Raw genomic sequence first — 144,179 nt, 5'->3', positions numbered from 1 at the left:
CTTCGCCCAAACTACCTGTTTACTGCCATGATTGCATCGGACTTTAATTCAATCGGACACTTTATCGCAGGCTATTCAGACTTTTTCCTAGCTGCACCCCGGTGCTGTATGTTTTTGCACGCCCTTTGTAGCTCTCTTGTGCTACCCGTGTCACAATAGAATGTGTTGGCACAATTACATCCTCCCTACTTTATGGGCTCGGGTAAACCTGAATTGCTCGTCCACCCTACTCTCGCCGACAAAACCACTGATGAGATCGAGTGGAAGAGAGGCGAAGAGTATCAGAGCCGAATCATGACGGCCATTCTACAAAGATAATAGAAGTTGTGGTTTTACGTAGGTCCAGTGCGGTGCAGTTACGTTGAATGTTACGTTGTCAATATGATACGTTGTCACTGAGCGCCAAACGGTGCGGTGAGAGATCTGCTTTTAGGCTCAGAGTACACGTGCACCTTTCTCACGTGAGATTTTTCAAATTCTTTCACCTATGCATTACTTGCGCGTGGCACAATTTACACGCATTTACACAACGATGCAAATCTCGATTTGGAGTGATTTTACAAGCGTGACGGCAAACGAAATTTGCACTCATTTAACAAAGCGAGGAAATGGTTTTGACTTCATGACGCATGAAAATCTGTGCTCAACTCATGCATAAATGCTGTGCCATTCAATTTTTCATTACGGGCTGCATCTCACCGGTATGGCATGGTTACCCGGATGTCATAGAGTCCCGTTATGCGCTACACTGACCCTGGGTCGCGATGAAGAGGGCAATCACGGCTATAATGCTGAATGCTGACGACAGTGAGTGGATTTCCATCCTGATCAGATGCGGCGTGGGCGTTGGGCGGCTGAATCGACCGCCAGTTGGCGAGTGTTGCGGGAACCCCGTCACAGCCGGAGGCCCCGTGCGGGTGGTACACACACGACAACGCTCAGCTGCCGTCCTTCGGCAGCTATCAGAGCCCCACCCCGGCGACACGTGGCACCAGATGCATCGGGCACCTCCAGTCGCGATGGTTTAGTACCGCATGGACGCGCGGCTGGACTCGACGCTGTGTTGCACGCTGAGACTACCCTTGTTTACGTCGCATGCCGCCTAGCGAGCTCCGATATCATCGCCAGTTCAGGGCCGTAGATCCTCATTAGGCTGTGTGTGTGTGTGTGTGTGTGTGTGTGTGTGTGTGTGTGTGTGTGTGTGTGTGTGTGTGTGTGTGTGTGTGTGTGCGTGTGCGTGTGCGTGTGTGTGTGTGTGTGCGTGTACGCATGCGTGTGCATATGTGCGTGTGCGCGTGTCGGCCGAGCTGCGGCGGCTCCGTCGGGCCGGCGCTTCCGCCGTCGTCCGCGGGCTGGCCAGCTCTGCCCGTCTGGCTGCCGGCCGGCAGGCTCTGCCCGCGCGCATAAGACAAATGGCGGCGGCGATCACAGTCGAGCCTGTGCACGCTGCAGTCCGACCGATCTCGGTGTTCACGTCTGTTTGGCCGGGTGACGAGGTGAGATCGGCGGCGGGTAAATCTCAAAACTGGGCCGAGCCGGTAGCGCCGGAGGGAACTTCGCCCGCCCATGCACTTAGAGCTCACGTCCACGCTGCAACGCAACCAATCTTCGTCAGGTCCCTCTGTAGATGAGCGCACTCTGAAGTGCATCCATCACTACCTGCGCTGCGGCGAAAGTGAAATCCCCCTCTGCAGGACTCGGCTGTTTGTGAGAACAAAGGCAGGCTGACGGTCCGCCATGCGTGGTTGGTGCAGAGGTGAGCCTGATCAATGACGGTATGCATCCGTGAGCGTTTAGTTAGTTCGGTGACTGTGCACAGCAAGCAAGGTGTCCTATTCAGTGAGCGGTTTGCTGGATAGACGCATGCGTTTCAATTGGTGCAGACTAATGCACTGCCGCCCAATCAGCACAAGGCGCCTCAGGCCCGCGTTATTCCATTGCGACGAACATTTCCTGTGCAGGTCGCCTCGACGAGCCTTTGTCCCCAGCGAAGCCAACACCCGTCAGTTTACGACACCGGCGAATTTACGACGGGGGATCGGTCACTGGGGCTTGAATAGCACACCTGAATGTCGCCATAGCGCCAATAAAACGTGCGCGCGGGGGACGGTCTGAACTGCGTGGGGTCGGCCTGCTTCTGGCGCTGCACAGAGCAGAGGAGCAGCGCCGACCGCAGTCAGCGTGCTGAGGTGGTCGGGCCGACAGGCAGGCGGTGAGGCAAAGGCAGTTCTCCGCCAGTGTATGCCGCGTGCGATGCGTGGGGTGGCATCCCTCCGTGCGAAAGGTATCATTGTCACGGTTCAGTCTATATTGCGAAGTGAATTGCCTCGCACATTCGATATGGTGAGATCTGATGAGGGAAATGTGTGCAGGGGGCTGGTCTGTCAAGCCTCGCACATTCGATATGGCGAGATCTGATGAGGGAAATGTGTGCAGGGGGCTGGTCTGTCAAGCCTCGCACATTCGATATGGTGAGGTCTGATGAGGGAAATGTGTGCAGGCGGCTGGTCTGTCAAGCCTCGCACATTCGATATGGCGAGATCTGATGAGGGAAATGTATGCAGGGGGCTGCTCTGTCAAGCCTCGCACATTCGAAATGGTGAGATCTGATGAGGGGGCTGGTCTGTCAACAATCCAGCAGCCCTGAAACGGCGTGGCTATGAAGATTTTAAAGACAAGCACGCACAAAACACACTTACATATGTGCCAGTCAGATGCTAAGTGCGCCGTGGCACGAACAAGACGACAATGGGCCATTATGAAGATGATGCCAGAATATGAGCGTATGGTCCCAGCCACCTTCTGAAACTCTTAACCATGGGTCGGATCAGTGCGTTAGAGAGTCCGCCTGCCACGAAACTTAAGCGTACCGAAGTAAACTGATGCAGCCTTTGCGCCCTAATTCTGCAGCTCTCATCACTTGCAAATTGGCCGTGTATAGATCTGGTAGGATCTGCTATAGTGATCTGATCTGGTATAGATCTGGTAAGATCTGTTATAGTGATTTGATCTGGTATAGATCAGGTAAGGCCCGACAATTCAGTCGACGAAATTAAACAGTTTGTGGCAACTTTCAGTTGTGGTGACTGTGTGACGACAGCGTTGCGAACAAACACCAATGTCGTATTGGATACTGGTCTCAATGAACTAGCCTACACCCCTGCCTGCCCTCCACGGCCCGATCTCCCTAGCTCTGGAAGCTCGCATTCCTGCCGGAGGATTGGGATCTGGACCTGGTTTTAGCCCCGTTTCTCGGTATGTTCTGGGTCTTGTCTTTACCCCGGTCCTCAGTATATTTGCAAGTAAAACAATTCATAGAATAGTTGAACGGGGAGGTGAAATAATGTTGATGCTGCAATGTTGTAGAAACCCCACCTCATCTTACAATAGGTATTCCAAGTGACTTATAAACATAAGAGCGTATCATCTAGTTTCTGCGGAGAGCATGGTGATGCAATCAGTGGTTCCAAAGGTATCCGGCCGTCAAAAGCGTGACCGGTCGGACCTGGCCACACCAGGGCGCGGAAGGGACAAAATGTGCGCTTAGTTGACGGAGACTCTCGCTTTGATTTTGCGATGATCTTGCATCAGACATTAGACACCATGGGATTGGGATAGCAGCACGCCGAATCATCAACCCGTCGTTCAGTTCTTGGTGCCGTAGGATAAAAAATACTCGAATTTAGAAGTCTGTGATAGTGTCGTCAGCCCCTGTGACGAGCCCGGAGAATACTGGTTATTTCACCGTGTTCGTCACGATTTAGTGAAAACTGTAAAAAGTGATTCAAAGGGTTCGATAAACCTTCGCATTTATGGGACATGAGAGCATCTTAGCTGCTTCTGTGATGCTGTTGGCCCTGCGGTGTCGGCATAACAGCCAGCAGTTATCTGTGTAGCAGAGTGCCAGCAGCGTGCGGTCCGTACAGTGCTGATTGACTCGGAGGCTCGGCAGAGTGATTATGCCGACTGGTGCGCGGAGGAGGCTCCGGCCGGCGGGCGCGTCACTCTCCGGGGCCTGATGACCAATCAGCCGGCTCTCCGGCACCCTCGGCCGCCCACTAATGAAATGTGTGCCGGGAGTCATGACTGGCCGAACTCGGCCACTCTCGCTCTCGTCGGCGGCGGGCGACCGCCACTGGCGCCCCCGCAGCTGCCGGCGCCGCGAGGCCGGTCAGGACCGCGTCATGCTGGGGCGTGACGACTCCTATCAGTCCGGTTCCGACGTGCTACGATAATGTGCATACGGATGCAGACGTCACGGCGAACAGTCGGGAAGGCGTAAACAAAGCTACAGGGCGAAATGCAAGGCTAACAGGTGCACGAAGTCGGTCGAGAGCTGCTCACTGCTGGGATGCATTTCGCGGAGATTTGCGGGGTTTGTGGCGTTCTGTTGATTCTGCAAGTTTTAAGAAATGCGGCCCATAACTCCGCTTTAAATGACTTTGTGTTGTGTTGTCACTTTTCTCGTCGATTGCAGAGTAGGGCATCAATGCAACTTGAGGTAAGCAGTGGAACAAATAATCTGAGGTTGAGAGCAGGCACGCGCCTTGTACCACTAAAAAGATCCCTGATTTGACCCCAGGATCCTTTTAACACGAAACCCTACGGTATCCTTAATCCGACGTTGGGATCCGGGCGCATTCCTGGCTAAGAGTTATGCGAAATATTTTGGCGCAGTGGAATACGCTTAGCCCCGAATTATCACCGATGCCTGACCTGATCCCCGCAGTGGTACCGCTCACCCGCACCACATGCCAGATGACCATCGCATGACCTGGAGTGAGGTGTAGCGGTGCCAGTCCCATTCCATGACAGATGGACCGCGGATCGGCCGGATATGCCATCACGGGCGAGTAGCGGCGCCGGCCGCGCGACCGTGAAGGCGCCACTCGCCCAGCAAACATCGCGACAGGCGTCTTGCGACCGTCAAGCCTAGCCGCATGACATCAGCGGCAGGGGCGACGGCGCCGCGCGCCCGCCGCCCTCGAGTCAATGAGTAAGGTGTCTGTTGCCCCGCAGACACCGGTGCTCCTCTTATGGTCACCGACTTAATGAGTCAGTCACAGCTTCTCCACCCACGCTCAGCGCCCATCACATGTGTAGTCTGGCTGTCCCGCCGGCGGGCAGCAGGATCCCCAGGTAAAGGGTAGATTAGGCTTGCTCACAGGCGCCTGTAAACGGCTGATCAGGAAGTTGTTTTCGCGCGGCGTTTGGGTTTTCGCGGGCTTTTGCTCTGTTCGCAGTTCCGGACGACTCAAGCAGCTGCAGTAATGAAGGACGTTGCATTTGTTACCGGCCAGCAGGAAATCATCGGACAGTTACAGGGCTGGCTTTGAACGCGACCGTCTCTCCAATTCTTGATTAACGGAGATGAAGTATGATGCAGCGATGTGGAATTTCCAAACCTTTCTGGATGCATGACTCTCACAATCTCACACGAGTCGCCGATGAGCGCCCACCCAAACCTCAACATCGTCTAAACCGCAGACTGACGTAGGCCCCCAGGTTGCGTGCACCGCGGCATTTCCCGTGACATCATACTGAAGCATTCACCGCGGTGTGGCCGCCGTGTGCGTGTTTAGGGTTGTCGCTGGTGCGTGCAGCGCGTTGCTTTGCCGGTCTTTGGTCTTTATAAAGCCGACTGCGTTGAGGCTACCGGAGCACTCTGGAATCGCTCACGGCAACCAGGTTGGAGGGTGGCATCCATCTCCCACCCACTGACGCAAATCAAGTCGTTGAAGGACTTCGTGTGGGCCAAGATAGCTCACGCTCACGATTAACTCAAGGCCTTTACGAGACGTTAAGCATTGTTCTGAATTCACTTGAGACGTAATGTATTTTTCGGCGCCCATGTCTGCGCTCGCCGCACATTATGCGTCCATTGACTTCATCGACTGAGCTTTGTTCTGGCAGTTTTTGAAAAGAATCAAGGACTGTTGAAGCGTGTAGCGTATAGGAATAGCTCATTGCACGCATCGGCTCAGTAGGTTTGTATTTGACATGACGAGTGATGGGGAATTGCCTACATGCATGTGACATATAAATGATCAGAGTATCGACGCAACGTGTTTGTGTGTCTGAACATTGGGAGGATTAATCTTGTCAGTGATTTCGGGGACCAGAGACCCGAGGATTTGGGGATGGTATTTTTCCCAAACCATGTCCGATGCCTGAATATTTGCTTGTTTCTAGGCCAATGCCGTTAGTAAATTGTGAATGTCTAGTGTCGAGACATATTTTTTCGAGACATCTCTTGAGCTACTTGATGGATCGCAATGCAGCATTGCCTGCCTCCATTTTGAGCCCCTGTATGCCCGAATAAGGGAGATATATCGATCGAATAGTCTGGGCCTCCTGTTCCAATGCGAAGGGTACAGTCTCCCATCCTTATTGTGGCTCGACCTCTGATCCTCGACGATATTATGACCACTGAAGCCACTGGTGTCCCATAAGAGCGGTCTAGCGATGTGCGCTGTGTCACCTTTAACATACCTTAGCTGTTTTTTTTCCTGTAAAATTGTTTCTCGGAGCTCTGGTTTTCCTTGGCCCGTAGCCTTTCTCAAAGTCTTCAGGTTTCCGATTTTTTATGTGCTTGGCGAAACGGATCTGATACTCAGGGACTCCCGATATTCTTCGAGCTTTCAGATTTGAAATTATTCTTATGCTTCTGGTGGTTTGCTCCATTCGCCTCATTTCATACTGTGTTGTTCACTGAGTCGTGGAGCCACAACACGCTCCGGAGGCATGACTGGCCCCCTGGAAGGGCGTAGGCTGCTGATTTTCCACATGGTTTATTGCTGCCATGTCTTCAATTCGCAGCGATAGCCAAACGCCCAAATGCTATCATCTCGTTGGACATGAACAACGTACGAGTAGAATTAAGCCATGTACCCAACCAGCATTGCTAGTAATTAGCTTTGTGAGCCGGCCAAAAACTGGCCATCGTGCACCTGGTGGCTAATGTTGACCGGGTTTTTGTTGCAGCAGCCCTTCTGCTTGGTCAACCTGAATGCACTGCGACACATGGAGCTGGTTCAAGCCCGTGGGCGACATTTTGAATAATCTAACGGTGTTAGCCGACGTCTTAATAAAGGCTGGATTTGATGCGAGGCGGGTCTCTGCCAGCCAGGAATTAGTTAACTGTATATGTATTGTCAGTTGTGGGCTAAGCGTGGGCGTCGGCAGGACAAGGCTGAACCATGGCACCTCTGCTACTCCTTCATTGAGCGCTGACTCAACATTGACCGACGAAATAGGTTATTTTGCTGTGCCGTGTGTTGTGCACTTTGCACGCATGATTTGTACCGATATCTTTAGTTGTGCGTCATGCCCACACTCAAGTCATTACGGCTGCCGTTTAAGTTTTTGAAAGAGGGACCGCCGCGCGGACGCAGTCTCTGCTTGATAGAGGCTTTGTACCATGCGGCAGTCCAACGTTTGCCCTGGACGCTCTTCGCAGTCTCTGCTTGATGGATGCTTTGTACCATGCGGTAGTCCAACGTTTGCCCTGGGCGCTCTTCGCAGTCTCTGCTTGATAGAGGCTTTGTACCATGCGGCAGTCCAACGTTTGCCCTGGGCGCTCTTCGCAGTCTCTGCTTGATGGAGGCTTTGTACCATGCGGCAGTCCAACGTTTGCCCTGGGCGCTCTTCGCAGTCTCTGCTTGATGGAGGCTTTGTACCATGCGGCAGTCTAACGTTTGCCCTGGACGCTCTTCGCAGTCTCTGCTTGATGGAGGCTTTGTACCAAGCGGCAGTCTAACGTTTGCCCTGGACGCTCTTCGCAGTCTCTGCTTGATGGAGGCTTTGTACCATGCGGCAGTCTAACGTTTGCCCTGGACGCTCTTCGCAGTCTCTGCTTGATGGAGGCTTTGTACCAGGCGGCAGTGTAACGCTTGCCCTGGACGCTCTTCGCAGTCTCTGCTTGATGGAGACTTTGTACAAGGCGGCAGTCTAATGTTTGCCCTGGACGCCCTTCGCAGTCTCTGCTTGATGGAGGCTTTGTACCAGGCGGCAGTGTAACGTTTGCCCCGGACGCTCTTCGCAGTCTGCTTGATGGAGGCTTTGTACCAGGTGGCAGTGTAACGTTTGCCCCGGACGCTCTTCTACTAATTGCGACAGGTGGTCGGGCTATATGTAAGCCAGATGCTCTTAAGGAGAAATAGCTAATTTTACCGATACCTGAAAATATTGTAGGAGCTGGAATTAGATGTTTATGTTGCAAATACGGGCGTTCCATTTTTGAACCCTTTCATGCGCTCCTCTAACTCGCATTGTTCATCTTCCCTTTCCTTTTTCTCGAGCCAAAGGGCCGGAATGCCTTGTGATACCCGGTCACGCATTCCGCAGTCCAGTTTCAGTTGGCCTGATTGGCCAGAGTGCGGGGGGCGCGGCCGGCAGAGGGCGAGAGCGGGCCGCTCAGGCCGGCCCCCGTCTCGGACCTCAGTCTACTCCGGACGCCGCCAGGTGGCGGGCAGCCGACAGCGGACGGCCGGGCCGTACACGGAGGCAACGGGCGACGCCGGCCGCGTGACTGCGTGCTGCCTCCAGCGACACCGGCGGACGCGGCGGCCGTCAGCGTGTGTGACGCGTCGACTGACGGGGCCTCTGGCACCGGACGGGGGTCGGCGAGCGGTCTGTGAGCGGCCGATGCGGCGCCATGTGAGCGGTGAGGCCCGCCAGTGACGCCCGCGGACAAACAGTGACGAGCGACAGCGGCCCGCGTATGGAGAGTCAGCTGTAGACAAACACACAGCCTCGTTGATTACAGGTGAGCTGACGTATAGCAAGTATCTGCGGACGGCCCAATGACTCGCCCCGAGCGTGGAGCAGGGCTGGGATGCCCGGGAATGCGGAGACGACGTTGGGGAAGCTCATGCGGAATTCTGGTTGTATGATTATAAGCTAAACTACGTCATTTGAACAACTCAAGCCTTGGCCACTGGATTTAGTATTGATGTGATTAAAACATTTGTAGCCATCACTGAAGTATTTTCCTTGGTACGGAGCAGACATGTGCACTTCCCTTCGCCTGTGCTTGCCTGCATGGATTTCGCACGATCAATGTCGAGTGCGAGAAAGGAGGAAATGAACGTTTTGGTGGCTACCAGGCACAGGTGTGGAGCGACGCGCACGACATATGCGCTGCTTTAGCGTCGGGCATGACTCTGCTGCGCTGTGAGAATCACGCGTCGCGGTTTAGTGCTGGTTCCGACTTGCCAGCCCAACTGGCCTGCCGCTGATTAATTGGTCGCAGGGCCGAGGTGTTCGCGCTGTCGGTGGTGAAGTGAGCGACAGTGAGCCGCATGGGACACTGGAACAGATGGACAAGGAGAACCAATTCCAGCCGGTTGTTTGGCAATGTCAACCATTCACACGCCGGTTGCGTGATTACCGCACTGGTCATGCAAACTTAACCATGCATCTTTACATCTATCAATAACAGTCTCACTGTTGCATGGCCCGTGAAGGACGGATATTACGATGCTTTATGAGGCTGACGTGCAATCCAAACGCGTCACAACGACGAAGCGCCCGTGAAGCCGTCCTGCAAGCCCGAGGGTACAATATGCTCGAATTGGGTCCCCCGCGCTGGCCTGCTTCCTTGGGTAGCGCGATCCCGTCACTGACCCAAGCCCTATCAGTTCACCTAACAACTGAGCATTCTCATTTGTATTGAGCCAATGATGTCACTCTTAAGGGACCATATAACGGAGCATTAATTACACAGCTCTTTAGTGGCCTGCCAACACCAGCTGCTGCTCGTGACTGTTGTAGTACGGCCGTGCAACATGCACGAGATGCACTGATCACCACCCACTACCCGCCAGTGGGAGGTGATAAGACTTGGGAGTATGCGGCGACAGTGTGAGGCGATGAGGCTTGGAAGTGGGAGGCTACAGTGGGAGGCGATAAGGCTTGCTTATGTGAGATGCACCGAATGGTTCTGTGAGTGCTCAACTGATTTCGTGCCGTCACATGGCGTGACATAACCTGGACAGTGACTGGGGACGAGCGCGTTCCGGTGATCACAGCAGACATTGACTGCGAGCGAGCTCCAGTGATCAGAGCAGACAGTGGCTGGAAACGAGCGACCCTGGTGATCACATCAGGCAGCGACTGGATACGAGCGAGCTTTGGTGATTACAGCAGACGGTTACTGGAGACGAGCGAGCTCCGGTGATCACAGCAGACAGTGGCTGGAAACGAGCGAGCTCCGGTGATCACATCAGACAGTGACTGGAGACGAGCCAGCTTCGGTAATCACGGCAGACAGAGACTGGAGACGAGCGTCCTCCAGGGATCACAGCAGACAGTGACTGGAGACGAGCCAGCTTCGGTAATCACGGCAGACAGTGACTGGAGATGAGCGTCCTCCAGAGATCACAGCAGACAGTGACTGGAGACGAGCGTCCTCCAGGGATCACAGCAGACGGCATGTGTTTCACCGTGTCCCTACACAAGCGAACGGCAGAGCAGTTATTGTCCTGTCCAACTCCAGCGAACAACAGATGTTAGATAATGAAGGCACACTAAATGGGAGCCAACAATGCCTGAGCCTAGTCCTAATAATGGGGCCCGTGCTTCACTACCCAGGATGCCACAGGGACCACAATGAGCAAGCAGTGGGTTGCGTATACCTGTCTGATGATTTATGCACAGCGGCGCCAAAGAATAATAAAAGGTTCTGAGCCTTCTCCGGTAGTTCAACGCAGCCAGTGCAGAACAGCGGTAAAACTGCCGGTTTTTGCAAAGCATGTTAAGGCTCAGCGTGCTGATAGTGCCAGTGCGCATCTCCGCTGTACTGCGACTGGCGCGGCTTTGAACACCATGTACGCCTTCTCGCACCCTAGAGCACTTCGCTGATTGGATCTCCCCGTAGATGGTAGATAGATCCCTGAGAAGGATTGGACTGGACCAGAAATTTGGCAGCACATAGATTAGGACCGGACCGGATTTTAAGAAATGACGGACCACGCGGATTGAACGTAATCAAACTCAATTCTAGTTCAAAGGATGCCGATTGGATGTGAAACTCAGGAGGACTACTGCAACCACAGGAGGACTACTTTGAATGAACTGCGGTCCTACAAATGTCGTGGATTCAATTATAGGCAATGGATAGGTATTCTAGGTTATTCATGCCAGCAAATAAGTGACTGGATGTTTTCACAAAAAATTGACTTGTTACGAATAATGTCGGCACGCTGGTAGGTGGACATCATGTCATTTACCGCCATGCATGCAGGTGATTGCAAAATTAATTATCATAGCTGATTGCCAGCAATTTGCCAAGAAAAAATGCAGAGCAAAAACATCATATATAGCCACACCTCAGTAACATGATGGATGGCAATTTGGTGGTTTTATATCATTCACATCTTTGATGACTTTCACACGGTGTGAAAAAAGAAAGCATTACAGGTCTGCACCCATTTCAGTACTTTGTTTTTGGTGCTCACTTACCAATGCCAGCGAACCTTGTACAACGCTCTAAGGTTAAAACTGAAATCAGTGACATCTTGTCATATTGCTGGCTAACTTCCGTTATGGTCAAATAAATATCAAAAGCGTGTTAAACACAACAACGCTATCCTTACCTCAGCACCGAAGGTAACTTAGCTTGCGATTGCCAAAGTCCTTGACAAATGCATACGCTAAATCACAGAGGTGGAGGGAGATAACATGTCGTCACATTTTCCGATACACATTCCACTCATATCATCATGCATTACTCTCGCGCCGTTCCCGACCTCCCGACAATGCACTTTACCAAAAGGCAGGCCAAATTGCCACTGTGGTGCCGAACACGTGACATATATACCTGGCACGTTGTATTCAAATACATCGATCCTGGCAGAACGATGATCCGTATCCACCACCTTTTTTCTGTCTTTGACGAATGATCACCAAATCGTGTTATAAACTACATCTAAATTATTACTATTATATATATATATATATATATATATATATATATATATATATGCATATATTATGTTAGAGGTTCAGGGTTTATCAGGTACTCGGAGCTTAATATGTGCTCGGATGGGGGATCAAATTCACCTCCCCTCCCCCAACGTTTTTAGAAAAATCTTGTGAACAGTATGGCGTAACAGGATTAATTAACCTTTGTTAGCTACACAGTTGAAAGGGCGATTTTTTGGAATCAGAACGGGACACGCCTGGTATGGTCACGGAGAAATAGCACGTCAAATGCATGCTACGACTGTCAGGGAAGGCAACTGCTAGGAAATTGTTCAATCTGATGCAACAACCGACTTTGAGACATCACACAGCATTGCGATGGTTTCTGAAACAATCAGAAAACTGAACTTTGGATTTCAACCAAGTTCGTTGACCTTGGGTCAGGTGTGAAGGTCAAATAAAAGGCAAATATACATTGCATTATTAGCGGGAAATTGCCTTCATGGTGTAGTTGTTGATGCTCAGTGCAGATCAGGGATGCCATTGGCCTAATATTTTTTTTGAATTTTTAACCTTGTGCCCAGAGTAAAACTTGCACCCAGCATAATTCTTGCCACTGGTTTTGGATTAAGATATCAAAACGGTGTCGAATATTTTTGCTCATCTCAACATTTCTAAGGTCAAAGAAGGTCATTGACCTGACATCAAGACCAGTGACCCTTTGTTCAGAAATGATATATTGTTTAAAGCTGATTGCGTGAGGAGACCGGAGGGCACTGTGGACACCGATCCTGAGTTTTACCTTGTCTGACCTCTTTGGCGCGAAGTTCACGCCCAAGGGACGTCAATGTTTGATTCAACTGGATCACAAGAGCCGTATCTGCTATGTAAAGGTTATGTCTCTAGCTCTGTTGGTTTTTGAGATCTCAGGGGGTCCAATTTATCCCCTCCCACCCGGGTGTGTTTTAATTTTGCGCCACGGAGGCTGTGTGTGTTATGTGCCACTCACCAAGACTCTTTGTTACATAAATGAAAAAGATAAAATAACATCCCTCGATAAATGCTGGGTAATAAGGCGAGATTACAAAGCAACGACCGTGGACAAGACTTAACGCAGTTTTGATGTTTCCTACATTATTCAGGCATCCTACAAAAATGTTGCGCTTACTCTTGAAGCCAGGGGCTTATCTAGTCTGGAGCTGTTCTTTTTTTTTGGGGGGGGGGGTAACCGTTCGTCGCCAGCTGGCTGGTGCGGGATCCGAGGTCCAGTGCATGGTGCCTCTCGCGAGTACGTAGTAGGGACACCATTCAAGCACCGAAATGCTTTTGAATCTTCTATATACAGTATGCAGGTTTAAAAAGCTCGTAACCTTCATTTTGAGGTATTAATTTGCTATTATGTATTTGCTATTATGTAGGCTTTTATCCTGAGGTACATCTTTTGAGGTAAGTAGACGAAACTTTTATGAAGTTCTGGGAATGTTTTCCGTTGGCCAAAACATACTCTCACAGTTTTTTGGGGGCCATGGTCCCGTGCCCCCCCCCCCTCCCCTCCCAGGATCCGCCTATGCTTGAAGCTAAGCACCTCTTATAAACCTCACGATTAGAGACATTTTGAAGTTTTCAAGCTTAGTTTGCCTCGTGTCGTGTCTGTCAGTAGCTTAAATTTGATGCTTTCACCAACAAATCGTCAAGGGCCTCCGTCTTCCTAGCTAAAAAGCAGTGTTTGTACAGTTTCCATCGGCACGCAACTGCAGCTGCTAGCTATTTTAGTGGGAAGAACACAAAAAATATGCGACAGTCCGGAATGAATTTATGTCAAAATAATATATTTCAGGGGCGGATACGTGCAAAACGTTGGGCACTGGTTTGATCTGCCAATGAGGCACTGTTCTCCCTTGATTGTTATACTCAGATAGTGAGTCCAGTCCATATATCTCGAGGGGTGACGTGCGGGCACCTGGTCACATGTTTATGGCAATTCCAGAGAATCCCTAACCATCCCGCACACAACTGTCACTGCTACAGAACTGATGGTGTGCCGCTCGGTCACGTGCGACTTACAAGCTCGCATCTCGACTCACATGCGACCTAACTCACGTTTGGGTGATATTGAAATGGAAGCACGACTTCTGGGCTACTTTGGTTCGATTACAGCGATCTCGGCAATCCCGGATTGATGGGACGCTCTCGCCATTCGAAATATTGAAATACCCGGTGAATGATGGGCTCGGGATCTTGGCGTGACGGCGCTGCGCTGAGCCGATGCCAAGTTGTGACTGGACGCCCGGCGATTGCTGACTGAGCATTCCCGAACGCGTTCTGGCGCACAACACGCTCACTTTCCATCAGCCGCGGGCGCACCCCCGACACCCGGCGAGCGCCACCCGCCGGGCCGGCCGACCCTCGCACCGCGCACCGCTCCGCGGCGCCGCACGCACGCCGCCCAATTAATCCGCGCCGGTGCTGAGGGGCGATGCGGGCGCCAGGATCACAACGCTGCGCCGGGGCCACCTCCCGCCCCAGGATCGCCACTGCCGCGCCGCGGCGGCCGTCGCCCCGCGCCAGGATCGTGCTCTCCGGGAGTACGCGCTTCCCGGCGTTGCGGTCGCCGCCTGCGTCGCGAGCTTAGCTGGGCGGCTGGCGGCGGCGGCGGCCGGCGTCGCTGCAGGGCCGCCTGTCGTGTTGCGTCGGCGATGTACGGCGGGTACTTGGGAGCGGCGCCACCAGCGGCACCTGTGGCCGGCTCTCAGCGCCGCCGGGGGCAGACGGCCAGTGGACGTGCAGCCGGTCCGGGTCAGCCGGCGCTGGACACCGGTGGGAGGGGGGGGGGGGGGGGAGTACCGCCGGACGGGAGACGAGTTATCACACCACTGTACAGAAGGCGCTGCTGAATAGGTGCAGTGGTGTTCGCTTTAGATTATACGAGTCACACGAGATAGGGGACCAGATAAGACGTTATAATCTATATTTATAGGACCATTGAAGTCAGTAGAGTTTTGTTTTACCAGGACTCAAACTGTTTTACTGTCGCGCTATGTCAGGGCCCTAATCTCGCAGATTTTCGATGATACGGCTCGGCGGGATGGAATTTGTGGGTGCATGGTCTGACCCCATGTGGGCGGTCGGCCGCCCCGCGTAGACAGTCGTCTGATGTATGCGTCTGCAAACGCTAGCGGGGATTGTGGGCGGTTGGCTTCCACCGGCGCTGGTGGGCAGTTGGCTTCCACGGGAGCTGGTGGGCGGCTGGCGATTCCTGATACCGCATCCGATTTAGGAAACGCTTTAGTGTAAGCAACGACGGTGATGTGATTTAGCTCAACGCTTCGCACGTGCTTGCGGCACATAGACTTCCCTCCCTAGCTTTTCCGTCGCGCGTAAATGCGTTGTGAAATGTCGTTCAACATGCGGAAGCCAGGTCGGTGGGACCGTCTCGGCTGTGGCAGATGTGCCGTCTGACCCGCCGCTGACCGACAGCCTGTCCGACATGTTAGACGTGAACTAGGTTATTTAGCCGCAGTTCCCGCTGTTTAGCCGCAGTGCGCGCTGACACGGCGGGTGAGCCGAGACCCGAGAGAGCGAGGGGGCGCGGACAGGGGTCAGGGGTGGTCGCAGGCTGGGTGCTACCGGTGGGAGGAGCGGCTCCATGCTAGTATTGTGAACGGGGACGTCACGCTCGATGTGGCCTTGTTCCGACCCAAGCACGAGCCCCAGTGCCGCGCCGGCTCGCCGTTTTTAGGACCACTGTTGCCGTCGCCATTATCATGATAATGAAAATGTAAATACCGTTTTTCACAAAGGGTCAGTCCACTGGTGAACGGGAGATATTTGGGATGAAGCCGATCCGGTCCAGCAGCCGTGCTGGTGGCCGCCTCCGTACGGAGCACCCGACCGGTGGGTCTGCTCCAGCCCGTCCGACGCTCCGGTGACCGACAACGGAGCTGGTTGTGCGTGTCCGCGGCCTAGCACTGGGGGACGCTGCTGACGGAAGCTTCTCGGGATCTCACGCAGCCGCAATGATTATCTCGGGTACAAGTGATGGTATCTTAAATCCAATTCCGTTTCCTCGCTTACGAATGTTATGGAACGAGAAATTAAATGCATGCTGGCTGCAGGCAGCGGGCTACGAAGAGTGTTTAGACGTCTCGCACGTTTTGCCGAGATAGCCTGCGGGTTATTCGGCGCGGTATGGCGCGGTCGGCGGCCCTCTCGTCCCACGCACGCCGGGCAGCATTTTAATCTGCGCCGCCCCGCCGATTGAAAGACATTTCGGAAATCGGTCACCCTGATATCGCGCCGATTTGAAGGGAAAATGAAACTGAAGTTGGCTAAGTGGCATACAAACTCCCCTGTTTGGGCGGAGTTGTGCCGTCGCCGGACCGAGTCAGCACATAGTCGTTACAGACGGCTGGCGGCGCGACGTTCCTGCGTCGCCGAGTGGCGGGGCACGTACTTCTGGATGAAAGTCGAGAGAGAGAGAGGGAGAGAGAGAGAGAGAGAGAGAGAGAGAGAGAGAGAGAGAGAGAGAGAGAGAGAGAGAGAGAGAGAGAGAGAGAGAGAGAGAGAGAGAGAGAGAGAGAGAGAGAGATAGAGAGAGAGAGAGAGAGAGAGAGAGAGAGGAGAGAGGGCAAACGCCGAACATGCGTGTGGTCCTTGTCGCGACTGTGTGTGCTGTATTAAGGTCCCTCAGGGATGTCAATTTCTTTGAGCTAGATGGGAAGGGGAGAGCCTGGAGCCGATAAGCTAATCTCATCAATGTGTGTTACCAACACATCAGACCCATTTTATTTTAAAGCTAAGCAACAATTTGTAGTTTTGTTGTTATATCATTTCTCAAGTAGTTATTAATTTAGATATTATGACAGCTTCCAAAGTCTTGAAGTAATGTACAAAGACCAGATAATTTGTGCGATATTTATCTTCTTGATTTGTGTTTGCAATATTCTTAAAAAATACATTGCGGTTCCAATCCATTTTAAAGGGATTGTTTCACATTTGAAGATAATGAAGCAAGCATCAGATATGATGACACAAGCTCAATTTTAACGGTGGATATGCTTTTAAGTAGAAAAGACTGCTCTAGGAAACACAATTTTTTTGTTTAGTAAATACCTTCAACAAGACGCCATTATTGGATTACGTCATCGCACCTTGCACAACATTGGTTGAGAGCCAAGTGACGGCCGTTATATCTATCAATTTTCCCCACGCACATCAGCTGCAAATGACTCGACCCTTATAGTTTTCTTGGCCTTGATCACCGCATGGCTTATAGAATGACAGGACTGAAGTGGCGTTATCATGACGTCATGAATGTCAAGTTGACTTTGAAATACTTTCCCCGAAAAAGTACCCCGCCTACAAGGGCGTTTAGCTCAGAAACTAGGGGGCCTTAGGCCTTAAGAAGGGCAAGGCTGTGTACTGCACCGTGGTATCTTTAAGATGGCTTTTTCAGCTCAGCACTCCATAGAAATGTGGAGCGTTCTCTTAAGGAGAAAGAACCCTCGCAAAAGAAAACAAATCGACCGCTCTCCTGTACGATATGTTACCACCCCCAGCATTTCAAGCCATGCATGTATTGCACCATAAACATTTCAGCTAGTTTGGCGCATACACTGCCTTTTCCGGGCTTTTTCGTATGCTCTAAATACACACGATATGTATCTGAGCATAGTGTAGCAGATGTGCTTACCGTGCATTGACTACTACATGCTATGAAGAAGAAGTACAATTGAGCCCCCACGTGTGCATATTTCTTTGAGCCGAGGCATCAGACACGTTCATCCATGATCACTCCTTACGCCTGTTGGTAGCTATGACAGTCAGCTAGACACCTTCCAGCATATTCTGACTGAGTCACCGCTTGTTCCAGAGATGGAGCGACGCTGGATTGGCGTCTGTCTGCTGTGGTGTCTGGCTACCCTGAGCACGCTCCAGCCCGCACACGGTTAGTGTCCTCATAAGCCCGGGCCCGGCGCACGGTGGTGAGTGTCTTGACAAGCCCGGGCCCGGCGCACGGTTAGTGTCTTCACAAGCCCGGGCCCGGCGCACGGTGGTAAGTGTCTTGAGAAGCCCGGACCCGGCGCACGGTGGTGTGTTCTCACGAGCACCAGCCCGGCGCACGGTGGTGAGGGTCTTGACAAGCCCGGGCCCGGCGCACGGTTAGTGTCTTCACAAGCCCGGGCCCGGCGCACGGTGGTGAGTGTCTTGACAAGCACGAGCCCGGCGCAAGGTGGTGTGTCCTCACAAGCACCAGCCCGGCGCACGGTGGTGAGTGTCTTGACAAGCCCGGGCCCGGCGCACGGTGGTGTGTCCTCACAAGGCCGGGCCCGGCGCACGGTGGTGAGTGTCTTCACAAGCCCGGGCCCGGCGCACGGTGGTGAGTGTCTTCACAAGCCCGGGCCCGGCGCACGGTAAGTGTCTTCACAAGCCCGGGCCCGGCGCACGGTGGTGAGTGTCCTGACAAGCTTGGGACCGGTGCACATTGAGTGTCCTCACGAACCCTGGCGCGGCGCACGGTGAGTGTCCTCACCAACCTGGCCCGGCGCACGGTGAGTGTCCCCACTAGCCCGGGCCCAGTGCGCCCACCGGAATCCAATCAGCCCTGGGCTCCCGTGGCTTCTAGAAGGTGACGTCAGAGCAGAAAACGGCGACGTCACCGACCACATCAGGATGATTGGACGCGCTATGGTGGCTGAACACGCCAGAACACGCGAACTCACCAGAGCGTACCCACACATCAGGGTTGCTGTACAAAACGGTGTTGCTGAACACGTCAGAGCGGTTGATTACAGTATAACGGCTCAACACTGCTAGGCGACTTAAGTCATTTCAACGACTTAACACGCCGGAATGACAGAACACACCAGAACCACTGAAACACCAGAATAAATAGACACCACCGCATCACCGACGTATCACGAGCGATGAGAGCGGCGCTGAGCATGCGGGACCGCACCCGCAGTGACGAGGTTGGGCACAGGTCAGGTCGACGAGGACTTGTGGTCCTCTGTGGCGATGTCGGTGGCTTAGCTGGGGTCTCGTTGAGCGCCAGTCTGCCTGCCTGTGCTGTGGAGGTGCGCGGCACGGTGATGTACAGGGCATGCGGCCGCCCGCTCCCAAGCGGTGCGTAAAGTGACCCCGGCCCGTGGCGCTGCCGGCCAGCGGTCACACCGATCGTCCATCCTTGCTGACCGGGAGCGAGCGCTGGCGGGTAACCGGTCACACAGACGGCCCACTCCAGCTGCCTGGGAGCGAGCTCTGGCGGGGCCAGAAGTGCGCGGCGAAGTTGAACGGGCTTAGGAAATGCACGACAGGGTTCGGATGATATGTACTATGTGGCAGGATTAAACGATGTTTGCACCGGAACTCGGAAAGTTATAGCACAAACAATGTACCCAAGTGCACGCGACTGCTCTGTTGGTAGCAAGAGGTGATAACCGATATGTAATACACCAAAAGGACGACTTGCATTTCGCCAGGAGGAGCACACGGCAGCGAATGACATCGAGAAATTGCGACGGATCTTTTCACGTGAATGGAGCGGTCACGGTTACTTAAATAACAGCGCTGCTGAGGGTAGAAGGGTGTGCATCCTGGTAACGCCAGATTTTGAAAGAAAGGATGACGACTGCAGATGGATTATCTTGAAAACGGTAGTGTCCGGGAAGCCACCTATTTTTAGGTAACGTCTGCTGTTCTTACATAGATGCACTAGATAGCGCCTTGCTTGCAAATAATTTGCTTAAGCGAAGTACAGGGTGAAAACATCATTTTGACCGGTGACTTCAAGACGACGATTTGCCCCTATTTAGATTATGACCGGCAATCTCGTGATGAAGCGTGTTAGTATTTAGGACGTAGAAATGAAATATTATGAGAACCAATATAGGAATTCAACCCACTTGATGTCTGGCGCAATTAACATCCACTTAGCAGGCAGTACACATTTTCAGAGGAATGTCGAAATCCAGACTTGACTGTTTCTTCATGTCTTTGCGCATAACGCTAGCAAAACAACCTAACTCAACTACCCTTCTTGCGCCCCACCTTTCTGGTCGCCGAGCAGGCAGACTGAACTGTTTGCCAGAAAATCCAGTGAAGTACCCTAGCTGGTGCAAATTTATTGATAGCCCGTTCACGGATAAAGTTTTGTGGCAGAACCTACGCAGTTCTTGGGAAAAGTCATAGTAAATAAGATGTGCTTCGTACGGTTCGGATTCTGCTTTTCGAAACAGTCAGCTTTCAGCTTTCCTCATGACACGCAACAATATCATTCAGTAGATATCAAAATTAAAGAAGACTTGATATAAACGCTTAAAACAGCATGAGGAGACTGCAGCCATAAGAAATGGATATTTATCATGCATATGAAATTATACAGACTAATGTGTTTGATAGGCGTTGCATTAAATATAGGAGATTAGGATCCAATGTGCTGGGTTGCGAGACGAATTTGACCGCTTATACCGAGAAGTTCGCATCATTTTTTTCTGGAAGCGTGTAGAGGGAACTTCCGTGTTATCTGAGACATGTTAATTGATTGAATATTCAGACAATTCGAACCAATGGTTCGATAGGTTTCGACACATACTCACAAAGTGCAACACCTACTCTCGCTTGTCTCTAAGTTCCACTTGATGTTGCTAGCGAGAGTCGCTTTGTAAGAAGGACCAAAGGAGGAATAATGCACATTGTGAGGAATGTGGCCTGGATTTTACGGCCTAAGAGCTGACAGCAGTGCTGGCTTCAATAAGCCGAACACATTACCAGGTCCGTGTGGCTGAGCCGCTGGGGTTTTCAGAACGTTTTGGGAACTTTTATGGCTTTTTTCAAGGCGTTGAAACGGACATTTTTGCTAATGGGCACCTGCCTAAATTGGGAACAAAAAGACGTCACGGCGCTTATTCCAAAAAAGTGGAAGGATGAAAGACGTGTTGGGCATTAAAGTCCCATCAGTTTTTTACCGTTGCCCTATAAGATAATAAGCCAATACAGTTATTCGACGTCTGAAAAGAGTTATAGGCGATCATATCTACGCAGACTAGACCGGCTTTAAAAAAAAAAACAGATGCATGCGCTAACGCATTAAAATAATCCGAGATTCATGGAACATGCAGGCCGTTGCGGGACCAAAGGATTGTTCGTTCAGTGCGATTTCTTTGAAGCCTCGATTGCATTGTTCGGGGTTCACTAACGATGTAATATATCAGACCGGTTTTGGGCCTCACTTTCAGCGATAAATTGGCATGCGTCATCTTGCACATACGTGTAGGGCCTCAGTAAACGTCAACAGCTATATGTCGCGAGAAGATTAAATTGAAAGATGGATTAGACAGGGTTACCCCGTGATCTGTTTGATTCGGCTGTTCTGCATAGAGTCACTTGCTAATGTGGTTGTAGAAACAACACCATACGTGGCATTAGGGTGTCACAGTCTGATCTAAAACTTACTATCCATGTCAACGATTTAACCAACAGTTTAGCGAGAGCTTATTAAAGTTCCTCAATGTTGCCAAGACATTATATAGGATAAGGTCCGTGTCTTTTATGAAAAGGTCCGTGGATAAGGTCCGATTCCGTGTAGCTGCTGCATCGATCCAGGAAGTCGTGTTCCACGAGCTACATCGGAAACCACTCAAAATTGCCATTTTGACTGCCAGTTTGCCAAAATTGTCAAATTGTCGGTCTCAAAATCATTGCTGTAGTCTGGCCCCACGATCTGTACGTCTCCTTGGTTGGCCAGGGCGCCATCCGACCACGGTCTCGGCGCACACTAGTGAGCCATCGCGTAATTGACGGCAAAGCTAAGCCCCTGTCGTAGAGAAAACCTTTGCAAGTGAATCGCACAGCAAAACTAATGCCCGCTTATCACGCAATCTCGAGGCGCTAAGTCGCCAGTGACCAAACCAATCTCTGCTGATCCGGAATTATTCGCTAGCTATTCAAGTGTCAGAACTCCGATTCGAGTGAGCTACCGTTCCTGTAGGCATTGCCGGCTGCTCTCTGATTTGCTGCTCTGCAGGACTGTGTGGCTCCGAATACGTGCACCAGGGCTTACCAATTTCACACTGCGCAAATACCCTCTATGTCTGCTGCAGTTTCTCTGTGGAACAGTGCCGTGAGCTGATATGAGGCGGGACTGGTTATAGCATACCTACGCGTCAATCAGGACGTGATGGATACTCTGCCTATGTGAATGCAAGAGAGATTATGCAATCTGCCTCTCCGCAAACCCTTTGCTGTCTTAGGCAATGTCAGCGGCTGTCATGATTCATATCTTTTCCTGACCGCACAATGAAGCTCTCTTCCGATTCCTTTGACAATGCATGTTGAGGACCAGCAGCATCCCTGTCTGTCCATGCAGTGCTAACGCACGGCTGTGATTGGCTGTATTGTTTGCTGCACAGGCATCACTGAATCATCCTGTTTCTCAGCGTGTCTCAGCTTCTGGAAGTCACCCAGGGAAGGACCGATACACCACCAGCGTTTCCCTCATAGCACGACTGCTCTGACCTCACAGGGTGCTCGGAGCCGCTGGGCCTGATGACGGGGGAGGTGGAGGACTGGCAGGTGGCGGCCAGCAGCACCCTCAGCTCGGACAAGAACTGCAACACTAAGTACGCCCGGCTGCACGGCCCCAGCGGACGGGCCTGGTGCGCCGGCTACAAGCGCGAGGCCGAGTGGCTACTCATCGACCTCGGCGTCGAGGCCACGGTCAGTGGGGTCAGAGGTCAGGCCACGTGCAGTGGGGTCAGGGGTCAGGCCACGAGCAGTGGGGTCAGGGGTCACTGGTTAGGCGACGGTTAGTGGGTCATGGGTCATACCAGTGGGGTCAGGGGTTAGGTCACGGTCAGTGGGATCAGTGGTCAGGGGTCAGGCCACGGCCAGTGAGGTCCAGGGTCAGCTGGGTCATAGTCAGGTCACGGTCATGGTCATTTGGGTTGGTCAGGCTGCAGTTGTTGATTTGGGTGTAGGGCGCCACAGCTGCCTTGTTACTCGGCGCTTGGTCAGGCTGCGGTCATCTGGGTCAGAGCTTAGGTCACATCAGCGGGCCGAGGGTTTGAGAAAGGTCGGTGGGTCAGGGGTCAGCGTAAGGTCACGTGGTTATGCCGGCGTCAGGCTCAGATCCACTGTGTCGTGGTGAGATCACGTTGACTGAACGGTGGGTTGAACGGGATGTGGTGGAGTAGTGTGTGTAGCATTTGATTTATGGATGCTGTGTGGGCTACAAAATGTCCATGCAATATGTTGTGGAAAGATGAAACCATGCTGTAAAAAGACCTTTGAGATATTTACGTACAAAATGAACCACGAAGCAATCACCTTTGAATTTGGGTAACTTCAGCAGTTTCATGTCAGTATTTTTACTTTAGTTTTCAGCATTTCCATGCGCACCGCTTACGCACAGGAACTGTTCAATAATTGATGGCATTGCCATCTCTTTACAATCACATAGCTGGCAACGAGGCTGGGATGGCACAGCAATTAGTGTTATCAATATTTCATCTTGCCTTTGTCCTCGACTTCGAAATGCGAGGTACGTTTTCAGTGATTCCAGCACCGCCCATACCGTTTGGACTCTCTTTCTTTGGGATTTACTCAGTTATGCGTGCTGCGCAGCTTGAGTGATGCGGTCAAGTATGCCAGAAGCATGAGTATTGTCTCAGCGTATCTGCAAGATTACCACAGTTACTTTGCTGACACTGTGTCCAACCGTTGGCGCTATTTCAGAGCTGTCACACTGCGATGCATCCATTATGAATCACGCGAGGCCATGAAACGCAAATGGCGTGTCATGTAATCAGCTTTCCACGACAAATAGTCCGCATCGACAGAATTACACGTCTCATACATTTTGCGTTTGACTCTAATACTCAACCAGCTAGTTGAGAAACATTTGCCGTCTCCTTCAGATTTCCAGCGTGATGACCCAGGGACGTGGCGATGGAAAAGAGTGGGTCACCAAGTTTGTCCTGTCGTACAGCGATGACGCCTATACATGGAAGTTCACTAACGACATCTATGGAAAGAAAAAGGTAATGATGCAAAGAATGGCCATGCCGGCATTGTCATGACTGGCGCCTACGGTTTGACGCCTAATCGTTGTCTGCATGCAGGATCTTGAAGAGATTGTACTCTTGCAACTGAACACGGGAACAACTGGATATCGGCGGACACCATAAAATGCACCCCCATGTTTCATTATCAGTCAACGTTCACGAAGAAGCCTAAGCAATACGTTACGTTGTCATCAAAAGCGCACCCCACTTTCTCGCAGACGTTCTCGGCCAACACGGACTCACACTCGCTGCGTCACCTGTACCTGGACGAGCCAATCACAGCTCGGTTCGTGCGCGTCCATGTGATGGAGTGGCATGGCCACCCCAGCATGCGCTTGGAGCTCATCGGCTGCCAAGGTAAGCAGTTGGCCAGGATACGTATCCCCCAGGACTTTATAAAAACGCTAATGCAGATCACGCTTCGAACGGAGCAAGAAACTGGCCCATTGTGTGATGAAGCTATCACGCACCGTTGGCGATTCTTTTGTATCGCTGATGAAAGAGGCAGAGCTATGGTCTTTGTAGTTCCTTCTTTGATTGTCTGACCTGACAGCCAGTGCCACAATTGGCACCAGCATGAACGGAAAAAGTCGACTAGATCACCGTGTCTCCAAGTGGCAGCATTTGTGGCTAATTTTAAAGATTCATCAGCTTATCGAGACTCATTTGATTCCACTCGATTTTTAAATTTATTTGGCGGTAGGTTCAGGTTGTGCACCGTACATAACTGACGTTTGAGTAAAAATAATAAACGGCTGTCAGTTGGCCAAGTGCCATCGCACATTTACTCATTTCTGCCCGCATAGTGGGTTCGTGATTGTTTCTCAGCAATGTTCTGTTCCTCTCTGCGGTCAGCCTTCAGCTAACTACCGTTGACTTATTCGTAGCGTCGTTAGCTGCACACCGATCTGTCCTGGCAGCGTGACGTCACCATTGTCGTGTTCTGTCTCAGAGCGTGGTCAGCTGCCCCCCATTCTGTTCTGACAGCGTGTTGTCACCATTGTTGTGCCCTGTCTCAGAGTGTCGTCAGCTGCCGTCCGTTCTGTTTTACCAGCGTGACGTCACCATTGTCGTGTTCTGTTTTGGAGTGTCGTCAGCTGCCCTCCGTTCTGTTCTGACAGCGCGACGTCATCATTGCTGTTGCGTTCCGTCTCAGAGCGTGGTCAGCTGCCCTCCGTTCTGTTCTTACAGCGTGACGTCACTATGGTCGTGTTCTGTCTCAGAGTGTCGTCAGCTGATCAGCGTGCCACCACACGCCAAGGTGACCGCCTCCAGTTCGCCCCGCTGGCGGAGGAGACGATCCTGCCAGCCAGAGGACGGCGTCATCTTCAGTAGCTCAGCCTGGTGCTCCAGGCACAAAAACAGTGAGCATTTGTGTGGCACATACACATCAAATATAAAACAGGGTTTGTATCAACTGGATAAGACCATATATATGCTCTTATTATTGATTTTGATTGATTGATTTGATATTATCTTATTGACCTGGATAAAACATGAATGGAGTGCGAGCACTTTAGGAGAGAACAGGACACTTTTACAAGTTGTCCCGTAAATTAAGCTTCCGCGCATCGTTTCTGACACTTTGATCGTCCCACAGAAAATCAGTGGCTTCAGTTCGACTTTGGCCCGCCACGCAAGGTGACCGGCATCTTGACGCTGGGCCGCGGAGATGGAAGGAGACAGCGGTACGTCGCTCAGTACAGCTTGTCCTACAGCAACAATAGCGTGGTCTGGCACTTCTACAAGGACGACAATCACCTCGACCCAAAGGTCAGCAAAAATACTGTGACATGAATCTAAAGCACCATTGAAATAACGTGTCATTTCTTCGGGCCAGTGGATGCTCCACGGGATGTAATGTGAACAGCTTTCCTGGTTAAGGCTTAGTGACTTCAGCGGGTTCTGTTTCGGTGACCCTGCTGTCCTCTTCTTCGGCAGGTGTTTGCCGGCAACATGGACAAGGTCACTGAGCGTCGCCACTACCTCAACCAGCCGTTTGTGGCCAGCTATATCCGGCTTCATCCTGTTGACTGGCACAAGCAGATTGCCATGAGGGCTGGAGTACTGGGTTGTCCCAATCGAGGCACCTGTGGCCCCGGCTACATGCGAGTCAACCAGGGGTCACCCTGCCGTGAGTGTGGGGCAGAGGGATTCTGAGTCTGAGGTGTGTGAGCCAGACTGAAATGATTTAGAAATCAAGCCCCATAACAGCTGTTTGTTTTCCCGCAAGCCCACTTCAGTCAATATGCGGCGAGAAATCGACAAACTAGGCACGCTTAAAAATATATCAAGGTCCATTCTGGTTTTGTCACACGGTTGTGATTTAGTTAGAGACCTGAGAGTTGGCGCGCATCACACGCGGCACAGTTTCGATAATAAATGAAACTGCGTAGACAGCTGCTACGGATCTGATAGACGCGGTTACGTGTTCTAGTTGAGAACATGGCGTACCAGCGGCCGACGTGGGTGAACGACAAGCGGCAAAGCTGGAAGGACTGGACCTACGGCAACTCGAAGCTGGCCGTGGACGGCGACGAGAGTAACCACCTCAACAAGTGCGCCATCCTCGACAACTATTACGTCGACAACCCCGTCTGGATGGTCGATCTGGGGCGTCGCAGGAAGATAAACGGGGTGGTGATGGCGCTCTGGGACGGCAAAGGCGAAGGTGAGTGGCACGCTATGGGACGGCGAAGGCGAAGGTGAGTGGCACACTCTGGGACGGCGAAGGTGAGTGGCACACTCTGGGATGGCGAAGGCGAAAGTGAGAGACAAAAAGTCCGGTTCGGATCATCTCAGATAGATCATTTGAGAGCGGTGCAGTCATCTTGGTGGATCACGTGAAAAATTGCAATATGCACGTAATTGATAGGTTCATGACCTTATTTCGTTGCAGCTTATTTCGCAGCTTCATCGCCCAGACAACTGCGTTTATGCGATAGCTCTGGAAGTTTAGCTCGCTTCCGATTCACACAGTCAAATATTTGCACTCGTAGCGCCTCAGATATTGCTGATTCCGTTGCAGACCAATCCACCCAGTACCGCGACTATGTACTCAACCTGGACAAGCTTAGCGTTTACGTCAGCAACAAGCAGCACGTCGTAAGCGTGGACGCGGGCACGGGCAGCAAGTGCGACTACGTCAGCCGGGCCAATAAGGCCCTCTTCCGGCCCCGTCTGCACGTGTCGTGCCCCAGGGAGCTGCAGGGCCGCTACGTCTACATCAAGGCGTATGGCGTGCCCAACCGCTGGCGCAAGCTCTTCACGGCCATCCTGTGCGAGGTGATGGTGTACTAGCGTAACCGCGGATTGCGGTTGACAGCGTAGTGGGCAGCAGCCGACACTAGTCTCGATCTGACGCCTCCGGAGGGACGCAGTGGACTCTGCTGGTCCGCCACTGTCGCCACTACGGGAGCTAATCTCAGCGTGGATAGGCTTGCTTCACGTGATTTGACTTAAAAAGTGATGCTTGTGCTTCATCGTCGCCGAGTAGAAGCGGGCAGGCATCCCGGGGCGCCGGGTGCGCGTCCAGTTCATCATCGTTGCGTCCGGTTCGGTTTGGTGGTGTAGTGCAGCAGCTCCACGGCAGGCTGCTAGATGGGGCCTATTGGTCGTCGTTGCATTTGTGGTAGGTGTCATGCGTTATGTGCAATCATGTGTATCAGCTGTCTAATAAAGCCTATTCATCCCGATGTGACGGGTGATGTGCCGCGGGAAAGGGAAGCGACAGTTATGTCTGCATTGGTGACCGAACTCAATTAGGGATGCGTTCGGAGACCACCGTGTCGTCAGAGCACTGTTGCCAGACACCAGATCTCATGGGACCATGTGTCTTCGACCAGAGGAGGCGCGGTTCGGGGGTACAGGTTGCGTGGGAGACCGTGCCACATGGTGCTGATGGATCACAGTGTAGAAAAAGCATTGGCCCAGAAGAGACGGTGAAATGTCTACCCAAGTGAACAGGGTGGACCAAGCTTGAGGAATATGCGGTGGTTTCGCCATGTGTTGAGTGATAACGGGGAAAGGACGTGTTTTCAAAAGCTCCTTAGCATGTAGCATCAGGCGTTTAATGTTTATTCGGCAAAGTTCGGGTTGCTCGTCCCTCCACTTCGTTTCCGATATGGAGTTGATGCAGTTGTAAAACGGGAACTTAAGACTTCTGCATCTCTGTGCGCCGCTGACAGCCGGCCTCCACCGTCATTTTTGTTGGCAGTAGATAACCATTTATCGGTTGTTATCGATATGGATTGATATAAATATCATCCTGAAGCCACAGAACCGCTTATCTGACCTATAATTCACTTGTCCTCAACAACAAGCCCTTATAATAACACCATGGCTGGAAAATGTTCATCGCCAACCAAATGCCAGCAGAACGGATCCAGTCAAGCATGGCAGCCGCCAGGTTGCGAGACTGACAAGCACCTTGTTTACTGTTGAGTCATTATCGGCCGTTCTGGAGCAGAAGAAGCGGATGCTGCCGGCGCCGTGACAATGACGGCCTCGTCTGGCTGTGGGGTTTTCACTTCTCGTCGGTTGGCGGCCGTCAACACATGCCACTGTTTTTGTTGGCTGAGTGGTTCGTCTGTGCCCTGCCGCCGCGGCAGCCGGCAGTGAGTCGGCATCTATGCAGCGCGCCGACCTCTCTCGCCAGCGCCGAACCGAGCTCGGAAGCGCAGATATTGGGCCACTGTGTACAGACGCAGTGGAAGCGCCGTCCCGTTCGTGCGAGCAAGATGGTGCTGATGCTATGAAGGTAACACTTGGATAGCTATATATGTTCTAAAATGCTTTCTGTAACTTTCGAGTGGATGGGGTTTCCGAGATAAGAGGTATCACTAAGCCGGGCGTTTTGCGTGAGCCCTGAAACCCATCATTAGATGGCAGAATTTTAGTTCGACGGCTGAATTTGGTGGCGAAAGTTTAACGTGCTGCAATGCTCGGCACGGAAAGTCCTGCTTTATGACGTCACTTGAGCTCAGCGTGGTCGCAGTCACCGGCCGCAGGCCATCGCTGTCAAGGATAAATAGTGAGTGCCTCAAGCGACTCGAACCCATCACGCCACGGGTGGGTGGATCAGAAGGCAAGTGCACTGACCAACCGTGCTATCCGGACGGAAAATGTTGGGATTTATGGAATGGAGGAAAATAATGTGACTTCTGGGTGAGCAATTTGTTCGTTAATATGCATGCATTGATAACATACCAAGTGTCAATAACGTGATGAAAAACGAAAATAAATGAGTTGCTCACGGACCATGGCTATCAAACATAGTACCAACACTGCCGGCATGTCCTCTGCAATTTAAAATCGTTCGTTATCATGAACGTGTGAGAAAAGGTCTAAAAAATGGCGTTCTGTTCTCTTTGCTTCTCCATGCTCCTGCTGTGAAGGACCACACTGCGCAGCTGCTTTACGGGTAGATGACGTTGTTCACCATAGATGGTGTTGATTGAAGATGCGGCATTATTCCTAACTAAACTAGTATTTTTAGTGCCTGTCAGAGGAGCAATCTATGTACGACGTGCTCAAGCTGCGCCTGCCTGGCTGCTTGTCCCGTTTTGTGCTGTGTTGTGCCCGGGGTCGAACGTCGGGTCGCTCAATGGTGAAATCTGGACACGACGCGCGGGCGCACAAGCCGGTTTTCCACACGTAGCTGGCGGGCTGCAGCGGTCCGGAGTTCGGGCGCGGCACGTGCCGGAAGGGCCCTCTTAGTCCCATTGGTACATCACGGGCGGGCTGAGAATGTTACCGACGACAAACCCGACGAGCAGCCGTTTGAAACCGTAGCAACATCTCGTTGACCAGGGTTCGGAGCGACTAGAAATTGGCACGTCTCAACGGGCAATCAAACTGAAAATCGTGCTGTTTTCATGTGTGCTTTTTGACGTGTTTCGGGTCATACAAACACAAGCAATCGAGATGTATCATACCATTTGAACAGCTTTCAGGTTGTGTACCATTGTTCGGCAGCTGGAGTGGGTGGAGGCGCAGATCTAGCATTAAAGAAAGTGTACCGTCGGCAATTCATACGGCTGGACCAGAAACCGTCATTTCAAAAAATCTTTCGAAGGCGACACGCCACCGTGGAAATTCTTGCATGGTCTGAGAGAAATTTGCATGGCTGCATGCACCGATTCATCACCTGCATCTAACACCAATTTACTTGTCATTCTGTACAAGATACGAATACCGTATGAACTACAGCTCCACCTGAAGGGATGCAATCCATATTTTCGCGCCGCCGAAAATGTCACATGGCTCAGTGGCAGATGACTCTGTTATAGGTGTATACCCGCTCACAAACATCTCTTTTCCGCCTCAAAATCCTAGAATATCTTGCAACACAGACCGAAGCCAGCCCTCGAATGCACTACAACAGTGCGTAATCTGGGGTTTACCGTCATGACAACCGCGGTTTAATTTTGTGACGACATGAAATCCTCTGACCAATCAAAAGGACGAAGATGATGTCCAAATTCGCGGCTTCCCCAAGGCCATGGGCTCCACACTACACTACACTACACTACACGGAGACCGGCGCGTTCTACCTTATAGTTTCTATAGCCTTGGCTCTGTCGATGCCGGCGAGTTTTCAAATAAAACAACCAAACGTCGCACGTGCCGTATCTTGCCGGCGGTCGGTACCCTCAGTTGTTCAGTTTTAGTTCTTGTATTCTTTGCGGCGACAAAGATAAACCACGGAGACGATCGTATGTATTATTTCAACCACTTGCTTTGGGAAATGTCGAAGAAATAACGCATGTGGAGTGCAGAATAATTTGCAACGGGTGCGATAAGGGCACTCAAGGCATTGCAGTAATTTTTCCACTGCTACGGCCAACTGTCACGGCAAAAACGTACTCCCGCTGTCTTCGTGAGATGCGTTTTGGAGTCACTGCAGAGCCCAACACCTGAGGAACATTGCAGCATCATTGCCAAGTGGCAGAGGGGAAATTAGGGAGATTTGGCATTGACAAGCGACAGTAAGAACGGTTCCCTTGAAGCTCTGGGAATACCTAACAACACTCCAGCCATGGTGGAAACTTGCGAGGACAAAACTTGGAAGCTGAGTAATCGCAGATTTTGTCTTAGAAAGCAGGTCGTGGGGTAACTACATCACAATGACCCAGATCATGTCTCTGGATGATTTCACATGATGGTTTGGTGTGTCCATCAGCTTCGACGACGCGTTACTATATGGCGCGTAATCGGTTAGCGCAATGACGGAAATGTTTTTCAGCTTTCAGTTAATGCTTTCATCGTGGGTGTACGTTGCGTTTTGAAACAAATATAGTTCTTCTACTATCTAAAACCATTTCTTAGCACGCATACGCACATAAAAAGGCGCGGAAGGTGCGAGTGGTCACCGACGGACTTCCGTCCAGGGAGCAAGAAAATAATAGGGGTGTAGTGGCTGAGTGGTCGGCGCCTGGGACTGCCACGTGGGGACCCGGACTCGACTCCGGGTTACGCCATGGCCGCTGAGAGCTAATATGGGTCAATGCAGTCGCTGGCGGGGCGTGCCAACGTATGTCACATTTCCTTTACTTATATAAATTATCCAGATAAATAGTACCATCCATCCGTCAGGCGACTAGACAACGCGCTTCTTAGCAACAGTTTAAAGTGGAGAAACAAAAACACACCATGTGAAATGCAGACTAATAAACCCCGACCTCAAATATATTATATATGTTTCTCTTATTCAACATTTTCTAACAATCGATTATGCCATGTAACGCCAACATCAAGAAAATAGACAACGGAATGCTTTTCTGTGAAAACTGGCTTAAAAGGTGTAAAACAAATTTAACACAAGCCTTAAATAGTAATACTTTAAGCAACGCTGCGGTTTCGGCAACATCGTATCTATGCACAGTATCGTAAAAGCAGACCACCGTGTTACACGGGAACCAGTGTCCAGAACGACATGCCATCATAAGTACACACCGCTGAGGTAATCTGTCTGTTCTGAAGTTCAGTCGGCCTACACTTGGGTTGGAGTCGTCTGGTGCTGCCCACGCGGCGCGGCGTTACCTCGCTGACGTCAGGACACGAGCTGAGCCCGGGCTGCCTGCGTCGTCAGCAGCTGGCCCACCCCCAGTTCACGGCTTCCAACGCTCAAAGTGACCCTACAGCACGCTGGTGAGCGCGAGGGTCAGCTAGAGCATGCAAATGTCGATCCATGTTTTGAACCGGTGCCACGGTTTCAGGTTTACTGCAGGTGCCTGTTGGATACTGTTACAAAGGTGCGACTTGAAAACTTGTTGATTATCGCTGGGGTGTCAAAATACCGCGGCATATTTCAATGTGGATGATTCTACGCAAGCGCATTTCTGGTGATCCAACACACCCAGCTTTAATTCATTGATATTGCTCATAAAGAACAGGTAGCACAGAAGCACCACTCACTCAAGGCAGCACCACTCAGCCACTCATCAGCTGCCAGCGCGATGTCTCAGAGGTGGCCAGCGACCGGTGGCGACCGGCGACCGGTGGAGTGGCGATTAAGGGGAGTATTCCACCTTTTAGTACTTTTCGCTTTTTGTTAGATCAGACGTGTGCGATTTGATAAGGAAAGCCAGTTTTCTCGAAACATTTTTGGATAGCTCAAAATTTCAATTTGAAGTCGCCGCTCCTGTGGGAGAAATCTCATTAAACTTACCTCTCACTTCTTAGAAAGTAATACGTGTAGAGCGAGTGTTCCACGTTTACATGGGGCATTTAAATGAAATGGCCATCTTGAAAACCTTTAGGAAGTGCTCACAATGCTGCCTAAGCCGTTCTAGCCATTCTAGTTGCTGAGCTACACGCCCACAAAAATAGGGAAAGGTGTATCTAGGAGAGTATTTCAAGGCCACCTTGGCATTCAGGACGTCATAATAACTTTTTTAAACCCTTCCTTTCTATAAACCATGCGGTGACCGGGGCCAATGAAAACATAAATGTGGAGGAGGTTGGTTGGCTGGCGTTCGTGAGCGCGATTTTCAGATAAAACGGCCGTCAACTGCCTCTCAATCAATGCTGTGCAAGGTACTATGACGTAGTCAAACCATGACACATTAAGGAGCATGTTGACTGAACACAGCATTGCGCTGTCTAAAGCAGTCTTTTTCACTTAAAAAGTATACCAATAGTTATAAGTTAACTTGTTTCATCACATCTGATGCCTTGCTCCAATACACATAAATGTGGAACATCTCTAGATACCTTTCCTTGCGTTTTCTAGCGTGTGTGTTCTGTCATATTTCTAGTTCACGCACATTTTCAAAATGTTTGTGTATCGAATACATTGAAAGCTTACAATATCCTGTTTAGACAAAAAACACGCTAACATAAAGCTATTTCTCGCATATTTAAAAAACCTTACTCTATGGCTTTGACGTATCTCATATGGCGTTGGCGTTTGGTTTTTACCACAGTAGCTCTTTTCGGGGCGCACTTTGTCTTTGGTAACAGGAGCATCACATGGCCAAAGTGACGTACTGGTTCAAACTTCACCTAGTGCGCTCCCCGGGAACAGGCCCCTGCCGTTCGTTGGGTCAATCACAAACATTCTTTTATTCGCACCAGTAGAGGTAAACGTGCCACGGCGGTCGTTATGACGACGGTGTTCGTCACTGAAGGGAAGAGGCGTAGTGATGTTACAAACCGCTGACAGTGTGAGTTGGGCGCGAGAATAATTCAAATTGATATCCTTATTATGTCTTGGCGGTGCTGCGGTGGCAGCACCCCGTGCATTTACTACGCGAATTGGTCCAGAGGCGCACTGAAGAGTGCTTTTGAAATATGCTCCAAAGGTGGGACACTCTAATGACAATCTGATCCCGAGGGCTGTGCGCAAGAGACTCTCAGAAAATTCAAGAGACCACTGAGATATTGGTTAGATACGCAGATGGAAAATAGCTAGGACAAAGTCATATAAATACATAATTAATGTAAAAGTGAAAAGCAAGCAACGACGAGAGACACTGGTTAGCATCGTTGAACAAACACTGAGACTTACACGACTGGGATGCAGCCATAAGTGCGAGGCCCGTTTTCTGCGCACTTTTGGGAAAGGGCTACAGCTCATTCAGCGTACAGCAGATGTACCCATGTTTTCGCAGCCAAACGCAAGTGTTCCGATATTTAGCAGCACCAATGATCGCAGCCGCAAATGTACCCACCGCAGCTACTCACATCGCTGGTGTCCGTGGGCGTAGATGTTCGTAGGTGTCAGTGTTCCTACCGCTATTGTTCGATGATGCAAATGTACGGATTACATTCGTGCGAACCGAAAAAGCTCTTAAGCCCTTATGTCTGTATATAGATGATGTTGTAAAAGTAAGCGTAATATGCGAGCACAGACAGACAGATGTTCGCTCTCAATCTAGTGGCTTAGATCTTGCCGTTAACAAAACCTTGTCGTGCCGAGCTAACCTGTACGCGTTTGCACGGCTCATAACCCCACGTAACCTTGAGTGTAGCCAATAACCATCATACCGCCATGTGTGCAGTGTGTCAACTATACTGGATCAAGTACCTTCACGTTCTGAGTCCGCCATATTTTGTGTTATTTGTGTACACCCCAGGTATGTTGTGTTTTGCTTGCGTTGTTAGTATATTACGTAGAAGTGTTTTCATTTAAGAAATTCGGGGATGCGAACACGTGCGAAACTGCACGTTACCTTTACAAACAGCATTGCTATTAGTGGGCCTCTCACATGGGGCCCGAAGATGCTATCCGCCCGACGTTGGGGGCGAATGGCTGACTGGTTAGCTCCTCCGACCCCTGCGTGGAGCACCCAGGTTCGAATCCCAGTAGAACCGTGGCCCTTGAGCAAGAGCAGCCTCTGCAGTGGCTAGCGCCCCATCAAAATGTCAAACGACCACGTGCGTTGCGCTCCTTAAAAAGGGCATATGCATATACTAACTATATCACTCGCTTTGTTGGGCCCATTCGAGCTCCCGAAGGTTTTTTCCAAAATAGCTTCCGAACGGCGCAGCGCGGCTGCGACAAACGTGCTAAAGCTGTAGGCATTTGAATAGCCGATTTTTCGGCACAAAATTGATATGCCTTTAAAAGGCTGCTAATCTATGGCAGGATAAAATCAGGCCATGCCTCACAGCGAAGGCAATTCGTGGGCATTGTTCAATCCGATGCGACAACGCGGTGTAAGACAAAAAGATACAACAGCGAGACAGCCTCTTAGACAATTGCGCTACTAATATCAGCATTATGACTAATCGCTTTGATCTTCGGTTAGGTATTGCGTTCATATAAAGGCACAGACCGAGCCGCTTCATGACTGGAAAACTTACTTTATGAGGTAGACTTTCACGCCTATTTCGCAATGCCGACTTCAGCGATATCGGCAACGATAGCAGCATACTTCTCATTTTAAATTCCCGAAGGTCAGGGAATATTACTGATCTGAAACGTTCTCAGTCAACATTTTCTTTGACGAACAAACCACTCGGGGTAGTACTTAATGCTCAGAGATCAATATGGTCGGGAAGGTTTTTGGTCATTTTATCCTCTAGAGATCCTTTATTTTTGCATAAAAGTGAATGCGACGCACGTCGTCACGCCCCATTTAGGGAGCGCCAGCGACTGCATCAGCCATATCAACACTCAGGGGAATGGTGCAAACGGGATTTGAACCTGAGCTTCCCACGCGGGAACCCGACGCACTAACCACGCGGCCAGTACAATGCCAAATGAGATACATGGCCTGCTATGAACACCAGCGAACTTCTGTTTATGCAAGATATTTAGTTTAAATACCGTTGCGTGAGGAGATCCGAGAGCACTTTAGACATCGATCCAGAGTTTGAACTTTTTGAATCTTAATTAACCCGATGATCCCGGCCTACCGATCTAGGGACAAGCAAGACTGACACAAGTGAGTTCAAATAGAAGCATGCCTACCATGCATATGGTGCCCTTAGCTCTCACGATTTCAGAGATCCCAGGGCAAAGTACCCGGCCGCGTGACACAATAACAACATTTGCACTTACAACCATCTGCGACCACAAACATCTGCGGTTGGAACATCTGCAATAGAAACACTTACGCCTAACAAACACCAGCATTTACGACCATCGAGAACATTTGCGCGCTGTACATAAGTGTCTACGATCCTCTTGGTTTCGAACATTCGCGAACAAACATTGGTGTACGTATGTTTACGACGCATGCATTTTCCTTCCGTACATTTATCAGCAATTATCGTCCTCCTCAGTAAGTTTGTTGCAGCTATTTCAGACAGGCACAAATGCCAGCTTGTAGCACAGACACACACAGACGGTTACACGCATTTAAAAAAATAATATTAACCAGTTCGCTGGTCACGGATATCCAGCTTGCAGGCCACCTTGTTCAGGAACAGCCCGCGTTATCGCCATTTCAATCAGGGCCGCCAAAAGTGGCGTGGAGGGGCGTCTGGGCGCCACGCACGCGGCCTCTTGTCAATTACGACCTGTAATAGGAGCGTAGGGAGGGGGGGGGGGGGAGGGGTTGAAGTGCACGCGATGTCCATCCCATTAGCTGTATGCGGCAACTGAAAAATGGCTGTTAATATCGCAGTTTAGTTAGGTTTCGACAGAAGCAGGAACTTTGACGTGACAATGACGCTTGGTGTGGGGTCTCTGCTTGGACAAAAACTATGTGTGGTTTGAATCAATGCGCGGCAACGCACTGCACGATAATGTAGTAAATTGAATTGCTAATGATTTCCTGGAGAACGTGTCTCATTAGATAGCTGCCTATAGCTATGTGAAAACCGCGTCGTCTTAATTTATTGGCCGAACGCGCATGATAGTCGTCCAGCATAATAACTGGCTAAGTAAAAAAAAAACACTGGACCTTACTGCAGTCGGTTAGAGCGCAGTGAGCCAACCATATTCACATGATCACATTGTTGATGAATTGGCCCTGCTTAATACAGCCGGGGTGACCACCCCGCGGGCCTGGCCATTGCACACGAAGCACACAGCTAACCACACCGCTTAATACGGCCGGGGTGACGGCTTCACGGGCCTGGCTATTGCACATGAAGCACACAGCTAACCACACCGCTTAATACGGCCGGGGTGACGGCTTCACGGGCCTGGCCATTGCACATGAAGCACACAGCTAACCACACCGCTTAATACAGCCGGGGTGACGGCTTCACGGGCCTGGCCATTGCACATGAAGCACACAGCTAACCACACCGCTTAATACAGCCGGGGTGACGGCTTCACGGGTCTGGCCATTGCACATGAAGCACACAGCTACACCACACCGCTTAATACGGCTGGGGTGACGGCTTCACGGGCCTGGCCATTGCACATGAAGCACACAGCTAACCACACCGCTTAATACAGCCGGGGTGACGGCTTCACGGGCCTGGCCATTGCACATGAAGCACACAGCTACACCACACCGCCTAGTGTTACAGAGCGCTTCGTGCTACATGTAATCAGTTATCTCCATCTCTATCATCAGCCGCGCAAGTGATGCTTTGTATTCATGATATGATGATAGGCTGGACCTCATTAGGACCCCAATCGCCACTGAACCCAGATTTCCGAGGGCCATCAATTTCTGAATAATCGTTTCGGGAATTTGAAATCAATATCCCGGCGCTTCGGCCCGCCGCAGCATTGACACCGCCTTCGGCATCAACATGCGCACCTCAAGATTGTGGTTTGTGGGGAGGAGAAGCGACCACAAGTGGAAAGCATGAACATTGGCTAAGGTAATGTGATGAATATGATGGGTCCTACCAGCAGGAATTGAAATAACACTCGTATTGGTGCACGAATATGCTGCCGAGTGCTCGCATGAAAAGTAAACGATTGGTACATGAGAGTGTGCATTGCTTTTGTAAACAGCTCCATGCGCAATTGGCAGGATTAGCGTCTAATCCAAAGAAAAATTCCATCAGCACTTGCGACCCAATTGTTGACACAAGTGCTTGCGGGCTTACTTCCTTAAGCGTCGGAGCCAGTCTTTGAAAACTCGTGAAAAGTCTTATGCACGATTTGTGTTTGCACTATTTCGAGATTCATTTAGCATCAATCGCAGGACTGCTAGACCATTTCGACCTCTGGCTGCCAGGATGCCTGACGGAACCGAGTGTGATATGCTACCAAAAACTATCAAACTACCTAAAGTTACCAAAAAGGTATGTGGTCATGAGAAAAAGCTTCATCTGTAAGCCAATTTCTCGTGCAACAACATAGGGGATTCGCTTAAAACTTCGAAGGAAATAGGTTGGTGACCTTCGCCCCTTCCCCCTCCCTCTGTCTTGCAGTTGCATGCTGGGAGGTGGTTGTCGCAAATCCCCAAGGAACTCCATGTTATCTTTTTCAAAATGCGATCGAAATCCAGGGGTGGTAATATGAATAAGAGCCTGAGATAACGTTGCTTTAACCATACTAGTTTCATATTATGTAGAGATGTGTCAAAGTTGATAAGGCTCATCAAAACAGTAGCAAAAATGGTTCGGAGGCATCATTCCTGGCATAATTCTGTAATAATCCCACGGTCTGCTCGCTCAGACAGAGTCAGTTCTGCTCTCCAGATACCCACCGAAGCAAGTGTTGTTACGCGTTCCAAAAGCTTCAAGGAAAAACCGTGCTGGCTACCACTGCAAACGCCAGATGACTCTAAGTTCGCCTTTCCCACTCGTCAACACTGCCGCAGTGTTTGTGTGTTGTCACACTGCAGTGACCTCAGAATCCACAACCCGCAAAACACTGCGCGTGCTGTTTTACTGTAGCAACGGTACTGGCCTTACAATAGCTGCACTTCATGAGACTTTTCATTGCATTTTTTTTGCAAATCATTCTTCGTTCCACGGGTGGTTTTGCTAATATTTCTCAACGCTAGAGAACCAACATTCGGTCATCACTGTATTCAATTTCTCGACGCAACAAATAAGTAAACGAAAGCTGACTGACTGTTGCTGGAAGCCGCAGCGTACGACGCTTGCGTGTTTTTTCGTTTTATTAAAATGCTCGTCGACGGGGTGTTGCACTCGGTGCCCTTTGTTTAAACGCAGACACTTCTGGCTCGCGTGTCGATTACTGGCGCAGTTGTGTTGGGCACATGAATTGTAGATTCGTTGCATTTGATTGGCAGGAATGTATTTGCATTATACATCATTATATTTGCACGTCGTGTCAACACTTTAAAATTCGGTTCACACCTCCGCCCGTTCTGGTTTCCAATACGGTATAGAACGTTAACACCCATACAAACCGGCAAATTCATTTTGGTCGTTTCTGTGCACGTAATGCGGGCACGTGTGGCCACACATTTGGCACTACATGGCTCCCTGTTCAATTATCTGGCGATAAATTCCAATTTCTCGTCGTTCCGACCCGTGGTCACCGAGATGTGGCCAGTTTTTTTAAAGGCTTCTCGTCGGCTCTGTCGTCGGTCATATTTTCGAGCCGGTGGTGCAAAACCACGGGGCCTAAAATGGCCCTTCCGGCACATGCCACACCCAAACCTCGACCCGCAACGGCTCTCGAGCTACCCGTGGAAAACCGTCTCGTGACCTCGCACGCCGCGGCCAAGTGTTATCATCCGGCGACCGCCGGTCTACGGCGGCACGACGCAATACAAAAGGGGACAGATTGACAGACAGACATACGCACCCTATACAAAAAGCATTAAGACAAGTGCTGGCGCGCTTGCTTCGCTAAGCGACAAAGTCGATTCCTTGAAGACCCATGCGAAAACATGTTTCGTTCTACGGATATGTGTCTGGATTTTTCGTGATGTATTCAACATCCTTCATAGGATTTGCTTGCCGATCCCACCTTTGGCTTTCGGTATAACTTAGCGCTACGTCCAAATGATCCATATGATCTCAAAAAACCTCTGTAAGGGTGCAGTGTAACGTCTCGGAAGTCTGAAAATGGTTTTTGCCTCTGTGTGCTATGCAGCCGTGCTGAACGTGTCAAAACCCTGCGTTGGAGTCCGTACTTAAATCGAGCATCACCTCAGGACAGTTAAAGTTTCGGAAAAAGATAGCGCTGCTTGCGTGCTCAGCCTAGCAGAATCGAGGACACATGCGACTGGATGCATGTCACTTCGTCGCACTAGAATTCCAATTGAGCTGCTAAGCCCCGGGAGGCGCCCACTCTTTAATGTGGGTGTCGACCGCTTATTCTAAACAAAAATCCAGATCATAAATCAGGCATCGCGGAATTTTCCCTCGGATCGCTATCTTTGTTGTCCTTGGACCGAATAGTGCGTCTGGAGTGGTGCAGCCTACTCTGTCGTTGGCCCGTGAGCGGGTTTGACGTAAATTTTCTTGTTAAATTGGCACGGGTTCAGCGACCGTTAGGGGTTCCGTTTCAGCTTTTTCCGCGCCCCGTTTATTGTTTCGAATCGAACATCGTGCTTTGTCGTTTGTTTTAGGTGAGCTATTTTGCTCTGCTCGCACAGCTGATATAGAATACACCACTGTTGAACTTCTTCTCTAAGGCATTTCGAGTCCTGAAGTTACTGCGCATTTTTTTTGCTGTTTAATAGTGTTACTTTTGTATCCTAGACCACATGCAATTATTGTCATATATCGGCAGTCATGATGCCATTCCAAGTAAGTTTGGGTGCAGTCAATCTCCGGAGGCAGACAAGGTACCGCATTGTTTGCTATGGAAAGTGAGATGCGTAATACGATGTGCCCTTACTGATCTTGCCCGGCATAGGTCGCTGTTACAGCACAGCTACGGGGGCACTGTGAGGTTACTCGATTGTCCCTAGCTGGTGTTAAGGTTTTTTTTCTCTCAGTTCCTCTCATCAGCTTCGTTCGTGGTGCGATTGTTAAATGTAGCATGAGCATCAAGCTGTGTCAGAGAAATGTGGTTTTCATTTTTACCCGTTTTTACTTAAGAGGTCAAAGCCTGTTGTTTGTCACAATCTACGCTTACCTTTAAAAATAATTTAATTACCATGGTCAGGTTAAGGAATTTGACATTGAACTTGCTGCGCAAATAGCCACCGCTCCGGTCATTTCTTGTTTAAAATGAAGATTTCATTATTTTTGAAAGAGCAGAAGTTTCAGTATGTCAGCAAATGAGGAAAGTAAGTGTTTCACAGCAATCAAACAACGTCCAGCTCACAGAGCGCCTTTGTTCATTCATAAATAAAGTACCCTAGCGTGATTTCATCAATGCCAAAGTGGCCATGCAATTTTCGTATTCTAAACATCGCAAACAATGGGGCATAACTAAAAGACCTGATCACAGCATCCCTGCTCTAAACAGCATGCACGGTTCAGACCATTGGTGGCTTGCAGCATGCTGGCACTGAAGCTTGTACAGCAACACAGTCCAGGGAAGAACTTGCCTTTATGATACCATCTATACAATTGGATTCATACAGCAAGTTACTGGACGTACACTTCAAGGCAGGTGATAGAATAGCCGCAAAAATTCCGTATCTGATCACTTCTATGGCAGTTATTCCTTTTTCATCTCATCATTCTACTTCTATGCACTTGTATGCTTACGAAAGATAATTTGATGATGAGAAATTGATGCGACATAATTTCCATTCCTAAACCAGTACCATATGCAATGAAATGGCATTGCCAACCAGCCCTATCCATAACCATTTGTAACATTCTCACACATACAGCAGCGTTGTGAAGTTAGCTAGCTGTCATTAGTATTATGCTGATATTTTAAGCTTCAGAATGTTTTAAAGCAAGAAAGATATGATTTTTCGTCAATTTTGTACCGCATGGAACTAAAACAACACAAATAAAACAAAAGCTTGACAGCATTTCCATGCTGAACACAGGTTTATAGGTACTCTTGGCAGCAGCATTACTTATTGGTATCTTCCTACTTAATTAGGAGTTACACTTTGTATACTTGAAGGGGCCTGCCCCGCACTTCTGACTTGAGTCACATCATCACCACCACACCACCACACCGTCTTATATCATAATTGTCAAAACCATATCAGCTTCAAATAAGATGTCATGTTTCAACATGAAAACCATGTCGGAGCTGACAAATATATTTTGCCAATTTTGATTCAACCATTAGGGATCCTAATCAAGGTGACCTTAACATGATGGCTTCTTGATAACATCCAATTATTTCAGGCAGGCACAACCAGAAATGTTTATCATGTAGTTCGATACCACTAGAAAAGCACCAGTGTCATCTGAAATAACTGCCCAGCTTGCTTGGAACCAGGACATGGCAGGCGCAGCAAGGAAACAGTTTGTGGCTACAACCTTTGTCCACCATGCTGCCGAGACAAGAGAGCGAATGAAAGAACACAAAAAAACTGTCTCCGGAAAATGGACTAATCCAAACAGTGCCAGTATCGATTGATAAGACGAATAAGATTATTTTTATAATGGCGATAATACTTAAGTTTATTTCGTAGCTCCAGTCAGGTACATGTCTGCAAATACAGGCATGAGAGCGCAACACACACACACACACACGCACACACATACACACACACACACACACACACACACACACACACACACACACACACACACACACACACACACACACACACACACACACACACCACACACACACACACACACACACACACACACACACACACACACACACGCATACACGCACACACGCACACACACACACACACACACACACACACACACACACACACACACACACACACACACACACACACACACACACACACACACACACAAACATAACGCAACAGCAAGCAGGGCATTCAGTACTTGCAACTTGCGGCCTAATGCAGCCTTACACGAGAATCGCAGAAAGAGAAAAAAGCTTTCTCTTTTACATTAGTTACATGCTTACATATGACCATCGCGCTTAAAAATGACATCGTGTACACCCCACTTCAAAAAGGCAGCTTTAAACATACCATGAGCAAATCCAACACGCTCAACACCAATCCCACACAGCACACCAGTAAGGTGAACAGAGCAGTAGCAAACGACGTGCAGCGCCATGAGCCAAGGTAGGTGAAATTATTTTGTCGCTTCCGCGACACGTGTTTGACACTTTAAAAAGAGCCTATGGCGGTGCACAGGGATGACAGAGGGCTGCGTGGTGTGAGTCCGTTCCAGTGAACAGCCTTGCCTCTTACCAGTCACCAACAGAGTCTGTTGGTAGCACAACTGCTCTGCAGCCTATTTTGTGCGCTAGTTCATAGGCTTCACGTGTTAAAGACCTTTTCACAGAGCTATGAAGTAAGTCATATCACGCGTATTTCGATGAATCCGGCATTAAAAGAAAGGCTGTTGAGTTATCTTGCACCGATCCTTGGCTATTTTTGGGGGGAAGCCGACCTGTCATGGCGCACTGGGTCAAAGGTTTCGTGCACGGTACGCCGTGGATCTTCAGAGTCTCGAGATGTGCCCAATGGTCTCAGAAGCTTAATCGGTAGCGTGCCAGAGCCAGCGTCAAAAGTTTTTGCGTTCGAAACTGCGGCGCCCTTTTCGTATAAGCTCCGTATCGAGTACGCTGAATGGCGTTTAAAACTAATGCATGCTGTCAGTTTAACAGTGTTCGATTCCTTGAGCTTCCAACACAAATTTTAGACATAACATTTAAATTGTAAATACATTCATTATTGTAGCGTCTGCGCCACACTTCGTTCTGTCACGGACCAACAAATGCTCACCAAAAACTGGAAATGTGGCTTACATTGCACATGAAGTGTATTTCTTGTTTCATGTTACGATTTATGCACCGAACTTTGTTCTTCCCGATATCTATTGCTCTGGCTATTAGCCGCCTGAACTGGAGCACTGAGGGAAGCGGCCGCATGCCGACCACGCAGTTTTAAATTGCACGTGCGTAAACATTGGTGGACACCGGCTGCAGCTGTGGTCGTCCAGAAGCGGCGTGACAGTACTATCACCGAGGACCGATGCTGCAGCACGTACGATAACAGAGACCGCTGTCTCTCGGCCGTCAGGTCGGCCCCCAGCGCAAGCAGCTGCTGCCCGAACAAACACTTAACCAGCGCTTGGCGATCACGTGGTCGGCCTAGGAAGGGCCTCCATTCTGTGTTAACAATCACGTGACAGTTGTGTTGATAAATGGTTGGGCAACATCAGTACGGCTGCGTTGCTTTTTAGAAACGTTTTGTTTGTGGTGAATGTGAGGCAACGAGGATGGACGTAATTTTGCATTAGCGGTTTTCACGAAGGATTACCCCGCATAGCTTTTAAAACTATTTTGAAGCATTTTAGCGTTTGATTCCAATCACAAACCCTTTGTTATGATTTTTGCCTAGACATGTTTAGAAAAGAATTCAAAACATGATTGTCAAGACGCCTAATTTGATAAAATTTGATTAGCTGGCTATAAGCAAGATACTGCTTATATGGACAAGCGTAATGCGAGGTATCTTCCTACCAACACTTTTCAAAACTTCAAAACACACTCGGTGGCATCTCTGACGCAGACGCGACAAATCAAACTCCTATATCCCTGCAGCGTCCCCGTTGATAAGTATGTAGCACTTACAGAACTTACGTACTTGCAGAGCTTGCTTACAGTATATGCCGGCACAAGAGTATAGACCACTCTCACAACGGACCGTCGTAGCGACGTTTGACGACCAGGCAAGCCTTGGACCAACATAAATACAATACTTCCGTGTGACCGTGTCATACAGTGCAGCAGGAAGGAAAAAACGTCAATTTCCAGGCATGCCAATCACAAATCGCGTCCTCGAATGCATCACGGAAGGCATCTTGGACAAAGTGAAGTCCTGCGCCATGATGTAGATATTTTGACGCCAATTGCGTTGTGACGTAACGCTGTTGGACCCGGGAAACAATAGTGACGCGTTCATGGCACCGAAACGAAGGGTCTAACGCACGTTGTGTCGCGCGTGGTCGCACTGCTTGCATCTCGACCTACGATCGTCTACAAATAATTTTTTATTAGTATTTTGTATTAGTTTTCGGGTTTCGATACCACTTCGACAGTTTCTTCTCTCGTCTGGCACTTTGTTGACTTCATGTATGGAACACAGCATCCACGCACCTCGCATTTGTAAAAAGTGCATAAGAACACCCCTGCCTCCATCACCAAATAATTGTAGAGCTATGCACAGCATGCGCGTGTTACTGCTGGCACTGTAACAGCACTTCAAAACACCTCTGGTACGCGAGGGCGTATGGAGGTGTTATTAGAGGCGTTTCCTTCAATAAAGCGTTCCTATTGTGGCGAGCGCTGAATACCAACCTCCAAACTATCCCATTAAATATGTATACTGATAAGGAATGTCAATCTCTAACAAATCAAACAAATCATAACATCAAACAAACAAACAAATCAAATCAAATATTTTACTGGTGACGAAGTATTTATCTGTAGGCAATTTTATACAACATGTTATTAATTTATTGCCGAAGTTTTGTTTTGCGATGATTGAGTAAAACAGTAAAGCTGCATTATTTCAAAGAAACGCGTGGCGCCAGTGCATGTTCGGAAGTGTGCGGGTAAACAGTTTTTTATGTGTATCTGATAAAATAACATTTAAGGCAGCATGTTACCGGGCTTCTAATCTTAGTTACAGCTGCAAAGTCTTTCTTGCGGGTCGCCTGGGCATGAGCGATCATTGCTTCCATAGTGCAGTGCTTACAGAGGTCCCACACAACACCCCTGCCATATTTATAAAATCGCACTGGAGCAAAACTTACTTCGGATGCCGGCAGGTGGCCATTAACAAACTCAGTATGTCTGCAAGCATTTACAGCGCCTGACCAATGTCAAACGTTGCTGGAATGTTGCATGAGTGTCCATCAACTGCTGCTGGTCCAGGTTGCATGCATTTTCGAATTTTGTTGACCCCTGGCTGAATGATGAGAACAACCGACTCTCATTAACGCGACGCGAGGTTACACAATTGGAATAAGTTGTCTCACCGAGCCGCGACCGCAACTGTTTCAGACGCCGTTCGAAATGTTAATTTGGAAGGCGATGACATATGTTGACACGTGGATAGTTCAGCTGACGGTTGAGATTTGGGTGACTCTGTGTTGAAGGCAGTTTTATTAGTTTTTTTCCCGGGCAATGTTAGTTGCGTTTAATATTGTGCAAAAATGAATTTTAGCTTAGTGGCCGCTGGATATGGTATTGCTGTTTAAGATTCGGACGGGTTTTGAAGATTTAAAGACGATGAGTTTGTGAAATTGAACGGAAAGACTACTTCTTTTTTAGCCAGGGAAGACTGATCAAAATTTACTTAGAAAACGTGCCATCGCAGCGTTGTCACTTCGTTTTTTAAGACAGGCCAATTTTGTTAATATTAAGCCTTGAAAGAACGACCAAAATGGAGACGGTGGAACTGCGCAGCCAACTTAAACTGCTGCAAAACCAAATAAACAGTCAAGAAGAAATGATTAACTGTCTGACAATGCAGATAGCCGAAAAGGCCAATGTGTTTAAAGACATGCTGGCAGAAAAGAAGAAAAAGACGGTTGATGGCCAAGACGCAGGACTGAAAGACCTTCATTTTGCCGTAAAACAAATTGACGACGGTCTTGACCTTCTGAAACGGCAACACAGAAATTGTAAAGACCAAACAAAAACCATTCATGAACTGGAAGCTTTATGCGAAGCCGCCATGGTAGCTGCTGAGAGTAAGCTAGATGCTGAAATGTTGGCAAGACATGCAAGGATGATTTTAGGCCATGCAAGTACACCAAAGCGCGGCAATGTACCGTACGTTGCAAGAAAACTAGAAGTGATCTCCGCCGTGGAACTCGAATCAAAGGAAACCGATGGTGGAAAAAAACAGGGAGACACAAGAACATGCGAGAAGGAAAGGAGCCGTAGTCCAGTTGTTGAAGAAGCGGAACCCAGCGGCCAACTCATTTGAGATACTTATGGGGAAGGAAACAACGAAGGACATCGACTAAACGTAAAGAGGGTTAGTGTAGGAGAAAAGGTAGCAGACACCGTAGGAAATGCAGATGGCGGTGATGCATGGACCGGAGTGGAGAAAAAGAAAAAGAAACCGAAGGTACGAAAATATGGAGCAATTTGGATCGGTGGAAGGAATGTAAGTCGGATCAATGCAGTGGCAATACAATAGTTAATTTTTGACCAAAACGTATCTTTTATTACGACGAGTGATGAACTTGATGAGAGCTTAAAAAGCGCGGTCTCAATAAATAAAGCGAAGGCAGTAGACGTCGTGGTTCATATTGGGGCCGACAATGTGCTAAATCATAGTACATATTATGTTTTGGAGAGCATTAACAGCACTGTCAACCATGCACAGTCCTTGAAAAATATCGAACGAGTCTTCAATTGCTCGCTTGAAGACAGACGGGACGCTGTCATTATGGTTTATGAAACAGCAAAAACCGTCAACAGTGAACTCAGCGAGCTATGTGCCATCCATGGAGTAGGAATAATAAAACTGCGGCTAAGAATGATGTACTGCGCTTTTGGAGGCCTGAACAGGATAGGTATCTTATACACTTTTGAATGCGCCAGAAACGTATCGTAGCATATCATCAGCCAAGTGCTTGGTTTTTTAGACTAGATGATAAGTTGATCTCTGGTTCTGATCAATTTTATGAGAACAAATCACTTGCCTCGAAGCCTTCCGGAAACCTGAGTTTTCTTACAGCCGACGTGAATGGAGTTTGCACAACCACTAAGCAAGTTGAACTTGACATGACGTCGCACAAGTATAAGATAGGTGTAGGAATAATCACAGAAACCCATTTGGGTAAGACCGTCCATGATAACACAATTTTCCAAGCCGGATATGAAGTACTACGACGTGACGGAAACATACTGGCGGTCAACAAAAGTAAGGGTGGAGGAGTCGCCATATACATGAAAAATAACTTACCATACACAGCCCAAAATTGGAGTCCTGGACGAGCTAGAAGTTTGCTGGAGCATCATTTAACCTTTGCAACCCGACAGCATCATAACAGCTGAAGTTTACCTCTCTTCTGATACATTAGTCTGTCGCCGGAAAATGCTATCTAACCACCTTCTGGAAACACTTGATCGTCTTCGATCCTCAATGCCAAGAGCAAAAACTGTCTTGGTAGGAGACTTTAACAGGCATACATTGCAACTGCTAGGTATGGCTTATCGATTGGTGGAGGTTTGGAGATGATCAGAGCAATTCCAACTGCGAGAGGGCATCGAATATGGTGCATCCAATAGTGAAGGTTTGGCAGCAATCGGTTCGGTAGGTTCTGAGCTGTGAGTTGTCTGCTAGCATGAACTTCGGACTTTGCGAAATTCGACGACTTTAAACCTGACCTAAGATCACCAAATTTACAACACGCAAGAAAATCAGATATGGCGCATGCAGTGGTGAAGGTTTTACAGCGATTGGTGCTGTAAGCTTTGAGACCTGAGCTGTCTGCATTAGCATGTAAAATTTTCCTTCGCGTTTTTGAGGTAGTCGACCTCAGGTCAACTCTCAACCTTGCCTGTCCATAACTCACTTTATTGTACAGAATTGATTGATAAAGGTTTCAAGGCGATCGGGCGAGCCGTCACAGAGAACGTGCGTGTCTGCTTCATATGCCGGTGTTTAGGCCCAGCGAGTTTTACCAGTCGTTTAGTCCCCTTCATTTGAAGGTACGATTTCAGCGCATCTGTGCGCCAGAGCTGTTGATCAGTTATGTACACAATCTGCCGTGGTGGGCGGCGTAAATACGTGCGTGGTGGGGACGGCACGTCTGGCAACAATAGGGTGATTGTATTTGCTATACGGGGAAGGGTAGCATTTGTTTGAGGCAATAATACGCACTTGAACTGTGTATGAGTGCACCATTTCTGTACGGCAACCGGAGATCACAGCACTGTTATGGCGGCTCCTGTCGCTACTGCGACCGTGCGGGCTATGCGTGGAGGGAAGAGGCTTATTCCCACCAGAGCAGCTCTGATTCTGGTAAGTGTGAGCTGCATTAATCGTTATCCAATATTCACAGGTGAGGGCTGGAATTTTTGACACATGATAAGCCCCATTGAGCAAGTGCCATGCATGACCACCAAGGTGGAACTGTTATGTAATGCTCACAGCCTGCAAACTGGCTGGGTTATGCAAGAAATGCCCAGGGTAGATAAGTGCATATACAGAGGGCAACACCTCTGTCCCAATAATATTTTATTGAAACTTGAAAGCTCCTATGGTTTGCAGACTAGGCACAAGTTAAATACAGCAAAGATCATTTTTCAGGACAAGCTTCAGCTTTATGGTTTGAGAGACCACTGCTGGCCTCAATGTAAATTTAGTGGCTGGATTCAACTAATGTGCTGCATACCACATAGATAAGACAAAGGTTCACATATGCAGTTAAAGGAGATATGAAGAGCCTGGCACAGCCTTGGGGAAATGCAGCTTACAACTGGGACATACTGGGCTCTACGCAGATGCCTGGCGTATAACTCAAAAGTGTTGTGCCCATGGATTTTGGTATAAGTTGCAAGCTTTGTCTCTTGAAATCTTCAGGAATTTGTGAAATCACTGAGGGACAGTGGGGTGAAATGTGGATCAATTTTCAATGAGCATTTGTATTTGATAATCATATGTTTTCTCTCACTTACCTGGCTAACAGGACTGAAAGTATATGTTCCAGTGGGCTTAGTCTGTCAGCAGGCATAGGATGAAACCATCTCTGGCTTCCATTCAATTTTCCTCCTATATTCTGGTTTGGCTTTGACCGTTAGTCATTTTCTTCATCTGGATTTGACCTTGGCCTCACCCTTGTAGTACCTAATAGCATGCTTGGCTGTAGTTTTATGTCATTTGTATGACTGATATGCACTTTGGCTTACACTTCAAGCAATTTCTCATGATTCTGTTGACTTTGGCTATGTACATTCTTGAATTGCCAGCTCCAGCATGGTAAAAGTGATTTTTCATTATGGTTTACTGCCTCACATAAGTCTTGCCCATCCTGTTACCCCAATATATCACACAACTTTCCATGTCTGGAAACTAAAACAAGCTTGTTTTTCTCTGGCAAATTAACATCTGATGACTGTCAAAGGAGTAACTGGCAGAACCTGTGCATGCATACTAGCACACAGGACCAGAATCACTGTCTGAAAATCTGTCATCCAGGATGCTTCCCAGTGTTAATCTCAAGCCTTAATATCAATGGTCAATCACATAATCTCCCTTGGTCCCAAACACCTCCTTAAAGTCTGATAACAGATTTCTGACTATGCAGCTTTAGGGGATTTGAAAATTATTTTGGTTTTACAAAAGAGTGTGATGCACAGGTTTTGGCTTTGTCTTCAGCCTTGTGATTCCAAACTTGTGTACTTTGTATGCCTGGCTCCAAGAGGTGTGTGTTTGTCATTTTGTGATATTGAGTTGCGAATCACAACATGATATGCTCCAACAAATAACAGTGCATGTAAAACTCAAATAAGTGCAGCTTGTATCAAACTTCTACTGCAACTACCTGCAACACCAACAATTGCATCTGTGTACATATGCGATCTATATATCAACTTGTGCTTTTTTATGTTTCAGACAAAAAATGCTGTTGAGAAGGTCAAGAGTGTACTAGGCAAGAATCCACAAGCAGTAAGTTATCACATGGCGTGCTCAGTATGGACATGTGACCATATTGTTACACATATAGCACTCTGTGCCACACTCATCAGATCAGGTGATGCCATACAGCTACTGAAGCTGTATGACATTGCCTGATCTCACTTGGCAGGAATGGTGGACACCACAGGGACTTGAATCCCTAGTTCTGGTTTCCCAGGCACACGCTTAAACCACAACACTTCAGATACCTGGCTGTGTGCTGTTCAGCAGTGATTGACGGTCAATTTCGTTGTCAAATCTGAGGTGCTCAAACTTTTGACAATGAAAATTGATTTTGAACTGGGCTAAGTATTATGCAGCTGCTTAGAAATGATTTTCTGTGGTAGTGAAACTTTTGCTGAAGACAGCAACTTTTATTCACAGATCGGCCTCAAAGTCGGTGTGAGGCAGAGGGGATGCAACGGTTTGAGCTACACTCTAGAGTATGCCTTTGAGAAAGGAAAACTGGATGAAGAAGTCCACCAAGATGGTGAGAAGTACACTGTTGGCCATCCGCATCCGGTTTTGAGTGCCGGCTACCGGTACTGGTGGGGCTCGCCTTGTTGGGCGGTTCTCTGGTTCTCTCTGGGGTTGGGCAGCTCTCTGGGATAGGACAGAGCTGTCCCACGAGTGCACGTTTGGCAGTAGTGTACATATTTCATGTTGTTTTTACACAATGAGGGCAACATCCTGGATCAGCTTCCATATTTTGTCCAAGCTCTCGCGATCGAACGCGATGCTCTCCAAAACCATTTGTAGACTGTGCTGCTGCTATGGCCATTTGTGACCAGACTTATCATTTGCAAACATATGTCGGCCTCCTGGTTCTGTTGTGGAACGTGAACTCACATATCTTTGGATGTTGTATGGGGGGGAAATGATACGCACCCCATGTTCACAGGTGTTACGGTCTTCATCGACCGCAAAGCGCAGCTGTCTCTTCTTGGCACGGAGATGGACTATTCAGAATCGAAGTTGGCGAGCGAGTTCATCTTCAATAATCCCAACATCAAAGGAACTTGTGGTTGTGGCGAAAGTTTCTCGGTGTAGTCAAGGACGTCGCGAACGGCGTACGGTATTTATGTAGTTAGTGCGATATGGAAGTGGGAACCTTATGCATCGACGATGCGGATCGCTGCCCTCCCCACCGCAGCAGTGCAAGGTCTTTCTCAATGGTTCTCAACGTGCTGGATCCGTGGATCTGGTGAGGATGCCGCTATACCAGTCCGTAGCATCGTGCAAATGCATTTTGCGGAATACGGTGAAGTACAGCAGTGCACGCTTGATTTTACCGAGCGAACTATACCTTGGTATATGAATACATTCATGTGCAATATAGCAGTGAATGAGAAGAGCGCGGCCGGGTGAACTACGACTGCAGGTTGAACTTCTCCATGTACTTTCTGGTGGAGAAAGACATGTTGCTGTCGGATATGCCATACACGGTCATGTCGGTGGGCCGGCCCGGCGGCGGCGGTGTCAGGTTCTCCTTGCCCAGCAGGCGTGCCTCGACGGGGTGTGGACTCGGCCGACCGCCCACTGCAACAGACCACACCATTAGTTGGTCGGCTTCATCAGTGCGCGCATGAGACCAAATGATAGCAGTGTGATATGGTTTTGCGGTCATCAGTGCATTTCTTGTATGCTGCACCGCGACGCTCAAGCCAGCTTTTTTCGGAGCTAGGGGTCAGAGAATCCCCTTTCTCTGATACATATATCTCTGACGCTAACCCCTCCACACACTTGAATGAAAGAACGTTGCCCTGGATCTCACGGTCGCGGTCGTTCGTCGACCTACGGCATTGCCTCTCGATCTGGCCTGCAACATCGAGCCGTAGGTGGTAGCTCGTAGATTTGCACAGCATTGGAGGTTTTAAAACCGTTTTGGGCGAATTCGAATTCGAACTGGGCGAAACGAAAAGTCAAATTATCCGTGTAAGTGTTTTCCCACTGTCCACACCGTTCGCACCCTGCCAGATGTATCCCACACCCCAATACATAATTCACAACACGCGTCTAACGCCCGCTTAGGGCCCGAAGTTAACGTTACCTGTATAACCGGGAGGTTTCATGAAGTTGGCTTCAAAGTCGTGAAGCATTCTTGTAAATAGCAAAGTTGCATCGTTAGGCTTAATTATCGTTTCAAGGTATCGTTTGACACCATGTAAGAGAGAGAGAGAGAGAGAGAGAGAGAGAGAGAGAGAGAGAGAGAGAGAGAGAGAGGAGAGAGAGAGAGAGAGAGAGAGAGAGAGAGAGACAGAGACAGAGACAGAGACGGAGACGGGAGACGGGAGACGGGAGACGGGAGACGGGAGACGGGAGGACGGGAGACGGGAGAGACGGGAGATCGGGAGCGGGAGACGGACAGAGAGGAGAGAGAGAGATGAGAGAGAGAGAGAGAGAGAGAGAGAGACACGGAGGACAGAGACATGAGACGAGGACAGGACAGAGCACAGACGACCAGGAGACAGGAGACAGAGACAGAGACAGAGACAGAGGACAGAGACAGAGGACAAGAGACAAGAGCAGAGACAGAGACAGGAGGACAGAGACGAGACGAGACAGAGACAGAGACAGAGACAGAGACAGAGACAGGAGACAGAGACAGAGAGAGAGAGAGAGAGACGAGAGAGAGAGAGAGAGAAAGAGAAGGAGAGAGAGAGAAAAAAGAGAAGAGAGAGAGAGAGAAGAGAAAAAAGAGTAAGAGAGAGAGAGACAGAGAAAAGAGAAGAGAGAGAGAGAGAGAAAAGAGAAGAGAGAGAGAAAAGAGAAGAGAGAGAGAGAGAGAAAAGAGGAGAGAGAGAGAGAGAGAAAAGAGGAGAGAGAGAGAAAAGAGAAGAGAGAGAGAGCGGAGCCGGAGCCGGAGCCGGAGCCGGAGCCAGAGCCAGAGCCGGAGCCAGAGCGAGCCAGAGCCAGAGCCAGAGCCAGAGCCAGAGCCAGAGCCAGACAGAGTGGAGATGTATAATATATATATATATATATATATATATATATATATATATATATAAGGAGAAGAGAGAGTGCATATTTAACGAACGTGCATATTTAAACTTGGAATAGCTTCTAACCCCACGAGCCTTCTGACAGTTCCAGCAGTGTACCTCTGGCGCCTACTCGACCAAAGAGCGGCGCGGCCGCCGACTGAACGGTGGAGATGGGGGCTCAGAGCCAGCCGCCCACGAACACTACGCACCTGCGCCGGCGCGCTGCAGCAGCTGCCGGCTGTCCACATACTTCATGGCCAGTGTGTTAATCTCCAGACTGAGGTCGCTGCTGCAAGGCACGGCCGCCGACGGTCGGGCCGCCCGTGGCACGCACGAGTAGTCAAACACCGACCTGCAGCAGGAATACCACTCAAACACGGACCTGCGGCAGGGATAACACTCAAACACGGACCTGCGGCAGGGATACCACTCACATACGGACGTACAGAGGCAGGGATACCACCCAAACACGGACCTGCGGAGGCAGGGATAACACTCAAACAAGGAACTGCGGCAGGGATACCACTCAGATACGGACCTACAGAGGCAGCGGTACCACCCAAACACGGACCCGCGGCAGGGATACCACTTAAACACGGACCTGCGGCAGGGATACCACTCAGATACGGACCTATGGAGGCACGGATACCACTCAAACAAGGACCTGCGGCAGGGATATCACTCAAACAAGGACCTGTGGCAGGGACACCGCTCAAACACGGAGGTGTGGCAGGGATATCACTCAAACACGGACCTGTGTCAGGGACACCACCCAAACACGGATCTGCGGCATGGATACCTCTCAAACAAGGACCCGCGGCAGGGATACCACTCAAACACGGACCTACGGAGGCAGGAATACCACTCAAATACATTACCTACGGAGGCAGGGATACCTACGAAGGGAGGGATCCAACAGCACGGGAACCAACAGCAACGAGGACGACACTCAAACGAAGACGCAACAAGAAAGTGGACGGCAGCTAACGAGGTTACCGCACGGGCGCGGCACTCAGCACGGGTCTCCGGCTCCGGGACCGGTGCAGATCACCTGCTAAGCGGAGCGCGCCCGCAGCCCGGGCGCTTGGGCACCGCCAGCGCCATGCTCACCGCTCGTTGGTCTGACTGGGGGCGAGGCTGACCCCGGCGGCCCTCAGCTGCTGCAGCGTGGCGCGCCGCACCGGGTCCTCTGACGACGCCGCCGCCCGCGGCGGCCCGACCTCCTTCGGCGGCGTCGCCGGCCGCTCCGGCTCGGCAGGGTACGCGTTCAGTATCTGGTTCACCTGGCCCTGACAATGGCAGCGACAGCGCGCGGGTAAGCGTGGCTGACCAAGCACCAGAGCACGAGTATGCAGCTCAGTTTACAAATGTGGCGGGATGCGTGCTTCTGTGGCGGACAGGCCCATAGGACAGCACTGAGTCGGCTACCCCAATGGCATTTACGTTTACGTCTGGACTGAATCAAGTTGCACTGGCATATTAAAAACATGTCCTGGCATCTTCTCCAGTCCCGGACAGGAAGGGGAGGCACCATTGTATTAAGAAGTGAAGCACGAGTCATGGAAGCTTAGGCACCTGTCGAACACCTGGCAAAAATCGAGCGTTCATCTATATGCATATTTAGTAAAACCATCACCATGGAACGATCAATACCCGTCATGCCAAACAAGATTCGGCAATTGTCTGAGCGAAAAATGTAAAGGCTTCCAAAATCCACGCGCAACTTAGCAAACCGCCACATTTCATACGGAAACAAAGAAGCCACCACCACACACGCACACACAAACACACCTGACGCGTCTGCGATATTTACGGACATCACGTGAAGTAGACTTCCCGACTCACAACATCGCATCCTAGTCCCACACCTCGCGCCATTCACTTAGTTTGTCACGCCTGCCGGCAGGCTGGGTGCTGGACTCCGGAGCCACGCCAGGCGCCTCACCATCACATTTTGGAAGAACGTCTTGTCAGGTTTCGCCCGCTCGGTCTCAGCCTCTTCCTCGGCCGCAGAGCCGCCTGCTGACCTGTCGGGCGCAGGGTGAAACGGATGCGACGGGGCCCGGCCGAACAGGCTGGCAATGCACTCAGCGGCTTCCGGTTCTATACTGCGTTAATGTACCCCCTCGCATTGTCCCCTGATATCAGAAGATCCATGACACTAAAAAAGGTTGACATGGGCTTTCAAACATGTGTAAATGCAGGCACATTTCCTTTTATACCTCTCCACTGCATGTAATGCCTGCAAAAGCGCAGCCTCCGGTTGGCATGCCTCCCAACCATCCACACCGGCAAAGTGATAAACTCCATCTGACATGTGACCGGAGGGAAAACACATGAAAAGCATGTGACCAACTCCACGCTATAGTTGAACACCGTGTGACCAGTTCAAGTTCTGGTGAGCTCAGCACATTACCGAAAGCCTCGTGTGACTCTAACCAACGATGACCACCAGCCCAACGTTAACCTTAGCTTTAACCAACGTTACACGCCCCGACTGAACCGGCGCCTGGCAGGCCGGCGGAAACGCTGGTCGCTCACCCATCGCCGGACGGCTGGTACTCCTGCATCTGCACGTGCAGGCTCTGTTCGGGGCTGGGGGCCTGCTCCGGCACGGGCGGCAGCACGACGCCGCGCAGCGTGAGGTCCGTCTCCTCGACGGCCCAGCCGCGCCCGTCCACCCACTCCTGCACGCGCCGCTGCTGCACCTGAGCCGTGTTCTCGGCGGCGACCGCCGGCGGCTCGGCCGGCGGCGCGCCGGCGCAGCAGCGCCGCGGCGGGTCCGCCGCCGGCTCGGTAGTTGTGCCGATGTCGCGGCGCGGCAGCAGTCCCAGGCTGGTGTTGACAGCGGTGGCTGCCGTGCGCGGCCGCGTATCCTCCGTCTGCGTCTGCGCCTCGCGCAACACCGCCGGCCGGGCGGCGGCGCGGTCGCGCGCCAGCAGCGCCTTCATCTGCCCGCGCAGCTGCGCCAGCTGGCGGCCGTTGTCGGCCACGATGCGCAGCACGGCGCGCAGCTCGGCCGCGCAGCAGCCGGTGGCGGGCTCGCTGCCGCCGCCGCTGCTGGCGGACCACGCGGCCGGCGAGCCACCGCTGGCCGAGGGCGGCGCCGCCGGCGGCGGCCGCGACGCCGCTCCCACCGGCGACGGTGAGGCAGCCCTGCGCGCCGGACCGGTGGCCACACGCGGCACCTCCTGGCCGTCCTCGTAGCTGATGCTGACGTCGCTGAGCCGCACGGCGGCCGGCTGCGTCAGCGGACTGGGCCGCGGCGGCCCGGCCGGCGGAGTGCGAAGTCGCGGCGGCGGCGGCGGCGCCGGCTCGCTAGAGCGGCCCGGCACGGAGCGGCTGCGGCGCAGGTCCTGCTGAAGCCGAGCGGCCGGCAGCGCGCCACCCGGCCGCGAGCCCAGCACCAGGCTGCGCTCCTCCGGGTTGAACACGAGCGACACGTCCGGCACCTCCCGGCGGATATCAGCGGTCTGCGACAAAGCACAGCAGCCAGTCAGGTCGCCATCAGTTGTGGGCTGAGTAGTATGTAATGGAATGTAAAATCATGTAGCAGGCATACCCTGTACCTTCAATGCTCAATGGGATGCCCTCAATAGCCAAAAAACTCATATGACAAGATGCAAGGTTTTGCCAGATGTACGGTGCCCATACGATTATAAAAATGCAACATCACCAAATGCTCGTATTCTGGCACAGTCATGGATGGGATATATGGGTGACCACAACCATGCAGATCTGGGTATCTACAGAAACCATGAGCCCAAGCGGCCAACAGAGTACCACAACCAACCTCAAGCCCCTGGTAAGGCTGTGGTGGAGCCCTTGGCCCTGATATGTCTGGACATCCATTCATCAGTCCTGGAAACAAAAACAAAAATATGATGGCAAGTCAGAATACCAACATCACAGCATGATATAAACACAGTAAACAGATGGGGATACAAAAAGGCAATATGCCATGAGGTCAATCAATGATCATGGAAATCCAATAAATTGGTAACTAACTCATGATATAATGACTTGATCTTCAGTAATGGGACTTTGCAGTCAGTGCCCATAGGATACTTAACTTAACCAAAGGTTTGTGGGCTCAGCCCATGTCTGTCCTTCAACAACCAGATCTTCAGGGCAGATAATGTTTGACAAAAGACAGTATGAGAAAGAAAAGGAGATAATGGTGCCACTTATGGTGTATTACTTCAAGGGTGGTGTATGCAGATAATCCTACCTGCTACCTGACCTTTCACACACTAGGAGGGAACTGTGGAGAAAGCCACCCCACAGGCCATTGGGGAAATCATTTGAACAAATCTAAGGGTAACTATGTTCTACAGGAAACAATCTTGCATCCTTGCAGACCAGGCAGGGTTTTCACAGTTTTGCTGGTTTGCAAAGGTCAACTGTGCATAAAGGATGATACAGAATAAGTCCTGCACTTTGCCTAATGCAATGCAGGACTGGTTCTGCAGCAGGTGACAGGCACAGCACCTAAGAGAGCAAGTCTGACTGGTACCAAAATAATGAAAACATCTGAATATTGCTTAGGGTCATGCATTGCACACATATGATGAAGATTATGGGGCATACAGGTCTGATTTCTGCTGTTTCACATACTGATGGCATCAGTAATAAGTGAATATACAAAATAAAGGTTCAAAAAACATAACAAATTAATGAAATCAGCTTTTTCATGAGCGATAGATGCTGCTGGTTTTTATGTTATCATTATTTGCATGATCAAGGTGGTGACAACTTTTGATCATGGAACACCACCTGCATCAGTCACTTAGTACCACACTTAAGTAACTAATGCATGGTCTTGAGTAACATTCACCAAAAGTTCCCCTACCCTTAGCCCATTCAAATACCACAGAACCAATTAAATGTGATCTGGATAAAAATATAAATAGCTTGAAACTTGAGTGTCAACTCATTATTGACACATTCTGAGGAGCATGGAGATGCAAAGCTTGCTGAGCATCCAACACCTGTAGATGATATGCACAAAATGTTGTGACTTGGACTTAAGTCTGAGCAAGCACGATGATCATATGACTAAAAATGTTAATCATTATTAATCATTGGAGGTAGTGATAGCATCACCATGCATTTCGAATTCGAGCGGGAAGAGGACTGCGAAGTTAGGCGGAAGGCACATGAATGATAGTACCGACAGTACGTTCACCTGTTGATTCAGCTGGAAACAAAGAAGCCTGTATGTCTTGCAACCTTGGGAAGATGGCTCTTCGGGTTTCGTTGACAACGTAACAAGGCGACACCCGCCCAATGGGCCTCAAGAATGCGTTACGGGTATGGGACTACGAACTGCGCGCGATCGCGCTGGAACTGTATAAGAAGCGTCAAACCACGGCAGGGTCTAAAAACCTGCACATGGGGCACACGCTACGTTCAGACATGCTCGTTCTCAGAAACGGCCCGTCTGATCGCCTTGAAACCTTCACCAATCGGTTTCGTGCAATGCGGTGAGCTATGGAGAGGAAAAACAAGACCGGACCTCAGGTCAGACACCTCAAAAACGCAAAGAGAAAATATTGCATGTAAAAGCAGACAACTCAGATATCAGAGCCTACTCCCCCGATCGCCGCAAAATCTTCACTATTGGATGCGCTATTCCTGATTCCCCAAAGCAGTAGAGAATTCGATGACCCTAGGTCAGGTCAAAAGTCGTCAATTTTTTAAATTCTAAAACTCTTGCTCCCACACAACTCATAGCTCAGAACCTACCCCGCCAATTGCTCTGAAACTTTACCATCAAGTACGCCATCTGCTCTGATTCCCTGTCCAAGCTGCAAGCATGGTGCTATTTACAATTATGCCTTTTCCCTTTATGTTTCATCCCAAGGAAACGTGCTGCTTGGTTAGGCAGGCCGTTTCACAGAGACCGGTGCGGTAGGCTCTGATATCCGAGTTGTCGGCTTTTGCGTATAAAACTTTCGCTACGCGTTTTTGAGACGCTTAACCTCATGCCAGATCTCAGTATCCGTTCTTCACGACTCACCTTACTGCACGGAATCGATTAGTGGGAGTTTCAAGGTGATCGGACGAGCCGTTTCGGAGAATGAGCGTGTCTGCTTCACATGCCGGATTTTTACACCCTGTCCTAAACGACAGCCAATTCGTCAGTCTTTGATAGCAATCATTGATTGTATCATCAAACATCGGCTTCGACATTGATGTAAACCGATCTCAATAATGAAAGAATCTGAAGACATGCAAGAATTATATACATGTCTTGCATTCAAATTCATTTAGTCTGCTTTGATATAAAACTCAAAATAAAATGTTATTTCGTCATATACGGCATTACATGCTGCAAAAACGTGCCACCATAAGGAACAGTGCGATCCGACTTCTTCTCTTTTCGATCGGACCTTTAACCTTCTTCTTGCCTTGTCCCAGCATCATTGCGACGCCGCGATTGTCCGGGGTGGTCCGAGGCAGGCTGCATGCGCCAGGTATGAGCGGGATGAGAGGTCCCCTGGAGAGAGCCCCGTCCGGGAACCCGGTTCATAACCCGCAGAGGGGTCCCTGCTAGGGCCTGTCCCTAGTTCGGGCTGCCAGCGCATAAAGGCCTGTTTCACCGTTAACCAATTTCCCATATCCCATATCCCTGAAAGGATCACTGCTGGTCGAAAGGATCTCATCAACATGACAAATCACCCAAAACTGCGCCTAGAGCTTTCAGGCAACGCCTGTTGACGCCATCAATAATTCGCTGAAGGCAAGGTCCTAGGAACACTGAAGCTCGCTGAAGCAAGGCTGAAGGGTGTGACGTACGTGTACGGTGCCACATGTACATTACACTGGTAGCACTCTGGCCTATGACCTGTGGTCTACTGTGGCCTACACGCGCAACACGGACAGCGCCTGAATGGAGACGAAGGCATACAACTTCCACGACGAGACAGGCACGGTGGTGGGCGCGTTCCCTCTGCAGGCCGGCGACGACGCGCGCGCCGTGCGCTGGACGGGCGCGTCTAGCGAGACGGAGCCGTACGCCAGCCACTTGGCCATGGTGCAGGCCGTGGCCGAGACGCACGGCGCGCACTGGTGAGGTGGCCGCCGCCGGGCTCGGCGCCTCTGCCGGTCCGTGAGAGGCCAGCGGCTGGCGCGGCTCACTGCACTGAGCCCGGCGACTCCCACGATGACGTGGACGGTCGGCGTTGGGACCGGTGGCTCCGTCCACGCGGCTCTTATTCGTGGTATGTGAGAGGCTGTGTGCACGGTCAAGCAGGTTGCTTTGTGCCGTTGCGTTTTTGACATTGCACAGACCGTTAGCTATTCGATGATTCGTAAAGTTATGCACTGTTCTGCTCCTCATACCTGTCTTACGCCTGTTGTGGCAGCTTTAAAGGAGTGTTGCACGTTCAGTCTTTTCGCGGTAGGATGCGATACCGGGGTATAAGTTTGAAATGGAACAGCTTTCGGGACCTTCTGCGTTGGTAACCCTATGGCTTCCCGATTTTGTTTCCATCACTTTACTTACGCTTTACTCCGCTTTACTTTTTGTTGGAAAAGTGTATTTTCGATCGGGATGCTAATTGGCGCGCTACCTTTCAAGCTGATAGTGTAGTTAGCTTAAGGTCCGCAGCCTCTCCAAACGACTATGATCCTGCACCTGTGTTTGATACCCAGTGCTGAGTGGAGGTGTTGCTGACTGCCTCGTGATGCATCTGCGGCTGTGTGTGCGCAGATGGGTTTCTTACCGCACATCAGACCCGGTGCACAGTGTGCTGTAGTGCGTCACTGTCTCTCCGCGCGCGGTGCCTGCGTGAGTGGTGATAGGCTGGCCCATCGTCTCCTTCATCCTGCCTGGTGGCCGAGCGTTGAGCTGTTACTTCTCCTTGAAATGGACAACCTCGGTGCTGAGTGCTGTTTGTCAAGCTTGGGGTGCTATGTGAAGCACATTCTTAACCATTTTACGTGAAGTTTTAGTGCAGTTATTTACGTACCTAATTATATTAGGGCGAACATATGTTGTGCATTTGCGTGCCATCTGTTTGTAGTGTTAAGCCTTATGCAAGCGGCTTTCCTTCAGGCATTGGTGCTGATATTCCTCCCGCCTTGGCTGCATCACAAAGACAATTATACACGCTCGGTTTATTGTTCTCTGCTCACTGCGCACGATGATATGTCAAAACAGACAACAGGATTTGTGATTTCTACATGCACCTGCGGTGATTACCAATAATTGATAAGACATTTCAGACGCGCATTCCTCTAAAATCAATTGCGACCGGAACGGTGCGTAATGGGAATATTTGGTGCGATTGCATGATATAACATAGAAATTGGCCGACTCCCTGTGGTTATGATGGAAAACATGGCTATTGCGTTGTTGGCTGGCAACTGGTGAGAACATTTGGACAAGGGGACACGGTTGCACGGCTGACAGGATATGGCACATGGGGGCATTTTATTGCCTCACCAGAGCCGCCAGATCCCTGGCACAAACCCTGTGCAAACACAAGCACACATTACATCCTCGTACAACATATGTACAGACAAAGGGATCCATCAGACCCCTGCACTATCCCTGGGCAGCCCCTACCAGGACCAACCTACCGGATCGCATCACGGCAGCCCCAGCACTCTGCGATGCTGCCGCTTAGTGCCACCGCACCACAACAAAACATCAACCGGCGGCTAGCGGGATACGTAGGTCCATGACCACGGCGGGCAACACGCACACCCACCCATCCGTGCCGTCCGCACTGTCCGGGTGGCACGCCCCGCTGCTGCGGCGCGGCTCAGACCGCCGGCGGGTCCGGCTGGCTCGGCCGCGGCCCGGTCGGCAAGGCACGGTTCTGGGGCCGGCCCGGCGGTCGAGAAGAGGCGGATGGGGCTGCTGGCACCGGCCGGCAGCTGGAGCAGATGGCGCCACGGATCACGCCGGAAGATGGCGTCATATTTTGGCCGGCTGTCCGGAGGTCAGCGCCACCTACCCGTGAGAGACGCATCCGTTAGTGTCTAACTTTTCCGCTAGGCAGTGGTGTTCGCTGCCGTCACAATTTGTACCTTTCAAACGGCTCGTCAAAATGATACATCCTCCGTAATTCATTGCCCGCACGCTGCTTGCTTATATCTAAGATTCTTATTGAACATCGGCATGCACAGCATGCGCACCACGAGGGAGAGACGAGCATATGTGTAGACATCCGCTACTGTCAATGATAGGGGCCGATCCAGGATACCACCGACATCACCAACAAGAGGCCACTCGATATACGCTTGTCAACTTCGAAAGAGTTGACTTCGGCTTCACATTCACACCAGTGTTTGCGACTTTTTCCAACTATTGGTTTAACACTTGGTGTTACTGGTGTCCTTATTTTGCTTGGTATTGAACAGGTCAACGTCCATTTTTGCACAAGTATTTTGGGAAAATTGAAGGAGTCTATTTTAAGACGACCTCACGCCTGCTACAGCTCCGTCAACCAGCCACAGAAATAGGGCCTACGGTAAGTCACGTACTGGACTTGGTTCTTGCGCTCATGCGATCAGAAGGTCGTGTTACATCTCCGAACAGATTTTCAGGTTGGTCAAAAGTCATCGCGGACGAACATCGATCTGCATATGAAACTGAACCGACTGCCCGCTCGACGAACGGAATTGCAAGCTGACGCCTCTGGACTTTGGCGCTCCCAAAAGCTCTGGATAGTGTCCATTTTCTTTTCAGACCTTTATTTTCGTTGATTTTGTCTGCAGTTAACGGTTCTGTTCAGCATAACCCCGGATCGCTAAACATAGGATGTAGGCACACGGAGCACGCTCATTTTCTTTAGGCTGGGGGCTTCAACCCATTTTCAGGCTAAACTTTCGGAAAAGATGTGGCAAAATGAACTTAAGTTGGCCTGCCGAATGCCATCAAATCCATGCACGATAATGGACCAAATCGATAGCTCTAAGATGGCGCAGTGCTTGCGCAATGTAAGGCACGGTCAATCTTAAGCCACAAACACAGTGTCATCGCCCTGGGCTGCGAACAAATGTTTTACGTATCTCCACGAATGGGATCAAAAACCTTTGTTGAGTTTTACTACTATAACCACTAATGGAGGAGTAAAAATTTACCAACACCCGCATTGCATTCCGAAAGTGACAGCAACCTTGCATAAGTTATACGGGTGTAAAGGCTATCTAGCGAATTTACGAGCGAATGTAACCCACCGTCGGCGAAAACAATTATCTTGGCTGTTGGCTAAACAAAGTCGTCAGAATATGCGGCTAACGCGCGGCCAACTGCAAATAAGAAACATCCTCTTTTGTGAAAAATCTCGGACTTCTGCAGTTTTTTTCTTTAATTGAACCCGTACCAGCAAAAAAAGCCAAGTGGCCAGCACAGTTTTCTGTTGCAGCGAAGACATGCTTTTATTTTACGGTCATGAAGACATCAGGAATCCCTAAAAAATATAACACTTTTCTTGATATGGACATATTTTGAAGTTAAGCACGTTTTTTAATATCCTAGCCCACATGAATTGTGCATGCTGCATGCCACAATATACCTTTTCCAAAACGTTTGGTTCTGCCAGACGTATGGATGATCAAGATGCGGTTAATAATCCAGATAAAAGCACAAGAACCCCACCCAAAATTGGCGCCGTCGCGGCGTCACTCGCACGGGCCCAATAATTTTCTTCACCTTTGCTGCCGAGAGCTCGAGCTGTTCAGAAGTGAATTATCTAACATTCTTGGGAAGGTGTGAACCTACACCTGCCAGATACGAGTCCCAACGGCCCTCGCGGCGGCCCCTCACCTCCTGGCGCCGCTGCTGGAGCCCCGGCGACCCTCGCGGCGGCCCCTCACCTTCCGGTACCGCTACTGGAGCCCCGGCGGCCCTCGCAGCGGTCCCTCACCTCCCAGCCCGCTGCTGGAGTCCCGGCGGACAGGGGGCCGGCGGAGCGACGCTAGCGCTGACGGTTCTCCAGCCAGCGCACAATGGTATCATAGTTCTTCTTCATCCAGGCCACGTTGGTGGTGGAGTACTCGATGGCCTGCTCCATCTCTCGCTTGGCCTCGGACAGGTCAGCCTTGTTCTCCTTGTAGAACTGCTTCAGCTGCGGCCAAGTCACACGCTAGGTCAGTTCGCAGCTTTGGCCGGCTCAGTCCGGTTCAGATCATGCTATCCGATAGAGCAGGGCACGCCGTAGGCGATGGGTTCGTGCCAGGTTTTGGGATGGGTGCCTGTGGCATAGTTTGTAGTCTTTTGTGTTACAATATTTGTAGTGCTGCACACGACAAGCTATTTATAGAACGTTACGTGGCACTCCACACAGTAGAGTTTCTCTTCAGGTCATGCTCTGGATCATCAGCGTCAATTAACACCGTTCAGTTTACACGGCGTCCGTTCCTACCCTCTGACAGCTGGTTACACTTGGTCATTTGTCGTTCAGGCTACACGAACACGTCCGAAATGTGGCGCCCTAATCCAAGCACACGACACAGGAGTCCGCTTCTAGAACGACATTTCTTTGCTTGATCAATTTGATCGCACGCTGTACATGCATGACTTCTGAACTGGAGTTCTTCTGAAGTATGAACCGTTGCGAAGATCTTAACTCCAACACCCCGTGGAGCACTTCCAGCTCAGAGGGCAATTTTGACCTGCGATTTCTCGCCAAATAATGTTAAAATTGTTTAAGGTGCTATGCAACGCCATCGGACTGCCGCACCGTGCCAGCATGGTCCTCTCAGCCAGCCGCCATTGGCAACGCCGAATCACACACTGCGTGTATCTCAGACGTATACCTGCTTGCAAGGTGCGCCCAGTGTAATTTCTGACGTTCTACAGGCTTTTTGTGCACGGGGTCAGCTTGAGCGGTAGCTTAACCGGTCAAGAAGTGACTGACCGTGACTTTATTTAGTCACTAGTTTCCTAGGAAACGCAAGTTGAATTATGTGGGGTGACTCCGTCAGTAGATAAGCTTACTCAGTTGGTAATTCACCTGAACAGTCACTTGCAGGTACCACGCATAGAAATGGTGGATTTTAAATATGCTTTCTCGGCTCGAATTGGTAGTGCCTCCATTGGTACGTCAAACAATACTAGCATAGAAAAGACATGATTCAGCTCATGAAAACTGAAAACAAGGTGATGCCACAACACCGCCACCATTTTTGCTTAGGTCGGTAAAGAAACCGCAAGTCACAAAAATCACCAGTGATCGCGAAAAAAGATGAAGATCATGACGTGAACAAATCTGTGTTTTTAGCATATGTTTACAGATAAAAAAGTTACAGCCATGGAAAATATGTAGACGTTTCTCACTCCCATCTAACATCACACATGTGAACAAAACATGCGATTGAAGTGTTACTGCGCCAAAATGAGAGACAATACGGATCAGACACGGCACGGCCACGGTAGATACTGCAAAAACAAAACAAATCAAGAGCAGCACACAGCTGGTGGTGCAGAGAAAAATAGCATCCCTCTTTGGATTACAGATTGAGTTCGAAGGAAATGCGCCGATGTTGGCGTGTTAGACGGCCAGCGTTTCAGTGAAGGATAAACATTGATGAGTGATATCAGTAATGACTTAACAGGAAACAACTGTTTAAAAAAGAATGAATAAACATATAACAAAAAGTGAATACCTGAGTAGCTGTGACACGTTGATGAGCGAACGGCGTTATGTGATCTTACGGGCGTGTGAGTGAGAACAAGCAGGCAGCGACACCGACAGGCAATGCAGACAACGATTCGTACCTCAGCCAGACCTGAACGTGAGTTAAGATCTCTTCCGAATGATGCACATATGATGCCCAGGTGATACATGCCTTTGAACCTGAGCAAACGTGTGGGGTGTAAAGGTCAGAGGGCGGGTACACCGCGGGCCGGCTACCGTCGGTTCGGGGCGTCACAGTCAGTAGGGCACTGGTCGTGTTAGACGCGGTCAATGTCGACCTGGGCTCGCAAAAGCTGGCAGCCTTCATACACCCGTGCGTTTAATCTCAAACGGCCATCTTAGCACATGAGAACGGGTGAATGGAATTAAAAGGGTCGGTAATCACGCGGCTGCCTGAGGCCAGGGGTCATTAGCAGGCTAGGTACCATGTGTGCTGCTTCTCTACAATATGACGTACCTGTTTCAGATCCAGATCAGTGTTGTAGCCATACTTCAGGTTCGATATAAAGCGGGGAATCATAAAACTGCCGCCACCGAAACTAAAAACCAAACCGAAACGAAAACAAAATTAAAACTCAATGTGCACGTCAGGGCATCAAGCGTGAGGAAATAAAATGATAATGACAATCGCACTTAAGAATCATAGATAAACATGCAAAACCAAAATGTGAACATGCGTTAAAATATCGCAAGTCGTCAGCGTCCATTACCAAGAGGGCCACCTGCATTGGTCGCGATCAGTAGAGAACAGTTGAGCACTGGTATTGGCTCATGCAGATTTTCGTCGCACTTTTCTAAGCCATCGAGGCACATATCTTGCTCGCTATATGTCAACAGCATTTCACACAATGTCCTTAACTCGGAAGCTGCTCCTAACTCAAATCATAAACTCGGCATTGAAATTGTTCATATGAGCCTAAAATGCTTGAACAAGTGTCCTCCAGCAATGAACCACTCACGTTTTAAGAATCCTCTTCAGGTTATTTCGGAGGAAGTCCCAGGCAAGATAGCGTCCCACCGAGTTGCTGGAGACGGCGGAGAACACCTGGGAGCCATCCTGAACCCGGATTCCGGAGTCTGGTGTCAGCGTCCAGTTCAGGTACCTGAGGGCAAGGCCACAAGATCACAGGTCGGGTCAGTCTTGAGGGAGCTTGCCCTGAATGCGTCCCAAGAATACCCGCACGTTTCAGGCCAAGCTTAGCGGGCCACCGCAGAGGCGACAGTGTTGTAGCGGGGGTGCTGAGCATAATCGGCCGACGATGGACTGTGACGGTGCGATCACTAGTGCGGAATGGTGAATTTGCCAACATTTTCCAAATGACACGTGGCCGTCCGGGAAAGCCCGGGGGAGGGGTTACAGATTGACAGGTCTGGTCCAAAAACCTGACACCACTCACACATCTGCAGGTCCAGCTCAGAAATCTGTCACTACGGATCAGGTTTCGTGACGACCAAACACGCGTTTGTACCGTAAGACTTCAGCAGCGTTTCCCCGTCGAGCTCACCCCAGCCGAGCAGTTAACTGCTCAACTGGCGGACTTGAGATCCTTCGAACCCGCCTCGTCCACCCGAACTACATAGTGCCGTACCTGCTGAGGACCCAGATTTCCCTGGAGCAGCCCAGCGCCGAGAGGAGCCGGGACTTCTCGGAAGCCACGTTGGCCGCCTTGTAGCGTCCCCAGGCGAACTCCCACTCGTCCTCGCCGCCCTCACGAATGGCCGTGCAGTACACGCGGGCCTTCAGGTTGGCAGGGATTATTCTGCAACACAACCGGAGCAAATGTACGTGATACGAACCAATACCGGCAAAGATCAGTGGGTGCAGTGAATAAACATGCAATGCGCTTACGGCTGCAGAATGATACCAAACGAGGATAGCTCACTTCTGACCAATCCAGCAACACGTTCAGACCGCTTTATGTACGTGGGGATAGAACAGCCTCCTTCCAAGCAGTCGCAATAATCTTCCGCAATTGTTTTATTTAATATATATATATATATATATATATATATATATCCCTCTCCTATTTCCCATGTATCTACGTATCTATCTATGTATCTATGAACCTATGTGTCCATGTATCTGTCTATCTATTTTTCTATCCATCTATCTAACAATCTATTAATCTGTCTATGCATCGTACGTTATTTGGTACAGGACCAAGCGTACAGTGCAGCGACCATTTCCTGCACCAGGGCGTAAAAATAGCGGGTGGTGACCTATGATACCCGGGACGCACCCGTCGTTGTCTGGATCAGCCATCCACTGCTCGAACTTGTCCACCGACTGGCGCACGCAGTCCTTGTGGCCGAGGGCGCACGCCCAATTCAACACGTTGATCCGGCTGAACTGGTCCAGGTGCGAGTCGTCGGGGCGCTCCTCGAAGCCGACGCGGTCGTACAGCGGCTGGATCATCTTCAGGGCAAAGCGCTGCAGCGGGGGTGAGGGTCAGTCGGACGAGCCGGGATCTAACGGCCCTGAACCGAACTTAGGGCTCAGGGCCAAACGTGTGGCGACACATTTGCCTCGGACAGCGGGTCATCTGCTCTGATTATTTCTACGGCACGCGCAGCCACTACAAACATTAGCGTCGCAGTGTCTCATGGCGACTGCGGAAGACAAAAAAAAGCCAGCTTCAGGCATCGAACGAACGACCCCGCGTCAGCAAGTGAACCATGCTTCTGTCGGGTGGCGACGTGCGCCGACCGAATCTCCCGTGCGCCGGGAGTGGGTGCATAGACCGGGACGACAGTGCCGCCCTGACCAGGCCTCGACATGCGCCACCCGACGTTACCTTGAAGGCACCGTAGCCGGCCGTCCGCTTGAGCTGGGTGTTGACGTAGGCCAGGTTGTCAAAGGCGGCATCCCAGGGCAGGTATTCACGCTCGTTGCTCAGGTAGCCGAACACCGAAAGGGCCGTGTCATAGCCCAGCTGACCGGAGCGCGCCAGGTCCATAGCGTCGTCAATCAGCTGGAAGACAGCAGGCATATGTCAGACAGTGTCACCCAGGCTACAAACGACGCCAAACACAGGTCAGACAGAGCCACGCAGACACCAGACGACGTCAGACGCAGGTCAGGCGGGACCCCGCATATTGCAGAGGACGGCATACACAAGTAAGGTAGGGCCACGCAGACCGCAGACGACGGCAGACGTAGGTGAGGCGGGATCCCGTCGGCTGCAGACGACGGCAGACGTCACCTCTGACGTCCAACTGGTGGCAACAGAACGTCACTGTAGCCTGCCAATCGGCACTAGGATACAGTCAGAGTCTCCTAGCGTAGCACGACGTCACTGGCACCCACCTGGAGGAGACAGGACATGATTGATGCCCACCTGTGCCCGGTTGATGGTGTGGATGGCGGTGTTGTCAACAGACAGTTGACGAATGATGAGCGCCCAATTCTCGGCGTCGTAGTTGACCTTGTAGTAACCCACTTCCTGCACGTTCATTATGACCCACTGGTCGGCGGCCGGCATGCCTGCAAATCGGAGCGCAGTTTGTGTGCGGAACCCGCCACGCCCGTCCACCATGTGCAGCCTTGCCCGCGTGATGTAGGCGGCTACAGTGGTCAACTCACACCAGTATTCACGCTCGAGATATGGCTGTTGACCGCTGATGGTAAAGGCTGCTGCCGATATTCGTCCCACTGTGTTGCGGTGTGTATCGTCCATTGTCTATGGCCTAAATGTTAAAGGTCCACCGCTCCCAGGCTTTAACCGCCGGTGGTAACGGTTGCTGCCGATATTCGTCCCGTTGTGTCCGGTGTTTATTCATGTTTATGGCCTAAATGTCAAAGGTCCGCCGCTTCCAGGCACATGGTTCCAATATCAACTAAGAAAGGGTAACTGGTGTTTTGCCACGCGCCGGTTTCGTTGTTTGACGGCCGTCGCATCCCGACCGTCCGTTCTGCAGCTCCATCTCGCCACTGGAGGCGCTCGGCGTTCGCTAGCTGCGTCGCCGGCTGCCGATCAGGGTGCTTACCGTCCAGGGTCACCTGGCGCTGCTTCCGCATCCAGCTGGAAGGCTTGGTGGTGTTGAAGTCGGGCGCCGCCTGGCTGGCGTACGTGACCGGCACCCACCAGAGGTAGTCACTCGAGCTTTGGCCGCCGTTCAGCAGGAAGCGTTTCTGCAAAAGGTTCGTGAGCATCATTGGAAATATTACTGAAGCGCGGCGCGTCACAACTCAGGCGTGTTGGAGCTAAGCGCCGGAAAGCCGGCATTTAACACGCGCTCGGGTGGGGGTCAAATTGACCCCCAAGGCTTGTCCAGAATGATTTCCGAACGGTGCAGTGTAGCCGCATAAAACTTTAGCATAGCTGTAAAGAAATGAATAGAGGAATTGCTATGTAAAAATCAGGTAAGCCTTTTAAGGTCGCTGACTTTCAGCAGGTCAAAGTTGACCATGACTGTCAGCGAAGGGCATTTCTAGGGAATTGTTCGGTGTGATGCAACAACTGAGTGTTAGAAGGAGCCATACATCTCTGATATAGTTCCTCACGTACTAAATCAATTCGATTTAAAACTACGACCAATCCCATTGACCTAGGGTCAGGCACGAAGGCCAGAACGAGGTCAAAACTATCCTGTGTTTTACTCGAGAGCTTGATTTATGGGGTAGCTTCTGATGCACCTTTCGAATTTATTAACGACAGTGACCGTAACATATATGTTCCATGGACTTATTTAAGGTGGGGGTAGGTCACTGACCAAAAATGACCTAGGACAGCACTTTGTCAATTACGAACGATTTTTGTTTTGTTTTGCTTGTTTTTATGACCATGTTTTTACGAACAATTAATTACGCCTTGCGTAATCCCTGATGTTTATTCGGCCGGCAAAATCAGCGCGATCTCGCAGGTATTTGGTCGCCTTGACCTTCAAAGGTCAAAAGAGGTTAATGACCTCATTGCCGTTTTGCTTAAAACAGGTGTCTAGTTTCACAGCAGTTGCATGAGAAATTCCAGTTGCACTTAGACACCAGTCTGGGGCTTGACCTTGTTTGCCCTTATTTGAGCCCAAGGCCATGACCTAGGAATAATCCACTCTGTAAATTCAGCGTCTCTAGCCATGCTACTTTTGAGATATCCGGGGGTCAAATTGATCCCCACCCGAGCAAAGAGTATCCGGCCGACCACCCGCGCGCATGTTCAAGGGCGTGTCCCACTTTTAAGGCATATTTCAAAAACATGCTCTAGTGAAACCTCAGGACTAGTAACGTCTATTAAACACACTGAGCAGTGCCACTGCAGCACCGTCAGGACATAACAAAGATAACAATCATAATTATTTTCGAATCCAAATGACGCTGTCAACGCTCAGTAACAGCACTAGGATTCTTCCCCGCAGTCGTGATCACCGTCGCGATGACAAGCAACGTGTGCACCTCTATTGGTGCAGTTACCGAGAAGCGCATTGGTTGATGTTTGAACTGGGACGTTACAAAGATCATGTGGTACACCCGTTCCCAAAGCCAAAGTGCGCTTCGAAAAGAGTCTCTGTTGCAAACGCTATGTGGAAAAAATCAAAGCTATGGCATACCGTTTTGTTGAATTCATGGTATCACAGCTTCATGTTCGCATATTTCTTAACCTAAACAGCGCGTTTCAAGCTTAGGCTGCACTTGTTACACAAACGTTTTGACATATTAGTGCGCTATAAACATTACAAAACGCAGTTTGCTAAGTGCGGTCAACGAATCGGTGTCTTACCGCGTTGATATTAACTATCGCAGGCGAAGACAGCATGCCAATATGGCGTTGGTAACGCTAAGTTTCGTCCTTCCTGCAGAGCTGTTAAACTCTGCAACAGCTTAGAGCCTCGCCCATACTGTTCTCACTCCGATAGCATAGTCTCTCATTTTGCCGCGTCATCATTTGCCCTCCAGCAGGGCCGTGAGCATGCTGAGCGGGGAGCACAGACAGACACAGACGGGGAGTCTCCCTATCATTGTGGCACTGTCTGGGATGTCCCACCACCCGCGGCCGCCTGGGGCAGCGGTGGAAAGTATCCCTGCCCGCTATCTCAGGATATGCATGAGATCCGCCAGTACCAATCTCCATCCGGCATCTCTGGTGATGGTCGGATCGGAAGAATTTAAGCGGCATTCGACAGCCCTGGTCAATTTCACCAAAGCGTCTTCAGCTGACCTTTGCCACGCGAAAGACAACGTCACAAAACAAAACATATTTACAATCATAAAAACCTTTGAAGGATTTATTGGCATTCCAGCTCCGTAATAGTTGTCGTACAGCTTTGAAATCCGAGCCAAACAAAAGAGCACATTTTGCCATGCGGAATCATGCCATGATATTGCTAAAGCTCAGGTTTACGCCAAGGTAAGCTCGTGTCAAGCCGAGTTAGGTCACCTGATCTGGAAATCCCGAGGCACTGCACGAGGCTTTTCCAGCCGTTTGGCTAACGAGAAGGACAAAGTGAGGGTATCAGTTATGGAAGAGGAGAAAATGTCAGAAGGATCCGCTTGCAACAGCCGGCATGCCCAGCCGTCCACGAGGTTGCATAAGCGGGCGGTTGAAATAAATTGACAAGAAGCGCGGGCTTTTTGAATCCTAACCATTCCGGCCTCCGTTTGGAAATGCTGCTCCCGAAAGCAGATATATTTGTGGTGTTCGCATATTCCAAACAGCCGAATCGATCTAGTTTGTAGCACAGGCATCATCAAACGGAAAAGTTAGCAGCAATAAACATGCTTCAGGGCATGTTTATGGCCTGCGTCCATCCATGAAATACAGTTCGTAAACAAGCGTCGAAAGCACCTAATTGTAACCATGGCAGCGCGCCAAGTCGTAGGCTCGGCCACCAGGTGGTGAGTTTCTCGCACAATCTCTTGTTGCTGCAATAAATTCAGTGAAACCGGCCACGTCTGCAGATGGCGGTGATGGTGTGTCGCTGGACACGAGGCCCGGCATGCGCCCGGGACTTTCCCGTCGATGCCGGCTGCGGCGTGGCGACAGGCGCTGCGGGCAGGCTTTCTAACCGGTGCAGTGGGGCGGATCGGCCGACTTCCGAGGCGCCAGGCCGGCCGCGCTGCCGGGCGCGCGGCGCGTGTCCGCGGCCGTCCGACGCGGCTGTGCCGACGCGCGCGCCGACCGCACGGCCGCCAAGCCGAGCTACCCGATGGCGTCACTGGGAGGCAGCGCCCTCGCAGCGTCTGGTCTCGGCCCCACGTGCTCACACGCGAGGGTTGTCACCAGAAATCAGCGCTGATGCCTTCTGGCGGGAGGCCACGAGCGACGCAAACACTCCAAGGCTGAGTGCCGTCGGAGTGACTGCGCCGCGCAAACACACGTGCATCATCGTCTGACCGCCGCCGTGAAGCCATCGTCGCCAGGCAGGAGGCCGGGTCCAAAAATCCGAGTCCGTGTGCGAGTTCTGGAGTTTTGAGCCTGACTCCATGCGGCCAGCCACTTAATGCGTAACGTTGAGTGCATTGATGCAAGTCCGGGTTTGACTCTTTCAAGCTTGCGCCTGAGTCAGCGTCTGAGTTCGGATCATAAGATCCTGGGTCCCACAAAATGTATCGGTTACTCGCGAGATCGCACGGGATATAATCAGTTTCGCTTACGATTCTTCCAGGATAGACACCACACAGGAGTACAGGCCACAAGTCGCAGGCTCTGACTCAACCCCACTGGTCTTTACGCGGGTAATATGTTTACGTAAACCTCACTTCACCTACATAAATATAATATAACTGAACACAACCTAGCCCAATGTAGCCGGTAAGCTTCTTAAACCTTGCTCACCGTATTGCTGAGACAAATTGTTTCGTTTGGTATAGCATACGTTCGGCATACGGTTGTCACTTTTTCCGGGACGTAGATTTTGAGGGTTAACACGCGCCCGGGTGGCCGGCTGGATACCCTTCGCCCGGGTGGGGGTGGGTGGTCGATTTCACCTCCCCCTGAGATCTCGGGAACTATGCAAGCTGGAGACATCAAATTCACAGGGTGGGTTGACCTGTACGTGAAACCAATTAGGTCAAGGTTTGAGGTTCCTAGGTCATGATGTTTGCGTCAAATAAGGTCAAACAAAGTTAAATCCCAGGTTGGTCTCCATAGGGCCTCCAAAACTTAGCTAAGTGTTTCTAAACAAACGTCACATGCTCATTTAACGCCAGTGATCTTGTTTAACCTTTTGCAGGTCATGTTGACCGAAATCATACAAGACTACTCTGAGTTTTGCATCTGAACAAGCGATGAAGATTATGCCGAGCAGAAGGTTCCTAAAAAAAATGTTGGCCTCGGTCATTTTTGGTCAATGACCTATTCTGACCTTTAAGAAGTCCATGGAAGATGAAGAATACGGTTCCTGCCATCAATAAATTTAAAATAAACACCAGCAACCATTTCATATAGCAAGCCCTGGAGTAATAAAACAGAATGGTTTTGACTCTGGCCTGACCTTCATTCCTGACCGCATGTCGATGTAATTTGCTCATTCAATTGTTGTGTTGCCTAAGAGAGTACCACAGAGCTGTATGGCTTCGTCTGCACTCCGTTGTTGCATCCGAGGGAACGATTCCGTAGAAATGGACTCCGCTGAAACCATGGCCTGACTTTGACCTGCCATAGGTCAGCGACCTTACTATGTACATCTAGATTTCGATACCAAACAATCCGCTATTTAATTATCTACAGCTATGCAAAATTTAGCGCGACTACGTCGCGTCATTCGGAAATCATTCTGGAAAAACCTGCCAGGGGTCAGTTTGATCCCCCACCTGAGCGCGTGTTAAAAACCTCAACAGGTTACAGGCCCTACCCAACTTCACATAACTTACACAAAACCTAACCTAATCTCAAATGACCCAGCCTGGTCTGACCCGATCGAATCAAACCTAGCTCATCCTTGTATGGAGTGTTTCATTTTTATTTATGGGGTTGTGGGGCATTATGGATGAGGGGCCTATATTTGTATCAAGTTTTTAACTAAAATATTCATCTTGAAGATCATCTGTTGCAGCTCACAGCTGTGGCTTTCTATGCCCTAAACTCTGCTAATTTCTGAGCTAAACGCCCGCGAAGATGTGCAGACTATTTCAGAGAGACCATTTCAAGGTTACCCAGGCTCCCATGATGCCATGGTAAGCCAATGAAAACCTGCCATTGCATTGGCCATGTGGCGATGAAGGCCAAAGAAGACACGATTGTCGAGTCGTTCATGTATGGCGATCTTGAGCACGTTTTTAGATGTAATGGCCGTCAATTGGCTCTCAATCAATGTTAGTTGTTTAGTGCATTAGCGAGGAACATTATTCACATGGGTAAGACAGTAGTATTAGCCTTATTCCTCGGAGAAAAAACCAAGATAATGGAAATATAATTGGGTTGATTTTTCGGCAAGATGCCTTTATCGAAACAATATCAGAAGCCATTTCTGACCTAAGAAATCGATGAAGTCAATTTCAACGAAGAATTCACTTCTGCTATTGTTTCGATAAAGGCGTATTGCCGAAATATCAATTCAACTATATTTCCATTCTCCTGATTTTTCTCCGAGGAATAAGGCTAATACTCCTGTCTTATTTCAATCAATATTGTTCAAGGTGCGATGACGTAATTAAACAATAACATATTGGGGAGCACATTTGCTGACAAGAAAAATTGTGTTGTCTAGAGCAGCCTTTTCCACTTCAAAGTCTACGAATAATAATAAGTGAGCTTATTGCATCATATCTGATCTTTGCTTCATCTTCAAATGTGGAACATTCCCTTGAATGTTATCTAACGCTTAGCCGAGAGACCACTGACAAAATTGTCCTTGCATGAGTTAAGAGCCCTGGCGAAATCAAAATGCGATCCCTTGCGTGTAATCTCTAAGTGGTCCCAAGTGCAATCCCTTGTAAAGGTGCAAAGACTGACGCTATATCGACGTTGACCAAACTGATTGTCGAAAAACATCCAAACGCAAACGACAAACCCCCAGCCTGCTGATCCCAGTCAAAGTAAACTTTACCTAACCTGACGCAGCCAAACCAACCCAGCACCGTCCCTAAACCACGCTTACTTCTATCATCGGATGCTTTTCGTTTTCCACATCGCTTCGGTGCGTTTCAATGAGAAGATAATCAAGATTCCAGCTTATCCAGATTCCAATTTATCCAGATTCTAGTTCATCCAAGCCCAAGCCCAAGCAGGTGAGAGCCGTGGGCTAGATTAATGGGAATGAGTCACATTTGACGATATTGAAGCAAACATTATATATGAGGAAACGAGCTTACTTATAACTATTGGTATGCTTTTTATTAATTCAATGCGACATGGTTTCTTTACTTCATCGTACATTGCACGACATTGACTGAGAGCCAGTTGACGGCCGGTATATCTGAAAAATCCTGCTCGCTAACGCCAAATATCAATACCTCGACAACAATATTGTTGTTTGGTCTGGGTCGCCGCATGGCTTATGAAATGACAGAGTTTAAATGACGTTGCTATGACGTCATGAATGCCAAACTGACTTTGAAATACTCTCCCCGATATACCTTTCCCCATTTTCGAGGGCGTCTAGCTCAGAAACTAGAGCGGCTTAAGGGCAGGGTTCACAACCCCGCCTTTCTTAGGCATTGAGAAAGGCAGGGTTGTGAACGGCACCAAAAGTCTCCAGGATGGTTTTTTTCAGTTCAAACCCCAACATAAATGAGAAACACTATTTAAGCCAGCGTCTTTACATCTGATGCTCGATTAAATCCTCAGTTTCGTGTAGGCTGCTCTTTAATCTGAGTCAACTTAGGATAACGCTATCTGGGGTCTGAGTCTTATCGCAAGACCCAACTATCCAGAATATCTGGGCCGAGCACGATTTACATTGAAGATCAGCCTTGGGCCTGAGGTATAGCAGGAGACAGCCGTTTTATACAAATACAGGGTCCCTGTTTGATTTCGATCCACCTGTGCAACGAATCTGTTCACTCGAGGTCAAGATGACTGATGTGATATATGCGACCCTGACGTCGTGGGTGCGGCCGAGCTCAGAGCCCTACCCAGCGACGTCATCAATGGCGCTCTTGCCGCAGGTTCAGCCGAACTCAGATCCCTACTCGGTGACGTCATCGTCGCCGCTCCTGACGCTGGGTCGGCCGGGCTTTGACGGTCGGTGACAGCCCTCCGGCCGCCGCCGCCTGCGTGGATCCTCGACGCCCGTGCAGCCGCGATCTGTCTAGCAGACGGGTCTCCGGAACGGAGGCATCTGGCGGGGGTGTGGTTTCCTTTTCATTTCTTGGGGAGGGGGTAACAGGGGCCAAAGCCTCTCAGTTTCGAGAAAAAGTGGGACAAATCCGTGGAGAAGCCCGCTTTTGGTGTATCTTGGAGCTAGGTTAAGTCATTTTTCGCTGTTCAACTCCAACTCATCTTGCGAAACTACGCTCATGGCCCCTGGGTTGGGTTTATAGTGCTGGAACCGGTCACAACTGATCTTTCTAGGAATGCGCCAATCAGATTAGCGAAAGCGCCTGTTGAGCGCAGCTGTTTGGCAGTGCTCGAGACCGGGACACCGTAGCGTAGCGAGACCGGGAGACACTCTGGCACGGGCAGAGTCCTGTCTTGATGAGGAGGAACACGTAACGAGTCATGGTGGAGACTTGTAAAATGGAATCTATTTCAGACCCAAGAAATGGTAACCGGGAAGACACCCATACACCGGACGCTTAGACTGGACTGCGCATGGATGGATGTCGGGGTTTGGGTGCACTCAGACCAGTGTGTAAAAGGCACTTTCGCTTACTTTTCGCGTGATTCCTTCATCACATGAAATTTGCGATTCTATAGTGTAGGTGTGCGTATATCTTATATGTGTGCAGCAGCGGTATTACACCCTGGTCTACCTCTCCTAAGACACAAGTGCGACGCAAAACCATTCCAGTTCACGCCATAAAACTTAGCGCAAGCCTGGATTTGTTGTCTTTTAGTCAAGTTACACAGCAAGTCTTCGAATCAAGTCAGACCGCAATTGTATTCGAGAGGCCCTTGATAGGCCAGCCTTACGCGCTGGGGCGGCCGGTTGAACACGACGCCGCTCAGGTGGGGTATGGGGACAATTTGACCCCTGATATCTCAAAAACTGCAGAAGTTAGACGCAATGAAATTACGAGATGGATAAACCTGTATGTGGTCTCACTTGTGTGAGACCACATACCTGTGAGGCCCCTAGGCTTTGAATTTTATGTTAACCTACAAGTAAGGTCAAACAGGTCAAAATCCAAATCGGTGCCGAAGGTCCCTCAGACCTCCTTATGCAACCATTTTGAGCCTATATATCTCTACTAAGTAAACGGTCACGGGTGTTTATTGTAGATGAGTGACTTTATTTGACGTTCAGAAGGTCACAGTGACCTAAACCCTCGATGTTATTTAATTTTTTCAATTGCGACAAGCGTCAAGGGATACGTTAGGCGGCATATTCTTAAAAAGACAAAACGTTGATCGGTGTCACCTAAGGTTCGTGACCTTTTCTTACCTTTATGAAGTTCAAATAACACATTTGTTGACCACCCTCTGCTGAATAATTTAGAAACGTGCGTCAAAAGCTACTCGTGCAAAGCAATGTCTTCAGTGAAAACACTTTGGTTTTGACATGCCCGATCCACGGTCAATGGATAAGTCGTAATCCTAAATTCAGTTGTCTAGTTGTCAAAGAAACTGCCTCAATGATGCATGAGCTCATCTAACACACCGTCTCGTATTTCACTGTGCGATTCCGTAGGGGATGCCTTCGCTGATAGCCATGGCCTGTTTTTCACCTGCCATAGGTCCGCGAATTTATAAGACACAACACATTTTGTAATGCCAAAAGATTGGCAATTTCATTGGCTAAAGCGATGCGACGTTTGGCGCAGCTACTCCTTGTCTTCTGGAACCATTCTAAAAAAACATTTTGGGGTCGAATGGAGCCCACACGAGCGTGAGTTAAACCGGGACAGTCCGCCTATGTATCCCAGGATCTCTATTCCAAACAAAAACGTTCAAAGCTGGTTATCCGAAAGCAAATGATGCCTTGAGGGTTGGTTGGGTTCATCAATTAGCTGGTTTCAAGAGTATCGCCGATTTCACAGTCGACATAACTCGATACTTGATTAAGAAGCGAGACCTATTGAGCCAGCAGACATTGAACACAGATTATCCAGTCATGTACGTCATGCTAACTTGGAATGAGCATATCGCTGCGACCTACATAAGACGCACCCTCTGGGTACCAACATGCCCTTAACCGTCGTTAAGAATCTTCGCGTGATGCAATGCCAGAGAAAACCTCAGCGCGCAAATTATTCGACTGAGGGTCGACAAGAGCAGAGCAACCATAAGTCGGACAGATACCGAAAGAGATTCTCAGCTGAGGTATTCGCCACTGGTCGCTCCACTGAACGGGGAAGTTGCGGTGGTGGGTTAGGTTAGGTTAGAGTCCGTGCCACCGTGTCTGCCCGCGTTCACCTGCGGCAGCTGCACTCCTGCCCGGTGCTCACCTGCGTCAGCTGCGCTCCTGCCCGGTGCTCACCTGCGTCAGTTGCGCTCCTGCCCGGTACTCACCTGCGTCAGCTGCGCTCCTGCCCGGTGCTCACCTGCGTCAGCTGCGCCGTGCCATCGCCGTAGTTCCGCTTCACCTCCACCACGGGGTAGCCCATCTGCAGCGTCCAGCTGTCCATGATCTGCTTCACGGTGATATCAGGCGCCAGGGTGCCGTCCTTGTGCGCCTGCTCCGTCAGGAAGTGCCACAAGTCGTCTTGCGTGGCGCCCTGGTACTTTCTGAGCGTACAGAAGCGAGAAGCGTTAGACGTGGGCCGTGGTAGATTCGCCGGTCTTGCTGGCTGATGCTGGACAGCATCACGTTATTGTACAGGCTTGAAAACGACTGGCTTTATTGACATGCTGACAGGACCAGCTGTAACACAGCCTCCGGGTCTACGGTTGAGTGGTTTCCAAGAGCCAACGATTTCGCTGGCCTTGGAACAGACGTCGTCCACGGAATTGGTTACCCAGCTATCGTTCATCACTACAAAACCATTGTTGAGACGTAAGGCATACCCAGGTCACAGTAAAACGCCAGCCGATTACGTAACTCTGGGCGGGCTGTGTCGGTGTAAGTTTACAGACTTCAGAAGAATATGTCATGCACGAGACAGGATAACTTGATGCGGCCAGCTCACCATGTGCCTTCAGCAAATCTGTACATGTCAAGGCCGTCCAGACAGCACTTTGCAAGTGAAGCGTCGCTGAGGTCTACTTTACGCATGGTAACTCGCAGCCTTGTTGTGCGTCGTCAAAGTAAAGAGTGACTTGAACACGCCGCCATCCCAGCATGTCGCCATTCCGACACCTGATCTCCGAACAAGTTGGCCGGCGACTTTGTATGCGTATCATGCCCGTTGCCACACGTCCTGGCGTGCCTCCTCACTGAAGCGGACTTCGAGGACTGAGCGCAGCGCCAGCAAATTACGATTCCAACCACGAACTGTGCCGGACAGTGCTCGCCTGGCTGACGGCTGTCCTCGAGCGTGAACACAAAAAGCGGACCGTCGCCCCGCCCAGCTGACGTGTGTTTTCCTGTCGGCTGGGAGGCGACGGTGCCGTGTCACGGGCCTGCGCGGATGGGGCCGGGCTGCTCAGCGTGGCCGTCGGGGCTGGGAGAACCGCGCATCTCAGCGTGGCCAGTGGAGCCAGGCTCCGGGCCGTCCGGGCCCAAGCTGTCTCACCTGTCGCTCAGGAGGTTGGCCAGATCGTCTCACCTGTCGTTCAGGTAGTTGGCAAGACCGTTCCGCATGGTCTCCACAGTCAGGTAGTGCGTCATCATACGGATAATGGAGGCGCCTGCGACACCGGCATCCGTCACTTTCGAGCCCATTTTTAGAAGCATCCGTGTGACTTGTAAGTCGCGTCGTGTTAGAGGCCAGCGGATAATTTATTTCAGCCAAAGGTACATACATGCATGCAGAAATAACATTTATCATTATATGATGATTTTATTGGTTGACCATCCTAGCTCAACAGTGCACGAGACGAGCAAAACACAACATTTAAACGTGACTCGGCATTAGTCAAGTGAAAATGTGAATTTGTAAACGTGACTCTACATTAGGCCAACGCCGCAGGAGCCCAAAACGCGGCATTACCAAGGACCAACGAATTGGTACAGCCCACTCTCCGATAAGCGAAGGCAATCATCAACATCAGCTAATCCGCCCAACGTCACACCGACCACAAGACCAGGTCAGTGAAGTAAGGCAGCTCACCCTTCTCGTAGGAGATGTGGTCGAAAATCTCATTGATCTCATCAGGGTGGTGGACGACGATGGAGATGGGGTGAGATGTCTCCAGCGCGTCCGTTGTCATCACGCGCTGCAAATCTGATGTGATAAATTGCTCCATCATGCGCCACGACGGCTCCACCTGCAGCCCGGGTGCAGAGTCGCAGTCAAACATTTCGAAACGTTCGCATACGGATGGAAACATGTCAATGCATACGGAGGCATTCGAATGCATATAATGTTTAAGGTTTGCACAAAATGTGCACATTAATATTGGACCACGTTGCTGGTATAGGATTCACATTGGCTTTCTAGTTACTGCCAGCCACGCACCATCAGCATCAGTAGCTCTCCGGTCACGGATCATCGGTGTGGGATTTCCAGCTCCCGACTCGCATGCCATGTCGTTGCTAGAAATGCTTGATCCCGCCAGCCAGTTTTCCCCGCAGCGACGCCGCGTCGGCTCAGCGGCCGACCGCAGGGCGGAGGGGCCCCCACCGGCCGGCAGCCAGGGGCCGCCCGCCTTCCCTGGCCACGGGGCTGGACCGCTGCGGTCCGAAGGGCCAACCCGACGGCGGGACCGCTGCGGTCCGAAGGACCGACGCTGCTGTCCTGAGGACCATACCGGCGGCGGGGCCGCTGCGGTCCGGAGGACCAGCCAGGCGGCGGGACCCTTGACGTCCTGAGGACCAGCTCGGTTGCGGGACCGTTGACGCCCCGAGGACTAGCTCTGCGGCGAGACCGCTGTAGTCCAAAGACCCAGCCCTGCGGCGGGACCGCCGCGCCGTCAGACGCCAGGCCTGTCCGCTTCCATCGGCCATTCTCGGGAGACCACACAAACGGCACCGTGTTTGCATACACGCGCAGCGCTCGGCGACGCCGCGCCAGATGCGCGGCCTCTGTTTGATGTGCCCGCTGACGACTGGAAGCGGGCGGCTGCTTTGATGTTGGCCGGCGCGGCGCGGCGTTGCGATCGGCGCACGGGCGTCAAAAGCGCCGCCGCCGACGCAGACCAGGCGCGCCACTGAGCCTTAATTCAATACCGCCGGGGCCACCGCTATATGAGCAGACATCGATGAACCTTCTGGGTCAGCGTAGCGAAACCCCACGACCTGTATTGCCGTGGCAAAAGGGTGGACACTCGACGGATATCGCGATGCATTACCAGGGTTATACTGGCATATCCCAACCACATGAGCGTCCTACACTCATATCTCCGGCCGTCATCATGTCATGCGCGCAGCTTCATTGGATTTTTATTCATATTCTCGTCATCGTTCGAAGGTGGGCTAGCCGGTGACATGAAGTGCCACATTATCGCTTAAAATGAGCGAGTACACTTTAAGTGATAGTAAATGTTGATATAATTTTAAGTTACATCTTCCGTCAGCTGCTTTCAGCATTCGAAGAAATCACCAAGATTGCAGTCAACACACACGCACACGCACACGCACACGCACACGCACACGCACACGCACACGCACACGCACACACACACACACACACACACACACACACACACACACACACACACACACACACACACACACACAGAGAGAGAGAGAGAGAGAGAGCTAGACTTAGAGCAAGAGAGAAGCTAGATCTGTCGTCAACCGTAAATATGCCGTTTTAAATGAATGCTGCATGATGGTGCTATCAGTAGCTGCAGATATACAAGCCAGCCAAAAGTGTAGACCAGCCAAGCCTAGCCGGGCTCGGCCGCCGCAGCTGCGCGACTTCGGGTTAGTTGACGTAACAGGCTACCTCACCCCATGGCCCCGCGGGTAACAACCGAAGCCAACAGTCGTTGTGTTCAATGACGCAACTTCACACATGCTCGTCACTCGTCTCGTTATCAACACTCCGCCAACAGAAACCCGGAAGCGAGACCGTCGATAACGACGCCCTCCCGCGACGCTAATGACGACGGCCAGCACGGGGTTAGCGCGCGTCGTAATGAGCGGGGGGTGCGGTCGGCCGGCGTGCGTATCGCCCAGCTGGGGCCCAGGTGCGGCGGCGGCGGCGGCCGGCTAACCTGAGCCGACGGGGGCGGAGACGTCACCCGACCGGCCTCAGTGGCGCCCTGGGGATCCGGCGGCCGGCTGACGCGCGGCCGAGACGGCGGCGCGCTCCAAAAGCAGCCGCCAGACGCGACGAGCCTCGACGCGCGTCGAGCCTGATGGAAATGTGTGACAGCGAGGACCCCGGCCGGCGACGCTGGCGCTGTGCTGGTCCCACTGTTCCCACGGGGTCAGGCCCACGCGCGCCATATGCAGCTGAGGACAGACCCGAATGGAACGCCCGCCGACCGGCGAGAATTGGGGTGCCTGATGGTCTGAAGACCGCTCGAATGCACGGCGGTGTGTTGGGTACATCATGCAGACCGCCTGGAAGTGCAGGTGCTTTTGCTGACCTGGCTGGCGTACCGCCAGCTTCGTTGCTTAAAAAAGGCATCTTGCCAGCTTAAAAACTTCTCACAGTCGGGCGGACGGATATGCTCTCCAGCCTAGCTGGAGTCTGAGAGACACGCCAACGTGATGGTAAGTTGATGTTTTAATTGAGTGTGCTTCGACTGAATCTCTGTTGTGATATTAGGAGCACTGTTAGCTAACAGCCTGGAACTATCCATCTGACTGTTATAAAAGCTGTCGCAATAAGGAATCAGTCAAACACTCAGCAGAAGCCGCAGGGGGCTCAAGGCGCCCATTAATAGACAATATTTCTAATACGTCGTTAGAGCAAGAGCAAGAGCACGCCGTACATGTTTTGCCTTACGTTGCATATCCTTTCATTTATCTCTGTCTGGTAATAGTTGATGCAAAATTTACTTTGATTGGTACGGTATAAAACAAGGTTTAGATGACGGTGGCAAGTATCTCCGGTTTAAAAAAAAAACCACCAGCTCGACCCGTTACGGCCAAATTATCCGCCATTGGACGTTTTTGATGCCAGCGTTTACTCACGATGTGTGATACATGAAGAGAAATAGCTACCCGTTTCATTATCTATTGCATCTCAAAAGACCAGGAAATGTAGCATTGCTAACTCCCATGAGCCAACATGACACACATCCTTTGAACTGGTTCTGGACACGCATGCGAAATGGAGTTTGGACGGGTTTTCTGGTCACATTTCTCTCATTTGAATGCGCAAACAAGTCCGCATTGTGATGGCATGACAGACTTCTGTCGTCCGCACATAGCTCCGCTCGTCTAGACAGGGCACGCGCTGTCATGCTCTCTCCACAATCTGCAGTAGACGTATTTTCGCAAAAAAAAGTACGTCGCAGGCCGATCGGGCGTATAAGGAAGAAGCATATTGACAACAGCAATCCTAAAAAATTGCGGCTATTTAGGGACGAATTCTGGCTAATTAGGGACGATCATTTTATTCGTGGAGTTTCAGCATGTCATTTTATGAACCACACCCCTACAACGCTCAGCGTTTTATTGTGCGTGACCCAACGCCCCGGCCATTTCCGGAGTTCATTTCCGCTCGAATCACTGCAGGGTCGGTCGGGCTCGCGGGCTCAGTTTCCGGCGCGCTGCGATTCCGCACGGTCGTAAAAAGCGAGATTACTACGCGGCGATGTGAAAACGCCATTCGTTGTCGTCTTTGCACTGGACGGCCAAAACGTGCGTCAGAAGAGAAACAAACAGTGGAGGTCAAGGGACACCGCTGGCGTCGGGCGGAAGGTGTCATTTAGCGCTATGCATACAAATATGCACACCGTCAAAACAGAGCACGCTGCTAGCTCGCAACGTGTGGTCTTGGCGCTGCAGCGGCCATTCGGAACCCATCCATCTCGCTGCAAAGTATCTTGACGTCGCGAGGCAACTCGCCCCCCCCCCCCCCCTGCCCACCGAAGTGTGGTCATATACTACGGAGCGATCCTGGGCTGACGCGTCGTCACATGTCAAGCCACGGACGCCTGGAGTGCTCACCAAGACAGACAGACAGCTGGCGGCAGTGCCGCCAAGGAAGGCCCGAAGCGCCGCAGCTTAAGGAGCCGCAGTCCAGACACGCCTATCTTGACGGCCCTCAACTGGGAGCCGCGCATGGGTCCTACTAACTTACTCACCCACTCGTTCTCTCTGTCTGCCCGCCTGCATGGCCGAAAGAGCCATGGACGGGTGCATGCGAAGGCATTGCCCTTCTTCCCTTCCCTCCCATCCTCTCAGTTTACAGAGAGATGTACCTAGGATTTTCCTGTCGCTGACCACGTCGCTATGTGCTTACTGTTACCCTCTCTCTTGATTCTCTACTGCTCACTCTCATGAGCTTGCACCGCTTAACTGTGTTCTTCCAGAAAGACGGCACTCTGTGAGACCCCCCATATCCACATCTCCACTTCCACCCATGTCCAACCCATCCAGCGGGCGTTTTACCGACCTTGTCGACTCCGAGGTACTCGACGTAGCTGGCGAAGCCTTCGTTCAGCCAGAGGTCGGTCCACCAGCTGGGCGTCACCAGGTTTCCGAACCACTGGTGAGCCAGCTCATGCGACACCACCACCGCCACACGCTGCTTGTTCTTGGCAGAAGACACCTTCGGGTCGTACAGCATAGCCGTCTCCCTGCGCACAAAGACACCTGCATTTTCATTTGTACTGCTGGCGTGTCTGCAGCTTCAGGAACGTTGCGACGCATAAATGATTTCAGGAAAGGCAGACTTCCTTATGTTGCTACGGCTGACACAAAATTACATTTCAGTTCTCACAGTGTTTCCCAGTGCTTTCGTTTGTTATATAAATTGGCTTCCGCTAAGGAAAACAGCCTTCCAACAGCTGATGCATATCTTCGCGGCATGATCAATACATGACGAGATAAGGAACCAAACTATGAATTCCGTCATGACGTTAGAAAGTAAAGTACGTTACTTGTAATACAACTTCCCGACACCTGTAGGTGCTACGCGTGGAACCGACAGATAATCGCGGCCAGGCCAGAGCCGTATGCATGCGATACGTATGAAGCTAACTTGAGGCATTTGATACACAGTCCAGAACGCTCCTAGTGATATCACTTGCGCTTCCTGCATTACCAGACGACCAAACATCTGCCAGCTGGGATACGTGTTGAAACATCCAGAGATCATAACGTCCAATGGTCGAAACGTTCAAAATGGCAGCATCCAGCGTTCATAACATCCAAAAGTCGTCCAATGTTCCTTGACAGAGGAGAATCACAGCATCAAAGCTAGCAGCATCCAAAACCACAATATCAAAAGTTCACCATATGACTTCAACGTTCACCATAGGACGTTTATGACTTCCAAAGGCTGGAGAACAATGCCATTCAAAGCTTATCAACTGGACGGCATGATCGCTGGATGCTAAAAACTTCGGATGCTATGACCTTGGACGTTCCCAGCTTGATGCTATGAACTCCGCCAATGGGCGCGGAATGGGACGCACTTTGAATGTCATGAACGCTGGATGTTGTGATTTTGGATGATATGGGGAATGGATGCCTACGATCATGGACGTTTTAGTGGTTTCTCGCCAGCGCTGCGAACCAGCCTCACCACCCGTACGGTGGGCTGACCTGTAGGTGATCAGACCCCAGTTCTCCATAGCACCAGCGGCGAAGTCTGGCAGAGCAGCCATGTCCTGCTTAGGCAGAGGGAAGTCGGTCTTGAAGAAGCCCTCGAAGTACTCGAGGATCTGGGGTCCGATGCTCCGGGCGTAGTTGGCCTGGTCAATAGCCGAAGGCCGCGCCCACACTGCGCGACAGTGACAGGTCAGGTAGGCCGCCGGCGGGCATGCTCCAGCTGGCATGGCACACACAGACAGCCCTACCACAAGTCAGGCACGGTCAGATCCAACCCGGCCAGTCGCGGCCAGGTCCACATCAGGTTAGCTGCTGGGGGTGCTGGCCTGGAGGGGGGGGGGGGGGGGGCAGACAGAGAGGCTCGATCCAGCTGTTCGGTAGTGATATCAAGCGTTGATATTGCTCAAGAAGAATGGTGCATTGGGGAAGGGCAGGGTGTTTGTCAGGGAATTTGTCGCACAGCGAGGAAACCACAAACCCATGAAGACATCATAGGATTGTCCAGAGGGCATCGCCGACCTCTGATAATGGGGCCCATAACTCCATCTATGGTGCCAATGACAAGTGACCTCTGAAGGCGAAGACGACTAACTCTGAAGGGCGCATTACTGAACAATGAAAAGGCCGCTGACCTGAGCAGACCACTACAAACTTCCAAAAAAAACATCATTCACCTCTGAAAAGCGTGTCGCTGACTCCGGGGTCCGCCTCCTTGACAGCCAGATCGGAGACCAGGAAGGCGACCAGGTATGTCGACATGGGCACCGACTTCTCGTATATGTCCCATACGAAGCCGGGCATGCCGTCACTGTAGCCACAGAACGATGTCAGTGACATGATCGCCCACCTCTGCATGCAGTGGACTCGCTAAGGGAGGGGCATGACGGCGACAACGCTGAGGCTGGTGGGACCCTTGGTCATTGCCGTCCTCAGTCCAACAGCTGGAGCAGTGAGTGATTCTAAAACCATGCAATATGCACGCATTAACTGCTTATTCAAAATAGACAGGACGACACAAATGTTGATCTTAATAACAGGCAACATTAAAATAACTCGCGGTGAACACTGAACATTGTCAGACAACACATGCTATCGTTCAAATTGGCTTACATAGGTTCTGTTCTCTTGATGGGCATGTTTGAAGCCGATGTCATCTCTTTGGAATGACCCAGAGTAACCTCAAAGGTGGCCTTGAGCGCCGGTTCGTCCAGGCATGGGAAGGCCTGGCGGGCATCAGTCGGCTGGAACTGGGTCACCGCAAGCCACCTGCCGGTTCACCACAGGTCACCAGCCGTCCCATGGACCGGGGCGTCACAGGCCACCAGCCGTCCCATGGACCGGGGCGTCACAGGTCACCAGCCGTCCCATGGACCGGGGCGTCACAGGCCACCAGCCGTCCCATGGACCGGGGCGTCACAGGCCACCAGCCGTCCCATGGACCGGGGCGTCACAGGTCACCAGCCGTCCCATGGACCGGGGCGTCACAGGCCACCAGCCGTCCGACAGACCGGGGTCATCATAGGTCACCAGTCATCTCACGGTCCCGGCCAGCACAGGACGACGCACTGTGATCTGATAGCGCGTGCGTGAGCCGAAGGGGAGGGGGGCGTAATGAGACTGAATACAATCCTAGACATTCTAAAAACCAGGAACACAAGTTTGAAGGTCGGCTGGAGGCTGTTGGAACTCTACTGACTGCAAATCACACGGCCTGGATCAAGGCTGTCTGTGTCAAATTAGATGAAATATGTGTTGATCCTAATGCACTTATTCGCTCATAATGTTCATAATAGAACCCTGACTTTAATTACAGATTTGAACAAGGATCGTGCCCGTTGTAATCAATGCACACCATTTCGTCCTACTACTTTCTGTGGTCCCGCTAATCCTTACGATTTGAGTTCCTTGTCCCTCGCAGGTGAAAAGCGTCGCTTGCTGCGTGTTCCTTGATCCCCTCACCCAGCGTAACCGATCCAGTCCATCGGGTAAGCTTCCCAGCGATTCGCTCGTCAGACAGGACCGCGGAGCACGTTATGTGTCGTGTAGTATGTGCCGCCACGGTAATCAGGTGGACGCCGGTCTGGACAGTTGCCAGAAGACCTTGCTCCTACAGCCGATCAAAACCTCAACAAGGCCGCATGGGATAGGTTGACCCATTTTGTCTGGTAACCAGCATCCCCTTCCTTACAAGCCAGACGAAACACCGCGACCGCCCCTGGCCTCGAACCCAGTACCTTGGTATTGCGGGCCCAGCAGCCCCTCATTCCACCTCGGTAGTTGAGCGCACCGTGCGCGTGCGTTACAATGCTCTCGCTGCGCCCCTTTTCTTGACCCCCCCCCCCCCCCGTTCCCGATTACAGTTGCTTACACCAGACACGTTGAGACGGTCCACAACACTTCACAGACTTAAGTAATGTGCCGTGCATCAACTAAGTTTTGATTTACTCAGGCAGAGGCCAGCCTGCCGCGAACTGCTTACCAATGTGTAGAGAGCATACGTCCGCTGGCGTCCGCAGCAAACTACCCTCATCAGGCTGCATTAGGTGGCGCTGGGTAGTGCTCACACCTCGTCTGAGACGTAGAACCCACGGGCCCGCACCTCACATCCAGGGACACGAAAATCGGGATCCACCTGTCCTTGGTTTTTGCTGATCTGCTATTCATACCAAAACGAAAATCCATCATCCACCCGTCCTTGCTTTTTACCGACCTGCTGTTCCTCTATGCGATGTAACACAGCATTTTTCCAGAACCCATTTGGCCGAGAATTCACAGCAGAAGTATGCAACTCAAAGGGGCAGGGCTCAGAACGCAAACTAGCAAAAGTATTTTTGCTTTGTCCTGGAACGACTGTTATGCTGTTCATATCGCTGTTAGCAGGTGTTATCTAATTTGAGTTAGTAGGTTGTTTACGTCTTTTTGTGCTTTTAGTTACTGAGTTTTTAAAAAGCCTATCGGATTAAATTGCCCATTAAAACGGAGCATCCGCTATATTGTGTGACCCTTGTTCCGAAAGCTTTATGTTTTTTGAAGTTTTCACATCAGACACACAGCGATTCTCACCCAAATAACAATTTTACGGTTAATCATACGTGAATGTCAAGAAAATAGCGGGATGCGAAAAATGTGCTAGCTTGTATCACACCAAGAGACAGGAAACTTCCGCACCGGCTGACGAAATTTAACAAATAGTGCAGAACGGTTCTGAACGACGGGGAGAGGAACGAAAAGGTGATTGCGCGTGAGGTGGAAGCTGCTATTGGAGCATAATAGACTAAAAACTGCTGCCGTTGCCCTTTCACGTTTTTAAAAGACCACAGCAGTGCGCCCCGTGCTGTCCGTTGACTACAGTACTGATCTTGCACCAAATGAATTTCCAACTGACAAGTGCTGGAACAATTTTTCTCCAATCTACTTTTTCCGTTCTCAATGCCACTCATGTCTTGTGAGAACACTGAACCACTTCCCGAGACAGGCCACCAGCAAAACAGCAATGCAGAACCAGTGCTCTTGACCAATCAGAAAATCAGAAAACATTTGCCGAGTCGCTCGACGTGCGCCTAATCATGAGTGCAATACATGAAGAAAAAAACAATGGCAGCTTTCACAAGCTTACAGCATGCCTATAACGAGCACATTCAAAGTCAAGTGTAAGACAAAGAGCCTTGACCGTGCGCGTGTGCCCGAGGAATAAACAGGCCCCATTCTAGTTGGGACGGAGGCTGCGTCGTTGTTAACAGGGCCCAGCCGGATGCGATCTGACGTGTTTAGATTGCGGTCAACCTTGTCCATTTCCGAGTAAGTTGTTTATGGGACCATTCGTGCTTCACTATAAACAATCACGGGCGAGCCAGACATTCCATGCACAATGGCAGCCGTGGAAAAGTCGGCACGGTGCGCATCCCACTGTATTAGCTCGCTGGACTCGATGCGCCGGCGACAAATGACTAAATGCTCTCGTGGGCATTTGTCTACAGTCGATTGTCATCTTGGAAAACGATTTACCAGGATTGTACGATCATCAATGCCGATAATGGGCATCGAAGGGGAACTGGGCACTTATGTCCTCAGGACATTGAGCAGCGTTTAAACTGCACCCGAATAACGCTGTTTTGGTGTAGGCTTGTAAATAAAAAGTGAGTAGTGCGGTAAGATTGATCGTAAACGTGCTAAGCAAAAAAGTGCTGTCCGCGAACATTTATTCATGGGCAATGCCATGGTGTAAGTGATGGGGCTGTGGGTGCTGTTTATAGCACAAACAAGCAATTGATAAGTGCTCTATATAATAACATTCAAGTGAACTATCAGGGTAAGTCACTTTGATTCATTTACCAGGCAAGTGTCGTGCTTTTCACCATCTTGCAAAGCCTGCATGGGCATTTTCGTTACCTGCCGAAGCAGTGCTACATCCAAAAAGTGTAGCGGCGCCCACAAATGCTTTGTACAGTCTTTACAAAGTGCTATTTCAAGGCATATGCATCGTGCAACCCATGTTTGACCTGCCAGACTACCGCCACTCTTTTTTATGTTATCCGTAGAATAGCGTGATATACGTGCCACGAAAAAGGGGCCGTTATGTAAATGTCTGCAAACGAGCATATAAGGATGTAGGCGCCAACGAGCGGTGCATGAACAACTGCTTACAAACATGTCTACTCCTACTAACACCTTTACCAGACTGGTTTGGAAGCAGCAAAGGCACCAACTCGCTACTCTGGCGACAGCTCATGATCCAGCCATGTACGGCCGGGCCGGGTGCGGATGTTTCCAGGAGCTGACTGCACCGACATCAGCTGCGCACGACCACCGCTGTGGCAGCGCAGCTACGCACGGCCACTGCCGCGGCAGTCGCTACGCACCACTACCGCTGCGGCAACGCAGCCGCACGCTCCCCAAGAAAAACCGCCCTGCATGTCGGTAGCGTGCATTTCCAATAAAACGCCTCGCAACGAAGCCGTCTCGAAATCTCATTTCGTGCACCAGCGAGACGGAGGTAGCACAAGTGCATCCGGTATTGGCGCGCCCGCCGGCGGAAGGTGTGGGCGTCAGTCGACTGAGCGCCGCTCTGGAGCGAAGTTGAGACGGGCCGGGGCAACACACCTCGGATTCCTATTGACAGCCCATATGAGGCAGCCAACACAAAGCACATCCACGTGAGTAGTGACGCCTACCTTCGGCCGCAAGCGGCCCCCGGCATTGCACTTTGCATGCGTCGGGCGCTTTCACCGTAGACGTGCCTCTCCCGCCCCCATCCCCCATCCTGTGTCACAAACTCTCTCTGCGGTTGCTCTCCTCGTGCCGCCCAGTTTCTCCGTAGTCGGTTTTCCCCTATCGTGCAGTTCTCTTACAGCTTTCCTGAGAGTGAATGGTTAGTCCCCAAATAATCGGTTCTCTTGCAGCTTTCCTGCGTGCGAATGGGAAGTCCCAAGTAATCGGTACTGTTTGATCCGCTCAGCTCCCCAGTGATTGTTCGTGCTCAAGCCGCTCACGTCTCCAATGCTCGTTCTTCCTCGCGGTCCGCCGCCGACCGACAGTCGCGCGCGAGCCACATGATTCGGCAGGGCTCATCTGCTTCCATCCCCCCCCCCCCCCCAACCCCGATGCTTAGCTGTCCTCTTCCCTTTCATCCCTCCCCAACGCCCCGGCACCCCGGCCGTCAACAGTCACTTTTCCATTCAGCTCTCCCAAATTCGCCGGCGCCGCACGGTCGCGCGCCGGCCGGCTTCGGGCGGGCCCGAGGCGACGCCTGACCGCTACCGCCGCGCCTCCAAATGAGCGGCCCAGGACCGCAGACGCGGACGCTCTTCCCGCGCAGACGCACCGGCCAACTATGCCGGCGGCGGAGGCCGCGGTGGAGGAGGCCTGCGCGGCGCGGACGCAGCAGCGCGACTGGGGCGGCCTAGCCACGGCGCCGGCGCTGGGAGCAGGGACCGGAAAGCTGATCTGACCACAGTGACGGGTCAGACCAGCTGACCACAGGAGTGAGAAGACCCAGTGATGGGGCAGATCAGCTGACCACAGGGGTGAGCAGAGCCAGTGATGGGTCAGACCAGCTGACCACGGGAGTGAGAGCTTCATTGGTGGGTGCAGATTGCACCTGTCCGGGACGGTGACCCGCCTGACCCTGCCGCCAATACCGGCGTAACAAGGACCACCGGCCGAGAGACTGCTGGCAGATAACCCGACCAAACAGGAGTGACCGGTCGCTCGGCCGCCGGCCAATTTCATGTAAGTCGCTGTCGTCCAAACAAAGCGGGCCGGTCTCGCGGCCAGTTGCCAGCGCTTCTCACAACAGGCGGAGAGAGAGCGGAATTTCCCCAGTCGCTTCACGCGGACCGGGTTCGGGGAATCCCGGACGCATTGTCGCAGTTAGCTGGCTGTGGGAGTTAGGTCATGGAGAAAGCGCATTAGGCTGCTGTCCTTGTGAGACTGGCCTGGCAGACTGCCCTGCACAGCTCTCATCTTTTCCTCCCTGGAATTTCGTCGTTGGTGTGTGGGGACCAATCACCACTTCGGGGCTAGTTTAAAAAAAGACGTTAAGTTGGATCCTGACGCAAACAGGACATTGAAGAGGCTAGATTTTACGCATCAGACGGCAAGACGGTTAGCGAATGCCGTCAATGTAGTTCACTAACCTGCGAAGCACAATCAATTGTCACGCAGTAGCGTGAAAAAAGTAAGCGAGCATATGGCCGGATTGGTACTACGGGACTCACTTGAGGTTTAAGTTTGCAACGTGTTTCCTCCAGGCGAGAAAAAAAGGTGTGCAACACAGTGACCTTGCTCTCCATCCGCACGATGAAACTGTTATTGTTCAGAGTTCGTAGTGTACGTGTGGCAGTGGATGCTGATTAATGATGGGCCGCAGCTGCAGGCGTTGAACTGTTGTGACTGGAATACATCATGGAGCTGTGGCCTCATCTGATGACCTTGGGGAACCTTGGACGAATGCGGGTGCGCCCATCACTGGGTGCAACCGCTGGAAGAGCCCGAACGGACGGTCCCGAATCGCACGGCGGTCTTCAAATGCCCGCGGGCGGCGAAACACGGTGCAGTCCTCAACCCCAGTGTCCAATGAGCGTTACGGAACAAGCGCTCGCGCACGTCCCTGCCAGAGGCATCCTACCTTTTCTGGCCTTGCGGGTCCAGGTAGCTGCTCCTGTAGAAGCCAGACAGCTTGTCGCTCAGACTGCCGACGAAGCGGATGAAGACGTCGTACTTGTGCTGTGCTGTGACTGGCTGCGACAGCAGCACGATGAAGAATTCGCGGTCGGCGTCGTACCGGACGCCTGCGATGTCCAGCGAAGTACCCGTAGTCACGTCTCGCACGGTCACGGAATCGTTGTACACCGTCATGTCCTTGACGTGGACGGTGACGTTGCTCCCCGAATGCTCGGCGCGCAGGCGCATGGTAACTTCGCCGCTGAAGGTGAAGTTGCCCTCCTCGATGAAGGGTAGCAGGCGCACCTGGTACGCCTCGGGCACCAGGTGTAGCGGCAGACGCACGTCGCGCACCTTAGCCGGTGGCTCCGGCTCCGGCTTCGGCTCAGGCTCCGGCTCTGGCGCCGGCACAAGCTCCGGCGCCGGCTCCGGCTCCGGTTCCGGCTCCGGCTCCGGCTTCGGCTCCGGCTCCGGCTCCGGCTCCGGCTTCGGCTGCGGGCCCGGTTTCGTTTTGGGTCCTGGTTTGGGGCCCGGCTGGGCTTCGGCGGCGGAGCCGCGGCGCAAACCAGACTCGCCAGCCTGGTCAGGTCGGCAGCCGGGAGCCAGGTAGTGCACCAGGAGGCCGGTGGCCACCAGGCTGCAGAGGAAGAGCAGCAGCAGCAGCAGCGAGCACATGCGGTTCATGAAACAGCCCGACCGCTTGCCGAACGTTATCGAGTCCTTATCCTGACGGTTGAAATCCATGGCCAGTTCTTCACGCGATGTCATGCTATGTAAAACCTGGAAATGCGGCAAATGTCACTCAAACAGAGCTTAAAGCGGATCCAGTGGGAACCTAAGATGTGGTTCAAGCTGTAAATGGAGTGTCCCACCTGTAGGCATGTTTCAAAAAGACACAGATGAAACCTCAGGACCATTAAGTCTAATAATAACACTGCGTAGTGCCACTGCAACGTCATCAAAATACGATAAGGAGATTTGTGTTAATCATTTTCGAGTCCGGAATAAGCTGTCAACGTTCTTTGCCCGCCACATTTTCTCTTTCTTGACCCCAGAACTACCAAGAGAGCTACCAAGTCCTCAGCAACTGCTGTTGTCGCAGTTGACGTCGTCAGGACGGTCGTTCTCTCTTTCTCTCCCCCCCCCCCCTCTCTCTCTCTCTCTCTCTCTCTCTCTCTCTCTCTCTCTCTCTCTCTCTCTCTCTCTCTCTCTCTCTCTCTCTCTCTCTCTCTCTCTCTCCTCTCTCTCTCTCTCTCTCTCTCTCTCTCTCTCCTGTAGTTGTGTTGTCAGGTGCGGGAAAATGAGATAAAAGCACGTTTTTGTAATCCCTGATTTGGGTGGCGCATGTCGTCAGAGAAAAGTCCTTTTGTCCGAAGTATGCAGCCACCGATTACCACCATGCAAGCTGAGCTCATACGAGATCATCGCATGGCCTGAAATGATTCCTATCGTCAGTGAGCACAAAAGTGCCGCTGCAAAAGTGCCGCATGTCCTTGATATAGAATATCATTCAGCAGGCTCCCAGGCTCCCAAGGTATGAATTGTATAAAGTTAGGAGACTGCACAGAGGTGTATGCAAGAGTTTGTAATGGGATATCGTTACCAAAAAGAATTTGCTGAAACCTGGAGAAGAAAATGCTGCTGTCTCTCATCGCCACTGGCGATGAGAAACCGCGGCCCTCGTCTGAGCGCGACTGGTTGTGCTCATCTGAGCCTGACCGGCTGAAATAAAACTCACGTTGAAAAGCAACTGCGGTATTGAACTAGGAAAGCGTGTTGCAAATTGCTGGAAGTGTGATGCGCAATATGATAATGAAATATGATTGCCAGGTGCACCGAGCGCTGAATTAATGGAGGTCATATTCGTTAATTTAGTGCGACAATGGCCTTGAGTTTTACGTAACTGACCTGTCTATCGCCGTTTCGCATCTTGTTTGAGTTAAGTGAGGGAAGCAGAACCAGAGGGCCATTTTCGGCCGTTACCAGTTTCGGATGCAGAAGTAGGGATGCGAAGGGGACGAGCGACAGGATAGGAGGAGCCCCGACGGTAGCCACGAACCCGTGTGAATGCCCATGTCCTCCCCTCCGCTGACTTCTAAATTCACCCGGCGACTGCAAAGATAACGAACCTGTGTTTCTTTTCTGCTCCCTCATAGCATGCCACCAACAAGCCGAAATAGGACAGGCCAGCTACATGTGACGCCAGCAGTGACCACGCCCTTTCGTGAGCTTTTAATGCGTCGACAACGTGATGGACTCCAAAGAACGGAATAAGGTGCTGTCGCGCAAGCTTTGGCGTGATCAGGCGGGCGACTGCGACGTAGACTTGCGCAACTATGCGACGCCTTAGAGACTTTAATGACGCATTTCTGTTGCCATTCCTGCGCAGATATTATGTAAAATATTATCTGTTACCCCGTGCCAGATGTTGTACTTTCAATTTGCGGTTCTGTCATATGTTTAAACAAGCTCTCAAAATCGTCACCATTCATAAAGTTCACATAGCCCTCACTAACGTTGAACACAATTTTCTTCTGGTCAAATCGCATTGCTTGTGGTTGGCAAGATAGGGCGGTAGCCTCATCTACGGATACCTCTGACGAGATCGGATCATGGTGTGGTAACAAAAGCCCCTGGCACTGGGAACACCTGGCAGCAGTACAAGCAGCCTTGACATCAGTTCTGTGGGCCTTGGCATGACACTCGATAACATCGGCGGCTGCGGTCTTTATCGCCAGGTCAGTAGACAAAACACTGCTCGTTACAGCGCGAGTGCATGCTGTCAGACGCCTAAGCAAACACAGCCCATGCAACTTCAGGAAATGTAGCGTATCTGTTTTGAGAAGACGTCCGCGCGCGTCTTTAGTTGCCAAGAAAATGATGTGATACTTTTTGTTGGCAGGTTATGTTGTGGCTTACTGTAGCCAAGTGAATGTGATAAATAACTACAAGCTTTATCCTTAAGCCAATCGTGGCAACCTTGCCGTTCTACTGGCATCGTTTCTATTGTAAAATGCGGCTAATCCTCAAGCGTGCTGAATGCCCAAGCATCATGAACAAGCCGTGTCCAACGCCGCCTTTTTAACCTGCAAAGCCCTGTTGAAACCAGTCAAGAATCCATCGGAATGTTTAAAAACTTCGTAAGTTCACAAAGACAGCGACGTGTACATGATCCCGCGTCCAGACCACACGAATCCAAGGGCTTGTATATCGTCTCACGATTTTAACTGTTTAGTCTCATTGTCGCATCTCAGTCTTACAATCGCAATGCTCTCAAAATATTTTGGAGTCCTCGGACAGGCATGATGGACCACCAGACTTTGTAAACATCAACGGACCAACTTTGGTCGCGCCGTGACCACACCTTACGAGACAACTCTAAATGTGTCGTTTTGTTCATTGACTGTGCTTCAGTACGATCGTCCACGTAAATCAGCTTATTGCATCCAGTACCAGACAAAAAGTCAATCCTCAGCCAGAGAGGCTCGAAACAGTTAGTGCCTAGTGCGGACGCCTGGCATGCCATCAGGGACGGACATAGGGCCACCCACTGCAGTGACGTCATCAACTCCTGTCCAATGGGACGACTCCTGCGCACCTCACGGTGCAGCTCTCGAACAAACATTACGGGCAACCGATGACATAACAGGACCACGTGATTTAGCGGTGAAATCGGTATATAGGTCTATACCTACTATAACAATAGACACCGGGTTACCGGTCCCCAGTTCATAGAGCCTGGGCCCAAGGCTGCAATTTGCATGTGGCTGGATAACGCGACCGGCCATTTTACAGCACCCCGCCAACGTCCATGGAAGAGCCGAGTGAGAGCAGAGGGCAATACGTGATAAACGCCCGCCGCAAACAGGGCCAGTGCTGAACGCATTACCAAGCGTTTTCCAGTAAACCACGTCTCTTCCCACATTCCAGCTTAGTTAAATGAAGACCACTTCCAGTAATCTATTACGCAACAGACGGGAAGCATTAAGCAACGTCACGCGCGATCCCAGAGCTTGACGATACGCAGTGCGTAGGAGATGCCTACAATCATCAGCAAATCTGAATCAAAAGTGACTGAAGAGGAGGCTACGCATTGCCATGTGCTCGTTCATGGTTTTTCCCCCCGGACGCAGCTCATGGGCTCGATTCTCAGCCTTTCTCTCTGAGCTTTCACGACAAACCATGCCGGCGAGTTGCGGGCGCGCGGACTCCTTACAATTGCGTAATAGTCCGTCAAACCCCCTGCGTCGCACCAAACCGGACTGCGAAGTGCCTGCGCCTGGCGGCGTTTAAATCGTTCACGGCGGCGACCCGATCCGTCGACACCCGACAAACGCGACGGATAATGACATCTGTTTGGACTGCGCCACGCCTCGGCGAGCACAACACGTCGCCTGTCTCTCGTCACCAGCCCGCCGGCGTGTAAACACCATGGCGCGCTAATTGAGCCGGACGACTCGCGGCTGCGACCCCGAGGTCCCGAGGCTGCGTGGCCTCCGCCGGGCTCGGAGCTCCGCCCGGCGGTCAGCGGGGCCGCGCCGGCCGCGCCGGTCTCGCCGCGGACGCGCCGTTAGGACGGCGCCGGCCCCTGGCGCCCGGCGGCCGCCGCCCGCGCCGGCGACCCGCCAGCCGGGCGGCGCCGACCTTTCAGGCTCGGCCGGCGCTGGGCGGCGGCGGGCGGCGCCGGAGGCGCACCGGAGTGGGAGCGAGCACACGTGACGTGCTACTGACATAGCCGCACCAGCCGGGCCGGCCAGGCCAGTAGGCCAAGAGAAGAATTCCAACCCATGAAGTTGGTTTACCCAGCTTCATGGGTTGGGTGAACCCATGGATACCCATAGGTGATGGGCAATGGGATGGGATGGGCATATACTTAGGGAAAGTTATGTGTATGGGTGCGGATTTGGGAATGACTTTTACGAAATTTCGCGTACGACGGATAGATAATTCGAGGAACATTCCACAATGGCGGGGGGCTGGGGGGCTTCAATCGCCCAAGCCCGGGTTTCAGCTCTCGCCTCCCATCTTTTGCGAAGAAAGTGGAAAAAATCCGGAGAGGCACCCGCTTGTTGGCATATGTTTGGGACAGATTGGGTTATTTTTCACTGCTTAGCCCCGCCCCCTTCCAACTAATTTCGCGAAACTACGCCCCTTGCATGTGACAACTGTTAGACCAACAATGCCTGGGCATGATCAAATAGGGGTATCAACTGCTGTTGGAGTTTTTCCTGTCCAATGGTTCGATGCCGAGATTATACACATTTTTAAACGCCAGACGGTCGCAGTTTTTTTAACGCTCCAGGTGGTGCCGAGTGGTGCGGTACTGCTGGGAGGTGGGTGTCACGAACGCCCCAGGTGGTGCCGAGTGGTGCGGTACTACTGGGAGGTGGGTGTCACGAACGCCCCAGGTGGTGCCGAGTGGTGCGGTACTACTGGGAGGTGGGTGTCACGAACGCTCTAGGTGGTGCAGAGTGGTGCGGAACTACTGGGACGTGGGTGTCACGAACGCCCCAGGTGGTGCCGAGTGGTGCGGAACTACTGGGAGGTGAGTGTCACGAACGCTCCAGGTGGTGCCGAGTGGTGCGGAACTGCTGGGAGGTGAGTGTCACGAACGCCCCAGGTGGTGCCGAGTGGTGCGGAACTGCTGGGAGGTGAGTGTCACGAACGCTCCAGGTGGTGCCGAGTGGTGCGGAACTGCTGGGAGGTGGGTGTCACGAACGAAAGCTGCGTGCAAAAGTCGCAAACGTTCAGGTATTCTGGATTTTGCTCGAGCTGAAAAGCTGCTTTTTGGATTCTGACCTGTTTGCTCGGTACGGAAAAAGTGCGATACATTTTGGCTCACCTAAGATCTTTAGCATCCACCATGGTCAGTGAGCTGACGTGTGCGTGAACTTGCAAAACTTGCACACATTGTACTAAAAACGTGGTGTAAAAAGCAAGACATTAAGAGCATTGTCAGATCTGCAGCGCTTGACACTCCTTTTCAAACCGCTTCTACTTAAATTCCAATATAGACCAGTAACCTACAAAGACTTATTGCAGCACAAATGTCGCAGGTCAAAGAACAACCGTATCACGTCACAAAAGTCATAAAGACGAGCAACTATGTCAAAAGTGAGTGCATCCGCACGGGTCCAATCCATACAATCGCAGGTCGTGACCTATGCTGACCTCCCAGGGAAGAATATTGAAGAATGGGACATTGCCAGGCCTGGAAGGAATCAAGCTGGTCAGTCACGCTGCTACAGAAAATCTCACCGAGCCGAAATGAAAAGCCAGCCAAATCGGCGATGTGATGACCCCAAAATGTAGCCTGCATGTCAGGTAGCTTTGAGTTGTCCTTGGGACTTTACGACGTATTCAGAAACAGAGCCATATGGCGCCGTCTGTCTCTGGTCCTGGCAGGAAAGGAGGACACCGTGGAGAATCGAACTCGTACCTGTCGTTTTCCGAATGTGCAGTTTACCCACTGCGACACCGACACTCTGTCAGGAAACAACAACGTTGGATTAAAAAAGCCCATGAGTTGAATAAAATAGCCATGAAGTCCGGCATTTTTCTGATTTTAGTCAGAGAGCTAAGAAACAGCTAAATAAATATAAAGAGAGCCGAATGGAAGGCAGCAGTCGAGGCTAAAAGAGTTTTAAAGGCTACAAGCGCTCGGGCGTGTCCTTGCAGCGAATTTTGCCTCGAATTTTTTGACTTCTCGGTAAATGAACCACTTTTACCTGAACCTAGACAATTCAATGTGGGTTGAACATCAATGAGACGTTCTATACCATTTATGACAATTACCCGAGCAGTTCTGCAGCTATGTCCAGACGTCGTGAAAAGGCATGGCAGAAACCTAACCCCTTTGGTGCACAAGTCAAGCCGCTCGTAAAAGCACGTCGCTTGCCGGCCACTACAGCAGTGTGAGTCCTACCTGCGGCCCTCAGGGCGCTCTCGTGTGTTGCAGTCCTCGCCGTGCAGGCGCCTTACGCGGCTGCCCTCACACCGGTATGGTGGCGCTGCTGCTCGTCCCTCTCTCGCGCCGCTGTCGTGTGAGGCTGTGTCGGGTGCTGGATCGCAGCTCGTGCTGCACCGCCGGCCGCCAGCGCCTGTCTGCGGCCGCGGCGGTCTGCGCACCTGGCCGGCCGGCACCGTCGCCTGCGGCCGGCACCCCGGCATCCCGCGCCAGTCGCGGGCTGCATGCAACCGGCGCGTGGCGTGGCCGGGGCCGGCCGGACAGCACCCCGCATGGCGGTCAGGGTCAGGCGGCAGCGGCGGCGGCGGCGGTCGGGGCGGCGCGGCACCCGCCAGATCGTGTCAAGTGTCTCCGTACCTGTGCCGAGAGGATACAGCGCCCGCCCAAACCGTGTCAAGTGCCTCCGTACCTGTGCCGGGCCGACATGCCACACATCCAGACCGTGCAAGCGCCTCCGTGCCTGTACCGGAACGGCGTGGCACGCGTCCAGACCGTGTCAAGCGCCTCTGTACCTGTGCCGGGGTGGCGCGGCACACGCCCAGACCGGCACAAGTGCCTCCTTAGCTGTGCCGGGACGAAGCGGCGCACATCCAGACCATGTCAAGCACCTCCGTGCCTGCGCCAAAGCGGTACGGCAGACGCCCAGAGAGACCTCATCAAGCGCACGGCATGGTTAGTGCCGCGCCATTGAGTTGGCGGGCGTCTGGGACTGGAAATAGCAAAACTCCGTGTGGTCTGCAGTGAGGATCAAGGTCGAAACCCGGCCCGCAGCATGCTTGAGTAGCTACAGCTGGTACGACTTTGATCGCACGCGTCTCTGCAGTCGGGTGCGTGACGTGGCGGGCGCTGCTGTCAAGACCAGGACTGGACGCAGGTGTGCGTGGCGTCTGGGGCCGGTGAACGGCGGGTCCGGCTGGATAGTCTGGGGATGGCTGGGGTGCCACGCCGGTCTCGATGCTCTGCTGGCTCTGGATCACGGGCTTCTTTCCTTTCTGGGCTGGGAAGATGGATGGTGGCGATTGGTCCGCGGGCATGGTCGCTGATTAGAATGGTGGATGCCCAATTCGAGCCAAAGTGTGCACATGCAGCCTAATTTGCCTGCAGATTACTTCCTCATTCCATCGCAACCCAATCCGGGCCTGTCCACTTCTCCCAGCTGCGTAACTAGCACGATCAAAGCCGAGGTCCAAAGCATCAGGTAGATGGCACGTGTTCGTCACATGAGCAGATGGGCTGGGAGATTGTTTTTGATTGCTGGTGACTCGTGACTGACGCGTCGAGGATGTATCTCTGGCGTGCAATATGGTTCCAAGGATCAATGGGGTTGCACGTGCAGGCTAGTTACATTCGGAAGACCGCACGAGACACAAATTAAACATGAAATTGCTCAGCAGATCAGGAGGATTCCTGAAGCCGGCGGACAGTTGTAAACACTTCCACACATCCTCGGCGTTACCTCAGACCAACGGCGAAGCAAGCAATGCTTCTGCAAACTAGTGTCACAAGTCTTCCTCAAGCATGCTTTAAGCAAAGCAAAGCTTCCTGAAGTAAACATCGCTTCTGTGGTGATGACAATGAACGGTACAAATAAGCATGACATAAGACAAGACAAACGCATTAGTCAGCAGGTTCTCCAGGGTGGCCGTTTTGCGATAGCCTTGGGGGTTCGCATGATAGTTCGCAAAGAAACTTCGATGCATGCATAAGAGGCCTTCACGGATAAAATTTCCTTTACCTTATCCACCCGCTACCATCGGACTCTGCCCATACCAGTCCGCTGTTCATTGGTAAACAGCTGTATCTACCAGTTAGTCACCGATTCACATTTTGCCAGCGTTTCACTTCTTAATCATGGAAGAGCTTCAGCTAAGTGTACACCAATACTTACTCTGTTGCACAGGCAACCACAAAAGCGGTGTGAATGAAGCTCACATGGCCAAAAGAAAAGAGTAATGAGACGTAGTGTTTCTAAAGGCATCTGCCAGACATTTCGAAAACGTCTTGCTCCATACCCGCGTCCATGCCTGTAATTTCTCCCCAAAATCTGCGCCCAGTCCAGAACGTCGCCCATTCCGTTATATGTGCCCATGATTTGACCCGAACCACCCACAGTGTCCTCTTTCACTCCTAGTCTTCTTGTACACGTGCCGGTAAATTTGGCTTCTGTTAACTGACCATAAAACAACAACCCTCACAGGGTCAGGTAGCTAATTGTCAAACAAGTACATTGTGAGGATCTCGAAAGGATTGGGTCCACCAAGAAATACTTTCCGAGCCCAGTACCTAGAAAGTCAACACGTTTTCTCTTTTCGTATTTCTTCACCATGAATTTTGTCTTTAGGCCCATAGTATTCCAACACATTTTCGCCTGAGGCCCTATGGGAGGCTTATGTAATACTGGTACTTCCATCATGGCGGCGACTTTGCCCAAGGCGTTATAGCCGACGACAAGGCGCCAAAGTATCATTAGCTTAATGTGTTGATTTGCTAGGGCTATAGCTTGCTTTTCAGAATAAAAAGTTCTTCGTTTCGCCGGAAACACACATACACCACTTTTGTGAGCTGGTCGAGAGGAGGCGGTCGTGAAGTGTCTAAGCTGAGTAGTTGGGAAGCCAGGGGTACGGGGTCTGTTTCCCCCTTAAGATCCCTGATCACAGGTTCCCCGTGTTGTGACCGAAAAGCGTTGTGACCGCTTTTCCGGCCAAGATGAGAGGCAGGCAACGCCAAATAGCCTCAACATCTACATCCGTCGTAGTGCCCAATGACAGCAGCACTTTTGTCGGCCCCATTCTTAAAGAAGCAGGTATTTGGTGTTGGCAGCCACTCATCCAGTCTCAAAGTCCGGCTCAAGTAAATGGGTCAAGAAGGAATTAAGGCATCAAGGCCAGCAATGCGCTATCCTGAGCATCATGTAGGTCCGGCGAGGGTGTCAGCCCATGTCACCATTAGATCGAAGAATTCTAAACTACGTCGCTTAAGATGCGACCAGTGTTTCAACACACGTATCCATGCTGTTGTATGTCAGACAGCGTGGGGAAAAGCTGTTTGAGGAGCAGCACCTTTTTAGTCATGAGACAAATGGCAGGCGACAGTACGGCACGCGGGGTCGGAAAGTAAGCATTTTACCTGGAACCCACATCCTTGAATATCTTTATGTACACTGCGGCGGAACGCAAGCCACGGGTTTGCATACATCGTTTCGAAAAAAAAAACGTAACGTCCGGTTTGCTGCCAGAACGACGGTTCTAGGAAGATTTGTCTTCTGTAATCGTTATATAAGTCTAAATTTTCTGCCCGATATCTGAAAATATCAACCAAACGCTTAACTTTCAAAAATTACTTCATTAACATGTCGTTTATGGGCGAAGGGTCACGCCATCAGCGTACTGTGATGAGTACCTTTCAGTCGTTTTCAACAGGAATTCCACTAGCTGCGACATTTTTTCAGTCCACGACCAGGATTGTGTTAAGCACTGGAATAGTGTTTCCAAAATGTTGATAGTTACGGTGTAAACGAGCAATATTTTATGAGCTTCACTTTTGTACCTGAAAAGCAAAAGTATTTTGGAAACATCCAGCACGGCGGCGGCTATACGTGGTTAAAGAACAGTCGGAGTGTCCGTCCTGACAGGTTAGTTGGTCTGGGCGCCTGCGTTCCGATTCACCCACCCGTCGTGCTGGCGATTGGCACCTGACTGGAACGGCCTGCAGCCGGCGGCACTGACTGCGCTAAAGGTCAGGTGACGTCAGAGGGCCGGGCGGGCCGCACCGAGCATTGCTGCACGTTCAGCTGTTGTGACAAAAAGTATTCCGTTGGCCTGGAATCTCACGGATCAGATGTTGGAGTTAGGGCTCGTGCAACAGGCACCGCTTAGCGCGGGCGCTGATTCCGCGGAGTCAGGGCTCATGCAACAAGTACAGCTTCGCGCGGGCGCTGCTTCCGCGGAGTCAGGGCTCATGCAACAATTATTGCTTAGCGCGGGCGCTGATACCTGCAACCCATGCAACCAAACAGTTCGGACTGGAGACATGACCTTTCAACCCGCCAACAGCTCGGACTAGAAACGCGACCTTTCAACCCGCCAACAGTTCGGGCTGGAGACATGACCTTTCAACAGTTTGGACTAAACCGCCAACAATTCGGACTATAGACCTAGCCTGTCAACCCGCCAACCCGCAAATATCTGACCCACAAGAAACCTCGGCCTTTTGGCCGGGTTGTGGGCCAAACTTGGTGGGCGTTTGCTGGTCAAAAATTGTGATAAGCAAAATGATGCATGTTCAGCTATTGCGTAAGACTTTAAACTGAGCCAACTCCAAGTGTGCCACAAAACGTAATGCAACTATGGACAAACCATATTTTGATTTTCTACCAACAGCCCCAGTGACAGAAAACATATGGCAGACAAGGCACACCCATAAACCAGGTTGCACAAATCAAACACGCTTAAGGGAGCGTTCTGAGGGCATATTCTTAGAAACATACTCTGGTTAAAATAAGTTAGTTCTAATAATAGTACTGAGAGGAGCCTCTGCAGCACGATCTGTACATAATGTGGAGATTAAGTTGATTTTGTTCGTCCAAATTATGCTCCCAACATTTTGTCACAGTCCTCCACTCCTTCCTTTCTAGGTAGCCCCAGAAAGGAAGCCCTAGTCCGTAACAACTACAGTTGTTGCGACTGCCTCCGTCATGACAACGGCAAAATCTGATCAGGGCCGTCCTCAGCCGTCGTGGACTAGAGGTGCCATTTTTGAGTTGTGGTAACCCGCACATTGCGGGCCTGCGGGTTCGAAAATGCCACCTCTGCTATTATGACTGACATCACAAGTGAAAGCTTTTGATTGGAACAGAGGGCAACGAAGGTCATTTACTGGAAAGCGCATTGGTTGAAATTTGAACCAGTGCGTTACTGTAATAGACAATGTGATAATCCGTCTCTCACAGCCGAAGTATATTTCGAAACGAGCTCCTGTGCAGAATGTTATGGGGTAGAACTCGAAGTCAGAGCACAACGTTTCTTTGAATTCGCGTGATAAAAGCCTCACGTTTGTATATATTTTGCCCTAAATAGTGTTTCAAGCTTTCGTAGCGTTTATTACACAATCATTTGGACGAACAAGTGTACTGCAAGCATTACAAAATACACACTTTAGAAAAAAGAATGGAAATCAAGAAAAAAAATTGCATAATGGTGGACAGTGACTCTCAATAAAATTCTCCCATCTCCATCTCCCGGAGCGGCTAGAGCAAATGGAGGTCTTAGCCTGCTTAGTGGGAGTTCGAGAAAGCTTGTTTTATCGATAAAATCGGACGCGTATGATCAAACAATAAGTAAGCAGTGCAAGGAAGTGGCTTGCTTCCTTTAGATAAAACAAAACAAAAATAGATAAAAAAGTTACACCTAAGCATCCAGACTTTCAAGGCTTGAGCTGATTTTATTGAGTAGTGAAGAAGGTCACTTTTATAAGCATAGCTACAAACTGCGATTGGTCGCTTTATGAGGGTAAGGTGTACTTATCTTTTCTTAGTGTACACACAATCCATGCCTTATGTTCAACACCACCTATCAATGAAATGAAAGGGAAACCGTGTGGTTTTTATTATCTTATCCCTCGCACACTTGCTAATACAGCGCGCATTCGCCCATGTATCAAATACAATTTTTGCCCGGAAGAGCAGTGGCTCGTGTGTATTATACGTCTCACCCTTTCTGAAATTGTAATTAGTTTCCAACATATAGGTCTGGGTAATAAATTTGCCCTGTTCTCTTTTCTGTCTTTTCCAATATCTTGGTATAAGCACAGGTCTGCAAAAAATTCAGTTCAACATATGACATCAAGCAAACATTCAATATAGATCAGGAGTTGCAGTCAGCAGGTTCTGTGAAATGTGGACAGAGGACCTGGACATGACTTTCTAAACATTGTCTTGTAGAAATTTTGTTACAACATTTAACAAAATTTCACGGTTTTTGTGGCAGTGGTAAATTTGAGTGCTGTCCCTTGAAAGCCGAATATTTCTGTACAAATTATTATTGCTATCCTTGCCTGTACGCAGCATGACAAAGGGCACAGCGTTTGTTTGTGGGACAAAACACGGATAGAAGTAAGAGAGAAATATGAATTATTTCAAGCTTTAATGTTATTTTTATTCCATCTTTTTGAGCGATGTTTCCACTTGTTCCACTTCCACTTCCACGACAGCAAACACCATGTAAGAGCAAGTGTTTGTTTTTAATATCACGTCAGGCTTTGTGGCGATTGTGGCGCATTCGAAAGGTGTTTGTGCCAATGTGCAGTGCAATGAGCTGGTAGACTTCCCATGACTTCAACCACTCAGCATTGTTTGATCTGTCCGTGCAATAACATCCGTTGATGCATTGAGTTTTAGAACACATGGCCTGTGGTTTGCTGAGGTGAGGTGCAAGGCTTAAAGCTTTGGTACATTTGGGTAATAGGTCATTTGATATCACATCTTCTTCCTGCTCCTTTATGTTCGAAAACTGGTATCCCTGTGCTCAACATCTACTTTTGGTAAAATACAAAATCCATAATACAGGTACTTTAAACACGCTGCCCAAACAACATCACTGGTGTTATCCAAACAACACTGCAGATTAGAGGACACCGAAATGACATGTCATATGCGCTTTAACTGACGGTCCAAACCTAAGGAGAAACGTCAAAAGGCACATTGCGATTAGCTCATCACTTGTGAGTTCATGCCGGGTCAGCACTGCAGCACAGTGGGATTTTGCGGGCTGGATCCCTAGCGGGGCGAGGCGGGCTGGACGGTGCGCAGCCATTTGGAAACAGTTGCGTCTATACTTTGGGCAAAACCCAGAAAATGTGCACCGTGACGGTCAGTCATGCATCGTGCTTCATGTAAGATATACCGCCTCTTAAGTATCTCCAAAGTTTTGCAAGTTTAACTCGCTGGCCTTTTTGCCGTGACCTTCAAAGTTCAAGACATCTGAGCAAAAAAGCAGCCGCCGTTGAACAGAAGTGGCAACTCTGTGACCCTAGGACTGTTTTCACATCTCGTTGTCACATACAATTTGCATGAAAGATTACATCATCCATAGAATTAAAAACCACATTACACAGCTTGATTTTTCATGGAGAAAGCCGTGATTTATTTGTAAGCATTTTTGGGGGGTTGTCGAGGTTTTAAGCTACCGATTTCACACTTGAAGTCAATGAATATTTTGAGATGGCAAAACGCACCCCGGATGCGCCAGTTGTCCGATACGATCTGCTTTGTATTTCTGATTTTAAGGCCCCAAATACCTGGATAGGCTGTCGGTACTCGTTCCGCCGTTTTGTGAAACGGAGCAATTCATATATAACGTAATGCATTTTGACCGATTGTCTACACTCCCTCCTTCGTCACGCACCACTGGTTACGTTGGGTGAAATTTCCTCGCCCCGCTCCCCTCCCCCCCCCCCCTTCTCCGCCCCTGGAAACGCTATGTTATCCCTCACGCCCCTCCCCTGCCCCCAAAAGGAACGCCCGTTTGGCCCCTCATTAAGCTAGAGGTGCGAAACCAATACAGGGCGTATTACTTGATATGGCAGGATACTACGGCATCGGCTTTAAGTTTCCAAGTTGTCTGAAATTTTGTTTGGCCTGGTTTGCTACTTCACCTGATCATAACGTAATGCTTTCCAAAACCTTTCCCTCCGTCCGTTGTTATGATGCCCCCGTTGTGACTTCCGTTTAGGGCGCCGTTTCCAGAAATTTCTGGAATCCGACGCAAGACGCGATACCCGATGATTCGTGCGGCACGCAGCTCTATGGGCATGTCCGTCGCAAACTCTGAACCTTGTGCTGGTCACCAGGGTTGGAGAAGGATTTACGCTTTGTGCATGAACCAAGGTTTGTGGTTTGCCATGCCAAATCCGAAACAGGCATGTACTGAGTGACAGAATAATTCTGTATTAGCCTCATTTTGTATCAAACCTTTGAAAGACCACGCGGGGAGCTCGAAGAAGGTCAACACAGGTTATTGGAGATGAACTCGTAAATATATGTGACGACAGGAAACTAGATCTGGAATTTACGGAAGCTGCATGTCTGGCAACCTAACCTGACCGCATTCGTTTCGGATAAGCTTACACAAGGTTGTCTGCAAGACCGGGTTAAAATGAAACCGATTTAAGGGAGTACCCCATATTGGAAGATATTGGGTGCAACAGCAAAGGATGCAACATTTCGAGGCTGCCACAGACTTGTTCATCTCAGCCTCCAAATTGCTGACCAGTAGGCATTGTCAAAGCAACGGCTTTCTTTCATGTAACAACTAGCACGACGGTGCAGAACGAAGCACGCTCTGTAGACTAATTGTGGCCCCTTGTGAGCTAGTATCCGAGTGCTGACGAGTTTGCGAAATCTTGCTATTGGCCTTGCAGGAGAAAGTATTCCTGAAAACGCTTACGTGCTTGCTAACATAGTTCCGATTAGAACAAACCTAGTTGCCTTTCCCGTCCAAACCAAGAGCCTTTGCTTTCACCTTTTCTTGTCTGTGGACACAAATTGCCTCGTATATCCCGTCTCATAAACTGTCAAAGAATGTCCAAATAGAACAACGCTAAATCGGATAAATCAAAGGGAGTGTCCCTCCTTTAGGGCATATTCCAAAATCATGCTCTAGTGACACCTCAGAACCAATTGCGTGTAATGATAGCACTGGATAGCGTCACTGGAGCACGGTCAAGACAAATGACGGTATCAATTTCGGTTATTTTCGAATCCAAATAACGCTATTTAAGCTTGGTAACAACCCTACGCTTCTTCCTGTAGTCGGGGACACCGTCGTCATGACAACCGCTTTGGCGCCTCTGCTGGCGCGAATGAAAGACTGTAATTGGCCCAGCGGGTGGTAATGCCCTGTTACCGAGAAGCCCATTGATTTCTACCCTAAAACCAACGGGGAGAAATCAAAGTCAAAGTACCATGTTTAGTTGAGTTTGCGGCTAATAGCCTCATGTTCGGTTATCTTTTAATCCGAACCGAGCGTTTCCAGCTTTCGTAGCATCAATTATACAGACATTTTGACAACTTGATATGTTGTTAACACTACAGAACACACAAGTTGGAAAAAGCAAGACAAATGAAACGTATTTCTTATATAGTGGTGAGCAGGGAGTCCAATGAGATTCCTCCCGCAGGAATGGCCACTTCAAATCATAATTATGAGCCTCTGAGAGCGATTTCGAGAAAACTGGTTTACTGATTGAATCGCACGCGTCTGACCTGACATAAGTGCGAAGTACAAAAGGTGGCATGCTCTCTTCAATAGCATAATTCAGGCAACGATCACTGGAGCAGATCTAACGCACTTATGCATTGTTTCTAGTGTCTTGAATAATAGCAAACATCGCATTCCATGTGGAGAAAAGTCTTACGTACCCTTCAGCACAACCAAGCGACTCGCGAGAGTAGAAGGGAAATTGGATCAGTCATACGGCATGCGCCACGTAGGCTTAATAAGGTATCGCTCATGTGTTTTATGGGACCGTGATATGATACACATTGGTGGCAATAACCCCACCTCGGCGTCATAAGTGGTCACACCAATGTATTTGCGTGGCGCGATGTTCTGGCATTTGGCGGCGGGATAAGGTTTTATAGCTTCGCATTTATGATTCCTGACAAGCATTAAGTCGATTCCTTTTAGTCTGGCTGGGCGGTATTTGTTAGACCACACAACTAGCAGCATTTTATTTGACCTATAAGTTCTTAGATATGTAGGAATGCAATGGTCGCCGGTTCGGATTATTTTGTGGATGTGGACGTAGCAGTAAGCTCACGGAACACCTCAGTCCCGTTACCATGTAGAAGTGCCGCACAGACGATCCCATTTTTCAGACGATCCCATTTTTCTCGCACAACTTTATGAAGGACAAGATATCACGTTTTGTAAAGCACGTTAGTTACCACCTATAGTTAGCACCTATAGTTACATAGCACCTATATAGCACCTATAGTTAGGTCGAGTACAAGTGTTTCGACTGGCAATTTTCCCCGACTTGTGATTTTTTCTCGAGACCTAGGAAACTCACTATCCTGGAGGGAGCAGAAACTCCTCCGACAAAAAAGACACGTTATTCGGACCATAAAGTCGGTGCAAGTAGAATGAGGTAAAGAGAAGGAAGAAAGCGGTTGGTGGCATCAAATAAACAACGGATGGGGAGCGGTATTCAATGAAAAGCCAAAAGGAGCAATCTGCTTGTTTGGCGGCGCATGCTGGGGCACGTATCACAGAACGTGTTCGCTGCATTCGCCGCGGTCATGATAAGCCATGGGCCTAAATTTGACTAGCTAAAAAACCGGACAATGTAGGATTCAACAGTAGGTGTCAAGTTTTTTAGTTCTCCGATTTGAAATGATGTAATAGCAGGTTGAGTGTAGCGTGAAGCATGTTGTAGATCATACCCGGAATTTCGGTGGGCACCCATAGGTGCTGAAGGAATATAACATGGAGTAGATTGATGGTGCCGAAAACATGTTACAGAAATGTACCCATTAACGTGCACTTAAGAATGCCAATATTTCTTCGACTGACTATTGCTTTTGTACAGCGCCCAAATTCAACTTACCTTTTTAGTTCCAAAGCAATACCGCAAATAGGAAACTGGTATGACAACCAAACAGCAGAAAAACTTGTCGTCAAAAAAAACTCTTACGCCGCCCTGCTTCTACGCATTTCGACGATAACTGTTTGTAGGAAACATATACATCAGGATTAAGGGGACCAGACAAACTGGGAACGTGAGGAACACACAACCCAAATTTATGGGGACCAGGGGTTATATTTCCTTTTCAGTTGGAGGGCGCTCCAGACTCCCCCCTCCCCTCCCCCCCCCCAATTTGGGGTCCAGCCCCCCCACCCAACTTTGGAATAAGAATGGGCCAAATCTCGGGAGAAATCTGCTGAGGACATACATTAGGTTGGCTGGTTTCGCAATGTCCAGGCCCCCCGGACTCATTTTGTGAAACTGTTCCCTTAGTGGGAACCAACTATATCAGGGTTGTGGGGAACCGATATACCCGGCATAGCTTTTCACACTCTGAAATGGAACAAAATTAGTTTCGGCGTGAAGGCACGATGAACACACCGACCACGCTGCCGGCCCCAGCTGGCAGCTAGTCAGCCGGACACCAGCGGCCGCCACCCACGCCGCGCGTTCCCACCCGACCCAACACAAATACCCATAACTCCTTCGTAACACACACACACACACACACACACACACACACACACACACACACACACACACACACACACCACACACACACACACACACACACACACACACACACACACACACACACAGGCGGCGTCATCTGTGACCGCTCTAAGACGCCCGCCTTATCCCGAGCGTCCGGCCGTCGCTGCCAGCCCACGCTCCAGCCTCTCTCCGGTGCCGGCCTCTGCCGTCATGCTCACCTCCCTCGGAACCACGCTGACGGCGGCCGGGCCGCGCGCAGGACACGGTGCTGGCTGCGGGGCACGCGGCAGCGCTCTGGCCGCGCGCGGCGCCGACCCTTGGTGCCGACCGGCGCCGCGCCGCCGCCGGCCCGCGCGCAGGGACGCCTCGCATGCCGGCCGGCCGCCGCCGGCAACGCCGTCCCGCTCGCACGTCCGTCGGGCAGAGGTGGGTCTGGCGTGGTGGTGGCCAGCCGAAGGTTGGTCAGACAGATAAGAATCTGACAGAGGTGGGTCAGGCTGGGCTCTCAGACAGATGTGGATCAAACAGGGGTGAGTTGTGCGGGCAGGGGGTGGTAAGGCAGATGTGGGTCAGGAGGTGATGGGTCAGACAGAGGCGGATCAGGCAGATGTGGGGCAGGAGCAGGTGAGACAGAGGTAGGTCAGGCATATTTTGGTAAGACGAATGTTGTGCTTTTTAGTCCAAAGCCAGTTTTCAGCGAAATCCTTGTGGCCACTGATTGCGTCGTGGTGGACTGGGTACCAGACTCTAATAACAACTCGGATTAAAGGGACTGCTCCACATGTGAAAATATTGAGGCAAGCATTATTTTTTCTGGAAAAAACTCGCTTGTAGCGGTTGGTATGATTTTAAGACTTCTCTAAATTGCAAACTATGCTCTTAACTCTGCTATTTTTCCACCATGCCATGCTTTATACGCATTTGCATTTCAGCTTACCTATTCCTAAGATATTCTATTATCAGCCTCATGTCGCTCATAAGTAGCAGCTGTTTACCAGCTGCCCTTTATCATTGTGACACATCGCGCTGAATCACTGCAAACATGAATATTTTAGTGGCCATGTTTTTCTTGGCGACCGTGGACACGATAAAGCCAGTGGGTTTGGGCTACTTGCGTGGCGTTTCTATGATGAACTACATGTGTGGGTGACTTCAAATAGGCGGCGAGAAAAATGCTGCACAAGTTCGCATGCGTCAAGCTTGGATACAGGAGAATTTACAGTCCTCAGAAGGGCCTGGCTGTGAACTACAGGGGATGATCCTGAAAATGCCTATCTTAGCTCGAAGCACAATGTGAATGTGGAACGGTCCCTTTGAAGGGAATGTTTCACATTTCAAGATATTGAAGCAAACACCAGATATGATGAGAGAAGCTCACTTATAACCTTTGGTTTACTTTTTAAGTGGAATAGATTGCTCTACACAACACAATTCACCGTTGAGCAAATATGCTCTTCAATGCGTTGTGGTTTGATTACGTCATCGTACCTTGCACAGCATTGATTGAGGGTCAAGTGACGGCCGTTTTACGTGGGCGCTCACGAACGCCAGGTATGAACGCCGCGACCTTTATATTTGTATTGGCCGTGGTCGCCGTATGGCTTATGGAATGACAGGATTTAAATGGCGTTATTGTGCCGTTATGAATGCCAAGGTAATTTTGAAATGCTCTCCCCGATATACTTTTTCCCATTTTTGTCTGCGCGTAGCTCAGAAACTAAAGGAGGTTGGGTCTTAAAGAGGGCAGGATTGTGAACACTACCAGAAGGTCTTCAAGCTGGTTATTTCAGTTCAAAACCATATAAGAATGTGAAACACTTCCTTCAATTGAGAGCAAAACAGTTCATTGCTTTTAAGACATGAATTAACGCATTTGAGCTGTAGTTAAAACGGCTAAAAGTGCTTAGGCTCTTTTCTTGTTGTCTTTTATGTTCACTGCGAAGCTAAGTAGTGGTATGTTTGAGAAGGACGTAATTAAATCAGAGGTCTGATCAGATCAGATCAGATAACGGGTCAGAGAGTGAGGTGTGAAAGACACTGATAGGCCAAGCAGAGGTGGATCAAACGAGACGAGTCAGGGATACATTTATTTGACACCATACTTAACAGTTCCTTGTTTTGAGCGTAAGCATTTTGCGCAGTGACAAATGCATATTCATCAACATTATCATTGAAAGCAAATGCCTTGGAAGGTCTTTCACAATTAAAGAGTGTTTCACAGTTGTATGGGGTTTTGAGCTGAGAAAGCCATCTTGAAGATCATTTGGTGCAGTTCGCGGCCCTGTCATTCTAAAGATCTAAACCCCTCTAGGTTCTGAGCTACATGCCCGTAAGTATGTGCAGACGCTTTTGCGCAAACTACTTCAAGGTCACCCAGGCATCCATGACGCCATAATATCGTCATTTGAATACTGTAATTTCATTGGCCAAGCGGCGATCCAGGTCAAGAAACATATAATTGTCGATACGTTCATATCTGACGTTCGTATGCATGATTTCAAGATATAACGGCCGTTTGTTTGCTCTCAATGAATTTTGCGCAAGGTGCGATGACGCAATGAAACAATGACGTATTAAACAGCATATTTACTAAGTAGAAAAATTGCATTGTCCAGGGCCGTCTTTTCCACTAATAAGCATACCGTTCGTTATAAGTAAGTTTGTTTCATCACAGCTGATGATTGCTTCGACATCTTCAACTCTGGAACATTCCCTTTAAAAGGAGGCATATATTCTCTTTCATATGCAGCTACCAACAGGCTCGTTTGTCTGAACTGTCATTGACGCACTACGAATCTGGACCGTCTGGGGAATACAAGAAATCTCCCTTTGTGTGTGGGATTAAATTAGGGCCATTCCACGCAACACCGCTTCATGTATGAAGCCTACGAGTCGGCGGTATAGCACGTGTAACACACAGGTCTGCAGGGTATTCACGCCGCTGCAAACATCATTTCACTTATTCATACTTTATCTATGTTTTGGACTGCACTGACGCAATCCAACATCCGGCATCTTCTGCGAGTGTCATCCATCACCTGAGGCTGTGTGATAATGAGGACCAATCGTGCTGTCTCAAGGTCGCAACCAGCCACCAGTAGGTACTACGCAAGTACAATTTTTTACAATCGCTGAACCAAGGTATTTTGTGCCGACAACTTTTGGTGAAAGGTCGGTGAAATTTAACACATTTTTCGAAGCCTCTGGCAACCGTCGTCTTAAATCACCATAGATCACGCGACCCGCAAGAGCATTACATGTACAACGAACTAATCTGAGCTTAGCCCCGTTTGACCTTGACCAGATATTACCTGACACTAACCGCTGAACGTTGCGGATACAGCGGCACGTTCTTTTTCAAGAACTTCACGGCCATTATTATGGACGCCAAATCACTGATTTTCTGGAGAATCCGAATGCACTTTATGCGGCCTGTGCTGCCCGCATGATGTGCCAAAGGACAAAATGACGCTTCTGGGGTGGGAATGAACGGGTCTGTCTTTGCCGTCTGAACTTTTTGGACCGTCACTTTGACCTTGAGGCATCATAGAGGGTTAAAAATACGCTCCAAGCGGCTGCCGTTGGTGACATACACCAGATGGTGCTGGGTTAAAACACGCTTGATGACGTCGCCGTTTCCGCAGAATATCCTTCACTGCGTCCACAACCTAGCCACAAGTGGTGCATCTAGTCCTTTACAAATCACTCCATGTCATGCACCTTTAAACGCAAATTTTGGTGGAGGCAAACCTGGGCCAAACAAGCTTTAGAATCATTAAACATACAATGCTATATAAACATGGGTCAAGCGATGCCACATTCGCATCGTCACGTGACTGTGCGAAAACCGATAATTATGGCTCGGAGCGACTCATCTGTCTCAACAATCAACACAAAGCAACACACCGTATCTTTATGTATATGGAACCATAGTGGCTTATTAGCAAGCAATCTCCATGGCGCTACGAAAAATGGCATGCGAATGAAAGGTGGTACCGCGCAAATAGTTAAAATAAAACAGTGCGTCGCATCGAGCGCAAAAACCCAGTTATTAAGCGTCACCGCGATGCCCTAATGCTGCTTGTTCATTAGGAGGGGTATACCATTACGCACAGGCGCGCGAGTACCAATAACTTGCCAAGCGAGTGTTTTGAGGGGAAATGGGACGCACCTGCCACACCCACCACTGGTGCCATCCCTCCGTGTAAAGTGAGAGCCCTGGGAAGCTCGGCGCAGTTCACGTTGGGTGCATTTAGAGAGCAACAGATACTCCTGCGATGGTGTTCACTTCTGACAAGCATTTTCGAATCCAACTCCTCCTTATGCGTGTCAAAGATCAGAGCCGTCCCGGCAGTAAAGTGTTCAGTTTGCTGGTCTGGTCTCATGTTGAGGGGCACACACAGTGGTCTCGAAACACATCGACACGGGGCCTCGAAAGACATCAACACGTGATCCCAAATCACATCAGCACGTGACCTCGAAACACATCAACAATTGGTCTCGAAATACATCAACACCTTGTCTCGAAGCATATGAACACGTGGCTTTGACGCCCATCTGAGGTGTCAAATTTTCCCGAGGGGATAAATCCTTACCACGTCGGCGGTGCCAAGGCTTCAGATGGCTACGCTTACATCAATGGTGCTATTACTGGCTGACATGAATTATTTCGCATGGTTTAAATATCTTGGGTGGCATTCGGGCCACTTATCCCAGCACGGCGAACATTACTGATTAGATTTAATTTGTGAAAATGGAGAGTACTTCAAGCATCATATTTCCTTAAAACGCTGCCGAGCAGGACATTGCTGGGGCATTTGGCAACTCCCATTCACTGAGGCATTTTACGTCACCTCTATGAATAGCTCCAGAACCAGCCAAACAATGGCGCTGATTGAAACGGAACAAGATGTTGATCTGGCCCGAGCTATGACAGTGTGAGTCATCTTGTTTGGTATTTGTCGTGTTTTGGTATTTATTTGTAGTTCGGTATTCATTTGTGGTCGGTCCTTGGCTTGGGGTTTGGGTGCTTCGATTTTATTTTGCAAGTTCATGACTTCAGAACAAAAGGAACCAGCAGAGTGGGGTGTTACTCCATTAGATTAATTCTCCATACCAAATTCAATTTCTTAAGAGCAGGGATACCATTAGAATGCATAACACATCATCCAGCCAACGCAAACCACATACACAACCTGCGTCGCTTTCTTGCTGTCTTCATCCCTCTTTCATAACAAAACAAAGCAAAAAAATAAAAAATCCACACGGCAGCAATACTTTGCGTGATGGTCTCCCGCAGAGGGCTAGGTCAGTGGTACCCACTGACCCAGCCCTCTGCGGGAGCCGAAAAACGCGACTTCAGCAAGGTGGTGCGAAAGACCATGATATCCATAAATAAATAAAATGCATGCGAGGGGCACACGTGACGAAAGAGGACGCATTGTTATTATAGTAGAGCAGAAAACAATTATCAATATATGTATGCTATAAATGATTAAGGGGAGTGCTCCACACTTGTGTGGACTTTTAAACTGACAAAACCCTTGAAAACCATTCGGTGTAGTTCGTAGCACTGCCTTTCTGAACACCTCAACCTTCCAGTTTCAGAGCTAGACGCCTGCGGAGATGTGCAGACTATTTCGGGAAGGCTATTTCAAGATCACCCAGGCCTCCGTGACGTCGTAACAACGTCATTTACATCCTGTTTTTCCATTTCTTTTGCGGTGATCAATGCTAAGAAAAGTATAATTGTCGAGTCGTTCATATGTGGTGTTCCAAAGCACGATTCCAGATATAACGGCCCTCAATCCGCTCTCAATCAATGCTGTGCGAGTTATGGTGACGCCATCAAACAATGACGTATTGGGGAGCATATGTACTCATCAGAGATATTGTTTTCTACAGCAGGATGATCGGCTTTTAAGATGTTATAAGTGAACACATTTCATCATATGTAATGATTGCTTCAAAAACCTTCAAATGTGGAACATTTTCTGTAAGATAAGCTGGTTATAATTGCGATATCATGCAACCTACATGAGGGGTCCTACAAGAGAGAGAGAGAGAGAGAGAGAGAGAGAGAGAGAGAGAGAGAGAGAGAGAGAGAGAGAGAGAGAGAGAGAGAGAGAGAGAGAGAGAGAGAGAGAGAGTCAGGAGCCCCGTTGTCTGTCTTCACCAAACCGAGAGAATGTGCGTGGGTGTAGGCGCTGGAAAGTCTTATCTTTCCAATAAGATCAGCAGGTGAATGGATGGCATCCGGCAGGATATCTTTATGCGATCTTCGGTAAGCCAATGGCTTGTAGGCAGAGAATCTTTATAGCTGTCAAACAGTGCCAGAGAAATGAACCCACGCGACCCGAAACACGTTAAATTTAGCAGCGCAAACGGTGGCATTTCTGGAGACGCGAAGTTCGGCTTCACCGCTGCCTTACACGCTGTCCCGGACAACGCAAGTCAATAGACGCCTGCAAATATGTTAAAATAAACAAATACACCGTCGGCCAGATTGCATAGCAGAGAGATAGCATTACGATGAGTAGTATTCATTTCATTTGGAGGGAATATTTTGCGTTTTCTCTGCATTTGCGGTGACGAGACAGGACTTCAGCCTCTGGACAGGCCAGGACAGGCCAAGAGACCCAGCTGGCTCAGATGGCCGAACCCGGCGGTGGCTCTGGGGTCGGGTCGGCATGCGATGGTGGGCGCAGCTGTTCTTAGTTCAGGAAGCTAGACCAGGAAGGGGCCAGCCGGCGACAGCATATCTCGAGGTCTCCGACGGCCGCTGTGACAGGGACACCGAAGTGCGCCGGCATCCTCCGGCTGCTGGCAGGTTCGGGGACCCTGCCCGGCCATCTGGATCTCGTCCCTGCGTGGGCCGTGCTCGACAGACGAGCCGTTGTGATATCGTCCGTCGGAGTCGGCCGGCGGCGATGGGGGACGGCCGGCCGTGTTTTGACGTGCGATGCCCTCCGGCGCGGCCTGTCCCCCCGCTCCTCCAGTGCGCCCCTGACACGCACTCACGCTCCGCTCCCGACGCGTGCGACGCGACGGCCGCCGCGGCGCCACCAAATAAACACGGCGAAGGCAAAGGTCAGCCGACGCTTGACGACGCCAACCGGCGCGCAGCATAGGTGAATTCACTCCGATGGCGATTGTTTCAGCCAGTACACTCGAGTTTTGGTGCCGCATGACTGGCGTCTCATGAAACGAGCATTTCGCTTATCAAACCGGTGTACCTTCGCCAGGCTCGCACGAAAATGCTTCGAAACTCAAGATTGTGCTGACAGTGACCGATTGCGTGGAAGACGTGACGAGAATATTTGACAGCAGTGGAGGAAGTATGTATTGCACAGAGGCTTTGACGTCGGTGCGAAGAAAGCCACATGTAAAGTCATCGTTACATGACAGATACGTCATTAGATTGCCTGGCAGCCTTCGGCTCGTGGATTTCAAGAGGCTAGCAAATCACGGCGACCAGGGCTGACTTTCCTGTCCACTTCAAGCAAAACATTTGCTTGGTCATTGGCCTGCATTTCCGTCAAAGTACGAACCTAAGAGAGATAGACAGAGATTAGTTCGAAATCCATCGTTATAATGAAACGGCGTCATACTCGTCACAGTGACTGAATGAATGACTTGGAAAACCACAACAAATATTTTACAAAGTCGCAAAATTATCATGTGCGCTACAGAAGATGAGGAAAAGCCATCTTCTTTAACCACAACATGGATTGCAGCCAGTTTCTACACTTGACAGCGGTCATCAGGCTTGAGAGGATCGGTAAAGGATGCCGGCGCATCCAACATATCAGCGGACATAGGCGAATGGAGCTCCGCAACACTACACAGGAGAATTTCTGGGAGAACAGCTGACTCGGATCAGTCATATAATGAGCAGTGCCTGTAGCGGTACCCTGTCGAGTTTCGCTTTAGATTCATGGTTTTATTGGTTTATCGTCCCTGCGACCCCGGCCCTACGGCCAGCCCGGAAACTGCACGTGGACGCGATGGCGTGGGAAGCGGGGGTGCCGGCGAGTCGCACGCCGATCGTGTTATGGGTGGACTCGAAAGGAGGATAAGAGGTGCTGCTCGGGGCGCGTAGAGTGAGTCTCTCTGTCGGCGTTGTGTGCGGCAGTTCGCTGGCGTGTGTGGGGTGGCCAGCCGCGATGTGACTTCGAATACAGTGCCTTCGTGACAGACGAGCAAGGCTGAAAGGATGCAGAAGGCATCAGGGCTTCCGGCTTGGGCCAGACTTTGAGCGGATGATCCATTCATCTAAGTGCGAATCATGCGTTTAAACAAGCAACTGATGCTGAACGGATAGAGAGGGAAATCATACAATAAAACCTAATAATCCAAGGCTGCTCTTACGACAGAACGGAATATTGGTCAGTGCGACGACACGAAGGTCCCCGAGGGCACATCTCCATAAATACTGTCACCCGCAGCTTCCCTGCGTGTGACTGTGCTTACGACAGACAAGTGACGGTGTTAGCTTCATGTCTTCATCTGCTCTGGCTGCTGATGCCTGTTATCAATCTTAACGCATCACGTCGATGACGTCTCTTTAATATCAACATCTCAAAATGAACGAGTCCATGGCTTGCGCACTGAGAGCGCGTGACTGTTTGCATACATCGACCCATACTTTTCCGTGCACGATTGCTTTAGATTTGCGTCGGCTGTCTTCCCTGTGACTTGAAAAGCAATCTGGATAACCAAGGGTCATTTCCCTCTAGGTTGAGTCATTCGGCCAACTTTCCCTGAAACTGGTTATACCTCTCTTCGCTGAGGGCGAGACGGTCCTACCACAACACCGTCAATGACGGCTTATTGATGCAACTTGAATGATGTAGTTACATACATCCATGCAACTGCAGCAGGAATGCTTGTAGAAATGAATAGAACATCCGGTCGCCGCGCGCCTTACATGAGTCGCATCGCAACGGTTAAAAGCGTGCCCTTGTGGGCAAATAAATCGGCACAGTTTGGTTCGTTTTTCAGCATTTTCTTCTGCCTAGTATGGGACTCTGAAAGGCGGCTAATAGATCAGCGGGTCGCCCAAATGGGCAGACAGTTGGAAATACATTGATTTGTTGCCGGCCTGTCACCGAGTTGAGAAACCAGCCAACAATCCTAGGATACTTTTGTCGCCGGTTTAGGATGAATTCCAAAATCCTATGGTGCCCCAGGGCACGGTAAAGGACATTTCGGGAAAGCGCTACCCGTGTTGTGTAACGAAATGCATCATGGAGACCACATGTTGGGTTATGCAGCGTGCGCTTCAATATTTTGTCGCGACCGTGGCCATAGTTTTCAGTGGACAGCGTTTTTGGCACCTAGCGTCGAGTGAAAAAATATACTTTATCACCGACTTTATCCACCAAGTCGGGACGTTTTACCACATCTGATGATCGCTACCTCGATCGCTCGCGACACCACCAAATCGCTTTCAACGCGGATGTGTCACGGGATCACGCGATATTGCGACACCATCGTGCACGTGTCACGTGCACCCAGGTCGTACAACAGTCGCTGACGTATGCAGCGGTGATGGGACGCTGAAGGCACCGCAAATCACAGCGGAGACTTAGCAGTCATTGGATTGCACATCCCGTGGACATATCACGATTAGCCCGACTCCGAAGCGGAAGCGTCTGTGGTCGGTCTGGGAGAACTGGTACGCCGTGGTCTTCAGCCTCCGGAGCTGTCAGTCTGCTTAGAGGAAAGGGATGCAGGCTGCCTATGCTAATGGTCAGAAAATGACTTGCATCGGGACGTTTCCAGCTGAATACAGTCTGTGAAGCCGTTCGACCGCGGACGGAGTGTCCGTCTTGCCAGACGTGCAAGGTTTCCCGTTGTCCTGGTATGATAAAAGGGATCTCATGCCCTGCACGAAGCCTATCCGGAGCTTCTTTCCTAGATGGTGCAAATGAGCTCTCCTAATGGTACGCTCGCAGAGGTCCCAAACTAATATCACAAAAGCCGGCACCGAAGGAGCGCGCGACCATCCCCAACCCAACACAGGCCGACATACCCGATCTCAGCTGGAAATACTGGATTTCAGGTGGACCCTTCTGATCTCAGGCGGACGTATCCGATCTCAGGTCAGTCATGGGTATGGTTCAGTTCGCTGGCTGCTCAACAGGGATGTTAACGGCAGCTTACTATCTCATATATCTTCTCAAACCACGGAGCGCATTCTGCCGGAATCCACTACACGAGGCTGTGTTCAGCAAGATCAAGCGGGCTCTCGAGCTCTCGAATTCTCGCCGTCCGTGGCTCACTTTAACTCAGCAATACAGACGCCGCTGCCAACCGATGCCACTCGTCTCAAAAGCTCTGCGTTCGTCACGATGCATCAATATGGAGACCAGCGAAGGCTGATACAATGCGGGTCCCATTTCTTGACCTATGCTAAGTCCCGCTACTAAACTATTAAAGCTAAGGTGCTGGCGATTGTTTGCTTGACTACTCCAGAGGCTACTAAGGCTACTAAGGCATCACCAACGACAGGGTCAACGCGGTTAACAGCTGTGACAGGTGTCAGGACGAACTCCCTGGCCTTGGAAGTGTGCCGACGGAGGTGGATCAGCCCTCTGCGCGCATTCTCGCAGGCGCTCCGACCGATCCGATGATCAGCGGGCGCGCCTGCCACCAGTAAGCCTGTGTGGCCTACGTTTGGACAGCTCTGGATCCTTTTAGGGTTTCTTTGCTTGAAATGCTGCAGTGTTTGATGCTAATTAGTGGGTGGTGCTTGGTGTTCAAGGGTTATTGATTTAACTATGGGTAATTAAGTCTGAGAATAGAAAGCAGCACCAATTTGTGCACTTTTCGCTTGTTGACAATTTGAAAGCGAGTATGCATTACTTACCCAAACTAACCTAACTGCTCAAGTTCTGAATGCAAGTATACCTGCTATACAGGAACAATGGAAGTGGCAACAGCCGAGCCCGTGGGCGTTCATACCCAGCACACCACTTGTTTCGGACGGACCCGGGCACGACGATGCGGATGAAAGAAGGACACGGGTATCACAGTTTTACACGTGTAAGCTCCTGGTATGTGTGTCGCCTCTAATCGCAGACATACCAGCACACGGCGCGTTCGCCGCTTGACACGTTAGTGCATTGCAGCCTCAGGGATGATCTTAGGCTATCAAAATCGGTGCAAGTGACCCCGCTCGTCCGCAGTGACCCCGTTGCGCCACCGATTCTTCACGCTGCGCTGGGGCCGGCGACATATTGCAGGAAGAGTTTTGTGATGGGCCGCGTGCACCGTTCTTCATGCTGAAAAGCTGGCATTTGTAAACGATCGGTGCACCGTTTAGCTTATACTGGCGCTGACGACGGCTTTCAATGCTTTCAGCGAAGCCAGCAACCTCCGACACCACTCGATTTCATTTTCATTCCTGTTTCATTCCTCGGACGGTTACAGCATAAGCCAATACTAATTCAGTGCCAGCTGGCGGCACTGTGATACAAACATGTTGCAGCTCTAATGCAGACCAAAAGGTTTCGACCCTGGCCTCGCAGACGCAAAAATCAGAGCTCTTAGCTGATTAGAACTCTTTATTTTAGTGGGTCTTTTTTGAAAATAAGAGATCCGCTTAAATACAATTCGCCTAGTCGTAATCCAAACCGCCCGTCAGTCTGCTTTTTCCCAAATTTCTTAATGCTCTTGAATCAGTAAGCAAACTAAGACCACCCGAAAAACGGTATGTGATAGCTCTCGTCAACCTGAACCAGATAGGTGTGCTTTGATAATGGTTAAACACCTGTTATGTCAACAAGGAAACATGCTTCGACAGTGCGGAGCACGGTGTCGAACAATCTTTTGGAAAACTCTGTTATGTAGGGTCTAGGGTCTAGAGTCTAGGGATCATCTACATATGACCTGTAGCATACCATGTAAAGTGAAAAGACGAGGACGATTGTTGCATTGGCTCGTGCGGCTATATCAAGAAATAAGCGAACCACAACAGTGGGGAAAACGTGGTCAAAAAGGAAGTCTCAAGGGATAGGGTATGTGTCATCAAGATGTAAATCGTGTGACATTCAAGTGGTCAAATCTCCTCACGAGTGTCAAAGTTTGACCTAGCTTGATCTTGAATGACTTGGCTATGAAAAACTGCCAGTAGTGTGGTCAGGGATTTCAGGGTGACATACACGAGTAGACGAATGCACGAAACCCCTTTGGACGGCATTTCCTGCGAGTCATAACTGTTATTTGTCGTTTTTGAGCAAAATGTTTCCGACACGACATTGTGAAAGAGGTCTTAGGTGAAGAACGAAGCTTCCACTCTTTAGAAATGTGTAGAAATTATTTAAACCCATATATCCTAAAGTTCAGCACCGTGGTCAGCATCGTTATAGTGATGTTTCCGAAAACCTTGAAGATGGGGCGACCTTTGAGGCCTCTCTCTCGCAGGGCGATATAACAAGTGTGGTTATCTAAAATGTGATTTAAAATGAGGTTCCAACTAAAGGGAGAGGGAGAGAGGCAGAGAGACAGAGAGAGGGAGAGAGAGGGAGGGGGAGAAAGAGAGAGGATATATGCATATATATATATATATATATATATATATATATATATATGAAGTGATTTAACAGTTAGTCACATTCACTGTCAAACAAACCAGTCACTGAGCTAAAAAAATTGCCTCATCACAGCTCTGAATTGGTATGACGATGTAATGTTTTAGCATGGCCATGCCCTGACAATGTTCTGACTTAAGTGTGAACGATTTCAAAAACATACATTTATCTGAGATTCCCAAATCAAACGCGGAATATGCAATAGATAATGCCCTATAAAGCGGCAAGGTCAAGAACGCGAAGATTTAGATAGGACAGCAGCTGTCCGCCAGTGCGTGAAAGCCGCTGCCATCTCGGTGCAGCCATCGACCAGACTGCGGGCTACCGGGCACGTCGGAGGACGTCGGAATTTGGTGTCGTTGGCAAACAATTCGTTGTTCTGGGACTTTTGTTACATGTTGCGTGGTAGCTTGGCGTCTGCAAGACTCAGATATAACCAATGGGACATACATTTGTTTTTTGTGTTATTGTAGTTAAAATGGTGGTGACAGTGTCAGTCGGAAGCGCCATAAAGCCGCATGGTCCCAATGCTGGGTTAATGACTGTCGTGTAAGTAACTGACTTGTCCTGAGTGTTTATAAATGTTCATTCTATTTATTAGAAGTGGGCTTACCAGTCCCTGAACTGGCCGAGTGCCTGCTCGTGCGCCCACTATGTCTGAACGTGGCAAGTTCTTGTGCTCTTGATCTCTCTGTGAAGGCCGTGGAACTGGCGAAGGCAGTAGCGGGTGACATATCCCGCCCCTCATGATGCATATTCGGCGGTGCCTCGTGCGTCAGCACCACACACGCAACTGCTGACCCGTGGACACCGACAGCATCATCGCGGCGGCAGGTGTGCCGGCGTTCGCCCCACGGCAGTGTCGGATATCGTGACCGTGGACGTCCGCCACGGGGTCCGGCACAAGGGCAGGTTAACCCTAAGCCACTTGTGTCACGAACGCCAAGTAGAACGGCAGCCCCGCCGATGCTGGGCGTGAGCGTGGCAGAACCAGCCGGCTCAGCACTTCGGATACAACTGCAGCCGAGTCTCGTGGGGCTCTAGAACGCCAGGTAGACAGAAAGATAGCAGCCCCACCAGCGCTCGGTGTGAGCACGGCGGATCGTCCGCGCAGGCAGCGGTTGTGGAAGTAGGTGGCGGGGGTTGTCAATGCGAGTAACTCACTGAATGGTGACATGCAACACACATAAGTTTTAGGGTCTTTAAAACATGACCTTATTTCGCAAAACTTTTTAAAATTGGTTCTAGCTTTCATTTTTGCATCCACACCCTTTAAAAGAGAGGCCGCAGGCCGCACGTGTCGCAATGGCTCTGTCCGAGGCAGTCTATGTTTTTTGGCTGTATCAATATGGAGACCGGCTGTACGTAGCAACAAGCAGACCACTCAATTCAGCTGTGCTGTCTAGTCACGTACATATATGGGCATGGCTCCTGATAAAACATAAAGTCGCCAAGCGACTCGCTCACACTCTGTGCAAACCGCTGCGCGGCATCACTGGGAATCACTTCGCAGGCACGCCACAACGGGCAGGGAATGGGCGGACGAGACATCAGCCTCCAGCCGTCTTAAGCTATATCCCGCAGTTTTCACCGGTGCATTATCGTGCCGTACACCGCGTAAGGATCGGACATCCAGCGTCGCCACGGCCATGGTCGTCACCCGCCACAGCTAATGCCGCCGTCGCTGCCTCTGACGAGGCAGGCCGATGTCGTGTCTGCCTCGACCGCTGCCGCTACTCTTCGAGACCGTCACGAGCGGTCGTAGAGGTCGGAGACACCGGCGGTTTGCCGAGCACGAGCCCGCGCTGGGCAGGCGCACCAGGCGGTATCAACGTCTGTCGAAACCCGTGACGCCCCCCCCCCCCCCCTCCGCACGACCGGTTCCACAGATTTGTCATGGAGTCCTGCACGAGGGAGTGCTGTGCGGTAAGGAGACGCTTGAACTGGCGCGTGCGTCACAGCGCTCGAGCGTGACCGGAGCGAGACTCTGCTGCCTCGTGTGCATCCACCGCCCGCTGCCATACGTCAGCGAACGCCTGGGGTGTGCCGGCACCTACCACAGAGTGCAGGATTTTGAGAGCACTACGCTGTTGTCGGAACCCCGCCCGTCAACCCGCTCGGGCACAATCCATCGGTCGGGGACCTTCCCATCGGGTCTTGAGTATTTCCTATTTGAATGGAGGGTCCTACGTTTGTGTCGGGGCCCCTTTCTGTTAACCTGTTTGGCACACTTGATTGTTCGGGGGCGCTGCACATTGGGTCCTGAGTACTTCCTATTCGAAAGTAGGGTCCTACCGTAGTAGGGTCCTACTACCCGCTAACATACTCGGGACCCCTTTATCGACCAAGGGCCCCCCACGGGTCATTCATATTCACCTGAAAGGCTCTATGCGCTATTACTGGGGCTCCATACGCCTGCCGGGGTGAGCTCGGCGGCTCAAGGGCCATTCATATTGACATCGGGTTCTACCTGCTTGCCCGGAGGGCCCTGTGCTAGTCGCCATATCAGGTAGCGCGCCAAGGCACCCGATGTGCAAGGGCCCTCTACGCACTCTTCCCTGCATTGATCTAGGACTATATTCTGAGACTATATTTTGAACCTCAATTGTGGAGTACCCTTCACTCTTGTCCGGACTCTTTCTGTTAACACGCCCGGGCACTCTAAATCGCACGAGGGCACAAATTCATGTACCCTGATCTGGTGGCACCCTTTCCTTGGGGGTCCAGTGCTCTGGCCGGGTCCTATATGTTAGCCTGTGGGGGTGCTCCCGATCTTTCATGGGCCCACTACATTGGTCTTAGGTTTGTCTCGCTTGCCCTGAGGACCCTATACCGTTGATGTGAACTTCTTTGTTCGCCTGCCTCATCACCCTCGATGGCTCAGGTGCCGTCGCTAATGGTTTTGGCTTTTTCTATGTTATAGAAAAGCCTGCGCTGTTGGTGGGGACCAAAATCTTAATGATGATGATGAGGGCTGTACGTCTCATCGACTGCCAGGAACATTTTGAGACCGATGCCTTTATTAGGTATTGTGCGGGATGCGGTGCTGGCGAGGCTGGTGCCGGAACCCCAGACCGACGAGCCCAGAGTCGAGTGCCTCAGGCCGGGACACGCTTGACCGCTCCAGGGCCGTTCACATTGGTTGTGGGCTCTTGCGATGAAATCAGGAGGATCTTATTCTGCTGCCGAAAGCCTCACCGGTGTTTGCGAGTGCCAGGGCGTTTCGCCTGCTCGTGCGTACGGGCCTGGCCAAATTGCCTCGTGTGCACAAGTCCGATATCACACGATGACGATCTCCTTTGACGCCTTAGCCTTAAAGCAGCGGTCGGATATGAGCCGATGAGTTTCTACGCGTAATTGCTGAACATAATTTTACGCACCGCCGCCGTCGTACATGCCATTTCCGTTGGTTGCTGAATTTGTGCCTCTTATTATAACTGTGCAAACCGTTCTTAATACATTTCGAATGCTAGGAAATTGCAATTTCTTCATAACAAAGCCAGGCAAAGCAATATTCCTGCGCTAATTATCAATCATCAGCTGATCACATCGACTAGCAGGCTAGCCATAATTGATCTAGAAATCAAGTTCTTACTTGATTTTTAAGATATTTAGGGACCAATTTTAGTGCATTATGTCATGTTTTATCCGAAAAGATTAGCCTCCTTTCACAGGATCCACCATGATCTGGAGGAAATAAACAAGCTCCATGTGTTTGGATATGACGCATGCCTAGTTTTCTAAGGCTGCACACAATGACATCGGCTCTCGTATATAAAATAACATATATAATAATCTTGGAATATAGTCGCAGGAATACAAATATTTTTGGGCGAGGGGCTCCAAACTCTAGGCGACTCACCATGTTCCGTACCGTTACCTTCCTGGACCGTCGAAATCTGACATAAATCCTGAAAAATGTCCGCAAACAGCCGGATGAGTGGTTCTTGCACTGGCGCACCTGAACCATGGCATGCAATGGTCCGCACTATCGCCATTGAGATTGCCCGTTTTCTGCCCAATCGAATACGCAGGTTTCGTTTCACTGTCACTCCTAGTCGCCAAAATAGGAGCCCGGCTTACGTCCGGCATCCGAGGATTTTTGGCATCTTGCGAACTTAATGCTTCCTGTGCCAATACCAATGGAGGACGTTTGCAGAAGCCACGCGCTGCACGTGACACTGAGCAGTGTCACATTTTACCAAAAACTTAACCACTTTTTTTCTTCACATTCTGCAAGGCTAATGGTCTACCAAATCGACAAAACGCTCTAAGTTTTACCAGTAGCTTTATAAAAAATGTTGTCAGTAAATTTTCCGTAAGTTGTGATAGAGATCTTACAATGCAGTATTTTGAATGGCGATATAACTAACAGTGTGTGGCGTACATAAGTAAATGTTGACTTACGACATACAACTGCTTGTTGCAAAAACAGCTTATTTATAAATATGGCGACGTTTAGCATGAAAAATATCGCAATGCTACATAAAAAATTATGTATACCGCATCGGAGACTTCTAACATAGCTGGCATTTTCATTGACGCCCATGCAACACAGACGTCATAGGCTGGCGGATAAATTCATGCGCATACACACGCCGATAACATTTACCGCTAACACGCAGTAATTCGAAGATGCTCCCCCAGTGTGTAAGTGATAGGCAAGTATATACGCTACCGTTTATACCATTACGGTCAGCACACTCTGAGTGTCTGGTCTTGCCACTGGATAATGTGGTTTCACTTCTGCTGACAGCTTGTGTTGAGTGCGTTGTGCATACGCGACTGACAGGAAAAATAAGAGCTGCGTTTACCCCGTCTTCCGTCCAGACCCACCTTTCTACGTCGATCCGACCATAAAAAGAGGACCAGACCAAGTTTTTGTGTGTGTTGCCATGGGCGGACCCACGAAACTCTGCGAAGGAGAACCACGATACCGGAGATGTTGTGCATTCTTAGAGCGATGCTTCTCCACCCCTCCTGCGGGCGTATGTGTCTCCACGGTGCCAGCATATCGTGCCAGACATGAATATCCTCTCTTGGTGACCGGTACGATCTGTGTCATTGCTGAGCCTGTGTGCCTCCTGCCATGGTGCAGTGACCCAGCTTGTTCGATGAAAGTAAATTGTGATAAGTAGGTGCTACTGCATTAGTGGGGCAGGCTCACTCGTGACAAGGACGTCCAACTGCGCGGTCAGCATGGGGTTGCAGCTAGTGGTAAGTTACAGTGGAAGGCTTTCAGTCACCCCCTCCCCCCCTCCCCCCCGTCTTGCCATCTTGATGCTTGTTTTTGTCGAGCAGATGCCCCACTGCACAACTTCAAAAATGACGATGCTGAGAGTAGATGAGGAAGCTTAAAGCTTAGAGCCAAGTACCATGCAGTCGCTTAGAACATATTGTTCCCGTGCATCACTGTTAAAAGGGAATGTTTCACATTTGTATGGGGTTTGAACTGAAATACCCATTAGGAACATCATTTGGTGTAGTTCACAGCCCTCAGCTCCTTAAGAGCTAAACGTCTCTAGTTCCTGAGCTACACGTCCGCGAAGATGTGCAGACTTTTTGGGGGAGACTATTTCGAGGTCACCCAGGCATTCATGACGCAATAATAACGTTATCAAAATCTTATCATTCCATTACCCATGCAGCCATCAATGCAAGTAAACATAGAACTGCCCAGTTGATGATATCTACCGTTCGTGAGCACGATTTCCAGATAAAAAGGCCATCAACTGGTTATGAACGGCCATCAACTCAGTTCGTAGCGCAAGTCATGGGCGAAAAAATTAGGAGCATGCCAATTATTAGCGCACAGTTTTCACGAACCGGAATGCTTTTGATAATTGGCTGTGCCTGTTCCTCATTTGTCAACTGATGATAATGTAATGCACGCATAGTCAAGATATATGTGACAGACAATGTGGCGACACGCTTCGTATTTCGCACTGAAGCCAACGTTTTATTTGACCTCTGCGCCTATTAGCAATATGAAGACACACATGCTCCACATCACCGTAACAAGTGGCTGAAGACGATAATGTGGTTTAAAGGTGCTGGCAACGACATATATGATATGTTATGTGACAGCGCGAAGGTAATGCAGCACGTGCAAGCGAATCTGCGACCAGCCATCCAAAGCTTTTTATATGATTTGGACTGAATTTGTACTGAGTTTGCAGACGTGCAGAGATGCACGCCTTTGATGTTGCAAACGACGTGATTTACCTATTTAAATTCCACTTAGTGCGATGAGATGAAATGGATACGTAATTTAGAATAATGCCCTAAAACAAGTTACCATTAGTCTGAGCTGTGATATCGCCTATGCTATGCACTTGGCCTGCTGGTCTTGTACCAGAGTTGTGCAGCCCATTCAATTGTTTCCGGGGATACTCAGGCGCGGTTGGGAATGAACGCCAGTCACGACAGGTGGTGCATTTCTGACCGAATTCCAGCTAAGAATATGGCAAATACTCCACCATGACTGCACAAAATGGGTCAGAGGCTCTGACGTTACATATGTTTGCGCTCTCTGCACTTCGAGATGACCCTGGCGTATCCTTCAGGTCTTCCTGATCTGCCTTTTACCAAGCGCTTCGCTGAAAAAGCTGGCACGGGACAAGACCTGGCTGCTCGTTCGGCACTCAAAAGTCCACGATGCAGACAGCCACCATGTTGTCCACCACTACCACCACCACTCCGTCGAGCCGCGGGGCCTCCATGGAGTGACCACTCACCACCGCTGGGCGGGTCCATCGGTCCATCACGGCTCGTCGCCGCGCCTCCAGCCGCGCCTGTCGGCTGTGCGCCACGGTGCGCTTCTCCGCTACCGAGCAGCCGAGCCGACCTTCCCCCACCTGGAACCGCCGAGCTCGCCGCCCGGTCACCGCGCCAGCGAGGGTCACCGCCCGCTTCTCCGCTACCGAGCAGCCGAGCCGACCCTCCCCCATTTGGAACCGCCGAGCTCGCCGCCCGGCCACCACGCCAGCGAGGGCCACCGCCAGCGGCGGCAGCGCAAGCGAGTGGTGCTCATCGTGCCGCTGAAGGCGAGTCAGGTACCGGCGGCGCGGGCCGAAGGCGTCACGAGCGTGTGGCACGCGCCGGACGGGCGCTGGCGGCCGACGCCGACCCACAGTCCAGTCCAGAGGCACCGTGTCGTCAGTGCCGAGGCGGATTACGTGCTGTTCGACTCACGGCACCGACAGAGCGCCATCAACGGCTACGGCCCGCCCAAGCCATCGGACATCATCGTGCTGTAATGACGGGACGCCCGGCAGCGCTGGCGCGTTAGCGTGGAAAACTGCCGACGTATGCAGGGATGGCAGCTGAAGCTGCTGTTTGACGAATGACTGGCGTCTGATAACAATGCCGGGTGAGGTATAACAATAACAGTGTCAAGTGACATCTGACAGCAGTGCCATGTGAGGTGTTATGTGGTGTGTCATATGAGGTGTTATATGAGGTGTTAAGTGTCTTGTGAGGTGTCATGTGAGGTGTCACGTGACATGTCATGTGGTGTGTCATGTGATGTGTCATGTGAGATGTTATATATGAGGTGCTATGTTAAGTGCCACGTGAGGTGTCATGTGAAGCAAAACATGCTACACCGATGTCAAGCGAGAAGACATTTGGTATCAGTGAAGACATTTGGTATCATTCGTGGTATCAAGACCACACCACCACCACCTCAACACCAGCGCCATATGACGGGAGGATGCCACCGTCGTGAGAGCGGGCAATTCCTGATACCACCGTCATGAGGGGAAGGACGCCTGACATCAACGTCCCCCAGGCGGAGAGCTCAAACGAAGCATTGCGTGTCAGAAGTACTGCGGTCGAGCGGCGATTATATTAGTTCCGTGCTGTTAGACGATGGCGCGAGTATCAACGTAGATGAGAAAAAATGTTCAACCAGGCGTCATCACATTTGGCACAAAGGAGCATATTTATGCAATACACGAACTGTGTGCAATGATTGTAAAATAATGTTGGCTTTTTACGGATGCCATCGAGAATGCGACGAATGCTCCTGGATGTTTTGCCCTTTCAATAATAGTACCGACGCAGTAAGTCTAATGACAGCACATGACCTCCACTCTGCCAAGAGGCAATGATGTGCGAACAAGACACCATGTATCTAAATATTGAAACAGCTCGGCATTTCGGTATGGTATAATCATTGAAAGTGATGGTGATGACCATCGTGATAAGATAGTGATGATGGGGTCAGTGTTGTAAAGGAGCGATCATCTGGAGTGGCATCTCCATGATAACTTCAAGCATGTTAGTTTCTTTCCACATACAGTTCATTGACATTGTGTATGCTGACCAGTGTCGCGGCATCCCGGTGCATTAAACATGGTGTGTTGTACACTTATTGTGTTATCGTTTCCTATCTGTGAAGACTTAATATCCCGCGTTTTGTAATAAAACAGCTCTTCCTCAACTACTTTATGTTGCATTTTTCAAGTGTTCTGCAGGCAACAATGGTAAACAATCTGAAAGTGGTGTCAAGACAGCTTTAGTAGCTGTTCGATATATTTGCGTCGTTATTCGTGCAATTACTCACACAATGTTTCAAGCTGGATCATGGAAAAAACACTGAATGTAGCATGATACGACTGAGGCGGCACCGGTCACGCATGATACGGCTGAGGCGGCACCGATCACGCATGATACGGCTGAGGCGGCACCGATCACGCATGATACGGCTGAGGCGGCACCGGTCACGCATGATACGGCTGAGGCGGCACCGATCACACATGATACGGCTGAGGCGGCACCGGTCACGCATGTTACGGCTGAGGCGGCACCGATCACTCATGATACGGCTGAGGCGTCACCGATTGCACATGATACGGCTGAGGCGTCACCGATTACGCGTGATTCGGCTGAGGCGGCACCAATTACGCATGATACGACTGAGATGGCACCGATCGTGCATGGCACGCGATACACATGAGCACGATATGAGCAATCCAAATGGTCTGCTGCGAAGGCTTCCTGGAATCGCTTTTGAACCGGTATATGTGTGCTGCTAAAACTTCGCCATCATTTTGACACACATCGTCAAGATGTAAGGGCGTTGTTGTCCACATTTCAGCAGAGATCACCGCTTACTTCTTTAGCTTTCGGGCTCGCGATGGCGGAAATTCATGTTGACATGCGTCTTAGCTTGCTTCCCAATGTAATGAGGTGTTGCATCTTATCGTACCACATCATGATATAATTATTTTTAAATTGGCCAGCTTAGGTCATCCATGGTGGAGACAAGACAGACGCACCAATTGACGGAACGGTTATGAAAATAGATTTGTACTTGGTCAGTGTAGCGACACGGGTCAGTGCTGGCCAGGGTAACGGCACGGGTCAGTGCTGGCGATGGCAGCGCCGCGCGGGCCATGCCGTGCGCCACACACGCCGGGGAGGGGGGGGGGGGGGGGGCGATAGCAACAGCGTCTTAGACGTGCGTCGCACACACCGGGGGGCGATTGTAACAGCCTGTCAGCGCCGACGGCTGTATGCCAAAGAGGGAGAGGCAATCTGTGCCCTGGCGTCAGCAATTACCAGCTGTAAGACGCCTCGTGCGGCGCGGGACGGGTGGGCTGATCGGACGGGGGTTTGTCGGCATGAAAGGGTGCCAAACCCTGGCGGAGTACAGCACTTGGGTAGTCCGTACAAATAAGTTAGTTGTCAGCGAATTGGAATGTCATCTTTGGTGATGATATTAGGGTTTAGGGGTGCCCCGACTGCAGCGATTATTCTGGGCCCACGTTTGTGTCAAGGGGTTTTCACATGTTCAGAAAATGCGTGGGTCGCGCATTAAACGCGCTGTTTTATCACGCCGGAACTAGGGCCGTCAAATTGTCATTTTTCAGAGTTATTGTCAAGGCTCATGAAACTGGTAACATCACAAATGTGAAAAAAGCGATTTTTCACAAACTCTACAACAAACTTCGCATCAGCAGGGCTCAACCAGTCTTGATCAGAGGGGAAGGGCAAACGATTGGCAAATGCGCCCTGTTGGCAAAATTCCTCCCACAAAAAAATGCAAAATTGAATATGGACCACCTAAATTCGTGGAAGCACAATTGTTTTCGTCTCATTATTTGAAAAAAATTAAGCTGAAGCCAGTAGTCACCGGGATATGCCATTCAAACTGCATTGTTAAGTTAAATGACTGCATGACAAAACCCGCCAGCTACATAGCCAGCTCAAATTCGTCTAGCGACGTTCAACCTACGTTCAAATTTGTCCTATTAATTATCTACGGTAGATATAGACATGCTCGCTCGTAAACCTACGTAGCATTCGGGTTTGTCTCGTTAAAGGGAATGTTTCACATTTGAAGATAATAAAGCAAGCATCAGCTATGATAAAACTAGCTCATTTATAACTATTGGGACACTTTTAAGCAGAAATAACTATTCTAGACAACATAGTGACCTCATCGTGCCTTGCGCAACATTGACTAAGATCCAGTTGGCCAGTTTGAAAGCCATTGTATTTTTATTTGCCTTGATCAGCCCATGGCCTATGAAATGGCAGGGCATTAATGACGTTATTATGGCGTTATGAACACAAAGGTGACCTTGAAACACTCCCCCGAAATAATCTACTCATCTTCGTGGGCGTGTAGCTCAGAAAGTAGAGGGGTTTAGGTCTTAAGAAGGGCATTGCTGTGAACTGAACCGAATGATCTTCAAGATGGTTGTTTCAGTTTAAAACCCCGTAGAAATGTGTAACGCTCCCTGTAAGACCGGTCTCAATAACAAACAAAAAATCTGACACCCGGTTTTGCAATCGCCGTGGGCTGCGAAGTGACGGCCAGCGCCTTGCATTAGATGGCGGTCAACGCCTAGACGAAAACGATAGCATATCTGAAAAGAGCTAATGTAACCTGAGGTAACCTTGAGAGCGTCTGTGACCCGGGAAGTTGTCCCCAGTGCAGCGCAGGTTCACTGAGTGGCGCAAAAAGATCAATTATTTACACGGGGGATCCAATAATCGGCAAAGAGGCTCCGGTTTGGCCCAACAGACCCATGGCTGAAATGGGGTGGGGGGCCCATTCGGGACTAGGGCACTCTGACTGACGCACGGGGCCCTTCTATCACCCCGTTGTAGACGGTCTCATATCTCCTTCCACTGGCAGAGGGCCCCGACCTACGCAAGAGGCCCCCTGGTATTCAGAGCCTCATTCCTATTCCCGTACAGTGAATATTCCTTGTTGGGAGATGGTGTCCATGGCTGAGGCCGGCACGGAGCCGAGTGTGATGTACTGGTGGTGCCTGTCCGACAAAGAAGCCCTCATCGACTCATGGGGCCCCCGATCGGCGCAAACAGCTCTCTGACTGGCGTTTGAGGGTCCGGCATCACGCCTGGGTCACTTAATACAATCTCCGGCCAGCCCTTTGAGCCCCCTCGAACACTGTCCCTGGACGATTTGGGCCCTAACTGTCGGTCCCGGGGGTCTATTCGGACTCCTTATCGGGTTCCCTCGAACACTATCCCATGCCGAATCGGGGCCAACTGCCAACACAGGACCCTCAGTTAGGCACTCTGGGCCGCTGACCGACACAGGGGCCCCTCATCCAACCAACGCACATCGGGGCGGCACCGGCTTTGTTTCTTCTTAGAAAATGGACATTCAGCCCGAACGACACGGAGCCGACTGTTCGGCATTCATGATGCCTGAGCGACACAGAGGCCCTCATCGACCCATGGCGACCCCGATCGGCGCGAAGAGCCCTTCTGACTGTCACTTGTGGGTCTGTGGCTGCGATCATCAAATCGGGATGCTAATTGTTGGTCCTGGGGGCCCTTCGGCCCCTCTTCGGGCCCTCTCGAACACTGCCCCTGGTCAGTTTGGGGGGCCAACATAGGACTCCTGTTAAGCACGCCACAGTGGCCTCTTATGTTTTCAGGACTCCGACTAACGTAAATTCCGGGCTTCGGCCTTGTTCCTACGTGGGAAATGGGACCTTAGGTCCAGACCGACACGGAGCTCACTATTCGGTATTGGTGGCGCATGATCGACATAGAAGCCCTCGTCTACTGAGGGGTCCGCGATCGGCACAAAGGGCCATTTTATTGGCATTTGAGGGCCAGACACTGCGGGCTGGGAATTAATGCAGCCTCCGACCAGCCTTTCGGGCCCCTTCGAATGCTTGCCCTTCTCGACTCGGGGCCGCTTGCAACCACAGATTAGGCACTATGGGCTCTTGGCCGACATAGGGGGTCCTCATTGTTTCAGGGGCCCCAACCAATGTGAACAACGAGCCCGGCATTGCCCTTGCTTGGTAAATGGGAGCCGACTGTTCGGTGCTGGTGATGCCTGGCCGACATAGATGTTCCTATTGAATCAGTGAATTTGCACCCTGAACGGTGCAAAGGGCTCTCTGATAGGCATTTTAGCGCCCAGCCCTGCGAGTCGGGGGGCCCTTAATGCGACCTCTGATTAGCCCTTCGGGCCCATGATCGTTAGTCCCGCCCGATGGGCCCCTCGGAACCTCGGGACCCTATATCACTCGCCCCACTATCTGCACTACTGGTCAACGATTGGGTTCTTGCCGATGAAGGCGCAGGGAGAGTCTGTGCCGACAGTCGAAGTAACGCCTACGCTCAGCTGCGAACCGGCGACACTGAACAAGGGCGTGGGCAGCTGACAGCGACCACAGCGACGACGCGCAGGCGCTGGGCCTCCGGATAGGAGAAACTCGTGCATTCCGTAGGCATGACTTATACAGAGGCATCAAAGACTGACTCCGTCTCTTCTGTTGCCCCGGTAAAAAGTCGCTCAATCGCCCACCTTGCACAAAGTTCAGAAACAAAAATCGAACAGTGATGGGGCAACGTAAATATGTCGCCCAGTTTTCACAGTAACACTGCATCATGTGCATGCGTGCCCTTCAGATGTGCCCCAGCAGGCGAAGAGGTTCACCGGGACATTTCACGCACTCACTCAAACAAGACATGACTTCGAAGTTAACAGGCAGTGGGCCTGGTCACATGTTGCCATTTGTGCGGACGAGCTCTATTTGTCTTAATCAGCTTCCTTAACCTGTACCCGAATAATTACATGAATACGTCAATACGCTCGCTGAATGCAGGTTACAGCAAATGTGTAATAGCGTTTAGGAAATTTAAAGATAAGCAGCTGACGGTGTAAGCTGCAGCGTGCAATTTGCCATCATGGTTCTGAGAACGACATCATTTCCCGCTTCCTAGTCCATTACTGACTCCCCTACAGGCCTCACAGCGTTGATATGACGTAATTTACAGCGGCCTTTTCCACGCTGCCGCTTGCTCGACTTGGACCTAATTTGCTGCTGTCACTTTTCACAGGCATCTGTTTTCAAACGCACGCAACGTAGGGTAAAGTAGGAGTGAAACTCATCATTCTTAATCCCGCATATCAAGACAGCCGGCAAACTTAACGCCGGGAGCGTATTTGTTCGTTATCATATCTCCTTAATATTTTAATAAGAAGCCAGACAAACCAATTTTTTCAGGGCAGGCAAGGCTCTAAGTGAATCTTTTATGAAAACTGTGATCTCTCGGTCGTAACCATTGGATCAACTTTGGCCATACAACATCGTATTTGTCGGGTTCGCGACGTCTTTATTTGTGCACAAAGCAAGATACTGGCCAAAGCCCTCGAATAAATTTAACTATTCTTACAAGAAGCACAGCACTAGAGGATGGGCGCTCATGCAGTTGGCATAACTTAGTGGTTATATTTATTAACATCTCAATGTAGCATCGCATGCGTTGGATGAGTGACATCATAATCAGTGTCCGGAGTCTCTCAGACCTCATCACGTGATCACCTGCAGCCTAGGTACCATTTTCTACCAAAAGGACCATTCAGGTTCATTGCAGATCAGTGACCATATCTGAACTTAAGGAAGTCAAAGCTCACGATATCACTTTGATATTTCAATTTAGGTTCAACGTCAAGAACTATGAGATGAGCAGTTTTCGGAACAAATGGGTGATGTGTACTGCTCCCCCGTATCTTCATAAGTAAACATAACAAGAGGAACCTAACGTCTTTGCGAACAAACAATCCGCAGAGCGTAAAGACTACCCTTCAATCAAGTTTTATATTTAAAATGTATTTTGCTTTGCCTCGATCTGACCTTCATAACTGGATCCAACCCAACGGAATATTCAAAATAATGACGGTTTGGCCTCATTGTTGAATACATCGTTTGAGTTGTATGACTCGGTCTTAAACTTCGTTATTTTAAGAATGTCCTTGGCTGGAAACCATGGTCGGACACTGATCCTCTGCAGGTCAGTGATCATGGAAGAAACGTGTTCCTTTTCCATCGCCACATCGGCTCTTCAATAGTTTACCGCAAAGCGGCCTGACTGCTACGCCACACCGCTCGGAAGCTATCTCGCAGCAGATCTTAGGGGGCCGCATCGACTTCACCCGAGCGCGTGGTAAAAGCGTCCCCAAAGCCGGTGGATCCATTGTTTGTTCTCGGGTGCGCTTGGCCGACTGCACAAGACGAGCACTTACGCCATTACCATAACCCGTTCTCATCTCGGTCAAACGGGACTGGTCTCATGCCACTGTGACGCCGGCTCACCGAGGTCTGCAGAGCCAGTTGGCATCAGTGTCGCCCTGTCTTTATGCAACTGACAAATTTTGCGTTTCCCATGTTAGTCGAATGGAGACGGATTTTTTGTGTGATATTGCTTTATTGCAGGAAGCTTGCTCGCGTGGAATTCGCTTCCATGTGAGTTCACTCGGGTAGGCTATAAGTAATGTTGTGGCCTTTCAAATAATGGGGATCAAATGTCAAGTAACGGTGTTTCCTGTGAATCACAGCTGCATTATTTTACTACCAGCGCTTGCAAGAAGTGAAAGCTTCAACAAATTCGTGCTGGTCAGAATCGTTAGGCGGTACACCTACCAGAAGCTAATTTTTCAAACGACTGTCTGGATCACGGGTGCACCCGCGGCCAGCCGAAAGGCCGTCATTGCCACATCTTCCAAAGTCGGTCATTATGTTGTGAAATACGGCATTCTTCAATCCAAGTCAAGAGAGATTTGGAGATGCACCCGATACAAACGCGTGGTCCAGTTCACTGGAACCAATATGCAACCACAATACTTCCGTTAGGGAAGGGCAAGGAAATTACATCAGTTTTCATTTTCAGCTCCATCACACCATAAACACTTATGATAGGACTAGTTTTCTCATATCTGAGACACCTATAGCTTTTAGTTTCATCTGTAGCGATAAAGGTAAGGAAAGCACGTCTTTGTTTCTTTGTAAGAGACTTCTGGATTGAGCTCTTCAACACGGCACAGCCTTCCCTATCCTGAGGCGTAGCGTGGTGAGATATTGAAGTTGCACCGATGTTTTTCATGGAGTGAGTTGCATTGCAAGCATGTTGCAACGTTACAACATTCGTGACCAACAAGCAAAGGTATCGTGAAATTATTTGTTAAACTCTGCGTCTGGGTAATCAGAGGCATAAGGTTTTATTCTGCCACTGTGCTCACCCTTCCCGCCAGGGTGAGAGGCAGGCGATGCCATGTCATAGCAGCAGCAGCTGAGTGTGCGTCTTGAAGCCCCATTGACCTCTTCATACCAATATCCTTGTCTCTGCTGTTTCGTATTTCAGCTGCACAAGACAGCAAGATGTTCAGGACGCAGAATCTAAAACAGTCAAATCGAACGGTAGCGTTTCTGTGGCGCCTGGAAATCGGAAGGCCTGTCCACGGCCGCCGCCAGGCGGCGGCGCCGGCGGTCGAGCGAACACGGCGTGTCGGAGCTGCCGCCGATTGCAGGCACGCGTTCGTGGAGCACTGTGTGCTTTCGGTGCTATTCTTAAAAGGAGCCTGGCACTGACCAGACCCCTCACTTAGATCGACCTTTAACCCCACCGTGCCGCCCACCCGCCCGACGGAAGCTGGCGCCGCCGTTCGCAGAAGAACACGAAGGGCCGGCAACGAAGCCGGTATCGGGAACATCTCATGCATCCCCAACTTCAGACGTGTCCATGACCAACTGGAAAGCTTAATTCTCTCTCGGAATGAGCGTTGGCGGGAAAACAATGGGACTGATTTGGCCAGCTTTGGTTCCAGTTAAACCTTAATCACGCCCGGTTTGCTTTGCTTTCATTTCGCTCCGAATCCTGAGCATCGCTTTATTATGACAAGCAAGCACACGCTAAATGAACTGCGTAGGTGATGTTGGGTGTTTTCCCGCGGTAACGTGTCGATGTCTTTGGAACGGCAGGACATCAAGAAGGGAATGGCAGGAACAGGAAGTGATAGCCGACCGACTTGTATTTTTGATTATTAACCTCGTCAGGCCCCAAACAACGTGACTGTGTGTGCTGTAAGCTGGCACCCACGAGTTCGTTGTCCATGCGCGATTACCTAAAATTATGTGGATCCAGCATTACTGAGTACCAAGACGTGAGGGGGCAGATTCCGCGACTCCAGATTTCATCCATCCAGGACGTACAACTCTTGACAGATCACCCAAAGCACATGCTAAACGTCAGCTCCCTATGTCTGCTTCACGCAAGAAAGAGGCCATCGCAGTGGATCGGTAGTGCTTATTAGTATGGGTTCTAGCGGGCGAAGGAGTCCATTCTTTTGTATTTATGTGTCACTGGTATAATCCCATACTCGTGTCTCTTGTCACAGCTCATCCAACTCCACAAAGCGCACCTCACTGGTTCTGCCCTTTTTTTGTCAAGAGAGAGGCGCACGCTGATCTGCGCCCTTGCCTAATATGCGTCCCCATGGAGCACGTCCTCTCCCTGTCTCTGATGGGTGCGACATCTTCGCACCTGTGCCACCCTCGTCCAACGTCAGTCCGACTCCCCCCCCCCCCCCGACCCCCTCCCGGTGTGGTGAGGCCCGGCCCGTGTCCGCTATACCCGAGCCGGCGGACCCAAGCGTTGACCGGTCCTGACTACAGGCTGCTGACAGACGCGGCCATGCCCGAACCGCGTTACCTTGGCCCACAGTGGATGCGGTGAGTGGGTCAGGGCGAGTGGGATGGCCGTCGCTGGCGCTGGAGGCTCGGCTCGGACGGCGGCCGGCGGCCCACTTGTCGACGCGGCGGGGGGGGGGGGGGGGGAGGAGGGAGGGTCGCGGCCGGCCCCGAGACGGACGCGGCCGGCCGGGCTGGTCAGGCGCCGGCGGCCGGCTAGCTCAGCACGGGGCACCTAGCGCCTGGTGGTGCTGCAGAGCCGCACCCGGTGCGGTCACGGCCCCGGACGGTGCTGCAGCCGAGTCACAGGGTCATCTGATGCTGCAGTAACCAGCAGGTCCGCAGCGAGCGGCCCTATCGATGCAGTGGGGGGGGGGGGGGGGGGGGAGGGGGGCGCATAGGGCAGACGTGGCGTGGCAGTGGTGCCACATCGGGCAGACGCGGCGTCGCAGTGGAATCAGAACGGACTGAGCGTGGATCTGATGGTGCGGTGGGGTCTTAGCAGGAGGACCTGAAGATAAGCAGTGAGGTCTTGGGCGTCAGGCCAGGTGACACTGCGCGATTACAGAAGTCACGGCTGATGATGCGCTATGTCGACAGGAAAGGGGGACAGTCAGAATGTCTTGTTTGGTCCGCCTGGAGACAGTGCTGATGCCATTGTTTCAAAGGTTTTAGGTTCGACGCCTCAGATCACCAGTTTAGCACTCAAACCGCGCCAGATTGGCCTCCAGATCACTGTTAGCCGTCCCCCTCCACCCTCCTTGCGATCATAAAACGCTGGTGGCGCCCCAGGGCGCAGCGGCCGAGCCTAGTAACAGAGGAGAATGAGGCAGTCGTCTGGCTGCCGACTTAAGCAATTTTTACATGCTCCTTGTCTACGATTTGAGCCGCTCTCTCCCCAGTCGTAAAAAAATAAACATTTGTGCAACTGTGGACAACAGTCTGCCGACAGAGCTCTGCACTTTCTTGATACTGGGTCGCTCCACACCAACCACTGCTCGATGTCTCCCGATTCTCTGTGATTTCGATGCAAATCGATTCAATGTTGTTCTCTCTAGCTCTGAACGCGTATGCACTGTTTGCGACGAGTTGGTCGAGGGCTGGGGGTTATCTGTTGGCGCATTGCGATCTGCGCAGACAGAAAACCCCGCAGCAGCTTGTTTCCTGCAAGAGGCGAGCAGGGCTTCCCCATTTAAGTAGGCCGTGCAGATTATGTTTCAGTACGAGTGTAACTGATAATCGTCGACATCGTGGCTACTTTCTCTTTTGGTACTCATTGATAAGCGGATTGGCGGATGCTGATTCTCAGCTTGGTGGTCGGAGCGAAGTTTCTAGCCATGTACCGATCCAAGATCTTGGTCACATATACTTGACCATAAAGGTCTCATTGGCATTTCAAAAGGCGCCTTAGCGTCTTTTAAATCTTTCACTAGAGTACCCAAGCGGCAATAGTCTCATCCCTGCCAGGCCACATATCAATAACTGCCCCTCCTCGTGCCCCTGCACGCCGCCTCAGACCATGTCTGGGGGGGGGGGGGGGGGGCGGCCGGCCGCTGCGCGAGTTAGGACTGATCGGGTGCACACGGGATTAGTCGGTATGAAAATGCCTGCTTTTGTTTATGATTTCTACGATGGAAAGGTATATAGATAAGATGTAAAAATGTTAACCATACAATGCTGACCGCTGCAAAAGGTATTCATGGAAATGTGATCTTTATTGAAAGACGAGCCAAATTAGGTTGGTTGCTATTTGTTCAACGCTTGGCATTTCTCAGAATCCAGGTTAGGGACTACCGCCATCCTAATTGCTATCCGGTTTTTTATTTTGATATCGATGAAACAGGTGGCCATTTCATATATTTGGTAAGAGGAGGTATTAGAGCGTAGAGTGCATTTTGATGTCCTTTTTTATCTAGGGTAATCAATATTAAGGTCAAAGCAGAGGCGAAAAGTCAAACTCAGAAACGCTTCCGTGTTTTCACCACTCACAAGTCGTGAAGATGGAACTACAGTCCTCTGACTCTGCGCACAGTGTCACGTTTATACAGAGATTGATAGCAGGACCACCAACCAGCACCCATCACACACCTCTGCTACTTGTCATTGTCATCATCACTATGCACACCTTGCTCCCCTTGGTTGATTCCGATGTCCGTCTGTTTGCTGGTGCAACGGCCATCCATATAGCAGGCGACGCGTCCCCTCGCATTTGCAGCACTTTATATACGAAATGCCT

At 50.5% G+C, this 144,179-nt stretch overlaps 4 protein-coding genes and 1 long non-coding RNA gene across 6 annotated transcripts; 2 read left to right on the top strand and 3 right to left on the bottom strand.

Annotated features, from left to right (window-relative positions):
- The first annotated feature begins 8,463 nt into the window (after positions 1-8,463).
- LOC119111862 (lactadherin) lies at positions 8,464-27,682 on the top strand. The gene is made up of 10 exons (XM_037235700.1): positions 8,464-8,767; positions 17,798-17,872; positions 22,448-22,641; positions 23,841-23,963; positions 24,206-24,344; positions 25,211-25,351; positions 25,588-25,760; positions 25,929-26,121; positions 26,425-26,658; positions 27,016-27,682. The coding sequence occupies exons 2-10, from the start codon at positions 17,800-17,802 to the stop codon at positions 27,285-27,287; spliced, it is 1,542 nt and encodes a 513-aa protein (XP_037091595.1). The 5' UTR covers positions 8,464-8,767; positions 17,798-17,799; the 3' UTR covers positions 27,288-27,682.
- Positions 27,683-48,644: 20,962 nt separating this feature from the next.
- MagR (Iron-sulfur cluster assembly 1 homolog MagR) lies at positions 48,645-51,893 on the top strand. The gene is made up of 4 exons (XM_037236285.1): positions 48,645-48,901; positions 50,495-50,548; positions 50,942-51,047; positions 51,459-51,893. The coding sequence occupies exons 1-4, from the start codon at positions 48,818-48,820 to the stop codon at positions 51,605-51,607; spliced, it is 393 nt and encodes a 130-aa protein (XP_037092180.1). The 5' UTR covers positions 48,645-48,817; the 3' UTR covers positions 51,608-51,893.
- A 7-nt stretch (positions 51,894-51,900) lies between these two features.
- On the bottom strand, positions 51,901-56,492 carry LOC119111723 (SCL-interrupting locus protein). The gene is made up of 6 exons (XM_037235530.1): positions 56,478-56,492; positions 56,083-56,282; positions 55,487-55,568; positions 54,652-54,830; positions 53,751-53,893; positions 51,901-52,096 (listed from the first exon to the last, which is right to left on the bottom strand). Exons 1-6 carry the CDS (start codon positions 56,490-56,492, stop codon positions 51,927-51,929), a joined length of 789 nt encoding a protein of 262 aa, XP_037091425.1. The 3' UTR covers positions 51,901-51,926.
- Positions 56,493-56,895: 403 nt separating this feature from the next.
- On the bottom strand, positions 56,896-58,820 carry LOC119111779 (uncharacterized). Its single transcript, XR_005095613.1, has 3 exons — positions 58,730-58,820; positions 57,335-57,402; positions 56,896-57,014 (listed from the first exon to the last, which is right to left on the bottom strand). It is a non-coding gene; the product is annotated as an uncharacterized LOC119111779 (long non-coding RNA).
- Positions 58,821-61,650: 2,830 nt separating this feature from the next.
- On the bottom strand, positions 61,651-112,669 carry LOC119113026 (aminopeptidase N). Of its 2 annotated transcripts, none has more exons than XM_037237342.1 (18): positions 112,596-112,669; positions 94,138-94,952; positions 88,122-88,277; positions 87,686-87,819; positions 87,006-87,183; positions 85,852-86,035; positions 81,445-81,601; positions 80,941-81,022; positions 79,777-79,960; positions 70,185-70,329; positions 69,536-69,681; positions 68,993-69,169; positions 68,438-68,628; positions 67,787-67,957; positions 67,157-67,300; positions 66,655-66,736; positions 64,425-64,625; positions 61,651-62,506 (listed from the first exon to the last, which is right to left on the bottom strand). In XM_037237342.1, the coding sequence occupies exons 2-17, from the start codon at positions 94,938-94,940 to the stop codon at positions 64,476-64,478; spliced, it is 3,084 nt and encodes a 1,027-aa protein (XP_037093237.1). In that variant the 5' UTR covers positions 94,941-94,952; positions 112,596-112,669; the 3' UTR covers positions 61,651-62,506; positions 64,425-64,475. The 2 variants fall into 2 exon arrangements, with proteins under 2 accessions (XP_037093237.1, XP_037093238.1); XM_037237343.1 differs by lacking the exon at positions 112,596-112,669 and adding an exon at positions 101,098-101,257.
- Positions 112,670-144,179: the final 31,510 nt, after the last annotated feature.

The sequence above is a fragment of the Pollicipes pollicipes genome, unplaced genomic scaffold (assembly GCF_011947565.3).
Source record: "Pollicipes pollicipes isolate AB1234 unplaced genomic scaffold, Ppol_2.1 Scaffold_7261;HRSCAF=8764_pilon_pilon_pilon, whole genome shotgun sequence".
Classification (NCBI taxonomy): domain Eukaryota; kingdom Metazoa; phylum Arthropoda; class Thecostraca; order Pollicipedomorpha; family Pollicipedidae; genus Pollicipes; species Pollicipes pollicipes.
Note: the sequence above shows the minus strand (reverse complement) of the source record. Positions and strands in the feature narration are given on the sequence as shown.

Bases quoted from the DNA above. Each gene is read 5' to 3' on its own strand.
- MagR (XM_037236285.1), top strand. From the start codon at position 48,818: ATGGCGGCTCCTGTCGCTACTGCGACCGTGCGGGCTATGCGTGGAGGG. The intron at 50,549-50,941 runs GTAAGTTATCAC...TTTTATTCACAG, and splicing joins TAGGCAAGAATCCACAAGCA to ATCGGCCTCAAAGTCGGTGT. The intron at 51,048-51,458 runs GTGAGAAGTACA...CCATGTTCACAG, and splicing joins TGAAGAAGTCCACCAAGATG to GTGTTACGGTCTTCATCGAC.
- LOC119111862 (XM_037235700.1), top strand. From the start codon at position 17,800: ATGGAGCGACGCTGGATTGGCGTCTGTCTGCTGTGGTGTCTGGCTACC. The intron at 24,345-25,210 runs GTAAGCAGTTGG...GTTCTGTCTCAG, and splicing joins GGAGCTCATCGGCTGCCAAG to AGTGTCGTCAGCTGATCAGC. The intron at 26,659-27,015 runs GTGAGTGGCACG...ATTCCGTTGCAG, and splicing joins CTGGGACGGCAAAGGCGAAG to ACCAATCCACCCAGTACCGC.
- LOC119111723 (XM_037235530.1), bottom strand. The intron at 54,831-55,486 runs GTGAGGCGCCTG...TGCCATTGTCAG, and splicing joins CGTTCTTCCAAAATGTGATG to GGCCAGGTGAACCAGATACT. The intron at 53,894-54,651 runs GTGAGCATGGCG...TTCCTGCTGCAG, and splicing joins CCCAGTCAGACCAACGAGCG to GTCGGTGTTTGACTACTCGT.
- LOC119113026 (XM_037237342.1), bottom strand. From the start codon at position 94,940: ATGACATCGCGTGAAGAACTGGCCATGGATTTCAACCGTCAGGATAAG. The intron at 81,602-85,851 runs GTCGGTAAAACG...CCCGGGCTGCAG, and splicing joins AGTACCTCGGAGTCGACAAG to GTGGAGCCGTCGTGGCGCAT. The intron at 70,330-79,776 runs GTGAGCACCGGG...AACCTTTTGCAG, and splicing joins GCACGGCGCAGCTGACGCAG to AAACGCTTCCTGCTGAACGG.